Source organism: Gobio gobio, assembly GCF_949357685.1.
Source record: "Gobio gobio genome assembly, chromosome: 14".
Taxonomy (NCBI): Eukaryota; Metazoa; Chordata; class Actinopteri; order Cypriniformes; family Gobionidae; genus Gobio; species Gobio gobio.
Genome location: NC_137107.1, coordinates 9,833,854 through 9,978,032, shown reverse-complemented (window position 1 = coordinate 9,978,032; position 144,179 = coordinate 9,833,854). Strand labels below are relative to the sequence as shown.

Sequence of the window (144,179 nt, the reverse complement as noted above, 5' to 3'; positions counted from 1 at the left end):
TCATACACCGTGTAACCGGTATAATTTAGAAAAATACTGTGATGCAAATTTTTGGTCATACCTCCCAGCACTAGTAGAGATCCATTTGTGTTAGATACATATCTGGGTTGCTAAAGACCCTAATGATTGGCGAAACATTCATGCATGTAAGGGTCAAAGTCGGTATACGCGCAACAGAAGTTGCGATTGTCTTTTCTTCCCTGTCGTGACATATCCAAGTAAACAGCTTCTCAAACAAGAAAAAATGTTGCCAGGTCTTTTGTCCATCAAGGAATTTATTCGATTTTTGGACCATTGTCATTTGCTATTGCTGCGATCTCATGATTATGATCTAGGCTACTCATGAGCTCTAAGGTTGTCAAGCAATCATATATGCTTTGTTGAAGCCACAACTCAGTCTGATTTCAACTTTAATGACAGAAGTCACTGTAAAAATCAACAAAGAATAATGGATGATGCTTAAGTATTCATACACTCAAGATGCTTACAAGGTTGTTCTTCCAGAATTTTATGATGAAGGTAAATTGTGCATACTTTGTCTTCCGTGAAACATGTAAGTATCTTCTGTTGCTTTTCCGTAGGGCAGTACTAAGGGGACATCTTCATCCTGTTCAAAAGTTTTACCCCCCTCCCCACCTTTTTTAGTAGTTGTGTTTGAGTCTTTCAAACGTCCTCAGTGTGAAAAGATGGATCTCAAAACCACACAGTCCCTGCTGGAGAGGGTTCAAATATGCAAAAGATGCTGGAAAACTGAAGAATGTGCAGGACCTGGAGGATTTTTCTGAAGAACATTGGGCAGTTTAACTGCTCAGGACAAACAAGAGACTCATGAACAACCATCACAAAACATACACACAGCCGTGGATCATCCAGGGAACGACACGGGTCATTTTTTTCAAATCAGCTTTTTCGGGGGTTTGTCATGTGGACTATATGTAAACATCTCTTACGTGTGAAATATCTTATTCAGGACAGTACTAAATAAAAAATAAAATGCATTTTGTATGATCCCTCTTATTTTGTAAATATTATTCACATTTTCACAGATTCTGCAAGGGGTTCACAAACTTTCAAGCAGCACTGAATGTGTGTATATATATATATATCCTTCATTCACATTGAGCTTTCATATTCAAAAGGATGTACTATACTAAACAACACTGACTCATGCGGGCAATGACCTTGTCCATTTCCATTATAAAATCATCTCTTTGATCACATCTCATTGAAAGTATTTAATAGCTCACTCTCCACCATCTCTATTGAATTTGGCAGGAGTGTTGTACTGTTCTCCCAACTCTTGATGTGCCCAGAGGTGGGAGAAAATGAGACGGGTTCATTAACAGTCGTTTGCTAATTTACTATGCTAATTAATGAGAATGGAGCAGGGCTATGAAGAGCTGACACAAAGACAAGTGCAGCAGTTCAGACACTAAGATTATCTGGTGTCTCAGAATAGATTCAGTGTAAAGAGCTGTACTGGTGATTGTTCTCCCACTAGATTTGATTTAATAGCCCTTCTAGGCTCTGATAAGGCAATAGAGGTTGGAAAAGTACAAAGCCTACTGAGCTGTATTGCTGTCTACTGTCTACATGAGCCACTTTCACACAATAAACCTAGTAAATTGCAATAAAATCCACTTTTCCGGTAAATGTATCACATCTGCTATTCGCACATGCAGTGGCTTTCTATTTTTGAACAATAAACACAACATTTCTCACAACTTTTTTCTGGGCGAGTCAGAGTTAACTGCGGCTCATGATATCTCATGTCGCATGAAAGTGCAGTCATGCTCAGAAAACCAGTAGCCAAGGTGAGGATTTTCGTTAAAAAATATCAATTTTGGTTTGTTTTTCATCAAGCCCTATTGTCTAAGGGAGAGCGGGGCACAACCTAATACTTTTTAACTTTCTCAATTTGTGTAAATTCACTTAGGGTTCAGAGTATTTATTTTTTACCACATTAATTTCCCACATGTCTAGTACAATTATGTGGTTTTGTTTTATTAATACAGTGTATACTTTTTTTCTTGATTTACCCCCAAAGAATGGGAGTAAAATGTGACAACATGCCCCATAGAGCACATTGTAACATGACAGCTTAAAATGTTATTTGATATAATAAAAAAAGAAAAGACTAAAATATGTTGTCATTAAAATAAAATGATTAACTTTTTAATATAAAATAATGCCATGTTTTAAATGGTTCAAAACATAACAATAATTCATTCTTTATTCACCTTTTACTCTCAACATAATTCATAAAAGTTGTTAATGTGAGTTATTTCACCAACATCATAGAAATGCATATAGTTCTAATAGGGTAGTCCCGTGTTAATTTGTGGCCCGCTCACCCCTTGTTACAATTACGTTTGTCTTGTCTTCACCTGTTCTCGTTTATCCCTGATTAGTTTATCAACTCCACCTGTGTCTAACTAGTTCCCTCCATTACCTTGGCTGTGTTCGAAATCGCCCCCTATACCCTTAAATAGGGCACTATTTGAGTGAACATCCATTTTTAATGGTGTCCGAAACAATAGTGGACGTCTTTGAGTGCACTTATTCAATCCCACCATGCACCGCAATAACGAGTGTACATTAGATGTACGCGCTGGAGAATATGCTTGTTCGATGCCCGATCGGCGTATGACAGCAAAGTCCCGCGAGAGCATTTCGAGAGCAAACGAGAAACAACTCCTTATGCGTTTGAATCGTTCTCTCACTCAACCAGACGGTGTACTCTCAACGCACTGAGAGTCGCGCACTGAATGAATGAACTTACCGCTGTCCGATTCGCCCTATGTACCCTCATTCTCCATTACTCCACTACTCCAAAAACGAGCCAACAAGCTTAAAGTTAACCCTATAACTCTTTACTTGTGGCACTGAACTTACTTGGAAAGGGGAATAATAAAGTAACTAATAAGCATTTAATTAAAATAATAATAATAATAATATTTGTAGTAGGCCTATATATTTCATACTTTATAGTAGGCTACTATTAATATTATGGGCGTCAGAAGCAAAAAAAATGTCGGTGGGTCCTTTAACAGAAACATTTTACTGGAGTAGATGCAATTTACAAAAAATATATTTAATTATATCGGCTTGTTTAAACGTCTGTTTGAGGAACACAGACCTACGGAATACACAATCTTCATCAGCAGCAATAGTGTAGGGGTAAGACGCGAATCGATCAGAGGTTTGAATCCGCCTTTTGCCAAACTCGCACTGATCCTTTTTTCCATCATATATCAGATCGGAAAGGATTTTATTTTCTATGAATATGAAGAAAATATTAGAAAAGTGAAAATAAAGCTACTAACGCGTTTAATCAGTGTTTATCAGGGTATGTAAACAGACGTGCTCAATTAGAGACGATAAGTGAGTGGGCCCAATATCATTGGTCTTAAAAAGTGTGTGAGTCGATGCCATCTCCTGGCGAAACGCGGGAATTCATTCAATGCACGGCGCGACTCTCACAGTGCATTATGGGTATTCTCTAGCCGTCGAGCATACATCGGTTGCAAACTCGTTATTGTGGTGCATTGTGGGATTGTATGAGTGCACTTAATAACGTCCACTATGGTTTCGGACACCACTAAATGGCTGTTCCCTCAAATAGTGCCCACAGCTGAATCAATCATCCATCCATCTTCCGAACCGCACTGGTCCAGCCCAATATCATGCATACAGGTATAAATGATCCTTTTTAAGATGATTATTATATTGTTTGATAAAAGGTTACATGCTAGTTTCCGTAGCAGAGTTCAGGATAAATCTTTTCATTATTACTGGAGCTGCCAAACAGCAAGCACAAACTGCAAAAACGGCTGCCTTTCCGGCGCACTTAGTGTCCGAAATCACTCACTCGTTTTCGAAGTGGACTATATCAGTGGACTAATGTAGGGAATAGTGAATGAGGGTATAGGGGGCGATTTCGGAAACAGCCCTTGTGTATTTATACTCCCTGTTCTGTTCAGTCCTTTGTCAGTTATTGTTTGTCTACACATGGCTGTGTGAGCGTGTTCTATGCCTTCAAAGTCTGTATTTGGATTAAAACCTTTGTTATTCCTCACCTCCTTCGTTGTGTGCTTGCTAAGCCACCCAGAACTGTAACACCCCTACCCCCAGAACTCTTGGAATATATGGCACGTGTCATAAGGGATTATTCTGTGATACTTTTGCATCTTTTTTTAAAAGCTTGATGCTGGTCGCTATTCACTGCCATTATATGGCAAGAGTGAGAAAGACATTTTTGAACAATTCTTCTTTTGTGTTCCGAAAAAGAAAGACAGTCATACGACATTAGAATAACACCCGGTTCAGAAAATGATGACTTAAAGTCCAAGTGAGCCGGAAGTTGCAACTGATTTTATTTCAGTGCTGTGACGTATTTCCAAGTGAAATTGAATATTGAATAGAGGGCAGGGTTTTACTTCAGCGCTCCTCCTCTCCATCTCTCGCTCATAGCAGACCAGGGACGAGCAGAGAGTTCCTCAGGGGCAGGGGCTCAAATGTAAAAAAGGGGCAATACAATTTTTTTGTAAAATTATATATATACTTATATATAATGTGAAAAGCTTTTGCAAGAAGTCTCTTATGCTCATCCAGCCTTATTTAACTATTAAGTCATTAAATAAATAAATAAAATTAATTAAAATTATTGTGACAGATGTGAAGAGGGTATTTATATGTGCGTCAGGTTTCTCAACAAGAAAGACTTCCGCATATGATACACCTGTGCATCCTCACTCATCGCTCCACTGGAAGACTCGTCACTCCTCGTTCCTCACCTCATCGCAGTGTAATCAGAGAATTAAGATTCTCTAATTGTACTGTCCTTCAAGAGGGCTAACTTTGATTGGTTTCTGGGTCCCAAGCTGGAGGATGAGGGTGCGAGGAAATGAGGAAGCATCAATCTGAGTATTGAGAAGCATCCCAAGTACTTTTTGCTGACTCTATGAGTACTATGAATTCGGACATACTTCTTATGTCACATACTGTTTTTAGCCTACTATATGGTAGGGGTGGGAAACTTAAGGCACTTCACGATTCGATCCGATTCTGATCCTGGGAGTAACGATCCGATTCCCAAAACGATTCTTAACATACATTTTTGGTAACTAATTATCCTGCTGTGCAAATACATGAACTAATATGCGTTTTGTTTTTAGTTAGAATATCTGTTTGACAGTATTGCCATATTAAAAATGATTATGAAGATTTCTTTCAATACTTTTATTTTATTAACAAAGTTATATTCAAGATTAACAAGCTCTAATGAAACATAGTAAGCCATACAATTGCAAAGAACAAATCTTTGAAACACAGGCTAATGCAGAAGAAAAACAGCTTTAGCGCTCGCTGAGAAGCCAAATTCAGTGTGTGCGCATGACATCTCACATGAGAAAACTTGCCGAGCTGCAACAGTCATGTTAGAGACATTTAACGAATCATTCACCAAAACGAAGTCTTTGTTCAGAATTTTTCATTCGTTTGAAACATTGTGCAGTAGTTCAGCAATATTCGATAAGTCATTCCAAAAATTATGCCACGGATGTTGGTAGGTTTATGTCCCGGCAACCGCATCGGAGACATAGGAGTGTTGTTAAGCATTAATGGCAAGGAAAGTGCCGTATAGCCTACTTGAGCACCACTTCGTTATTTTGGCTCAGAATTTCGTTTGTTGGAAATATGAACTTAATTTAGAATTGCTTTTGAAATTAAAATTTTGCATTTAATAAGCATACATTTTTGAAATGGGGAGGCAGCCGCAGCGCAGACACAGAGCGGCCAGAGAAACGGAGGAGCGACTGCTGTAAGGCATTTGTGCAAAACTGCGGAAAAACTGCATAAAACGTGCGGGTGTTGAACCCTCTCACCGGGAAAAGTGTCAGAGCAGGTCGTAGTTTGTCCATTTGATCTTAAACGAAGCCAATTCACCAGCATTCGAACGTTCGCCTATCAACGGTTTGTTCTGTATGGCCAGTGACCGTGCGCGTGCGCGCGCAAAGTGGCCATTTGAATTGAACACAGAATCGATTCTGAAGTGTGCGTTTTCGGATGCAGCCGAAGACTATGTCCAGATTGGAATCAGATGATCAAAACATAGACTGAAAAGATTGCCTCCATAAACACTCCCAAAGCTTCACAGTCCTATACCTCTTCCTGGGTCAACAATTAATTTGGTAACGTTAGGTAGTTTTGATTTATATGATGTTTAATGTTTGATGATCGTGTTAGCTCAGTTGTGCAATTCAGTGCTTCTACCGTGCATGATTTTATCCCCCGAACCACTTCACCAAAAATCCAGTTAATTTCATTGGTTAAAGTTACAGTGACGGGTAGTTTTAGGGATCAGTGTTTGGTGTAGTAGGCAATCAGTACAGTGATTGACATGACGAATAAAATCTTAAAGCTACACTGTGTAACTTTTTTAGTCTATTCTTAGCTAAAAACACTTAGTTCTTTCAAAAATATGTGTGCTCATTAATGTATATTTACTTCTTTCAAGTAATAAAGTATTCTCGTAAGTTTATAATATGCCATTGATAAGGTAATGGGATCTAACGGTGGTCGCCCCTCCATCATGAAAGTACATTAGCCAAAGAGGGACAAACCCGTAAATTCAAGCTTTGCCTTTCGCTTTTTAACCGGTTTTAATACTCGATGGCACTGTACAAAATTCTCTGCCTCGCGCATGTGCGCGTCAACTTGTTCAGACTTGTCTGGTGCATGTGCAGAGAGTTTTCATCTCAGCAGCGTTCAGTAACAGAGTTATACGAGTTTTCCTGGCTTGTTTATTCCTCAAAAGTCTGTTTTTCCTTGTGTGGTATTTCTGTGCGTTAATAACTCCGTAAGTAATAATAGTTATTGTCATTGTAGATGTGTTTCAGAGTGTCATCGCGTAATTCAGTTGATGTCACCTCAGAAGTATTTTTGTGTCAACATACAATAGCGTAATGCTCACCTATTTGAATAATCATTCAGTTATTTTGTTATCAACAATGTTTATTCGTTTATAGAAAATATTTGCTTGTAATGTATGTTGATGGAAATATGTATCAGGTCTGATCGGCATATTAACAATTGTTATACAGAGCGCACTGCAGTGCTAACGTTAAAGCGGCGCACACACTTTTGTAACCGGACACCGCTTGTTAGCAGCAGCAGCTCCGCTCCTTTTAATGCAGCTGCATTTAGCGCCTATATATGGTACAATAAGCTCTGGTTTACGGTTACATGATACAAATGTAACTTATAAGTATAGTTATACAGTTCTTAACTGTGTATGTATATTTACCATCCTTATTTGTTCTCTCACAGAAACCACATTTATGTACATATCCACGCAAACCTGTTTATGCCTTGCAATTGGATGACTGACTAAACATTACTATCATCAAAGTTCACTCTGGATTAGCTGCAATTCTTTCTAGCCGAATAATTAGGCCAGCTGAGTTCCAACCATCCCACTGCGCACACAATATCCCACAGGCACCGTTTCGAATGTGGACGAGGTCGAACTGGAAGCCATGTTAATCTTGGACTAAATCGGCCACCGTAGGAGTTGAAACTATTATTACAACTTTATAGTTATCGTCCTTGGTTTTATCAGGCCTTTAGAACGCTTAGAATTTATACAGGTATTTTCTGAAGCCTGAATTTGTTCCACTGCCCCTTTTCAAAAGAACTCTGTCTAAATTCAGACTTCAGGCTGTTAAAACAACCCATTCTCAAAAAAAAGAGAAGCACATGTATATAACCTCTGATTTTGAATAATGAATGCATGAGAACTTAATGGTAGTCCCAAATGCTACCGGTAACTACAGTGCCTATGGGGAAGAAGGCAGACAGACTAGCAATTAAACATCCCTGGAAAAGTAGGGCATGCCGAAATTACATACAAGCCATGAGTGTGCCCTGCTGGGATCCCTGAAGACAAAACAGGGAACCAAGAATTACTCAAAAGGTGGGAGGAACCAGGCACATTCGAAAAGGCTGTCAAGGACAAGTACTGTGAGATAAATCTTAGCTAGTGTGCTTTAATATTAACCAAATATGTGTACAGTCTAGAAAGCTTCATTCGTGTATATAATTAGCAGACATTAATTCTGAGCCTATTTAATAAACATTCCTGGCCTTAGGTCCAAAACACACTACTCGCCAGTATGTGACCGTAAACGATGCAAGCTAAATTTTGTGTGAAAAGCGCATTTCATAATGTGCTGTAGTATTCATTTGCATAATTGTCACAAGGGGTGATATAGTGAACAGGTTTTCTCGTTTCTGTCTTCTTTTATGGTTTCCTCTTTCAGGCCAATGATGTGATGGTAGAGCATGAAGAGAACCTTGCTGAGTAATTTAAGTTTTAATGTAAAGTTGTGAGAAAGTTAAAGTTGACATGCAAATTTCTGTACGTGAATTTGATTTAATGGCACCGACATTTGAAGTACCGACATTGATCACCCCCTAGACCTCCACAATTCACTCCAAACTCTGGTATGAAATGCCCACTTTTCATGATCCAATCAATTACCTTGAGTCCTTGTGAAAAAGAAGTACACTTTAGCATTCTTTTATGGTACTGAAAAAAAAAAAAAAAAAAATTTTATAATATATATATATATATATATATATATATATATATATACTTAAGTGTGAACTGAATGTAATGATTTTGAAAACTTGCTTGCATATTATTTACAAAATGAAAATAGCATAATTTATAATAAATGTAATTAGTTAAAGTGCCCCAGTTATGCTATTTTAAAGGCTCCTAATTTAGTTTTGGAGTCTCCTACAAGGTCAATAAACACTTTCATTTTCTCATAATATACACTGCATATCACCACATTTTTTAATCCAGAAAATTGCAGTATTTATATTGGCTGGAAGCAACTTAATGGATTCCATGCTCACGTTTAGCCTTCAGTAGCGGAGAGATTCTGATAGACACACACAACACGACACGAACGATAACATTAGCAAGCCGTTAACAAGTATTTGCGTACAATGCATGGATTTTTGGTGCCCATAAGGAAGTCTTTTAATGCTCCGGCAGCTGTGACCGTGATGTGGGTGGCCACTGTCTCTCTCCACCTCAGCCCGCCAAAATCATGTTGCCGGTGGCAGCGAAATACTGGACCTAAATATAAATGCACCATCCCAGCCAATATTAAATAGCTACCCCAAACGTGCATTTGGGTCCATTGCACGGCATTTATTGCTGGATGGTACTGTTCACGCCCATGGCTCGGAACGCATGCTTCTGTTTCCCCTGTTGTAAGTTTCACCTGAAAATTGTCCTCAGCACGCTCCCTGCGCAAGCAGGTTGTCACTTTGAAGTTAGCCTATTTTCAGGCGCTGCGTAATATCATTGCGCCGCTGCACTCATGGTACGGCAGCAGTTCCTTGATTATTATGCAGGGATGAGAGTACAGTTCCTAGCCATATCGGCCTAGAAAATCACAAATTTTCATTTTCCGTTCTTAGAATATGATGTAACTACAGAAGAGTCAAGTTTTAAATAGGAAAAATATTGAAACTCTTTGGTCATTTTTTTGAGTGAGATGCTAACGGTCTAATCAGATTCAATGATCTATGCTAAGCTATGCTAAAAGTGCTACCGCCTTACAGATACAGAGATCGGCTGAATGGATCCAATAACGGTAAAACTCAACTGTTTAACTCTAGGGGAGATGGAAAAAGTGTTCCTTTAAAGTATCTGATTTAACAGTACTTAAAGGGGTACTTCAGCGCTGGGAAGATGAATGTGTATGTCACGGTGTGACTTTTCCTGGGGCGGAACCATAGTGGCAGAGATTGGTTCCGCCCGGATCAAACACCACTACTTCCGGGTTCCTGTTCCAGCGCCAAAATCAGAGATAATCGGCGGCAGGTGCTCCAATGAACAGCGCGATCTCCGGATTGGATGAAGGGGAAGTAGGAGGAGTATAAAGAGGGCTTCCAAAATTCAGTTGGGGCCAGTCGTTGCAGCGGTCATACACAGCCGCAGCTGTTAGTTCCGGGTCGGGCTCAAGCTGAGCGTGGTGGTAACCGCTTCCAGCCGTTGCGGCGAGAGGATCTGGGCATCTGGGTAAACACAAAGGATAACACGAGGTGGATATTGTGGACTGAGCGATCAAAGATCCGGAGAACTACAAAGAGAAGAAAAGAGACGAGGCTGAGTATACAACAGACCGAGTTTTGCATTGTGATTCAAGTGTCAAGTGTGTGTCCGATTCTGAGAAGTTACATGCAGGACAGTTGCCGGAAGTGCTGATGAACAAATCCCTTCGGGAGAGAGAGCACAGCGGCCAGGACGCGAGCCAGACACTGAAGGAGAGAATAAGACGAGCACACGGGTTGATCAATGTGTGAGTACCCTGAGAAACGTATACAGTAACAAATTCATCGGAAGTGTATCATCTGTGAGCCTTGTGACGTTGAAACTAGGAACACGAGTGGCCCCACCACGGAGAGTGAGCATGGGAGAGCCAGAGACAGCGGACAGTGAAAGCCGCCGGGGTGGTGTAGCAGCGACGTCCCTCTCGTTGGTTCTTCGCTATACCAGCGCTTCAGCGATCTCGCACCCCCCCCCCCCCCCCCCCCCCCGAGATAAACGACGTGGGAAAAGTGGGAAAGTGGGAAAAGTTAAGTACACCTGGTTAGTGTGTGGAGTGCCGTGGGTGAGTCAGTATCTTGACTTTGAGAGTGTACACTTGGAATCTGCTGTGTTGTGCTGTGTTGTGTGCGTGTCGTCCCAAAGACCACTTTCCAGGCTGACCCACTCTCTGGGGAAGGTACAATCCCGAAGCTGGCGGAGTAACTAGCCGGTGGTAGCCCGACCGGAGCCAAGTAAGAACTCTCTCGAATAGCTATTGATACGTGCCTGTGTCGGAGGAAATTGTGTGTGCGTGTGCAGTGCCCGAGTGGAGGAGAGGGGAACGCTCACACACGCATCGAGCAAAGTCATACTTACCTGCACTTACCTGTGTGAAGCCACCTAGAGAAGCGCCCGATCCAGCACCACCGCCGTGGTCAAGCCCCCCTTGAGCCACCGCTATCACGGAGCCTGAGACGAAGAGAGAAAGAAACTGATGAACCGTGTCTACGGAGTCTGTGAGTGATATCCATTGAGCGAAGTTATACTTACCTGTATGCCAAACAAAAGTCCCAGTATTGACCCAGATCCAGCGGATGCCCTGGAGGTACCTACTTCTATGACGCCGGCCCCTTGATCCATTCCTAAAGGAAGCCGTCGGACCACGCCCGAGGAGAGAGGTACCCCTGTCGCCCCCGTTCCCAGCACTTACCCTTTATATCCCTGTGTCCAGGAGAAGGAGTGAGCCGTGGCGTAAATCCCCCGAAAGGTCCGACCTGGGAAAGCGAAAGAAAGAGTCGAATGAGCAAATAGCAGGACATTGAAGCCAGACATTGAGTAAAGGGACGAGACGACTTATCTGAGGTTCTCCTGCGACAAGAGCCAGCGAGCTCTGAGGCGGTGTCCTCACCCTCCAGTCCTCTTGGATTTTAGCCCCTTCACTTCCCCTTCCCCCATTTTAAGTAAATTAATAAAGATTTGTAATTTTAAACCTTACTCCAGTGTCCTCGTTGTGTCCTCACGCGGTCCGCTCCGACCTGTGACATGTATTTAAACTGGGTCATTTATGTAGTAGAAATGTGAAATTATTTTTTAATTTGGTGCCTTCTAGACTGAGAAAAGACAGAAAATGTATTTTGTCTCATGTGGATGAAAGACAACTCCCAGAATGCACTTGCTTCGCTGCCCTATGAGGCCACTCCCAAAGCCATGGCCACTGGTTATCACTTGCCCACCGCGGCACCACCCCCACCGTCATTTTGATTTTCATAGTAATACAATCATTTCGTTCAGTTAGAGAATAGACACTACAATTAAAAACTGAACGTGTCTTTTCAATAAAGTGTGAGTGAGCCAAACGAAAGTCATGACACAAATGAAGCAGGAGTCAGATTTCATTCATCACGAGAGCGAAGAGCTGAGCAGAGCTGAGGTAAGCGCGGCTGTCATTCACGGCACGTGTCCAGTCTGGCGCATTATCAGATCATGCCTATGGAAGCTTAACTTTCACAGGAATTCAGCAGCCGTGCGCATTTACATTCTGTGAGTGAGATCCCTCCCCTGTGGGCAGGTTGAAAATATGCTGAACTAGCTCCTACTACAGGCTGTAGTCTCTAGCCTCTGGCCAAACAAATCCTCAGATGACGCAAAATGGCAATATTTGCGTCATCTGAGGATTTTTTTCAGAAATAAAATGCATAATTCTCTCGTCTCAGGGGGATATGAGGGGGGAAAGTACCATCATTTTAATATGCTATTCTACTGATACAAAGCTTAATGCTAAATCACTGACCACTAACCCTTTACGTTTTTTACTCATACTAAATATAGATTCAACGATGCACTAATCCTCGACACCTGAGAGACATACCAGTGAAAATATGAAACAATTGATTTGTAAGATGAGAAATCATGTTTCTTTTCTAAAATCAAAATAAAACTGAACACTTCAATATTGCAATAAATCAAGGTTGACACAATAGCCTCTTAAACGTCTACAAACTCTCAAGTCTCGTTAAGCTCAAGTGCACAAAAAGGCTATAAGCCAACCAATATTGTTCAAAAAGGTCTCGTCAATATCGAGGCTAAATAAAATAATGTTAAATAAAATGAAATATTCAAAGCCTTCTTGCACTGAATGTGCTGGTTTCAGCCTCATCACCGGCTGCAGTCATGAGCTCATCTCATAAATCAAACACCTGTGATTCATCAACTCACTGCTAATGCACTCACATTCATGTAAAGTAGCCTTGTTGACATGTTTGGGTGAGTAAAGGCAAAACGCTAAAGATATAGTACCTTCAATCGCTTCTTTATAGCAGAAAAACTGCTGCAGAAAAAGTTAGGTGCCAAGCTAAATGTAATGTATAATTGCATTACTCAACACAAATGTATTGGAGTAAAAAGTACGTTTACTTATTCAAAAATGTAGTCAAGTAGAGAGTAAAGTTGCTAATATCTTTGATATTCAGTACAACTACAAAGTAGCTAAAAAGATACTTAAGTACAGTAAATAATTACATTACTTAAATACTTTACACCACTGCACCCCGTTAATGATAATGGGCGAGTAACCAGGGTGGTTTGATTTACAGAAGTCAACTATGAGTTCTTCTGTCTATGAGTGTTCAGAAAAGTGTAGGATGTGATTTCATATCAAAACAAAAAAAGATTTTGTTTGAAAAAACTGGCTACAGTAGTTCGTAAACGTTTAAAAGGATAGAAAAAGAATGAATATGTTCACCTGGTTATGGGTGCTGCTCTTATCTATTTCCTTCTCTGTCTTTTTTCATTTTTGTTTCCTTCCCCCTCCTTTGACATGCAAAATTTAAGAATTAGTTCTTTAAACGTAAAGGGTGCGAGGAATAGAGAAAAATTAGGTTTATTAAGTTTCTTAAGCTTAAAGGGTTACTTCAGCGATTTAGCATTGAGCTTTATATCAGTGGAAACCCGGTAGTATATTCGAATTATGGTACTTTCCCCCCTCGTGTTCCCCTGAGATGAGAGAATTATGCATTTTATTTCTGGAAAAAATCCTCTGATGATGCAAATATCGTCATTTTGCGTCATCTGAGGATTTTTTGGCCAGAGGCTAGAGACTACAGCCAGTAGAGGGAGCTGTTCCGCATGTTTTCATCCCGCCCACAGGGGAGAGATCTCACTCACAGAATGTAAATGTGCACGGCCGCTCGGCTCGAGCATTAATAATGGAGCAGTGCGGAGCAAAGTGAGTGTTCCAACTTTTCAATGAATTCCTGTGAAAGTTAAGCTTCCATAGGCATGATCTGAAATGCGCCGCGCTTACCTCAGATCTGACTCCTGCTGCGTCTGTATCGTGACTTTCGTTCGGCTCACTCACACTTTATTGAAAAGACACGTTCAGTTTTTAATTGTAGTGTCTGTTCTCTAACTGAACAAAATTATTTTATTACTATGAAAATCAAAATGACAGTGGGGTGGGCAAGTGATAACCAATAGCCGTGGCTTTGGGAGTGCATTGTGAAGATGTTCCGAAGCAAGTGCATTCTGGGAGTTGTCTTTCATCCACATGAGACAAAAATACATTTTGTCTTTTCTCGGTCTAGAAGGCACCAAATTCAAAAATAATTTCACATTTCTACTACATAAATGACCCAGTTTAAATACACATTCATCTTCCAAGCGCTGAAGTACCCCTTTAAGAACCAGGTTATGCTTTTTACACCACCCTGTCAGCAGTTGAATCTCCTCCTTCTATGCCGTCTCGTTGTTTATTATGAGGCCTAGCACGGTTGTGTCGTCAGAAAATTTTATGTGATTAGTAGGGAAGGAGGCAGAACAGTCATGTGTGTAAAGTGTGTATAGTAGTGAACTGAGCATGCAACCCTGAGGGGCACCAGTATTGATGTATTGTGTTTTAAACATGCTCGCCTATTTTCACACATTGAGAGTGGTTGGTTAAAGGATTAGTTCACTTCAAAATGAAAATGTCCTGATATTTTACTCACCCCCATCTCATCAAAGATGTTCATGTCTTTCTTTCTTCAGTCGAAAAGAAATTATTTTTTGAGGAAAACATTTCAGGATTTTCCTCCACACCATTAACTTCATGACAACCAAAATATTGAAGGTCCAAATCAATTCAGTTTCAAAGGAAGGGCTTTGAAGGGGTCTCTGCGATCCCAGACGAGGAATAGGGTCTTATCTAACCAAACCATCGGCCATTGAAAAAAAGAAAAAAAAAAGAACATACTTTTTAACCTAAATTGCTCATCTTGCGCTGCTCTGCGACTTGCCATGGATTGCGCAATCACGGTGGAAAGGTCGCGCAAGACGTAAGTGAACATGCGAGGACTAATACAAACGCCCTTTACCAAAAAACACTCCATCTTCAACTTCAAACTTCAAAAAAGCCTGACATCGTTGTTTTACCTTTTTTTTGCTAAAGGATGTTTGTATTAGTAAATAATAATGTAAACACGGGGGCGGTACTTCTTCCTACATCTAGTGTGACCTTTCCGACATGGTTGCCCAATCACTGGTGAGCCGCAGAGCAGCACAAGATGAGCAATTTAGGTTAAAAAGTATATATATATTTATTTATTTATTTTTTTAAATGACCAATGGTTTGGCTAGATAAGACCCTATTCCTCATCTGGGAACGTGCAGAGTCTCTGAAGCCCTTCCTTCAAAACTGCATTGATTTGAACCTCCAATATTTTGGTTGCCATGGAAGTCTGTGATGGGGAGAAAAATCCTGGAATGTTTTCCTCAAAAAACTTAATTTCTTTTCGACTGAAGAAAGAAAGACATGAACATCTTTGATGAGATGGGGGTGAGTAAACTATCAGGAAATTTTCATTTTGAAGTGAACTAATCCTTTGAAAAGTCATATATCCAGTTACATAATGACTTGTTCAGTCCAAGGTTACATATTTCAGCAGGAGTATATTTGGCCATATTGTATTAAAAGCCAAACTAAAATCAATGAAAAGTAGCTGTTTATAGGTGTTTTTGTGCTCCAGATGTTCCAAAAGTATGTGAAGCACAATAGCAATGGCATCCTCATTTGATCTGTTCTCTTTGTAAGCAAACTGGTATTGGTCCAAAGCAGGTGGTAGGGCCTTTTTTAAGAGTTTCATGAACAGCCGCTCCAGGCACTTTGCAGGGATAGATGTAAGGATGATTGTTGCTGCCTTAAAACATGCTGGGACTCATGACTTGGACAGCGACAGGTTGAAGAAGGTGGTAAAGACCTCTGCCAGCTCGGCCGCACAGTCCTCCGGCCCAGTACTCTGTCAGGACCAGATGCCTTCCTGGGGTTGATGTTACCCAGGCAGGGTCTCACTTCATGAAGGCTCAGGACTGGTGTAGTATCGTCATTGGAGGGCAGGTGGGACCACAAAGCAACCTTGTTCTCCATATCAAAACGGGCATAGAACATCGTGGCTCAGTGTACAAGTCCTGCTGAAAAACAGGCTTGTTCGGTATATACCTTATATTCATTGTTACAACCACCAGCTTCATTTAGCAGTTGTGTATGCCATACAGTGTGATCCATGTGGGAAAAAGTTTTTTGACTTTGTCAATTCCCTATACAACTTTTTCCATCACCGCTATATGCGTGGCTGAGAAATATGATGGTCCTTGTCTTAAACGATTATTGGAAATTCAATGTCACAAGCTGCATTACTGAGATTGAAGACATTCTTCTCAGCATCCTCTCAAACATTGCAGAGGATGATTGTGCCAACACTGATCTGAGCACTGAGGCAGCAGGCCTTTTAATCCAAATCAAAAGGCACAATTTGTTTGAAACTGGGAAATTTCTAGTTGGGGTACTTGGTGTCCTGAAACCAGCAAATACCATTCTCCAGTCTCAGACAGTGGACATGTGAAAAGCTGGTGAGGTTGTCAACGCATCCTTGGAGTCCCTAAAGGCAATTTGAAGAGATGAGTTTCATGCATGTGGTGATTTACACCCTTCCAAGAGAAGAAGAACACTAAATACACAACTAGATGATAGCCACACACAGTGGGCCACACTGACTGTGATCATTCTCCAATACTCCCCAGTCAGTCTCTGAAGAGATCCTTGCTTTCCATTCTCGACAGGGCCACTGTTTAGGCCATTGGTTAATATATTTTCCACAAAAATTTTTTTTGATTTCATGAAAGCCATTTCTTTCCTTGTGCCAACGTCTAGTGCATTTCTAGATTCTAGTTTGTTGAGCCCTCTACATCTGCTTGCTGGCACTACAGATTTGTGTCGCCAAACCTATATGCTCACCAAACAATTTCCTGGTGAAACAGACCTGTCAACTTTGTGCAAACACTTGCAAAGCTACCAAGATGCATTCCCAAAGCTGCATAAGTTGTATGTAACTGCCCTTGTCACTGGGGTGTCCTCAGCATCACGTGAGTGTTCTTTTTTTTAACTCTGTCAAGGGCTGTGGCGAGCAGCGAGGCTGGTCATTAGTATCTCATGGAGGAGTGACGGGAGCATAAAAGGGGAGCGACGACAGTGAAGGACGAGAGAGGACCAGGCCTGGAATTTACATTGTGTTTTGTTTAAATTATTATTTTTAATCGTTTCAATTGATGTTTCAATGACACTCATAAAGACTTCACTGGTTACTGGATAAATCTGTGTTTTAAAATTTTTAAATAAATTAAATATATTTAAATAAGACTGCAGGTATTAAAGGGGTGGTTGATTGTGATTTCACTTTTAAAAATTTAGTTAGTGTGTAATGTTGCTGTTTGAGCATAAATGACATCGGCAAAGTTACCACGCTCAAAGTTCAGTTCAAAGGGAGATATTTACTTTTAAAGAAATAGCTTTTTAAGGACTACAACAAATGGCTGTTAGGGACTACACAAGCTTCCTCCCGGGTTAGTGACATCACTAACCCTGAAATTTACATAAACCCTACCCCCGGGAACACGCAACAAAGGGGGTGAGATCATCATGACAGAATATGCAAATCAATGACTAGAAGATAGTTAACTCCACATCAGCTACATAAATTCATCAACTTACCATTCAGAAACGACCTGTCTCATTCTACATGTTGTGAGTCTTGAGTCTCTCCATCATTGTCCGACTCCAGTTTGAACATAAAAGGCTGAACAGTTTCATTGTGTGTCTGCATGAGGTAATTAGAGCTGCTAACTGGAGTTCTTGAAGCTCCGCCCCAGGAGCAGCAGCTCATTTGCATTTAAAGGGACACATTAAGGGTGTAACGATTCACTCATTTTCTCGATGCATTGATTACAAATCCTGATGATGCATATGCATCGATCTTGAAACTTATTTTTAAATCGTGAATCGTTGGTTTAGGTCAATAATAATTTTAAAATGCTAAGAATCAAATTAATCATGATTCGATAGCGATTCAGTGCTTTAATCACATAAACATTTGATTATCCTACATGCGTGAATTAATGGAGACGTTGCACCGTCATCCGCGCATGTAGTTAAATATATTTGTAAAATACGAGGAGAGTTCTCTGCATAAAAGTCCCACAACTGGCAGATCAATGTGCTACTTATTTTCTCTCCTGCATGGTAGGAAATTAAATTAAATTGAATGCAGAGGTGTTAACTGTGACAAGATGATTGACAAGCCACTTTACGGTGACAGGATGCGTGTAACTATGTGACAGAGCGGTCCATTAAAGACTTAGTTATGATGAAGGAGTAGTTCCCAAAGCTTGTCTAGTCTTCTGCTACACACTCAAAAGTATGTACTTTTCTTCACAAAAAAAAAAGAGTATATACTTTTAGGGTGTAGTATAAGAAGGTGAATTGGGAAGCAGCATATGACAGGAACTAAACCAGACAGAGAACTAAACATCACTGTGACATTTCTCACTTGCACAATAAACAGATTTAGTATTTCTCAATATGAATGAAAACAGTGAAAAGCAAACTCTGAATATTACGCAAACCTGCAATAATTAAATATGTTCAATAATACACAGATATACTTTATGTTTTTAATCTCACTTTATTAACTAATGTTTTTGTTGCTGACCTATGATGATCCAATTTCAACCATATGATTAAGGAAAAATGACTTTAATTTTTTCTTTATGATTATTATCGCTGACATATGGGTGTTGAAATTAGTTTGAAAGGTTTGTTTGAGCTGCGCTTTCTACTGTACAGTTGTGAATTTGCATTTCCTTAAGCCTGAGGCTTATTCATTTCACTTTTATTATAAACAAACAAGCAAGCCTAGCTCAGGTGAGAAAAAGTAATGCGAAAGTAATGTAACACATTACATTCTTTAAAAAGTAACTAAGTAGTGCAATTAGTTCATTTTTGGTAATAACACAATATTGTTATGCAGTAAATTTCATATTTAAACGGTCTTTGTGCGTTTAATATTAACAGATGCTAACAGAATAAACTTAACAGAATAAAGCCTACCTTACAATCAACGCGTCTCAAAATTATGTAGCTGAAGTAACGTTACAGCGCTTCACTTGATGTGTTTGTATGAGTTGATGTGTGGGCGTCGACTCTAGATCGTCAGTATTTGAATCTGAAAGAGCGCGTGCTCCGTGGGCGTGGTCGCATTAGCGGATAATGAAGTGGCTCGCGAAAGACTGACATCTATCATTTTTCAACCAGATTACATAAACACAGCATATTTGTTTTCGATTTGGTTTACATTGTTTGAAACCTGACATTTCAGCGTTTCTTTAGACATATGTCTCATGTTTGTGAGACAAGTATTCACTAAGCTAGAGGTCCTTTTCTGAAGACTATCTGAATGAACGTCTTTGACAGAGAGGCTGCAGATCGCGAATCATATTTGTTTTCTTTATTTTGCAAAAAGCAAAAATTTTTGTTTTTATTGTGACTGTACACAAAAAAAATTGAAACTTAACTGATTATAATGATGTATAACACTTGCCTGAATGATAAAAAGCGACAAAGTTATTTGAGTCTCTTTGGCACTAATACGAAAAAAAGAGAGCCGATTGTGCCGGCGCGACCGCAGACTCGAGAGGGTTAAAAGTACTTTTTCCTCAGCACTGTTTGTAAAGATGTTGCAATTTAAAATACAAGTGCACTCAATACAATTGAGCTCAAATCTTTTTTATATGAGAATTCTTGCACATTTTTTCTAATTGAATATCCCATTTCATGCCGAAATACAGTTTTGGGTTTTGAATGCCGTCTCATGTAGACTTTGATATCTGTGTGTCATCTCATGTAGACTTTGATGCCTGTAGCATTTGTCAAGTTTTGGCTATGTAAAATGAAACATCTCGTGCTACATCTAAACCGCAAACTACACTCTCGCCTAAAATGAGGTGACAGATGTCACAATCAGAAATCATTTGGGACCCTGTTGGAGGGGGTCTGCATCAGCACAGTGAGAATGCTTCCTGTTGGGATGAGTCATCTGTGTAAAAACAAAACGGGGTGTTTTGGAGCTTCGGCTTCAGTAAGTTTGTGGTGTTCTGTGATTTTGTTTTAACCTTGCTTACTTTAGTTAGTCATGACGGGTGACCTGCTACCTTCCACCTTGTGGCCAAGCAACAGCTTTTGGGTGACAGGAGCACAGCAGGACACATACGCACAGACACACTCAAATTTGCTGCAACCTCTTGAGAGTGCCAATCCGTTTCTTAAGCCATAAGCTCTGCCGTCATAGTATGTCAAATTCATCTTATGTAGATAAAAAATACATGTTTTTAAGGCTCAATCAGACTCGAATATTGAATAAGTCTAACGGGATTTGTCACAGTACTTAAGTGTGCATGAAAACCAGAGGGACAGACACTACAAATTACAAGCACCACTGTGAAATGATAGTTACAGTTTTTATTATTGTTATTTATTCAATAGAGTGGAAGCCAGAGAATCTATCAATGATAAAGACAATGCCATTAGACTGATTTACATATTTTGGTTGTCACTTAGTGTTAAAAAAACAAACAAATTATACTTACAAATACTGACGTGTTGTTTTCCACTGTGCTTTTCAGCACATGCGTCACAAGTGCATTGCCACAGGTTGTGGTGAGACACGAATGCTTGGTGCTTCGGTTGCCACCATAGCAACAGTGAAACATCACAATTTGCTAAACCTTACTTTAACAAGACCAGCTTCTCCGAGGCAATTCCATGCTCTTGTGTTTTCACTGAATGTGAGTGTGTTCTGTTGAATGGTTTTGAATGGCTGTAGTTTTTGTAAACTTCATATTTCTCTAACACAAAATATGTATTTTGTACCTTTTGAAAATGTAACAAAAAAAATTCACACTAAAGAATACAAATGTGCATATATTTTATGATTAATTGTTTAAAGTATATTTCTACTGTTGAGGTACACCATCTAACATGGCAAATAAAGACCTGTGTTAGCAAATTTGTGGATTTTTAATGAATATGATGCTCACCCTGAAAGCCAGCTTCAACCAGCCTTTGAGCCGGTTTGGTCAAGTGTCGGTTTAGCTAAGCTGGGAAACCAGGTAAACTAGCAAACCACCTCAGGCTGTTTAAACAGGATGTATGATCCCATAATCCCACTGCTCTTTGTGGGGTTTTGTCTTTTGAACTGATTTTGTTTCTACTAGATATGGTTTGATCTACCTTACACTTTGAGAAAATCCTCTTAAATCTAAAGCCTCATACGGATTTTCAAATATCCTTAAGTGTCGTTGTAACGGTTGAGCTGTATAGATAATCCACAGACGATGCGTGACAAAATTATCGAGGAAAAACTTTAATAAACACAGAAGAGAACGCAACCTACTATAACTTTAACATGAGACAATGAACAGCTTAAATGCATAGAGGAAGATCATTAATGGAACAGGAAACAGGTTAGATCTAATTAAAAACAATGACGACTAATAATGAACTAGAACTTAGGCAAATGGTGAAAATGAAAACTATGAATAAAAACTAAACAAGACAATGAAACCAGAGTAAGATGTAAGAACCAGAGGATGACCCAGATACAAGACAGGATGAAGGCCCATGGCGGAACTAATGGAGGGAGAAGCCAGGCTGGAGTCAGGAGTCTGACCGAGTGAGGTGGAGACATGACGAGGAGACCCAGGTGGAACAGAGTGACGCTGAAGGCTTGGAGGGCCAAGGTGGAGCCGCAGGTTCAGGCTTGGCAGACCAGGGCGGAGACATTGAGAGTGAGGAAAATGGAGGAAATGGAGGCAAGGAAGATTCTGGCGAAGTCAGAGTGTTGGAGGGTTGAGGCACAGCTGACTCCGAAGTCTGAGGAGATGCCAGAGTGAAGAGGGACCAAGGTGGAGCCTGAGTGATGACAGACTATGGTAGAGTTGAGAGTTTAGCCAAGGTGAAGCCAATGGGTCGGAAGGCTGAGGTGGATCTTTGTGTCCGGAAGTGGAGCCTTGTGTTCGTGAGTTGAGCTGAGGGATCCACGGGCCAAGGCAGAGTTGATGACTGGAGGAGCTAAGGGGCTGAAGAAACAGTGGAGATGAGGCCAAGGAACTGGATGGCTTTGGCAGAGGAGGTAGAGGGAGGCTGGGTGGGACAATCCACAACGAAGGAGCCTTGGAGCTGGGCAGAGCCAATATCAATGAAGGAAACTTGGAGCTGGGCTTCTCTAGTGGAAATAAAGATGACTTGGAACTGGCTTAACCAGCGATGACGAAGACAACTTGGAACTAGGCTTATCCATTGGTGTTGAAGATGACTTGGAACTGGGCTTAACTAGCATTGACACTTATGACTTGGAACTGGGCTTATCCAGCAGAGATGTAGACTTGGAACTGGATGGGACAAGGGGAAACAGTAGACCAGGTAACATCATATCATAATCCAGCTCATATAACAATTCAGCAGGCACCAGTTTATAGTGTGCACCTCAGTGATGGGAGTGTGGGCAGGTTCAAATCCATTCTGACGAACTCCACTAATATGCCCTCGATGATAGACACTGATGCTGGTTCACACACCTTGACACACTCCAAGGTGTGGCTCGGGTTGAGGATAAAAGTAGCCTCTGGTGATCACTCTGGCTTATCTTTAATGGTGGCCTCAGAGTCTGCAGTGGGCATTAGCTGTTCCTCTGCAGGCATGGCTGAAGGCTGATTGGGCTCTCGGTTTGGATGGCAAAATGTTCGACTGCACCAGAACCCACTCCACATACTCAGCGAAGTTCCCTCAAGGCCCTTCCATGGGTAAGCGAGATTTAGAAAGTCCATTGTGTGATCCTCGAGGGAGCGATCCCCCTGCTTCAGCAGTAGACTAACAGCAGGAATGTCCATTTTCCTTTTGCTGTTTCTTGTACTCTTGTTGAGGGTCTCACGTTCTGTAACGATTGAGATGTATATATAATCCAACAGATGATGCATGACACAGAATGAATGATCAAGAAAAACTTGAATAATCACAGAAGAGAACACATCTACCATAACTTTAATGTGAGGCAATGAACAGAAGGAAAAGAGGCATTAAATACACAGAGAAAGATCATTAACAGAACAGGGAACAGGTGAGATCTAATTATAAAACCTGACGACTAATGATGAACTAAAACTCAGGCAAATGGTAAAAATTAAAACTATGACTAGAAACTAAGCAAGACAATGAAACTAAACATGACAGTGACAATCAATGATAAAACAAGTTCAAAGGGTCTTTTGAACACCATTCTCTTGTTCTTGTCAAGTACAGTCCAGCTCAGTTTACTATAGACTTGTGAATTAATACTCTGTAAGAGTTATGTTAAGCTTCATTGTGTTTTTGTTCATGGTTTATGGTATCTTGTATATCCTTTCAGTGTAGCGCTCTCCTTACCCTTGTTAGGCCCCATTTACACTGCATTGGTCAAGTGACCCAATTCTCATGTGGCACAGATCGGATATGACATGTGAACGTGTAAGCAGGAAAAAAACGCATGAATTCCGATATCCTCAGATCGGATTCAGGCCTCACTCATATGTGGTAATAAATCCGATATGATTCGGATACGTGCATTTGCGTCTGCCATGTAAGTGGTCAAATCGGATATTCCCCAGTAAATGCGAGTCGTACATCACTGAAAAAGGGACGGAGGCGAATGACGTCAACTCAGGTGGACACAAATTGCGATCACATGATACTAATGACACTCTTTTTTCTCCACTTTATGAGAGCAATATTTTGCTGACCTTTAAAGATAGTACGGAAAGCAAATATTGAATAATCATTTCCTCTGCATCCATTGCATATCACGCAATTTTACTTCCTTTTCCGGGTCAGAACGTCTTGGACTGTAAATCAGCGTATAGTGTAAATACATATATAGGATACGGGTCGCTTTGAAAAGATGATGTAAGCGGGTCGTCAAAAAACGGATATAGTCACCAAATCGGAATTGTGCATCAAGACCTGTAGTGTTAATGCAGCCTTACGACAAACAACATACTCCACAAGAACAGAGAAAAAAGTTCTCGCCAAATTACGTCATTTTGTTCTCGCAGCCCTGGTTTGGGAGTTCTCGCTGCTTGTTCTCGACACATCATCGGAGCAGAACTTTCTTCTTGTGGGTATCCGAGAACTATTGTGTGATTGGTCCGAAATTTAAAGTGGGCGGGGTTAATACAGAGAAACGAAAATGTTCGGCACCTGCTTTTCTCGTGAATATGGTCCTGGCCAGAACGAACATAGTTCTTGTTCTTGCCACCTCAAGAAAACAAACATATTTATTTGTTCTTGTGGAGTATGTACCAAGCTTTAGGGCCCTATCTTGCACCCAGCGCAATTGACTTTGTACACCGACGCATGTGTCATTCCTATTTTGCACCCGCGCAAAGCGCGCTTTTCCCTCCACAGAAGCACGTCGCTAAACTAGTGAATGCACTTGCGCTCCCTGGGCGGTTCAGCGCAAAAAAGGAGGCGTGTTCCGGCGCAAACAATCCCTGGTGCTATTTTGCTGTTCCATTAAACAATTGCGCCACTGACCAGAAAAAACCTAGTCTAAAGTCAGTGGCGCGTTGCGCGTTGTTCATTATGCTATTTTAAGGGCGCATGCTTGACCATAATGTATAGCGTGCACAACGCGCATACACTTTGCTCATGTAATCTACACAGATGCAACAGTTATTTTGGCAAATCATAAATTGTTACACTAAAAAAATATTAACACATGAGATGACGGAAATCATTGTGGTGTGCCACGAAGATGTGAAAAAATAGGCATAAATCTAGCTTACAAATGATTCAGGCTAATTGTAATAATTAAGGATAAGACCTGTTTGCCCAATAGTGGCAAGACATATATGTATATAAGGACATCTGACAAATTGGTTTGTCCGTCAAGAACCAGGAAAAAAAATCGACTGAAAAACTGAAAAAAACTGAAAGACTGAAAAAAAAAAAGACTGTGAAATCACCTTTACCATAATGTACAACATTACAACTTCACTTCTCTGTCTTTCACTGCTTACAAGAACATCAGTCTCCTCGGCTGTGAACCGCTCCTGGCGTGCGCCTGGTAAATACGCCATAATAATAGCAATCCATAATGGAACTTGCGCACCTGCTTTTAAAGGGAATGTTGGATGACGCTCGGATTGGTTTATTCACGTTACGCCCAAACCACACCTTTGAATAATGAAGCTACTTCAGACCAACCCATTTTAGATTTGCGCCGGGCGCAAGAGCCATTTATCCCGCCGGGAAAATAGTAACAGCGCCGAGACCCGCCCACAAAGTTACTTGCGGTTCGCGCTTTGACACTTGCGTTTCAGATCGTTAAAATAGGGCCCTTAGTGTCTTTGGTTACTTATGAGTTAATGATTATATTCACCTGTCTCCCATTTAGTTCCCTTGTTAACCCTGTGTATATATGCTCCCTGTTCTGGTCAGTCCTTTGTCAGTTTTCATCGTTATGTTATGTGGTAATAATACTCTTCTGGAGCAGGATGGACAATATCCTCGGTCAGATGCTGCTGTTGGGGGAGGATCATTATCCTTTGACTGAGTTTGTGGATTACACCTTATGGGCATGCGAATCCTCTCTCCCTCACCAACTCCTACTCCCCAGCCCATATTCCATCACCAGCATTCATCTCTCTGCCCTCTCCAGATTGGATTCATCATCCTAGAGTCCCAGATAACATGAGAGATCTTCTGCTGCAGACCTGAGTTCGATGCCTGAACCTGCAACGAATATAGAGCCTGAGCCAATGCTCTCCACAAACCACATGTGAGAGCCGCCTCCCAGAACGGAGTCAGAGCCAGCCAACCTACTTTCACTGCGGAGCCAGCTCCCACCCTTGCTCACCCCTGAACTCGCTCCAAGTCACCTGTTTGATGACCTGGTCCTACTCTGTTACCTTCCCGCCCCATCATCTCCGTCAATTCACAATCACTCACCTGCTTCACTGGCTCGTAGCTCCTCGGCACTGACTCCCGCTAGCTCTTTGGCGTTGCCTCGGGCCACTGCACCACCAGCTCTGCTTTGTGAGGCCGATCTCCTGGCTGCACCTCGGGCCTCCAGGCCCATGTCTCCACTGTGGCCTTTCAGTCCATCTCTCTCTGCCTTGGCTCTGCACTTCAGCTCCACAATAGTCTGCCATTACTAAGGATCCACCAGGCTCCTTCCTCCCTCAATGTCCACCTTGGTTTCATCTCGGACCTCCTCCACCCCTTCGGCTCCACCGCGTTCCTCCTTCCCTCCGGTTTCGCCTTGGCTTCACTACGTCCGGTGTCACCCCATTCTGCCAATCCTCTGTCTTCGCCTCAGTCCCTTGAGCTGGCGGATCCTTGGATCCCGCTCCTTGCGGGAGGGTGGTGTAATATCAAGTTATGTTAATGTTATGTTATTCTTATTTACCAGTTACTCATGAGTTAATGATTATGTTCACCTGTCTCCCATTTAGTTGCAATATTCTTATCTACGGTTCATCAGTGCATGTTAATTTAAAGGATAAATGTTGTGTCGAAATATTCCATCAATATCTTGCTAATTTGCCTCTTTATTTAATATCATTGTCTAGTAGAACAGTTGATGGACGTTTTTTTTAATTAATAATACAATTATTTGTAATCCAAATGCTGAGTATTTAGTTCAAACATATTCTCTTCTCTGTTTATACTCATTTAGCATCTATAGCCAATTGATTGAATCACTTTATCCATGGCAGTTGTTTTTCGATCTGTATCTTGACATTCAGGATGTGGCTGAGTCTTCTCAGCATGAGAGAATGTGAGGTGGAGGAGAGCTATGAACAGACAAGATGAACAGAGCTGCTAATTAGCCAAGCAGAAATATACCAGCTGTCAGTCTAATGTGCGACTGCTGTGCTTCACTCACATGAGACTCCCACCCACCCAGAAGAGAGGAATTGTGAGCATCTTGAGTCAGCTGAATAAGTTAAGACAGATTTGTCATGTCATTGGACGTGGTTTTAAGCAGTTAAGTATTGTATTTTTTTTTATGTAGTTTACGAGGTTATTGGTGTGTTGCTATTACAATAAATGAATTACCCAGGTATCAATTATGACAGAGGAAAAATGTATTGCTCTTTTAAAGCTCAGAAGACTTAAAAGGATAGGCCATTTAAGGAAAAAAAAGGAAAATTCTGTCATACATTTTCAGCAATCTCATTTGAATCTGTGGAACAGTGAAAAGAAACATTACTAGCTGGCTTCAATATGGACAGAAAGTACCATAAAACTATCCTAATAGTAGTGCATTGGACTACTGTAGTATGCACTATTTTCCACGTTTTCTGAAGTTAGATCAAATTAGTACATGATTTCATACTTTTATTTATTAATTCATTTAGTTAGTTAGTTTGAATTTATGGTATCCCCTGAGTTTTCAGTTGTTTTTCCTAAAATTATTTTGGTGAGATTACTTGTGAAAAAGAAGTACACTTACAAAAGAGTACTTACTATGGAAAAATACGCTTTAAAAGACTATATAACTATGTTTCCAGACACTCAATTGCATGTTAATTACAATTAAACGAAATTAAATACAATTAGCTGAACTTTAGAGTGTTTGTTTTATTACTTTTATTGAGTTTGAAATGGTTCAAATGTACTGCATTTACAGTAAATGAAAATACACTTTAATGGCAATTCTGTTGAAACTTGTGTCAAAATGTCATGTATTGAAATACATTTGTAATTGCATTGATAATGATTAAGTTGCAATTTAGTAAAAACATATTAAGTTTAAATATTTAATAACATACTACAGTTAAAACTATAATCATGTTCTTTACATGTGCTATAGTATGTTAGTCAACACATTAAAATAACTGTACTTTAAAGAACGATAAATATTATTAAAAAACATTTTTACTTATAGTCATGAAAGTGAACGTACTTCAAGTGGCCTTTTAATTCAGTAATGGTATATTATTTGCAGTTTTTTTTAAGGATTTGAAGTACACTACAAGTGCACATTCAATACAGTTAAGCACACTCATTTTTCACAAGGGTTAGTCTTTTTCTAAGAAAACGGAGAAAATTAAATGTCATTTTGCTTTCTAAATTTAATCTCATTGGTATCAAAAGGAAACAATTGAGATGTCCTTTGTGATTTCCCTATTCAAGTTAAGATTTCCTCATCCTCACTATTGTGCCAGTTTGTCTGAAGATGATTTTATTGATGTTTACTGATTTTTACTGACACACGTTGGATTTTCATGTTTTATGGGTACTTTCCATAGATATAATTATGTTTATACTGTACTAATTGTATATTCCATGCCCTTACACTAACCCTACCCATCACACAAAACTTTCTGGATTTTTAAATTTTCAAAAAACATCATTTAGTATGATTTACAATCTGCTTTCCTCAAATGGTCCAAGAAACGTCCCCACATGGACAAGGATTTTGAATATTGCCATCTTTGTGGACATTTTGTTCCAATAACTTAGGGTTCACACACACATTGTGCCTGTTACCCAACAAGACCTATTACCCAACAAGAACCAAAAGACACAAACAAGAGCAAAAAGACACAACAATTGAACACCTTGTATATCTTTATTATTTTAAACCTAAAGGATGCACAATCAAAAATACTCAAGGCTTTGCTACATCTCAACTAACAACAGCACAAGATTTAAAAAATCCATTTTTTTTCTGACAACAAATATAAAAATGGAAAAAGAGCAGACCTGTGACCAAACAAAGCAGAAAATCAAGCTTTGGCAGGAATTCAGATGAGACATTTCACCAAATCATCTCAGAGTCCAAGGTTTCGCCCCTGGTTAAATGCAAGCATAGACACCAGCTAAAGCAAGACGCAAAGCTCTAAACACCTCCATCCATTGAGAAACAGTGAGAATATTACAATGTATCTGATGGAGATACACACCATGGGTGATTGCTTTCATGAGTTATTTACATTGAGGTTCAAAGTAGGAACCGTAACATTCTGTACATTTACAATATGTTTTTTGCCATTTGATTTTTGGCCTATATCAATGTTTCATTAATATGGGTCGTACATAAAAATGAGTCTAGCAAGTAGGGTTTCTGTTTCCATATTCTAATGTGAGAGCATGTATGTGTATTTTCTGCCATTTCAGAAATAAAAGCACAAAACTCCCTGTTTTATCATGCCTTTTTCAAGATTGTTGTTACCTAACTACATAAGGGGCTTATGGGTATTCTGCTTCCATAATGGGTCATTGACACTCACAGACATTGTGGGGAAACCGCTGGACAAGATTGCAGAGTCATGCCTTTGTACAAACAATAGTTGAATATTAAATACAAAAAATTAAAAAATAAATACAACAAAAATAAATATTAATAAATAATAATAAAAAACAAGCTTATGATTAAAACTACTCAGCTAAAAAAACAAAAAAACAATGGACATATGAGAAACAAATGGGCTTGTAGAAACATTAGGGAAATATTAGGGAATTGCGTGATGCAGGTGGACGTGATGAAAACCTTTTAAAAAGCAGTGTGGGAAATCTCATTGGCTGTCCGTGTTGGGAGGCTTGACATCATGTTGGGCACTTCCAGCAGGGAGCCATGGAGAAACTGAGCGGGAGGTGGTCTGCTTGGCCATGCTGTAGTGGCTGATGACGGTGTAGAAGCGTCCGCGGCTGTTGGCGTCCTGGGCGGTGTAGTAGGCCTCCAGTGAGGCGGGGATGCAGCGCTTGTGCTTTTGAGAAAGGTGTGTAACGTTAGAAATGTGAATGTAGAATATAATATATAGCAGTGTTATTTTCAATGCCTCAACATGACAAATGTGCAACACACATCGCTAATATTCTGACATTGTCATAGATTAATGTCCTCATTACTAAAGAGGACCCATTATGCCTTTGTCTTGATTTTGTTTTGGGGTCTAATTATGCTTGAATTAAAACAAAACAAAAAAACAAGCAAAGTGCGGCAAAAGAGCTCTTCAGCTCTGCCCACTCCCATGAGGAACTGCATATACACTGATCAGGCATAACATTATGACCTAATATTGTATTGGTCCCACTTTTTCTGCCAAAACAGCCCTGACCCGTCAAGGCATGGACTCCACTGGACCCCTGAAGGTGTGCTGTGGTATCTGGCACCAAGATGTTGTGATGACTTGTATGTTCCGCCGATCCTACAGATGCTCGATTGGATTGAGATCTGGGGAATTTGTAGGCCAAGTCCTCAAACCAGTCCTGAACCACAAGGCAGGGCTAATTATCTTCTGAAAGAGCCACAGCCACCAGGGAATACTGTTTCCATGAAAAGGTGTACATGGTCTGCAGCAATGCTTAAGGAGGTGGTACATGTCAAAGTAACATCCACATAGATGGAGGACCCAAGGTTTCCCAGCAGAACATTGCCCAAAGCATCACGCTGGCTCCGCCGGCTTGCCTTCTTCCCATAGTGCACCTGGTGCCATGTGTTCCCCAGGTAAGCGACGCACATGCACCCGGCCATCCACGTGATGTACAAGAAAACGTGATTTGTCAGATCAGGCCACCTTCTTCCATTGCTCAGTGGTCCAGTTCTGATGCTCATGTCCACTGTTGGTGCTTTCGGTGGTGGACAGGGGTCAGCATGGGCACCCTGACTGGTCTGCGGCTATGCCGCCCCATACACAACAAACTGCGATGCACTGTGTATTCTGACACCTTTCTATCAGAACCAGCTTTAACTTCTTGAGCAGTTTGAGCTCCAGTAGCTCGTCTGTTTGATCGGACCACTCAGGCCAGCCTTTGCTCCCCACGTGCATCAATGAGCCTCGGCCGCCCATGACCCTGTCACCGGTTCTCCACTGTTCCTTCCTTGGAGCACTTTTGATAGAGACTGACCACTGCAGACTGGGAACACCCCACAAGAGCTGCAGTTTTGGAGATGCTCTGACCCAGTCGTCTAGCCATCACAATTGTCCCTTGTCAAACTCCCTTAAATTCTCACGCTTGCCCATTTTGAGGACAAAATGTTCACTTGCTTCCTAATATATCCCACCCACTAACAGGTGCCGTGATGTAGAGATAATTAGATTTGATTAGATTCAACTCATTGTTATTCAGTTTTATTTTTCAATTATTTTATTCTATTCAATTCATAATGTTATGCCTGATCAGTGTGTACATTACACATTACACACTAAATAAAGCTGAAAAAATGTAAAAAGGCATAGTAGGGTCCTTTTAAAGAAATATATTGTGGAATTTTGTCCAAAAACTAAGTGGATATGAGTATTATTTGGAACAATTATATGAATTTTTCAGCAACATTTGAAAGGTGAATGTTCATCACTAAGTAACTGGATTTATTCATAATTCGTAACATTTGCCAGTTCTGAATGGATTAAACAGCCTTATTTTCAGACATTAGTAGTTTAGTCTAATTAAATAACCATTACAGATGATATTGAATTTAATTAATTGTTGAAATAATGAGTGTAATTGGCTAATGAGAAGAAGTTTTGAGATATTTGTTGCTCAGATAAACAGTTTTATTTAGCTGGTGTGTTGCGTTTGATGAAAGAAGAACATGGGTTGTGTGTTTATTCACTTACCTTATACACAAAGCCATCAGGGCAGGTGTGGTCATAGGTGAAGGCTTTATACACCACCAGGAACACTATGCAGGCCAGAAAAGCCAAGGCCAGTATAATAAGGATGGTCACCTGCATGTGGAAAAAAGACACAATTCAACACTGCGCTCCCCCAGCAATTCTGGAAGTCTCGAAGGTCAAGCTGAATTTGCAATAACCTATATACACTGTAAAAATAGTTGTGAGTATTTGTTTAAGGTAATGTGAAACATGTCGGATGAATTACTCACATATTATAATAAATGGATTCAAATGTGCAGCTTACATGAACAGTGCACGAATGGCAATAATCAAACACATGCAAACACAACCCCCGATTTCAAGCTCTTCAAGCGCTGTGTTTTGTCTAAACCTCTGCAAATACAGAACTGGAGCTAAACGGTCCGATGGAGACAATAGTGTGATCACATCTCTGTTGTCTTTTTTTCCCAGCAGACCACATTTTTTTTCACGTCACTGTCATCTTCAAGTACATTCACCTCACAAGATGCAGTTCAATCTGTCACACTGCATTTGTCTCAACAAAGCAGCTCATACAATAAATCTATGTGGCCCGAGCTAAAAATCCGAGGATTAAAGAAGGCAATTCTCGACCAGACCGGATTAATTTGTCATGGGCGATTAGTTCTGTAAAAGGGAGGCCACTTTCAGTGTTTGAGTCCCAGACACAGCAAATGGATGTTTTTGAGGACTGACTAATTAGAATTATGTAAATGAAAATGAAAGATAAATGAGAGAAAGCCAGTTGACATCTGAATATTTCTCTTCCAGATATTGAGCAACGTCTGCGCTGTCATAGTGCTGCAAACCTTCTGCTTTTTCAGCTAAAAATGCATTTTTTTGGCTGTTCATTTTCACGACGACGATTTTGGGGGCCTGAAAATGGACGTTTTTGAAAACGATACCGTTATCGTCTCCATGTAAACTACAAACACAATGTCATGCGCATACATATTACGCGTTCAGTCTATAGGCGCATACTTTTGCTTTACTAAGTGACATCGCCGCCTACTGGCCTGGAGCAGAATACAGCATTTTCAGTTGTTTTTGCGGATACGTGTGAATGGAGATCGTTTTGACAATGTTGTCATCTGTATGCAGACATTTTAGTACATCATTGTCAAGTAAATGTACCCTAAATCAAGTAAAAACTGCAAACCGTGTATCAAAATTACCACTAGAGTAACTGATTTTGAGAAAACAGAGGCTGTATAACTGAAATGGAAGTTTGTGAGTGAATATCAGACGAATGGAGATTTTGGTTATGCTGCAAAAAAACAGTGAACTGCCTGCCTAGACAGCATCATAAGTGTGCAAGATACAAAGATTGTTCCAAAATAGGCAGTATCCTCCTAAGATACCTTGTTTCAGTGAATATATAAGACAGCAGCACACATATATAAACCTGATATATTCACCTGAACAGCAAAACTGCCTGAAAAGCAAAACTGCTAAGAGTATTTGTCTTCTGACACTGGCCAAGGATTATATGATAGTGTTAAGGAGGAGGATGATCTAAAACATCCATCCGAAATAAACATGAAAGAAATTGATTTTATTTTATTTTCAGTACAGAAAACCATAGATACAAATAGTTATAATTTTTAGTTCTGCAGGGACGATGCATTTTTGTAGGCTTTTTTTGAATGGGTTTTAAGTTAAATACCTGACATAAGGTCTGTGATAAACACAAGCTCAAAATAGTTTCACGTTTTATTCTATGGCATACAATATATCAGTAATACCCCCTTGTGATTGTGTTAAAACTTTTTCTTATCTTGAAAAAGTTGACGAAATTGGACTCTGCAACGCTCTATATTTGTGTTTTGTCCATAGACTGTATAAACCAATGGATGTAGTGTCCGGGACGTCACCCGTAGGTTTCTGAAGAGCCTTTTTAAAGTCTAAAGTGGGCGGAGCCGGCCGTCTGCATCTTGGCAGCGTGTCACTCCCAGATAACTGAAAATGGGCAAAGAGGAGGGACGTGGGTAGACTAAAAGACAGCAGACAAACGGCTAGTAGTGACAGCAGCGGCAATCCACCTGCCACGCCCTTAATTATGCAGAACTTTAAGGCTTAATATAATTTAAACAGATGAGTTACAAACAAATTCACAGTTGTCATGAAGGGCAAAATTAGCTTTATAGACCAAAACCACTTTTTGTACCAGGCTGTAAACATATTTTTGTCTGCTTTAAAGTTGGACATTTTAACATGGGGGATCAGTGGTAGAGGTCTGTGCTGGATTTCGTCCCGCTCCCGCTAGGTTCTATTCCGCGCCCACCCGCTCCCGCTTAAAATTCACTCATTTTCTTCCCGACCCGACCGATCCCGCTAAATTTAGACCTTGTTTCCACATTTAAATGTCCCCTGAAGAAAGTGACTGAGATAACAAATATAAAATGTTGGCTATACAGTAATTTTAATTTGTAATTTGTTACATTTATATAGCGCTTTTCTAGGCACTCAAAGCGCTTTACATATAGAAGGGGGATTCTCCTCAACCTTCTATAACCTTCTCCTCAATTTTATTTTGTGGTTGGAGAAACCGGAAGGTTGCAGCTTGGTTTAGTCCCATTATTAGATTATATTATGTTGTTATCTTAGCAACATGCTAATGTCAAACCCAGAAAATCAACTGTGTGTGCACTTCACACAAACACTATTTGTCTGGCCTATTTAGAGCATATCAGGTCTGTTACTTAGTAGGGATGGGCATTTTTGTCAATTTCTCATTTCGATCATCGATAGGTCTCAAAAACGAGTACTCGAGTACTCGGGGGCGGGGCTTGTGCAGGGGGCGGGGCATGTCCTTCATTGAGATAATGAAAACTGTAATGAAAATGGTTGTTGACAAATACAAACGTGACATGAAAACAGGTACATGAAAACATGAACATATAAAACAAAAAATAACTGCTAGATTATGATGCATAAATGTCTTTGAAAAAGAAACATCTTTATAAAATGACCGTCTCAAATAACCAAGTCGGTAATATCGAGCATTGCCTTTGAGCTGAAACTGTGAAATAACACCACCTTGCAGAGCTTGCTAGCGGGTTAATAAACTCAACCAAACGCACCCTATATCAATATTAATATGAAGATTATTATGAACCTATTACGACATAAATCAACACAAAAGGACGTGAATGCGCACGTGAACTTCAGCGTGCTAGATTTTACAGGCGAAGGGTTTGAAACGGAACATTTTGAATGCGCTCTTCCCAACAACGCTGATACACGGACAACGAAAGCACACAGAAACAACATTTTATTAAAATAGTGTTCTCATTATAATGCTTTGACAGATTGACTCTGCACATCATGCACTTAATTTTATTATTCATGATCGAAGCGTTTACAGACATCACTGCGCGTTTTCAAACTCATAACGAAAAACAACTTTAAATAAACTAGGTCTACTGTTAAAAAATATGAGAACAGTATAGCACTGCTGCATTACTAATGTCAATGATTCTGAGAAAGAAATAGCCTATCTAAAAAGAATATCTGTCTCTAAACCATGTCGAGCTCGAGCATTAATGCATTTGAGCTGAAACTGAAGAGAATGAACAACAGCCGGTATAACGGCAGCGCTTTGCTAGCTTATTAAGCTCAACCAAACGCGTTTTATATTAGATTAATCAGATATAGACAACATAAAAGTAATCTTACAACGTGCATCTGCAGAAAAGGACGCGAATGAGCACGTGAACTTCACGCGCTAGTCTGAGTGTTCTCGCTAGTTTCTCTGTGGATCAGCTGATACACGGGGAACTAAACACAGATCATTTACAGCATCATCGTGTTCTCATAATAATGCTATATAGGCTATGACAGATTGGCGCTGCACATCTTGCACTAACCATTCAATGATCAGTGATTCCAGACATCACTGCAGTGCATGCCTCAGTTTCACTTTACTTCGCCGCGGTCAGGAGGCGTGCTGTATAACGCTAACCAATCAGACCTCCGGTACCGCGCAAAACGACGCAATAACCAATAAAAAAAGAGACAAATATTTTTTTTTTCAGGGCGATCATCGTTCTCATGATCGATGATCGCTGTCACGTTCGAGTACTCGATTACTCGACCACTGTTGCCCATCCCTATTACTTAGGGTCCTTTTCATTTTTGGATTTGTCAGCACACAGATCACTGGGGTTTGGAACAGAGCCATTATGTTTTTGCTACATTGTGGTTGGGTAGCTTTGTAGTAAAGAATGACATTACTAGAGATGCCTGATGGGAACTACTAGTGATGAGGAGGTAAAATGCAAAACATAATAACCGGATTGATTTTAAAATCTTATGATCATTATCAGTTTTTCTCTCTCTCTCCATGTATTCATTCTCTCAGCACAGATTAAACAAGTGTAGTCTACAGCCTGATGTCCTTGGCCAAAATTGGCCCCATTTGTACCATGTTGCTAAGCGGTGGGACTAGCGCCAAAATGGCTGAGTGCCTTTCACGCTCTGAGTAGCATCTAGATTTGAACTAATTTAGTGTTTTAAACCACCCCCTGATGGGACATTTTCAAAAAAGTTGTGTTTTTTTTGTGAATCCTGTGTGAAATTTGGCTATCGTTTGCTGGGGAAAGTCTATTCATGCTTATTGCATTATTATACTTATTTTTCCATTACCGTCCCCAACAAAAGAATGATAGGGAGTCACAAAAGCTTCATTCTGGCAAATCAAATCCAGACTGAGGACAGAATTGGCATAAAATGAGGTCATTCCGACTCAAATGTCAATGTGTTTGTGGCACACAAGACATGTCACCATCTGCTTTCCTGTTTGTTTTGTCATCACCCCCACAAAGTGTATTATTGTGCCCTACTGATGAGCCTCAAGGTTGTAGAGCATTTTGTTGTTGTTTTTCTTGGTCTCCAGTGTTGTTGCTTTTTTTTTCTGATGGGGGGTGGGGGGTCAGATTAATCTATGTTCAGAAAACCATAATCCCCTGGGTGGATTTATTCAATAGCTCATCTTGTCGGCAATGCTAGGAGTATTAATGCTTTATGCTGATTCTGCATGTCCTATAGAGTCTATAGACCTATATAAATAAATATCAAAGAATGCAAAGATGTACAAGACAAAAAACTAATAAAATATATATTTTTAATTATACACTTTCCCCTTTTCTATTTTTCTCACTCCAATGAGCGTCTCATGCATACTGCGTGCAAAATTAAAAGTACTCTGTCTGGCAAACCCTACTCTGATTGGTAGACTACAATTTATAGGAGTAAGAATACACTAGGCTTTTAAATGAGTCTGCCTGTAAACAAGGTTGTGTTCAGGGTTGGGAGGGTTACTTTAAAAATGTATTCCACTACAGATTACAGAATACATGCTGTAAATTGAATTAAATGCTTTTGAAATACTTCTCCAAAACTGGCTATTGTTTAACGTATAAAAAAGGAAGAAATACAGACCAGTGTTGCTTTTCAAGTAAGTTTACAAAATAACTAACCATTTACTGTACAAAACTATCAAAGTCCTTTTAAGAACAGCTCATATTGAGATCAGCGCTTATGCCAATTGAGGCAAAGAATGATGCACTTCAATAATTCGAGTGCTCAGACTAATTTATCAGTTAGTGTGCGAATGATGGCTACATTTGTTAATGTTTAACGATAACTACATATAAAGTGACCAATGAAAGTAAAGTGATTTGAACTGCAACATTGTAAAAATGTTGCCCTTGTTTCACTTTCAGGCAAATTATATACAGGTCTGCAAATAAAGAGCAATCAGCCAAAAAGTGACATTAGTTTAACCAATGTATACAATATATACTATATTATAACCAATATAGTATACATTATTCACAATGAACTTCAGTGAATAATGTGATACCAAAAAACATGATACCATGCATATCCAAAAAACGTCTCTGGTTTCGACTGTACCCATGGTTCCCTGAGAAGGGGAACGAGACATTGCGTCTTGGATGAGGATGCCATCAGCGTAACTGGTGTCTGAAGCACGTGTGAACACATGCCAATTTTTCATTGGCTGACAACAGTCCGTGGTGTCATTAGTGGAAGTATAAGAGGGCACCCCTGATACACATCATTAACTTCTTTGTCTGAAGGAGATGTGCAGGCAGGCTCGAGGTATGGCAACAAGACGCAGTGTCTCATTCCCCTTCTCAGGGAACCATGGTTACAGACATAACCTGAGACATTCCCTTTTATAGTGGAACTCAGCTTTGCATTTTGGACTGACGCTCTGGGGAACAAATACCCTTTCCCCCATGCTGAGGGAATATCTACCTCACTAGGTGAAAATATGCACAAACATAGTGGGCATAGCATAAGTTGGCTCAATGGATTCTTTAACCAGAGTCAACCCAGGGCACAACCATTCAGCTCACATAGGCCGCCTAATGGTAGCACACCCTAAGCTACCATCTCCCAATAATAGATGTCTATGCTCCTATGCTCTTATAGCAAGGGAGGTCCCGGTCTTTACAACCTTCCTCCTTCGTGGGCCATTTTAGCCCCAAAAACAGAGCTCTAAGGAATAAATGGCTTAGCTATGACAGCCTCTTTTGCTCAACATAGCCCTCAGAGAGTATTCACAAAAGGATGATACCACTACCACAACCTTGGATGATACCACTACTTCCAAGGGGAGATATTGTTACTTCTCCTCAGCAATCTTCCATTCTTCCTTACCAAATCCGCTTTCTATTGATCACCTCTAGGGCTGCACGATATATCGAAATTATTGAAATATCACAAAGGTACATATCGCAATTTGCATATTGCAACGTCATGAGATATTTGAATGATTTTATTAGGCTACTTCAAAACGTTGCAAAAGTCAAAGTTTTAAGTTGATGCATATAGCAGAGAATAGACTGAGCATACGACTGTTACTTGCGTGTGACTGACTTGGCGTTAAAAAGTGTGGAAAACAACTCATTGGTATTTAAATACTGACATTACATTTTTTTGTTTGTTTACATTGATGTTAAAATGACATTGTCATATTTGTGACATTACTTTTTATGTAATGCTAAAACACTGCTGTTCACTTCACTGTAGTGATGATTTATTTTCTCAGAAAGAATGTGAATCATATATATTGGTTATATCATTCAGTTTTTAAATATTTTTTAAATATAATTTAAATTGGTTTTACACAATTAAACCAATATTGTATCGCATATCCAATATTGCATTATTTAACAAGGTCTTGCATATCGCATTTCTTCAATATCGTGCAGCCCTAATCACCTCCTTCAGGTCTTGTCTCTTCCTCTTAGCATACTCCTTGAGGGAGGAGGAGCATGAGTGCCTTTACTCTCCCTCTGGCCTTGTCTCCATTCTTCAGACCGTGACAGGCCAGAACCCCCAGAGGCCTAATGCGGAGAACTGGATCGGTCCAGGATGACATCTTGAATGCACCCTCGCCTCTCTTAACTTTCCAACCACTCTCCATTCACTCTACAGATGTGCCAAAACGTTCAGAGGGCGAGACCAGGGGATAGAGGAGAAAATTATTTTCCTTCTCCCTGATGTCTGCCAGGTTCAACCACAAGTGCCTCTCCATTACCACCATCTGCATGCACCATTGGTCGTTAAATGGCAGCGGCTGTTTGTTTGGTGGTCCAGAAGGCTAGGTCTGTGGTATGGTGCAGTTCAGCGACTGATCCTGATCTCTCAGAAGATCTGCCTGGTAGGCCTGCAACACAGCCATAGTGTGTAAGGCCCCACTGGCCTGACCTGCGGCCACACACGCCCTGCCATTCAAGCACAACGTGGTCTGTACAACGATTTCTTCACTTCCTTGTGAAGAACGGGAAGAAATGGGAGGCTCATTGGGGAAGGACAATTATGGCCCGACAGGAAATGCTCATCAAGTCTATCATGAGCCATTTCCTGTCTCCCACACCCCATGCTAGATCCAATCTGGTTGTGGTGCGGGGTAGGCTTGCTACGATAGTCGGTGTTGCCGGTGTTACCGGTGTCCAGACTCAACACCGGTTACATCACTTGCCCACCGTGGCACCGCCCACCGTCTTTTTGATTTTTTTATCTTTTTGATTTTTTTATAGTAATAAAATAATTTAGTTCAGTTAGAGAACAGACAATACAAATAAAAACTGAACGTATCTGCTTAATAAAGCAGGATCTGACCGTGAGTCTCGGTAGCGGCAGGAGTCATTCATCAGATTTAAGAGTGAGGAGCTGACTGAGATGATCGCGGAAGATTTGGTTTCAAAGCGAAACGTAAAAGCGCCTATTTAAGGGAGTTTGTCATTTGTTTTGTTGTATTTTTCATTAAAAATAATAGGCTAATGAACCCACAATTCAAGCAACCCGCAGCCGAATTGCCGCTAACTCAAAACCGAAAGTAAAATGTGTACGGCCGCACAGAGAGCGCATTGTTTACTTTCGCCTGGCTCCGCAGTGCGAGCCTCCGCGCTACGCTGACTGCGCGCATTTATTTTTGTCGCGCGCACCCTCGCGCTCGTGCGGGCGCGTCGAGTAGGCTATAAAGGCTTTACGGACGAACTGTTATTCATTCATGGCGTGCATCTCAATCATAGACTGATCAATGCTTGATCAGTGCCCTGACTACTGAACTAGGGAACTGATTGAGACGCACCCATGGTCTCACAGAGCGCGCATTTACAGACGAGCTGTCATTCACGGTGTGTGCGCACTGGCGCGTTTTCAGTTCAGAGCGGTCGTGTGCATGTTACTTTCGGTTAGATAGAATTAGTGATTTAAAAGCCTCCGCCGGTGATACCGGTATTACCGGTGTTGTCACACATCAATTAACCGGTGGGAAAATTTCCTCACCGTCACATCCCTAGTGCGGGGCATAACATCCAACAGCTCCCTGTTTGCTGGCCTGGCAGGCTGAGAGGGCTCAGTACAAAAGCTATCTTTGCCACATCCACCTCCTCCTAACAGGATGGTGCCAGTATAATGCTATCTGCTGGATCAAATGACGCTAGAGACAGCACATCTTGATCCAACAGATCGCTCGAGCCCACAACTGAGAAACACAAAAGAGCCATTCCTTTTTCGAATTCCTCTGCAAACTCGACCTGTGATCCTCATGACTTCAGCCTCAGCGGTGCCTCAGGTACAGTCGGGCCCTGAGTTGTGAGGCGCAGACGCTTGTCCTCAATTCTTTGAGAATAAGGCCAAATGTGAGAGGAGCTTCCACACTCAAGCACAAAACGCACCGGTTGCCTCAGGCGTCAAAAACCTGGGTCGAAGAGGCACACACTTCCTGAATCGCTTGCTCGGATTCTTCATAATTTCACCTTCACCACACGCTATTTACACAAATGGTGCTTGAAGACAAAAAAAGCTGATGATGTGCATCACGGGCACCCTCTTATACTTCCGGGAACTCCGCTAACGACGTCACGGACTGTCGTCAGCCAATGAAAAAAATTGTTATGTGTTCACACATGCTTCAAACACTGGTTACACTAGTTGAGTTCCACTTCGAAAGGGAACACATTTTCTTCTTTCTTCTCTCTAGACATCAAGGACACTAAAAAGTAGTGCTATCCGATTCTATTATTTTTGCGTTGAGCCTGTCCTCTTTCATTCTCTTGTTTCTCTCCTCTATTGTCTTCCCATCATGCTTGCTCTGTAATTCTTGCTGCCTCTCCACTGCCTTTAAATGAATGCTGCAGTCTTCTCCCACCTGAATGTTCTGCAGTTCAGGTCACCATTTGCCAACCCCGGTGACTCCATGTCCTATTCAGACAGTAATTGTTTCTCATGGGGGTGTAAGGAATTTTCAACATTTACAGGGGCTAGTCAGTGATTTTATTTCCATTCAAATCCAGAATGTCAGTTTTTCTCTCACCACCCGTGTATAAATCCCCTACCAGATTACCTAGTGTTTTTGACAAACACCAAGGTCAAGTGGTAATTTAAATGCTGTCCCAATCCACATCTCTGACATGAGACCTCTTACAAATTCACAGTTCAAATCCTTTTTTGACAACTGCAGAGCATTGAATGGCCAGCAGCCATATCACCCTGTAGCCCAAGACTGGTTTCCACTGAAGCTAAGCAGGGCTGAGCCTGGTTTATACCTGGATGGGAGACCTCCTGGGAAAACTAGGTTGCTGCTGGTAGAGGTGTTAGTGAGGCTAGCAGGGGGTGCTCAACCTGTGGTCTGTGTGGGTCCTAACCACCCAGTATAGTGATGGGGATACTATACTGTAACAAGCACCGTCCTTCGGCTGAGACTTTAAACAGAGGTCCTGACTCTCTGTGGTCATTAAAAATCCCATGGCACTTCTCGTAAAAGAGTAAGGGTGTAACCCCGGTGTCCTGGCCAAATTCCCTCCATTGGCCCTAACCAATCATGGCCTCCTAATAATCCCCATCCATTGAAATGGCTCTATCACCTTCTCTCCTCTCCACCAATAGCTGGTCTGTGGTGAGCTCCACACTTTGGGTGTACAGTAGTACATATGAAAGCGCTATATAAATGCCTCACTCATTCATTCATTAAATCATTCAGGACACTATTATTAAATTAAATATTAATTTAATTTATTATATTATTCCAAGCAGATGACATTTTATTTACAGCAGACCATCATGCAACTGACCACGTGAGCAGCATGTTCCTGGGTTCATAGGATCACAAAACTGAATAAATCCCCATCCGAATGCATGAGTTTTATCACTGAGGTGCCATGCAAATTTTATTTTTTACACACGTCCACATGAGAAGCAATTATTTTCCAAATATGGCTTTTGAAAGAGTTTTTTGCTTGATAGATTTTTGCTAATGGTTTTGATTGTTCCTCTAAGATACATTTGTATAATTACCATAATAATAGCACAATTACTTTAGGCACGGTATCCTGATACGCAAGGCTAGGATTGTGTTTTTGCTCCCCCCCCCTTCAGTTTATAATATGTCTGGCACTTAACTGAAACGGTGTTTCAAGGACAGTCTAAATAACTTCATAAAGGACATACTTTTTCTTAGTGATTCTCATCTTTTGGCCACATTTTCAAGCTGAATGAACATTTTGCCATGATCATGAGTTTTTGTCAAAGGAAATTTTACCAAATGAATAATTAATGTTTCAATTAATCTGCACAAAAATACTGCACAACATAATTTCAAATTTATACAATTATGTAAACTAAATCCGTCCACTCTTGAGCACTGCACATATTTGACTTTTCTCTCAAGTCTCACTTACTACCAGGTTACTCTGTTCATCAAGATCCACCATCTCTCTACACAAGTTTGTCCAGGTTCATAAATATGCTAAACAATGCAAACCAACTTCCAATCCTTTCCAGAATGACTGACTAATGCCTGACATCTCCTCTGATGCTGAATACATTAATGTTTTGAATATCTTGAGCCGAACACTGCAATTATTTCTCATTTACTAGAATATAAGCTAATGGCTTTCACCACACATCACAGGTGCGACATCAGAAAAGGGAACAGTGGATATAACAGCTCAGATATAAAAAAAATCATGTATCTTATTTGACAACTATACATCAACTTACATGCGTTGTACAAACACAATCAAGCACAGATATGAACAACATGTAAAACAGATATAATACCTTAGTCAAGAACAGTCACTGCCAACGGAACAAATAATCTTTTGATCATCAACAAATGAAAGCAGAAATGGAGGGAATTAAATAGTTTGGTCTGAATATACAGCAAATGCCCTTTTTCCATGAAATGTGAAAACAAATCCTTGTTTGGTTCCTTAAGGGGTGTGGGGGGGTCTAATGCTATTTCATGCTTTCTGACTTATTTACACTTTTAAAGAGTTGGATTCTCCTGCTAAACATGGGCAAAAAAACAAACAAGTTGGACGTATGATATGGAGTATTTCTGTTCCAAATACACTCCTTCAGGATTCAAACAAGTTTCTGAAAGTTTTTCCGAGTATGGACCTGTATAATGTCATAAAGGGGGTTATTGCTTATATGGGCACTTCTCCCGGATGAGCACACACACACACACACATCAATCAGAGCGAGAGCAAGAGCATCAACAACGAGATTCGTTCAGGTTAAGGATACAGTCGGCAGCACTGTCATTTTGTTTTTAGACCACAAAATCACTAAAGAAGTGTGTTTCTGGTTGTGAGGGAAAGATCACCTTGTTCAGCTTCCCAAATAACCCAGCGTTAAGGTAACAGTGGATGCAGTTTGTTTTTCCGGAGTTCTGCAAGTGTGTTTGTTTGTTCCCAGTCATGAGTGTAAACCGCAGGCGGTGAGTGGAACTGCATCAAATGTCTGTGTTTTGTTGGCAATCGGCGTGTAAGTGCATATAATGTCAACAACACGAACGTATAGTGAATCCAAAGTTATCCAGGGATCATGCCATGATATTGTGTGTGTGTGTGTGCTCGTGTCTCTTTAGCTCCCCCCATGGCACGCCTCCACGAGTTCAGCTCTTTTTGGAAAGAATTGGTACAGCGTATCTGTCTTTTATAAATATGACACAACTGAAGACTCTTCGGAGATATGAAGGATGCAATACTACTCTATAGGTATGATAAACATGAGACTGGCAGAAACTGTGTGTGTTATGTACCATTTCATTAATTGTGTTCATTTATTTTCCTGTTTCACTATTACATTTCCATACCACAAAACTATATGATATGTTAAAATGCTTTTGATCATTGATTTATAAACCATGGTCAGTGTCCTCCTGCCAATATTAAAATTCCTGAGTAGACCTAGACGTTGTCTTGCCTTCTCCACATTATCCTGGTTTTATTCCCACAACATAATTCCTTTGTTTTTTCATTGTTCAATTGTAGATGAGTATTGACGAACCACTGAACAAGGTTTCCAATGTACTCAATATAAATGTCCATTTGGCATAAAATTAGAGCCAAGTCATCAGCGTATTTAATTAAAGTCGGATTGTCCCTATTTACACTGACTAATGATCAATGTATCATTTCTAAATTAAGTATAACATTCTTTACAAACCAGTTATTTAGGAGCTGTCAGTGGTTCATAAGATCATTTAGAAAGTGTAAGTAAATGATTAATAAACTATTTAAATGTACATTTATACATCTTATCAATGTTAACGTGTGTAAAAAATTCGTAGTTTTGTTATTCAAATCACCTTCAATAAATCAAATTGTGTTATTTTCACAACTATGTGAGTCATCACCATACAGTTGAACTTGTTTCTGCCCATCATTGTGTTTAGTCCCCGCAATGGCCTCTAGCATTACCGGTTTTGAATTTCTTCTCAACTCTCTCTTTATACTGTATATGTGCCCCATTTATCTTGCATCTCTTTTACTTTGTGTCTCATTCTGTAAAATGTTCTCTTTATATTTAAAAATTGCTTCAACGTTTTTCAGGGCAAGGACCCCTTTAGAGACACGGAGCAGGGACCCCAGAGTCAAAATGTGTCAAACAGAGCCATATATTTGGCATATAGTCTTTGATATTAATAGAAACCTACCATATTATAGTTAGACATATATTATTATGTATGTCATTACTTTTACGAATTTCAAAAATGTTTTTTGCAATTCTGCAATTTGGCACTCTAGTAGTCACGTTATGTTTATTAGGGGTTCAAGCATGAAGTGCTAAAAACGCAAAACTGCTCATAACTCCTAGACCACTTGTCGTAGACTCGAGAATCAATGGAAGCCTTGGCTCAAGACGAACAAAATCTCCGATTTCAATTCCGCCATGAAAAATTGTCCACCATTTTGAATTTTGTCAAAAACATACGTTTGCAAACTAGTAGGGGTGTGACGAGACACTCAGCTCACGAGACGAGACACGAGATTGGGTTCACGAGAACGAGAGAAGATTTTTGCACAGTGTTTTTAAGAAATCATCAATGAAATTCCTTACTGTTGTTAAAATAGTCTGCAGGTGCAGTTTGAAATGCTTTAACTCATCATCTTTGAAATGTCATTTCAGTTCTACTTTCTGAGAATGAATTATCAAATGCATTGGAAGACAACAATACTCTGTAAAAGGTTTTGCCAGAAACTCAACTGACTGGCGTCTCTCCTGTATGATTTTACATGAGTCTCTTCAGACATTACTGTACATGAATTATGAGCTCCCAGAACTTCTGATTGAGGCTGTGCCTCCTAATTAAACTCCTTTCCACAGATTGAACATAGAAATAAAATCAGTATAAATAACAATATAAACAGACAGTATAAATAAATAACTTATAAATGCAAATAATACAATATATCAAAGTACTCTCTCAATATTCAAAGTGCAAACAGAGAGAAAAACCGAGACCAGAGATAAGATGTGGTTACAACTACACAGCCCATCATAAGATAGCTTTGATATTGGGAGTCAGGATATTATATGTCAAATATGGATATTTTTCTGACAAAAACCCTTTCGCTTAGCCTTTATTAACCCTGGAGCCGTGCGGATTACTATTATAATGGATGGATGCACTTTTTTGGTCTTCAAATTTTGGGCAGCCATTCACTGCCATTATAAAGCTTGGAAGAGCCAGGACATTTCTTAATATAACTCTGATTGTATTCGTCTGAAAGAAGAATGTCATACACACCTAGGATGATTTGAATGTGAGTAAATTATGGGATAATTTTCATTTTTGGGTGAACTATCCCTTTAATTGGCAGAGGGGCCTCCAGTTGAAGATAATTGCTTTAGATCTTTGCTAATGCAGGGATTGTTGTTTGTAAAAAAAAAAAAGAACCTTTTTTGTTTAAACAAAACACACAGACATTAATATAACAGGTAATCGTTTCATTCAATAATTCATAATTACTCCTTTTTAGCATCTGCCTATATTTTTGAAGGAGATAGATGACATTATGGTCTGAACTTCCTAATGGAGGATGTAACCTTTGGTACACAGACAGCAGGATTCTGGGATATTTGACACAATAAGTCTCCCTTGTTCCTTGCCTTGTCCTGCTGCCTCTGCAACTGCAACAATCGCACACAAACACAGCCAGACCACTTTCCACTCCATATGTGTGAGCAGCCCATCTGTCACAATTTCCTCAGGGGTTCTGAGATTCTCAGTTTCATCTACTCTTGCCGCATAACAGCGATTCCCACAAAGCAGTGATGCCAGTCAATAAATAAATCAATGCATCTCTGAGCTTGAGATGTCGGAGCACTCATTTTCCCAGAGCAACTCTGTTATGAGATGTGAGCCCAGGCAAACCACAGAGCATTACAAAAGATATCCAGATTTTAGTTTTATTAGATAAATAATACCTTAGACATCTGCTTTCAAAATTACCTCAGCTCCAGCCGAGTACAGAAGGAAAGAGCAGAGACATTTTGAGGGGGGAAAACAGTTGCAGGATTAGTAATCTTAAGATTCATCTGTTTCTAAGCATTTGCTACAGACACACAGCGGTGAAACAAGGTTGAGGAGAGGCTGGGGAAAAATCACAGTGACGCATTAGACGTCAAGGGAACAAAAAAGACTAGGGTGTTTGTTCAATATCTGCGAGGAGTCAATGCCAGTCTGTTTCCTCAGAAGTAAATGCGGTCTCGCTCTGTTCGCTGCCTGAGGCAGCAGCTTAAGGAATCATAGGCACGCAAAAATGCTGATGGGTAATGCAAATGTTGTCCCATACGTTTGACTTATTTTAGAAATTTAAAGTCAGATTTGAATGTATTTTCCAGAGAAGGCAATCCCAGAATGCAGAGCAAAAATGAAATCCAAGACGGCCGTAAAGAGTTAATTCTCAGAAGTATCAATAAAACATCTGTGTATATAAATATTGATTATTGTAAGCAATATTTTTTATTTGCTTTATAGACCATTTGTGAGCAGACGTTACAGTTATGTCATTTGCAGCTGCGCACACATTGTGGTGGCAGAAAAACAGTGGTAACAAGTGGAGGAAAATGGGCAAAATCCACAGAATAAGAGAAAAAAATGTCTTGTTGTGCCTTTGGATGTCAGAAACAGAATGCAAAAAAGATGGTCTTCATATGTTTAGAATACCGTCGTCGAAGATGCTCTGTGAAGCTAAACGCAGACATTTATGGTTGCAAGCCACAGACTTGACTGATGAAACCGGCAATGATTCGTCCATTAAAGCATGGATTTGATGTAAACAATAGATCTACATAATATTCACGTATGCAGTTCATAGGGGACATACATACATAGCAGTTACAGCATGAAATTATATTTAAACCTACAGTATTTTATATAGGTAATATTTAAACCTAAAATGTTTAGGCCTATCTCACAAATCTGACTTTTTCTTCAAATTGCGAGTTGATATCAGAATTCTGAGGGGGGGGAAGTCAGAATTGGGGGATATAAAACCGCAATTCTGAGGGAAAGTTTATATCTTGCAGGCTCCGCCCAGAAAACACGCCATCAATGTTTGCAAACACCAAAATGGTCTATTAAAGTATTGCACCATTAGCTTAGCAGCATGCTAACAGCAAACTCTATTGGTATCGATATTCTGTTTGTGTAGAATGTTCCAAATCTGTAATTCATGAGGTGATAATGCTGTCGGACAGGCCATTCATTAGGGTTGCGTACCGTTCACATTTTAACCTGAAATTCGGTGATGGTACCCAGCGGTACCTTTTTCCGATACTTTAGGGATGTTTACCTCAATAAGTGTAAAGAAAAGTCCTTTATAGAAGTGTTATTGACTTGGTCTCTGTCTGCCATTGTCTGTGATGTTTGTTTACTGTAATAATTACAAGTAAATAGTAGGCTACTAGCTTATTAATTGAATTCATAAAAACAACCATTTTAATATATGTATATATTATTTGTATGAAAATATTTCCCACACATTTTGTGTTGTGTATTTTCTGGTAATCAAATGAACACATAAAACGTTTATTTGATTTATTACTTTAAAATAGGGCTGTCAAAAGATTAATCGCGATTAATCGCATCCAAAATAAAAGTTTGTGTTTACATAATATATGTGTGTGTACTCTGTACTCTGAAAAAAATGTCTTGTTGTGCCTTTGGATGTCAGAAACAGAATGCAAAAAAGATGGTCTTCATATGTTTAGAATACCGTCGTCGAAGATGCTCTGTGAAGCTAAACGCAGACATTTATGGTTGCAAGCCACAGACTTGACTGATGAAACCGGCAATGATTCGTCCATTACACACACAAGCATGTATATATTTAAGAAAAAAATATAATTTTTATATATAAAACATTTATATTTATATATATTATAGATTATATAAATGTATATACAGTATATACATGCAAATATTTCTTAAATATATACATGAATGTGTGTGTATTTATATATAAATAATAATTAACAGAGTACACACACATATATTATGTAAACACAAACTTTTATTTTGGATGCGATTAATCGCGATTAATCTTTTGACAGCCCTACTTTAAAAATAACGTTTTGAACATTTATTATTATTGCATAAGTGTTAGTATTACTATTACATTGAGACTTTTATTTTGACGTGTTGTCGTGAATACCTTTGAGTTTTTGTGTGTTTATGACATGACGGTAGCTTTTTCTCAAATAAAACGGTAAAATGCTCATAAAGTGACTCTCAGAGCGGCTCTGGAAATGACGTTGATGTGTTCATGTCCTCGAATGAGATGGCAGAGATGGAAACACGTGACCATCACGCGCGATTCAGTGTGCGTGTGTGAGGTAAGTAAATTTAAACTGCGCGTCTGAGCCATTCATTCACACAGGGACATGCAGGATTCATATTTAAATAGTGTTTTTGCAGATTCACAGACACTAGTCTATATCACCAGATGCGTTCTCAGGAACTGAAATTTGGCATAGATTGATTTAATGTGAATCGGTACTTGGTAGTACCGACATAATTCGGTCGGTGCCCTTAAAAGTACCGAGTTCGGTACCCAACCCTACCATTCACACAGAACATGTTTTAGCATGCCACTGCACTACTTTGTAACATTTTCCTATGTAAACATACTTGGTGGGTGGAAAAATGTTTTTGACCGTTGTGATGCATCTGTCATGAATGCCATGTTTTAAAGACCCCATGCAAAGTTAAAAGAAGTTTTGATGCAGCGCACCTCATCAGTTTCAAAACAGTGGACCAATCAGAAGCAAGGGGGTGTGTTTACCAGTTCATTACTGATTATTTTAATAATTGCAAAACATTGTCATGGTTAAGTCATTAATATAAATAGAATTTTTTTTAATAACGTTTAGCACAATTAAATGGAAAGTTCATATTATGCGATTAATCGGTTATCTGCAATATTTTCCCATTTTAGTAAACAGCATCTGCAAAATCCAATATCGGTTATCCTCTAGTGTTTGCTGCAGAAACTGTGTGTTTTAACATTTTCTTCAGGATGCAATAAATCCTGCACATATTAAAACATAGGCTTTGGGCTGCTAATTTTTCAATCTGATTATGGCCTAATTACCATGAACATATACCATATAATAAATGTTCTGAATCAGCCAAAACCATCTGGGCAGCTTTTAACACAGAAACGCTGTTTGGTAGTGTGGCTCTATTAGAATTAGAAATCCCTTACCATTTCATAAAAAGTGAGAAGGAGAAGTGACACAAATGAAAGAATTCTCCTCAGGGATAGGACAGAAATGTCAAGTTCAGCTCCAATTACCGTGTCTTAATATGAGCCAATTAGGCTGGGTCTCTTTGGAGGTACCCGAATTGAGGGGGACAAAAAAACAATCTAAAAGACAAAACCAGTTATCGGAGAATCCTTCAAAATGTTTAAGCCCAAAAGAAAAGAGAGTTGCTGAAAAACTGCAACACTGAGCCTTTTGAACTAGTCTTTTATCACAGATTTCTAAAGATATTTCGCATTTTAACTGTGACAGAGAAAACGGCTCTAAGAAACATGAAAATGCATTGTATGGGACAAACATGGCAATGTTAAAAAATCTACATAAAAAAATGTTTTACTGACCCCAAGCTTTTGCACAGTGTAAAAAAAACTAGAGGCAAAAAAATCCCTTTCCAGAACAAGCTGGTGGAACGATCTTCCCAACGCCATCCGAAACGCAGAATCATTGACATCATTCAAAAGTCAACTAAAAACTCAGCTCTTCCGTGAGCACTTAACCTCATTAAAAAAAAACAAAAAAACTTTCCTTTCCTCTTTCTCCTCCTTTTCCCCTCCCTACTCCAGCCTGTGCTACACTGAGCAATGTACACGGTCTCAGTATTTCAGGCACTTGTTGCGCTTACTCGACTCTTCATGACCAATCGCTTCGTGTACCCCCAAGTTGTAAGTCGCTTTGGATAAAAGCGTCTGCTAAATGCATAAATGTAAATGTAGAATAAACATTTCAAACTGAACTGAATACACATTCTCTGACTACTCTTAAAGCAGATCTGGCTATAAAATGGTTTCAGCAAAATATTTTTTAAGCCAATATGACGAAAACAGTGAATGAAACCCTAAGTTCTTGACTAGCTTTACTTCAACAATATGTCAAGAATGAATAATGAACGCACATCTTAGACCAGTCTGGACCAGTCTAACTTCCAAAATGCTTTTTATTTTTAGTGCTGGGGTATTAGTTAAACTGGAAATTGCAGATAGGGCATTTTGACCAATGTATCCATGCTAAAACCAGCATTAAAGCGACCGTGAAACTTAAATGAGACCGTTTCAACTGGTCAAAGTTTTTGGGGAAGGATTTTTTTATGTCTTTTTTAGGCTGTCAAAAGTAACTTAAAGGGTTAGTTCACACACAAATGAAAATTCTCCCATGATTTACTCACCCTCAAGCCATCCTAGGTGTATATGACTCTCTTCTTTCAGCCGAACACAGTCAGAGTTATATTACAAAATGGTACCTTATATTTTGAAGCCCAAACAAACTGCATACATCCATCATAAAAGTGCTCCACACGGATCCGGGGGGTTAATGTGTTTTTGTAAGAAAAATATAAAATATCCATATTTAAGACTTTATAAATTATAATCACTGGCTTCCTGTAACGTCCGTATGCGAGTCAAGCAGAGAGACCTCTGACCCGACGCATGACGTATTGGCGAACACGGAAGCAAAACAAAACACCGGCCATGAATTACGAACCTAAAACGAGAATTTTTAAAGAGAAATGTGGGAGGAGCTTGAGTTTGTTGTTTGAACCGCGAGAAGTGTCTACTCTCACCTAAGCCTATGCTACGCTAGTCTCGCGTAGCCAGACCTTCAGACTGACGGCAGAAGGTCTGGACCTTTTCGCAGCTTTCATTGGTCAAGGACCGCCCAAGACGACGTTTGACTGACATGTAACACAACCAATCACAGTTCGTTTTGTTCCGCGCCATGTTTAGGGGCTTGAAAATCTAAAGTTGATGTCCCTGCAATAATTCCCTGCGTTAATTCATTCATTAACGTTTTTCAAGTTTACTGCAACAATGGAGCCACAAACCTCACATACTTTTGAAAATGCAGCGTTTAGTTGATCCTGGTAAGCGCTCATTGTCACTTTTGTAAACACAACGGCGTTGTTCTTCCACGAGACAGTTTTTGTTTTTTCCCGGCGGACCGTTAAAGAATGCAACACACGTCTCTCAGACATCCTGTAGAATTCAACCAATCAGATGACGACTTAGAAACTCCTGAAGTGTTTCCAGATAAGTGTGCTATATGCATCAGATGTTCAGCCCACGGTCTGAGACTAACGCTACGCCTACATCCTACGTCATTCGCCAGGTCAGGCGTATGGCCGTTACTGGAAGCCAGTGATTATAGTTGTAGTTGTATGGATTACTTTTATGAAGTCCAAAAAGCACATCCACCCAAGTCCATTCACCATTCACTGCCATTATAAAGCTCGGAAGAGCCAGGATATTTGTTTTATATAACTCTGATTGTGTTCGGCTGAAAGAAGAAAGTCATACACACCTAGGATGGCTTGAGGGTGAGTGAATTATGGGATCATTTTTGGGTGAACTATCCCTTTAAGATAAACATGTCTAATGCAATAATTGTTAACACATTTACCAAATTTGATGTTATTGCTTTCTGATTGGAAATCATAAGATTAAATATGATTATTTTATTGACAACCCTATTTTTTTAACAGCAAGACAAAAAAAAACTGTATACAAAAATGATGGTTTGGTGCAAACCTTGGTTTTGTAGTCACAGTTCAGTATGTTTTTTTGATAGACTATAGGGAAAAACATGACATAAAATGTTTTCTTTTTAATTAATTAGTTACAATATTTTGACTTAATAATATCACAATTAATATGTTTCTCACGTTGGTTAAATGGATGTTCTCACATTAAAAAAAAAATCTGGCTGACTTTATATTTGAGGAAAAAGGACCCTCACAAAGCAGTCATAATATTTTGGGTGCCCTGGGTATCAAAAAGTTTAAAATGCTCTAGTCTAGACCGATTCCCCCCCTCAAAAAGTTTTATCTGTCAGTAATACTGCACTGTTAATCTAACTTCCTCTCAAATGTAGCCTACTTGCAATGTGCTAACTGCTCCTTCAGATCCACCGTCAAGCTAGAAGGCTTCTGTGGGGGGTAATCAACAATATGGCAGAATAACAAGACTGCCTCTCCAGGGCCGTGTCTCTCACACCAGTGAGCCTGTGGGCATTCTGGCCATTAGCCCTGCTAACATAGTGTGCTAAAAGACAGAGAAAGAGAGAGAGGAACAGTGCAGTAGGGAGAACTGCTCCATGCTACTAATTGCTCCCCAAGCACCCCAAAGGTGCACAGGTAAGAGGCTTTTGCTCAAGAGAGGCAACAGTGTCACAGAATAACGTGAACTCATTTTGCTGTGTGTAGTCAGATACAGTGAAATGCGTGTTTTGCCACTTTGCAGGTTTTTTTTTTTTTTTTTACCAGCACTGGCACATTTTTCTGACATGTCCTGTACAGTTGTATCATAACGGATAGAAACGAAGGCTCTCAAACTGTATGGTGTCATTTGGCTTGAAAGAATATGGCATACTAAAAAAAGATAGAGAATTAGCTTACATGAACAGTTTTTCAATATTATTATTTCTATATTTCATTTCAAAATCAAATATTCTCATCTATTATCAGCGCAGGTTTACAAGTAATAATGTCTGGTATTAAAATGCTTATCTTTTATCTGGGTATAGCCTGAATTCCATTAGGACACCACATACAGGAAATGTGTGACTCAAGAGAAAGTGATTTGCATTGTGTATTAGATCACACTGCAGTGTGGACACAATCCGGATTCATTTCTCTTGGGCAAGGAACCTTGCCACCCTTCACCTCAGCCTTGGGTATTACTGAAGACTAAGAAGCTGAAGTTTTTGCGTTGCATGCAGATTACCATAGTTATCATAATAAGTGACTATTTTTGTACAACTGGCTTGACGGGAGTTCATTTTAATGTGCTGTGTCATAGTTATTTTAAGGATTATTTTATATCTTAAGATGCAAAGGACTTTCCCATTCATGTGCGTTTCGTCTTACGCTCTCTCTGGAGTGATATCTGTGTGTGCTACTTCTTAGCTAGAGTGAACTAGTTCCTTACATCATCACGCAAGGATGTCACAATCCGGCCCCAGGTTATTCCAAAAGCCTGACAATGCAAGACAATTGTGTTATGATATAAAAGGATCTGCTTTTTGATGTCAAAACAGACATGCTCTCAAGGAAAAATCGGCATGCTGATAAAAATGTTTACAGCTGGTTGTGTAATGGACAAAAAAATCTAGGTGTATCAAATATTTTTGAGGTGTAGCCTTGACCTTATAGCAGGGGTTTTCAATCTTTTAGATGCCACGGACCCCCAAATATGATCATCCCTGTGTGAGGGACCCATTCTAAAATGTATGAGGCATCCGTCTTTTATAAACATTCAATTTTTATACACAAAAGAATATTATAAATCGAAAATTAGTTTGTTACATTATTATATTTTTTGTTCTCCTCAATGTAGTAATGTATTGTTATATGTATTATTTATTTCTTGTTTATTTATTTAATTTTAATCAAATTTTTATTTGTATTAATATTTTTTTATTTTATTTTAATTTAATTTAATTTATTTAATAGATTCTTTTTTTAAGATCTAATTTATTGCTTCACTAATTTATTTTAATTAAATTTTTATTATTCATTTTTTTACAGGTTTTTTTTCTAGACTTTGAAAACCCCTGCCATATAGCCTGATAAAAGAATTGCATTCAAACATGTGATCTTACATGGCGTTGAGATATTGGGCCGAGCATGTAACCATGCTAGCTGTCTACGTCAATAAGTGGGTGATATTTCTATCTACAAAGCCAGACAATAGAGATGAATGTGATTCTCCAGCAGTGGTGGAAGGTGAGATTAATCAGGGTTCAAACAAAGGAAAAGCCATCTGGTGTCATAAATCATCTCTGTCGCTGTGAACAGAGAACAGGACGTCCCGCAGCAGATCAAATGCACTGTCGCATTTAACGTGACAAATGACTCCAGTAAACTGCCTAAGCTTTTTATTTCAAGTCTAATGACGTCTCTGGCTTCACAGAATACGACAATTGCACAGCTGAGATACAAAAGTGTGATGTAATACTGACCATTTTATGACAGTGGATTCTGGACAAAGGGAAAATGTTTGCAATTGTGTTAGAAAAAAGCACAGTACACTGTAAAAATGATTTTTCAAGATTATTGGAGTATATTTTACACGAAAACTCTATTTCAGCTTTTCTTCAAAATCAAAATTTTAGGGCCCTATTTTAACGATCTGAGCAAATGGTCTGAAGCGCACGGCGCAGGTGCAATTAGGGTGTGTCCAAATCCACTTTTGCTAGTTTAACATCTGAAAAAATGGTCGGCACACCAGGCGCACGATCCAAAAGGGTTGTACCTAGTCTCTTAATTAGCCATGGGTGTGTTTTGGGCGTAACATGCAATAAACCAACCAGAGTCTCATCTCCCATTCCCTTTAAAAGCCAGTTGCACTTGCACCATGGCGGATTCGCTATTTACATGGCGGACTTTGCGAGCGGAAATACTGAACACTTCTCCAGAGAGGAATCCTGTTATTTTTAATATTTGGCATATTTGTGTGCTGCTGCGCATCCCTGTGTGTGTAATAATCAGAGTGTACGTGCGTTGTGCACCGTCTATAGGCACATGTTACTAACACACCCTTTAAATAACACAAAAAATACTGCGTTATTGATTTTAGAGCAGGTTTTTGTTGGTCAATGGCGCAGTCATTTTCAGTTCCTTGAAATAGCAACACGCCAACAATGCTCCTGAACACACCTGGTTTTCAGACCAGCACGCCCATGGGTGAACAGATGCGCGAGTGCATCTGCTATTTAAACAACGTGGTGCAGGACGTGAAAATGAGAACTGCGTTGGGCTGAAAATAGCAAAAAACACCGGTGTAGGATGTACATGTATTTTGCCACTTGATTCTTTGTAATTTTCAATATACATTTTTAAATCATAAGTCTTAAATGGAATGTTCAACTAGAAATGAAAATTCTTTCATCACCCTCATGTTGTTCCAAACGCGGTTGTACTTTCTTTCTTCTCCATAAAACAAAATAAAATATTTGAAGAATATTTTGCATTCGCTGAAACTCTTTGACCCCCCTGACTATTATTGTATGGACAGCTGAAATATTTTTCAAATATCTTCTTTTGTGTGAAAGGAAATTGGAACGACATAAAGGTGAGTAAATTATGTCTTTTTGAAAATCTCGACTGTATAGTAACATTCTACATATTATAGGTTGGTAGTGGAGAGAACATGTAAAAACTGGGGTTGAGTGTTTCCAGTTTGCCTTTGGAGACTCCAATCAGCATCACTCAACAAGATCAATCACTCTGACAGCGACTGCCCCCCTACGTTACCCGAGGTCACTGCTTGACAACATATGGTTTTGCCCAAGCAAACGATTTGTCAAATCCAATGAATGGCTATCATCTGTAGGGGGATGCTAGGAGCAATTCAGCGTGACTGCAGCATAGCATGGTCTCCTGACTTCAGGGTGGGTGACAATCGTCTCTGTTTCCTGGCACTCCCACATGATTGGGTACTTTATTTTGACATCGAGCGAATGCCCGGTGACAATTTACTGCGTGACTAGGGAGAATGGATTGGCAGCATTATACAAAAATGGATTGTGTGCCCTCAAATGCATCTCTCTGCATGGCGGTCGCCGTTTTGTCAATGACAGTATGAGTTACGTTGCACCAACAAAGGCATTTCAGCTTGAACGCTTGCAGAGTTTCAAATAAAATCTGTCCTTTAAAGGGACATTTGCTCAATGCTCTTCAAAGAAAGCATTAACTTCAATAAACATCCCAATAAATATCACCTTTTACACTGGTAGTCATGGAGTACCAAGGTATTTAAATATGGTAATCAATACATCTCACACTGACCAGACGGTAATAAAAATACCATGGTATTACCATTGACCTCTGGACATGTATGGTAATAGCATGGTATTATTTGAAGAACCATGCAAGTATATCTTAGAAATGAATATGGCAATCAAACGGTTTCTTTGACATTGCTCCATGGTATTCACATTTTTGGTTATATACCATGGCATTAGTGCCATGTAAATAAACTGATACATAAATATGGTAATAAATGGGCCTAATTGGTCAGTACCATTTGAACAAATATCACAGTAATAATAGCATGGTATTATTTGAAGTATCTTTGAGTACCATGCAAATATCATGGATATGAATACAGCAATCAACGGACATCACACTAACAAAAATAAACAAAACATGCCATTGTATTACTATGTATTTTGGTTATGTGCCATGGCAGTAACATGGTAACTTAGAAATACACTGGTGCATGATTATGGTAATCAGCTGGCCTCACACAAGAACACGGCTGTTGTTATAACGACAAAAACATGATGTTCAGCTTTGTTTAAAACGTGTAGTCTACAGCACACAGTAGAAACTGCACAATTTAAAAAACGCCCACTCTCATAAAAGCTTTACTGTGTATTAAAGGTGTATTTTTCTCTCTCTGTCTGACTAGCTACCTCCATTGTAGCAGTCCTTTCCCCCCTCTTTTTTTATTTCTTGTTCTCATTTTCTCTCCAGAGATGTTAAAATGGTAGACTAAACAAGAGCCGAAGGGCCTAGGCAGTGCAGTGTGGGTGTGCCAGTATGTGAGTGGTCTTTCAAGCGAGCACGTCTGCCGCTCACCCAACCTCTCTCCTTCATTCTTATTCTGCTTGAGATGCCGAGACTGATGGGGCAGCATTTCAGCTCAATGTCATCTATTTCTCTCTCTCTTTCTCTCCTCCCGTCCCTCATGTCTACTGTCGGCTTGACATCCATTCAGCTATGGGATGTCAGTGTGTCTGAACTGAGGATTGTGCAGCTACGTCTAAGGATTAGCTGGCTATCTATTTTGCACTGCGCATTAGAACTTGTGCGTCTTTATGTGTGCAGATGCTCTCCATTAGGAAGCTTTATTATTTTTCAGGCAGGTTATTAATTGGTTTGCAGCACAAACAGGAGGATCTGCAGGGGTGTATTCCTGGATTGACAAGTTATCTCGTAGGGAACATTTACATGACAAATGATGTACAAAAAAACGGATATGTTTTTAATTTGTGCTTTTTGTGTACAGACAACAACGTTGTCAAAACGATCCCCATTCAAAAACGATTAAAATCGCTGTATTCTGCTGGTAGTTGCCGATAAATGATGTTTCATTAACAAAGTTTGGGAGGAGCATGTTCAGATGATCTATCCAATCATTGGCTGCGTCCCAATTCGCCTACTTATACTACGTCCTAAAAGTATGTACTCTTTTTGTAAAGAAAAAGTACATACTTTTGAGTGTGTAGCAGAAGAGTATGCAAGCTTTGGGACATACTACTTCGTCATCTTTAACGGACTCTGTTACGTGCGTCCCGTCACCGTTTAAACTGCCCTTTCAATCATCGTCACAGTTAAAAGCCCCCACTTTCAATTTAATTTCCTACCGTATCGGAGAGAAATGTAGTCGCTCGTTGATCTGCCTTTCGTGGGTCTTTGTGCAGAGACTCCTCTCGTGTGTTTGCAAAGTTAATGGCCAAACGTATCATTACAAAAGTTCTCAATGCTGCTGAAGGAGAAATATAATGTGGATAATTTTGAATAAATATCTTTTCGTCAGGTTAAATACTGATAATTGCTCACTCAAACCACTTTATATAATCCTCTCCACTTCCGTCAGACTCGCGTAACCATCATGTTTGTAGTTTTTTAAACACTTTTTATCCGCGTTTGTAGTTCTAATCGAATCCCCGTCCATCTCGCAATGGGTTGTGGGCAATATCAGCCGTTAGAGTGCGCATCGATCTGCACTTCAGATTCTTACCGGAAATAGTAAACCATCCGGGAATCTTTGTAATACTTTTTTCAACATACTAAGATTTGGGACATACTAAATCTTTTTTCGAATACTATTTAGTACGGATAGTATGCAAATTGGGACACAGCCGTTATGTCATTCCAACCAGCTGTCAGCAAGCAGTAATCAACATGTCTACCCAGTCAGCACAAGTGGAGGATTATATAAATACCCAGTCAACTCAACAATGCTCCTTGACAGGTTTTCAGCATCCCTCCACCACCCCGTCTTCCTCACACTCACCTGGTTACTTTCCTAACCAGAGATATGGGGGGAGTACTCTGGGTTCGGGCCAAATACCGAGCTCGGAGCCCTCTCCTCGGACAGCACGCCAAATACACATACCATTTATTCTATCGGACTTATATGTAAGTGTGAACTCGTGAAGTCTTTGTAAAGAAACACTAGGCGCCTATAGACTGACAACGTCAGTTTTTCCACAAATTTGTGTTTTTGTAGTTTACACGGAGACAACAGCAGTATCGTTTTCAAAAACGTTCACTTTGAAACCAGTTTTTAAAAGTTTTCGTTTTCAGGCCCCCAAAATGCTGTTGACTTTCGTTTTTTTGTTGAAAACAGTGTCATGTAAACGTCCCATCAATGTATACATGTGCTATAGTCTATCCTTAAGAAGCTTATCGAGCACAATTCAATCAGCGAACATTATTCTGAAGAAAGAATAGCATCATTTTTAACCTGATCTGAGGCCCTGTTTACACCTTGTTTGGTCGATCGGATCACAAGTGGACGATGCTAAATACAGGTGTAAACAGAGTCTAAAGCGTTTTGAGCTTGTCCACTTTCGACCACTTCCAAAGGTAGTGGAAAACGCATTTGAACGGATTGCTTTCGTAGTGTAAACTTGGTTGAATGTGTTCAAACAGCCACTAAAAGACCCGCTTCTCTCCTCCTACTGACCTCATGCCGAAATATTATGGGAAGCGTGCTAGCCAGACAGGATTTAAACTTACCAAGCATAATATTCTCTCACTTTTCCTGATTTCTAACACACATTCACCATATTCTGCGCGGTCTTGCGGCAATCAGAGTAGAAACAAAAGCTGATGTTCTTCGTATGTTTTTCCGTGGTCTCCAGATGCGTTCATATGTACATTTCACAAGCTTATTTTGTCCATTAGATCAAAAGATGTGAAAAAAAAAACATACATTTAACTGCCCAATGACCCTCCCTTCATAAAAATCAGGACAGAAGTAGTCGAAAGTGGACAAAAGAGACGGATTAAAACACCAGCTGTAAACGGGAATGTGTCTTCCTCGTCTACTTGTGATCCGATCGACCAAAACACATCTTAATACCAGGTGTAAAAGCATTCGGTCTGTGAAACCACAATGCTACACAGAGAGGGAAAAATAATATTAACCAGTCAGATTTTTACTGGTTCATTTTTTAACAAAAGTCTTCGCCCTGATAACTACAGTGTTGTGGGTGGTTACTAAGACATTGCTATGTGGTTGCTAAGGTGTTCTGAGTGTTTTAGCATGTTTCAAGTCGATTGAAAGGAGCCTACGTGGTTGCTAGTGGGCTGCCTATTGCCCCAAGCCAAAAGAGCCCAAAAAAGTCTTTAAAAAAAAGTTTGGTTCCCTCTTTCAATGTAATGAATGGTATTGGTACAATTTATTCAATGTAATTGTGTTTTCAGCAGTTTTATCGTCTACCATGTTAAAATCAAAAAGTGGTAAATTAAAAATCCTAGGACTAGGGATTACACTTAGCACTTAGCAAGCACTAGTAACAACTATCACAGCCTATTCCCCAAGATTCAATCAAATCCCAATGGATAAAATAAAGTCCGTCCTAGATTATTTCCTACTGAATATTCGTTTTCACTATGTAACACTGATATAATGTAAAACTAACAGTGCAACAAATCCATGTTCATTTTTTGAAGAACAATAAAAACACACTTTGTCGGCCAAACCTCCCACCCAAATGCACCAAGAACTAACTGAAATCACAAAACCTACTCCCCGCTTAATTAAGATGTCTTAATACCAAATTTATTTTAACATGATATGTTAATATGTTCCACTTGGCTGCATACGACACCAAGAGACCACAACTCTCTTTTGTTTTGAACAATTAATGAGGGGGAACATTCCTTCTTTACTTGCTAGTGGAGCGACAGCAGGGAATATGTTAAAAATCCAACTGGGAGCCTACGCAGCAGAGATCAGCCTGCAGTTTGCTTTCTGTCCTCAGAATGACTCGTTCCAGACAACAACCTCAAAAAGAGTTTCCTACAACAAGCGCATACACGAAAGCTCCAGGACGTTTCCTTTAGTACCTCCAAAAATAATGAGCGCAGTTGAAGGAGGATCTCAGACAAGAACATCTTGATTGTGTCTGTGGAAAGGAACATTCAGTATAAGTCACAGTTATTGTTTTCATAGTGCATTGTGATTCCAAGAGTGCTGACAGTTTCATTCAGTGTTATTTAACAAACAAAGTCAGTCTTTATGCCAATGTTTGCTGTCGTCTTCATCTGCCTCTCCAACGACCTTCAATGCTCCGATAAAATGCCCCTCCATACTCTCCAGTTCTGCATTAAGTTCACTTTGCCGACAACTCTCTAGCGCCCAACAGCCTCTCAAACTGTTTCCAGGATTCATTCCAAACAGTTGAAGCAGTGTTGAAACAAGAGGGTTTTTTTTTTACAGCATTAAAGGTGAACTATGTAAGATTTTTGCAGTAAAATATCCAAAAACCACTAGGCCAGTGTTATATATTTTGTTCAGTTGAATACTTAGAATATCCCAAATTTTTTCCAACTATTTGTAAATCGTGAAAAAATGCTATTTTAACCAAGGAACCGGGACGTGTGAGCTATGCGTTTGAGGGAGTCGCCTGTCGATTGCGTCATATCTGCGTTACCCTCGATTTTCCTCGGTTTTATTTAGAAGAAACGCTGTACTCTCACTACAGTGTGAACAAGTGTCATAGCAGCCCCCGAGCGAACGTCATAACTTCCTTTTCAACACACTCAGTCAGATATATCTAATACGATAAATAGAGCTGCGTTACCTCATACTCATGACTGGAAAAGAGGAAGTGTCGCCGGTGACCGTGTCATAATAAAAGTCCCGCTGGCGACTATGCCATAATAACAGTCCCGCTCTTCAATCGCTCCTGCGGCCTTGCTCAGCTCCACAACACTCGGTCCTGCTCTGCTTCACTACAGTAATGTTAATAATCGCATCCATGAACATGATTCCTGCCCGAGTCCTATCCTGACTCTTTTCCACCGGCTGAGGTGAAGACCACATGTCCCAAGATTCTGCGCTCAAACGTGGCGTCATCAAACTACGCCTTTGTTTTGAACAGGCGACCTCTAGTGGACGGAAAAGTTACATAGTGTAGCTTTAAAGGGATAGAGTTCACCCCAAAAAAGAAAATTCTGTCATCATTTACTCACCCTCATGTTGTTCCAACCCGTAAGCCTTTTGTTTATCTTCAGAACACAGATTAAGAGATTTTTTATGAAATCTCATTGGTTCTTGCAGAAACTCAAACGTGCTGCTTAACACTAAAATGAACCTCATTGGTTCTTGCTGAAGCTCAAACATGCAGCGTAACACGAGAATGAACCTCATTGGTTCTTGCTGAAGCTCAAACGTGCTGCGTAACACGAGAATGAACCTCATTGGTTCTTGCAGAAACTCAAACGTGCTGCTTAACACGAAAATGAACCTCATTGGTTCTTGCTAAAGCTCAAACATGCAGCGTAACACGAGAATGAACCTCATTGGTTCTTGCTAAAGCTCAAACATGCTGCGTAACACGAGAATGAACCTCATTGGTTCTTGCTGAAGCTCAAACGTGCAGCGTAACACGAGAATGAACCTCATTGGTTCTCACACTTGTTCAAGCGAACATGCTTGAGCCTCCGTTTACCGCAACTGACGCTTGAGTTGATGAATGTTAATATGTGAATAAAAGCCTAAATTAAATCTGTTCATCAATAAAGTGATCGTGTCTCTTCAGAACATTTGAACTAAACTCAATTCACATGTACCCCTTCTAACTGGTGAATCTGGTTTTCAAATGAATCCAATGCTGGGAACCAGCACCCAGAACATTTGCTGACCAGCCATGATGTTTTCTTTTTTTCAACAAATGAATGGAAGAAAGAAAACAAAAAACAAAGCACGGCCACCTAAGCCGATTTTAAAAGAACAGACAGAGCATACAATTACTGACAAAGGAAGTTCAGCTATACCTTCAGCCTTTCAGAAACTCCATCAGTCACACTGATGGTGAACTCCTCCACCTTCGGGACCTTCAGCTTGGCCTTGTTCTTCTGTTCCGTCTGATACTCAGTCCGTGTCTTCACCACCACCTGCGGAGAGAGTATTTAACCATCAAAACAACCTGATATGAAATTCCATTAAGATCAAAGTTTGATAACTGTACCATAAAGCCAGTACCTTCCAATCAATAATGGCCATAATCATGTTAGGCCTTCCTCATGATAAAACTCCATGCTGGTTCTTAAATTGCTCAAAATCACTGATCTGACAGACACTCTGAGATAACAAGGACTTCCAGTAACACAGTCCCAATGGGACTTTCCAAAATCAAAGCCGATTCCCACAACAGCACTCAATCGTGAGTCAAATCAGACTGGGTAGATCACATTAAATGATGGAAAATACCTGCTTGAAATCCATTCCAACCATTCAAACTGAAATAAAATTAATACAATTACATTAATTAAAATCACATTTTAATTCGATTTCAAAACACATATGGGTGTGGTTAGGACTGAGTTCATTAGGACTTCGGATTTCAAGTGTTCAAATTTCATTTGACTTGGATATGGCAAAAAAATCATCCTGTAAATTCCTCATCCTGTCATACAATTTAAGTTCCAACTAATGAATTAGGAGGGAGCAACTTGCCCCAACCCTGTCCCTGTCCGATGCGAGGTGACAGATGGAGGAATAACGCGTCTCGTGTTGACCTCCGTTCCTGCCACCTTACTTTCTAGAAACCCTGAAGTTGATGAAGTCTAATGTCCTGTAGGCCACTGGATGAAGCTCAACTACTTGTCATGAACTCTGCAATTACTGCTTATCTGTCTCCTTCCCAAACCCTCTGACATTTCATTTTCCCCCTGAATAACCATCTTGTCTGCTTCCATTTCTCTCTCCTTCTCCTGATCTATGTGAGGCATTCTGTTATCGCTAGGATTGTTATTCAGTTTTTGCACACCCCCAGAATGCACCCTCTGCCTCCAGGCAAGGTTGCGCATTGTCTTTTTTGCTGCTGATTCAAGCCATCGATAGTGTCAACAGCAGGAACTACTGCGGACCGGAATGGATTGATCCTCTCAAATATGAGTGCTGTACTGATATATGCTGATATGACGACCAACTTGATTGGAAAAATGCTTTGAATAATGATGAGACGCTGATGACATGCAGCTTGTGATTTTGGCATGCAATTAGCAGATGATGAATTTGGTAGTCTGATGATAATGGAACGGTTTCGAGATTCTGGATGACAACAAGACATCCTGACCAAATGTTTCCATTACATAAGTCCCCTTGGGAAACTTGGGAAAAAAAAAAAATCATTGCTTCACAACTAAATGCACGGTTTAGCTTATCCTTGCAACATCCTAACTTAAATATCTGACAATTAAATCCATATGTTTTGCTCCTCGGTTATGGTATCCAATAACTGAGAAAAACTCTCTGATATTCATGCAATGAATCTACACACTTAATTACAGTAAATAAATGTAATTCTTCACAGAGTGAGTTTTAACTTGGCTCATATAAAATAAATAACGTTAAGACAGCTTTTGAATAATTTGCAGTTATTACTGCCTGATTGCTATCTGCAGACCTCTAGAGAAAGATAATGATTTCCCGCAGGGCTGATCCTTGTCCTGCTTAAAGACTTTAAAGTCAGCATGAAAAATTAATGAATTTTACATTGTCCAAGTTTATGTGACAGAACTGCATCAAGTGCATGCATTACAGCAACTTCACGATAGATTCTCTGCTTACAGTGATTATAATTTGCTTTCAACCTTCTGAACAAAATATCTGTACCTTTTTTTTAGCAATTGAATGATCTTGTACCATCTCGGAGGTATTATTTTGGTCATTTACAGACTGCGACCAAATGGTCGCATTTTGCAACCTTTTTTCCTGCTAGTGCGACTACATTTTGTTAGAGGTCGCACTGGTGCCACCACCATATTGCCCAACTGATAAGAGCTGCTATTTTTGTTACATATGAGAAACATCAAAGGGCAAACGAAATGAAAGCGGAACGGAACCGCGCTACTCACTTGAGCTGCTGTGCGCGGACAGTTTATCAGCTCGGAGCAATATTAGACAGCGCAGCGTGAGCTCATACACGAGCCCATCTCGATCACCCAACACCGTTACTACATAGCGCTGGGAGATCCAGTGAGAAAGTGTTTGAATTCACCACTACTGCGAGATCTAGTGGGAAGCGTTCGGTGCAGAATTCTCTGTTATAAACCACAGATATCAGATCAAACAGCGCTGACGAGGAATCCAGGAGAAACCATTGTTGCATGAACGAAGGGTTTCAGTCCACAAATAATAAACATTCACCATGGACTTAAAGGGTTAGTTCTCCAAAAATGAAAATTAGCCCATGATTTACGCACCCTCAAGTCATCCTAGACGTATATGACTAATAAAATCTGAGTTATATTTAAAAAGTCCTGGCTCTTCAAAGCTTTATAATGGCAGTGAATTGTTGTCTCGTTTATGAAGTCCATAAAAGTGCATCTATCCATCATATAACTGCTCCACACGGCTCTGGGGGGTTAATAAAGGCCTTCCGAAGCGAAGTGGGGCGTTTGAGTAAGAAAAATATCCATTGTCAAAACTTTATAGACAAAAATAACTATCATATGCACGTAGGATGACTTGAGGGTGAGTAAATCATGGGCTAATTTTCATTTTTGGGTGAATTAACCCCAAATAGTCGAATGTTGTTGTTGTTTTTTCGTACAACCTTTTGAGAGTGAAATTCAAGCAGTTCAACTTCAAGAGCTTCACACTTTTTCCAGCATTTCAAAGCTCTAAATATCAAATGTTAATATTATTTTTAATGTGATGATAAGTAAAACTAAAAGTTTAAAGGTGTAGGCCAAACAAGCACTTTTATTTAAAAAAAAGGCATGAAATTACCACTATAACCAGTATATGGCGGCAGAGGAGCACTTATTGACTTGTTAGCAAATTCCACTCCTTTATATATGGACAACTGTCGCTCAGTTCTGTGTGATACTATAGACATGGGCGAGGAGGTTTACTCGCACGAAATGTTGTGGAAACCGTGATGCATTTTATTTTTCAGGATTCTTTGATGAATAGAAAGTTCAATGAACAGCATTTATTTGCATCTAATAAAGCATTTACTAAATATAAATCTTTTGTAATATTATAAATGTCACTTGTGATCAATTTAATGCATGTTTGATGAATCAAATAATTTCTCTCTTTTTTAATCTTACCACAAATGTTTGAATACATGGTTTCCACAACGATGAAGCAGCACAACTGTTTTCATCATTTATAATAAACAGAAATGTTTAGTAAATCGTCATATCAGAATGATTTCTGAAGGACCATGTGACACTGAAGACGAGTAATGATGCTCAAAATTCAGCTTTGATCACAGGAATAAATTACATTTAAAAATCTTTAACTATATATTCACATAGATAACAGCTGCTTTGCATTAGGATAATATTTCACTGTATTACTTTTTTACTGCATTTTTGATTAAATAAATGCAGCCTTGGTGAGCAGAAGACTTCTCTGAAAAACATTTAACAATTGTAATGTTTCCAAACTTTTGATAGGTACTGTATATTTTTTTACATTGCATAAAATCCAAGGGTGTTTGTTGTAGTACATAAACCAATCGTAAAAATTTGCAAAAATATAGCGAAAAATATTACAGATATTACTGGTTATTGTTCAGCAGTGTATTTGATATCTTACCGAATTAAAAGCAAGAGATGACATAAATTAAATCTGTCAATTAGACAAAGGTCAGAAAAAACTGGTCTTACACCTGACATTTCTGTCTCCCTCACTTCTGAAAAGATGGCTACGCCCCAGACTATAGAAGAACAATCGTACATTTAATAAGAGCAGAATATTTAAATTTGCCCTTTAAAAAAGAGTTTTTTGCACATTACTGTTGTTAATAAAAGTTAATTTAATCTCCATATCAATTCAAGCTCAGTGCTTCACTGTTAAATTTCCAATAAACAAACATATTTACACTTATTAAAAAAACAACAGTAAATGTATGATTAAATTAACTTTATGATAAAGTTTCCTCCAGCGCCACCAAATCAGGTGCTGGCACCTCCATCTGTAGAACTGAGTGGTGCCACTGCTCTCAAATGTCTGGAGTCTGGAGCCCTGATATATTATATATATATGCCGGAGACTATGGCTATTTGTATATGTTAGTGATGTTCCTTTCGAAATGCAATTGGATGCTGACAAAACTATTTGAAATAATTTGTATAAGACAAATCCAGTCATCTTTTAGACTGAGGCTAAGGGCCATTATTCTATTAAATTACCCTTCTCGTTCCTCTTATTCATTGGAAAATGTCATAATTGCAATCTCAATTTTGTTAATTACACATGAACTATATTGAAGTATGACGTCATGTAAGCAGGGTGGGATCATTGCAAGTGCCCTAAAGCACACGTCTTTGGATATAAACATTAACTGACCTGAACCAAGATCGTTTCAGCTACCTTTAGAAAAATGGTGGTCTAGAAAAAAAAATGATTAAAACCAATATTCACTATAATTTTCATATATTTCAGTGCCTACAAAATAATAAAAATACTATATTTACAATTTTTTCATCTTGAACGTCATTTTTTGTCCACAAAAATGATCTATAAATACACAATTTTCGCCTGTTTACTAATGCATAGAGCCACAAGGAGAAGAAGAAAGGCTCACCAGGTGGCAGAGGCATGTTAATAATCCAACACATCCTCTTCACCTCTAAGCCGGCATTAAACAGACGACGCAGCCTCCATATGACAGCCGAGATAAACGATAAAATGGCTTTTTTCTGTTTGTCATGCGGGCCAATAAACCACCCCAAAGGCTTGGGGGTGGGATTTCTGTGCAATCCTTAAAATACGACAGCCTGTGCTTTTGTGACTGGCTTGTGCCCAGGTTTGGGCAGAGTGACAGGCCACTTCATTTAGCAGGTGCAAAGAATGATTGCGCCATCCTCAGCAGAATCCCAAATGAGGGCCGGAGCACCACTCACAGAAAGTGTCACAGCTCGCGCCCTTATGCACACCGGTTGGAGGATTGTACCGGCATGTTTGGGGAAAAGCTATTGTATTGTACATACTCAAATGATAATTAAAAAACAGCGTAATCTGACAATTGGGTTAATACATCATTATTAGTTTTAGGCACTGTAACCGGTTTGGAGGGATATATTATGCCCTGATGAAAGGCAAGGTCTGACGACCCTATTATATAATACCTATAAAGAACAATTTTCCTTACCTTGTCTGGGGCTTGGTACTGAAGATTAGTAACATCCAAGGGCGTGATGAGGGGGACGTTTTGAAAGCCGTCCTCAACACTAACAGCTTTCGCTCCTTTGTCTTGTAGATTACTCCCCAGTTTAACCATCTTTAAAGGATTATTGCACTTTTCACCAGCCTATAAATGCAGAGGAACACTTGTAAAATATCCAGCCTTGGCTCTGAATCATATATCGACCACCTTTAATAATAAAACAAAAAAATCTATACACCTCTGGCACGTGAATAAACCGTGCAGAGCTACAGCACACCTTATATATCAAAGCTTTTGGTAAACACCTCACGCGTGTCCGTCTGATGGCAATGCTTTAAAATACACAAACGTTGCGCGTGCACATGGAAGTAAAGGATCGTGCATTGATCTTCGAGATGAAAGAGGGAAAACACAGCACGGTTTAACTATACTGTCCAAAATCCAGGTGTCGAAACATCAGCCACGGCGCACATAAAGCATCCGCGCCCGTTTGAAGGCTGGTTTACCAGTCACAACAATTCATCTCCCACCCAAACACAACCCGCGCGAGATGAAAAGATGTTTTTAAACGCGTACTCACCGAGAGAGGTCAACTTTCACGCTTTTTAGGGGCTCAAAGACAGTTCAAATTCGGGTTGTTGATGAGGGCAGGTGGAGCGTCGAGATGGAGATGCTGTATGTGTGTGTGTGTATGTGTGTGTGTGTGTGTGTGGCGCTGATGCGAGAGATGCAGATACTGACGGCCTCGCGCAGCATCCAAACCCTCACTTACACTCAAGCCACTAGGGGGGATCTGAAAGAAACCCTACATTTGTTTTGCCCGACCCTTAGAAACCCTGAAGCTCAATACTCACCCACATTAGCTGACTTGTTTGCCATCTAGTGAAAAACCGAGAGAAGTACATGAAGCGTGAATACATTTTGTTTGCCAAAAAGCAAGACACAGTGTCTTTATAATAATAACCTAAAAAAAAAAAAAAAAAAAATTCGCGCCAAACTGTTTGGAGGGATTATGAATTAGACTATTATTTGGCAGACTTGTTCATTAATTTAAATTTTTTTTATTTCATATTTTTTATATTTATTAAGACACAAATGCTCATTAAACAATTACATGTATATTATTTAGCGTAATACATTCAAATAGTTAATTTGCCTACTGTAGCCTAAATGTAGGTTATTTACTGTTGCCAAGCAAAACTGGCACATTAATACAAAAATGAAATGTGCAGACGCAGGTGGGTTTATAATCATCCAATCAGGATTTATAGACAGTGTAATATTTGAACACAATGGTAGGGTACAAATGGGGTAAAGGCACACCTTAAGAAAACTTGTTTTTTTTCCACTATTCCCAAAGTGTAGGACTGCAAATATATGATTGCACATATATATATATATATATATATATATATATATATATATATATATATATATATATATATATATATATATATATATATATATATATATATATATATATATATATATATATATATATATATATATATATATATATACATACATACAGTGCTGGGGAAAGTTACTTTGAAAAGTAATGCATTACAATATTGCGTTGCTCCCTTAAAAAGTAACTAATTGAGTTCCGTTCCGTTACTTTTGCGTTATTTTTTCTCACCTGGGCTGGGCTTGTTTTTGTTTTTGTTTGTTTTTTATAACAAAAAAGTTATATTTTTGTGTAACAGTAAAGACCTCTTCATACCAAAATTGAAATAATAAGCCCCAGGCTGAGGTAAAAAGGTGAATTCCCACATGAGCAGTAATAATGGTAGAATAGGATGCAGGAGAAAAAAGTTTTACCAATAAAATACAAAAATCTAGTAATTTTCATCATCAAAGGTCAGCAGCAAGACATTGGTAAATTAAATATAAAGGTAGATGAAATGCATAAAAATAGTTGTTTTATTTAACATTTAATTATTGGAGGTTTGCATAGTACTCTGATTTTGCATTTGACTGATTTTATTCATTTTGAGGAGTACAGAATCTTTATTGTGCAAGTGAGATAAATAAATGCTCATATTTAGTCTAGAACTACAATAACCATCATGTTTACACACAACGCCTCTGCACTTATTTTTCTCAACATGGGGGCAGGAGAGCTGTCAGTCAAATTAATGTGAAAAGTAACTTGCGTTACTTTTTTGAAAAAGTAACTCAGATATTTTGTTGTAAATGTGAAAAGAAATGCGTTACTTTACTAGTTACTTGGAAAAAGTAATATTATTATGCAACCCAAGTTATTTGTAATGCGTTACCCCCAACACTGTATATATGTGTGTGTGTGTGTGTGTGTGTGTGTGTGTGTGTGTGTGTGTGTGTGTGTGTGTGTGTGTGTGTGTGTGTGTGTGTGTGTGTGTGTGTGTGTGTGTGTGTGTGTGTGTGTGTGTGTGTGTGTGTGTGTGTGTGTGTGTGTGTGTGTGTGTGTGTGTGTGTGTGTGTGTGTGTGTGTGTGTGTGTGTGTGTGTGTGTGTGTGTGTGTACATGTTTTTCTAGCCTGGTGGGGACTTCAACCTGACTGTAGACAGACTCATGGGGACTCGTGTCCTAAATTGAGGTCCCCACGGGCACAAAAGCTTATAAATCATTTAGAATGAGTTTTTATGAAAATGTAAAAATGCAGAATGTCTCCTGTGAGGATTAGGTTTAGGGGCAGGGGCAGTGTAAGGGGATAGAAAATACGGTTTGTACAGTATAAAAACCATTACGCCTATGGTGAGTCCCCAGAAGGATAGCGCACCAGACTGTGTGTGTGTGTGTGTATTGAACATTGATGGAGCAACAGATTTTGTGTGAAAATAAATCATAAAAATGGGCTGTTTTGTTTAAAAATCGTATAAATGTATGAGGTGGCGAGGGGGGGACTTTTACCCCACAGACACACGGGGCACAAAAGACACAAATACTTTAGCTAAAATAATATGTTTTCAATAATGTCTATGTTAATACTTGTTCAAAACAATCACTTCAGCAAAGTTTGCACTATTTTCTGTTTATTTTGATAAATAAAATATAAATTTTTTGTTCAATAAATATACCGTCCTTAAAATATGTTATTATAAAGAAACCAAATTATTTTAAAAAGTAAAGATTATGGAAGCATTGAAGGAGATCACATAATAATGTAATATAGATTTACAGTAGTAACAAATTATATTTTATTATATGATATGATTAATATCATATTTTTAAATATAAATATGGTGATTATCTCTAAGGTGGACACCCATCTTAATACATGATATTTAGCATCTGAATCTAACCATTTCATGTCAACAAATGTTGAAGTCATCCGCTGTTTATTGTTAAATGTGATGTATGTAAGTTTTTCACTTTTCTAAAGCATAAAAATACCATAATATGTTTGCAGATATTTAGGAAACACGCTGAATTCCCCTATTTGTTTCAATCAATGCAACAGCCAGATATTCTACTTTGAAGTGTGTGTTTCGTGTCAGAATGTCTGTTTGTGTTTTGGTCTGTGCGAAACCACAGGTTACCAGTTGGCAGAAAACACAGCGTATTGTTGCCATGGAAGCCAGCAAACAAACTGGGTCAGAGATCGCAGATTCTACCTGACCTAAAAATCTCTATGAACGAGAGAGTAGTCAATCATGCATACTGCACCTTTAATTATTGCACCTATTGTACCTGTTTACCCTATACCATATTTTTACATATTCCTCCGTTGTTGAAAAACTGTTGCTATAAATAACTTGAACAAAACTGACAATCATTAAGAAGACCTTTGTCTCAAATTATAGCCAATAATATTAGCGATTCTCATTTGCTTCTTAAATCTACATTTTTAAAAACATTAAATATTAGATCAAATTAGTGCAGAATCTACTTTGCGTTTCAAATCAAGGATCAGACACATTTCCATGCGCATTTTGAAAAGTTGATGTTTTGGAAAGTGTTGCGGCAAGTTTTTGTGCCATCTAGTGGTTCAGAGGTAAATAAAATGAAAGCCGCCTTTCCCCCGCAACGCCTTTAGCCCCTTTGTACCCTATAGGCCCTATTTTAATGATCTGAGCTCATGGTCTGAAGCACATGGCACAGGAAATCCACTTTTGCTAGTTTAACGACGGGAAAAATGGTCGGTGTGCCAGGCGCTTGGTCCAAAAGGGTTGTCCCTAGTCTCTTAATGAGTCATGGGTGTGTTTTGGGCATAATATACAATAAACCAATAAGAGTCTCATCTCCCATTCCCTTTAAAAGCCAGTTGCTCTCGCGCCATAGGGGATTCGCTATTTACATGGCGGATTTTGCAAGTGGAAAAACTGAATGCTTCTCCTTCTGCTTGCTCATCATTACTGCAAATAGGTAGACTAATTCTGATACACACAATGACTATATGTTATGACATGTAGGCAGTTTTATATTTATGTACACAATAATAATCGTTTACATTTGAATCCTTTAATTTTTCATATTTAAAAATGTACGTGTGCTGCTGTGCGTCCCTGTGTGTGTATAATCAGAGTGTACGCGCGTTGTGCACATATTACAACCCCAAATCAGAAAAAGTTGGGACAGTATGGAAAACGCAAAAAAAAAAAAAAGAAGTGATTTCTATATTTACTTTGACTTGTATTTCATTGCGGACAATATGAACACAAAATATTTCATGTTTTGTCTGGTCAACTTCATGTCATTTGTAAATATGCATCCTTTCCTGTCATTCAGACCTGCAACACATTTCAAAAAAAGTTGGGACAGTAGCAATTTAGGGCTAGTAATGAGGTAAAATGGTTAAATAATGATGTGATTTGAAACAGGTGATGTCGACAGGTGATTGTAATTATGATTTGGTACAAAAGCAGCATCCAAGAAAGGTCTAATCCTTTAGGAGCAAAGATGGGCCGAGGATCGCCAGTTTGCCAACAAATACGTGAGAAAATTACTGAAATGTTTAAAAACAATGTTCCTCAAAGAAAGATAGGAAGAGATTTGGATATTTCACATTCAACAGTGCATAACATAATTAAAAGATTCAAGGAATCTGGACGAATTTCAGTGCGTAAAGGACAAGGGCGCAAGCCTAAGCTGAACAACCGTGATCTCCGATCCCTCAGGCGGCACTGCATCAAGAATCGTCATTCATCTATAAGCGATATCACCACATGGGCTCAGGACTACTTTGGCAAACCTTTGTCAAGTACCACAATACGTAGTTACATCCACAAATGCCAGTTAAAACTGTACTGTGCCAAAAGGAAGCCCTATGTTAACAGTGTCCAGAAGCGCCGTCGACTTCTCTGGGCTCGGAGGCATCTGGGATGGACCATCACACAGTGGAAACGTGTACTGTGGTCAGATGAATCAGTATTTCAGGTATTTTTTGGACGCCGTGTGCTCTGGACCAAAGAAGAAAAGGATCATCCAGACTGTTACCAGCAACAAGTCCAAAAGCCAGGGTCTGTCATGGTATGGGGTTGTGTCAATGCCCTTGGCAAAGGTAACTTGCACTTCTGTGAAGGCACCATTAATGCTGAAAAGTACATAGAGATTTTGGAGCATAATATGCAGCCTTCAAGAAGACATCTTTTCCAGGGACGTCCATGCATATTTCAACAAGACAATGCAAAACCACATTCTGCACACATTACAAAGTCCTGGCTGCGGAGGAAGAGGGTACGGGTACTTGACTGGCCTGCCTGCAGTCCCGACCTGTCTCCAATAGAGAATGTGTGGCGCATTTTTTGAAGCGCAAAATGCGACAATGAAGACCCCGTACTGTTGCCCACCTTAAGACTTGTTTGCAGGAAGAATGGGACAAAATTACACCTGAAACACTTCATCACTTGGTGTCTTCAGTCCCTAAATGTCTTTTAAGTGTTGTGAAAAGGAATGGCAACATTACAAAGTGGTAAATGCTTTACTGTCCCAACTTTTTTTGAAATGTGTTGCAGGTCTGAATGACAGGAAAGTGCATATTTACAAATGACATGAAGTTGACCAGACAAAACATGAAATATTTTGAGTTCATATTGTCTGCAATGAAATACAAGTCAAAGTAAATTTAGAAATCACTTCTTTTTTCTTTTTTTTTGCGTTTTCCATGCTGTCCCAACTTTTTCTGATTTGGGGTTGTACTCTTTAAATAAAACTAAAAATACTGCAGTATTGAATTTAGAGCAGGTTTTTATCGGTCAATGGCGCAGGCGTTTTCAGTTCCTCAAAATAGCAACACGCCAACAATGCTCCTGAACACACCTGGTTTTCATCTGCTATTTAAGCAACATGGCGCAGGACGTGAAAATGAGAACTGCGTCAGGCTGAAACTACTAGTTCTGTTGCAGAACTGACAAAATGTAAAAATGTGTACCTTGAATGCAATGTAAGTCGCTTTGGATAAAAGCGTCTGCCAAATGCGTAAATGTAAATGTAAATGTACTAAAAATCACTTGTGTCGCATTGCGCCGGGTGTATGATACACTCTAAAAAAAAAAAAGGTTCTATATCGCACTAAAAGTGGTTCTTGGCTCGTAATCATAGGAGAACCTTTTTAAGTGTTGTATAGCACCAATTTTGGCACTTCAGTGGTTCTTCAGCGGTTCTTTTGCTAAGGTGCTATATAGCACCACTGACTAAGGTGCTATATAGCACCGCTACCATATACAGAACATGTTAAGATATGGTGCGATATAGCACCAAAAGTGGTTCCTCTATGATCACGACGAAGAACCACTTTTAGTGCCATAAAGAACCTTTTTTTTTTTTTTTGAGTGTAAGGCCCTAAGTGTTGTGCAAGCTCACCAGTTTAAACTAGTTAAACTGAGTTATAAGTATAGGGAGTATAACCAGTATAAGCAGTAAATAGAATAAAGACTTTTATTATATATTATTTTTTTCATGATTAGTGCTTATTAAAATCCAATAACTTCTAGGCTTTGAATGACTGCGGATCACTTTCTGCCGGCAGTGCTAATTCCAAATTACATGACAAAATTGTAGTTAGTAACATAATCCATTACATTACACATTTCAGGTAATATATTCAAACTACTTTTAGATTACTTTTAATCTAAAGTCGTTTATCACATGTATTTGAATAATCTTGTACCATATGGATATAAAAATACAATGAGAAAGAAAATATATTTCAGTCTTTGTCAATGCGACAGTGGCTCAGTGGTTCATGTAGGTCGTCTACAAACTGGAAGGTTAGTGGTTCAATCCCCGGTTCCACCTGACCAAGTGTTGAGGTGTCCATGAGTAAGACACTTAACCTCAGCTGCTCCTGATGAGCTCAATGGCTTGCATGGCTGACACCGCCATCAGTGTATGAATGGGTGATTGTGAGGCAATATGTAAAGCTCTTTGGATGGCCATGGGTCTGTAGAAAGCGCTATATAAATGCAGTCCATTTACCATTTTTTACCATCAACATGAAGTGCATTAAATATTGCATTACGTTGCAGTAGTGCATTAAATATTGCATTACTCTACGACAGTTTTCCAGACTGGGGTTCATGAAAGATCTGCAGGGGGCTTGTGAGTTTAATGAAAAGCTAATTTATTAAATCATTAAAATAAAGGTTTGGTTGTTGTTGTTGTTTAACTGTGTGTCATGTGACCATTCCCTGACTACAGAGAGCTGTGAACATGCAAATGTAATGTTAGATTATTGACTTAAATATTAACTTATTACCTTAAAATATCAGTGGGTAAACTTCAAGTATACCAGGTTAAAAAGTTTATGATTGACACAAAAAGTTGGCAAATCCCTGCATAACATGAAAACAAGAAATGATGTGAATGTTAATGCATTTTAAAGACTAAAGCCTTTTAGAGATATAGTTCCATATTCAGTACGTTTAAATGACTCGACTCAATTATTGAGTGATTATAATGTGTTCATCAGTAGTTGATGGTAGATGCTATGATGAATTGTTGGGGTGAAAAACACTTCTTAAAAGTGAAATGATGTGTGTAAATCCAGTGATTAAAAGCTGTGTTTCTCTCAGTTTTCAGTGATAGTCACATGACTAGTGGCTGGTATGTGTGTGCAATTCCACAAACCTGACAGACATATACATTATTGTTGGTTTAACTGGTAAAAAGTAAGTTATCTGGCCTTAAAATGGAGTTCATTCGAATTAAAAAATTTGAGTTGATACCATGAAGAAGATAGTTTAATAAATAGAAACTAAAAATATTATGTTATGGGCACCACGCTAATTATCTAAGTTGATTTGACAAAAGATAAAACGTTTTTTTAGAACATTATTTTTTACAGTGTAGACAGTAGACTTTTATAGAAAGGAAATTTTAAAAGATAAAAAAGAAATGAATCAATTAATTATAAATAACTTACTGAGAATTGCCAGTAATCAAACAGTAACTGTAGTCTGATTACAAGTATTATAAAATGTAATATAATTGGATTACAAGTACTTCATTTTTGGAATCAGTAACTACCCAGCACTGTCTGCAGGCATATTTGCAGCCTCCTTAATTTGACTATATACCATGTCAATTCCATCTCCAGCCAGGAGGGGGCGTAAAGATATTATATATTTATTATACCTGCCTTTGAACTAATAATGATACTTTCAGTCATGCATTGCACTGAAATCACCCAAATTTAAAAAATGCTTGTAGGTGGATGGGGTGCACACACTAACATTCATTTTACATGTTCATTTGTTATACACCGATCAGGCAGAACATTATGACCTCTGACAGGTGAAGTGAATAACACTGATTATCTCTTCATCGCAGCACCTGCTAGTGGGTGGGATATATTAGGCAGCAAGTGAACATTTTTCCTCAAAGTTGATGTGTTAGAAGCAGGAAAAACGGGCAAACGTAAGGATTTGAGCGAATTTGACAAGGGCCTACTTTTACACGTACCACTTACCTAAGCATTGTTGCAGACCATGTACACCCTTTCATGGAAACGGTATTCCCTGGTGGCTGTGGCTCTTTCATCAGGATAATGTGCTCTGCCACAAAGCAAAAACGGTTCAGGAATGGTTTGAGGACGAATTTGAGGTGTTGACTTGGCCTCCAAATTCCCCAGATCTCAATCCAATCGAGCATCTGTGGGATGTGCTGAACAAACAAGTCCGACCCATGGAGGCCCCACCTCACAATTTACAGGACTTGAAGGATCTACTGCTAACATCTTAGTGCCAGATGCCACAGCACACCTTCAGGGGTCTAGTGGAGTCCATGCCTCGACGGATATGGGCTGTTTTGGCAGCAAAAGTGGGACCAACACAATATTAGGTCATAATGTTATGCCTGATCTTGGTACTACACATACAAGTTTCAACAGAAATTACCAAATTTAGTTTAAATTCTTGTCAGTACATTCAACAGTACACTTTCAAAGACAAATAGAAATTATTGTGGAATAACTTAAGTCCTACTTAAGTGGGACTATTTTTAAAGTATGCTAAAGTGTACTTGTTCACAAGGGACACAAAAGGAAAAAACACAACCTTATTCATAATGAAATTCCTGCATGAGGGCGTGGCATTGTTGTCCCACGTCGTGCGCAGCTTCAGCGGATAATCAATCTGTTTATCATCCAAGTGATTCCAAATGAGCTGTGTGATTGAAAGCTCTCAGCAGTGAAGCACTGTGATCTACATTTCCTCTCCCACTGTCTCGTGGGGAACAAATAATTAGACTGTGACCTGACTACACGCAGTACTTAACCTTTGTTCCAGAGACGAGGGTGATCTCATCTCACTCTTTCTATTATTCTGCAGATCCTGCTGGACGGATAGAAGGGAACAAGTGAGGCATGTTGACTGTTTTATTAGGGCGATCAGCATATTCATTACCTCAGCAACATGGCACAACCTGTGTGAAATCGAGAAGCTTCACTGAAACAGAGCCAGCCGAGGAAAACATCACCCAAAAATAATAAAGTTTATCTCCTGTGGAGCATAGAGGTGAAAAAAGATGGTGGCTAATAAAAAAAACCTGAAAATTGTTGTGTTATCAATAGCTAGTATATATTTTCCTCCAGTCTGACATTTGCTTTTGATTTCTCTTTACTCTGACCATGTCAAATCTCATCTGTATGTTTTGACTAGAATTGACATGAGTGTCAAATAAGCTTTATGTAGATTTGAAAATCGACTCACAACGTGAAATGTTAGACCAAGAACAAATAAAAAGAGCTATATCAGCATTCAGAGACAGCAGATGGAGCCACTGAGAATAGAATATAAAACCTAATAATAGAAAAACAAAAGAAATAGCTCTTAGAGCTACACCCAGCTTATACATTCAGAAAATGTTTTTTTAAATGGGCCATGACATGGATTTTTTTATTATTTTAATAAGTCTCTTGAGGTTCACTTATAATGTTAATTAAGTTTTTTTGCACAAAAAACAAATATATCCAGAAAAACTACTATTTTCTACCTTCATTCTGAGCCTCTGTCTGAAAGGATCAGTTTTTAAGGCGCGGCTCCTTTAAGGCTTGTCAGTAAACGGCCACTGTTTTCATTGGCTAATGTCATTGCTTAGGAAACAGTATCAATGGCCACTCGCCATTGCATATGCCCAGTAATTTTCAGAAAAAGCATTGCGAATTGTTTCTTTTTGTGCTGTCAGATCTGCTTCATCTGTTTCAAACTCTCCATTAGAGGTCTTCATGTGTCCACTTGGATCCAAAAAACCGAGGTCTGATCTGAGAGTAAGCGGCAACCTCCCGCAGTTTCTCTTGAAACCAATACGGAAGTGACTTAAAGGGGTCATAGAATGGTACATGCACTTTTACAAGTTGATTATACGGAAATGTGTGTTGGCAGTGCCTGTACACAACCATCCTATATTGATAAAAATACATCCAGTGTTTTTTTTTAATCTCCTTATATATTTTCCCCTGTCTCAAATCGAGCCGTCCGACCGTGTGACGTTACACGGTGTACGCCCCTCCTAAGATTGTTGATTGACAGCAGCGTTTCAACACAGACCCGCCCTGAGCGAGCTGTCATCAGTCCGCCATTGTTGATACTCTGGAGCAGAATGGCGTCTAAGCGATTGTGGTGTTGTGTTGTTGGGTGTAATAACGAACACAGTAGTCGTTTTGATGTTCCTAAATCCGAACTGCTGAAGACCCAGTGGCTGCAGTGCTGAGTTTTGTTTTAGAAGGGAATATTCCCCCCGATCAACGTCAATGTTTGCGCAATCATTTCTCAGCAGACTGCTTTATAAACGAGCGTCAGTATAAAGCAGGTTTTGCTAATAAGCTGCTCTTGAAAAAAGGATCGTGTTCCTGCTGCATCTCAGGAAGATCGAAGATGTGAGTGTAACGTTTTATTAACCTTTATATTAATCTTTGTAAATCGCTTGCACGCTTCACAATGAATGAGGCTAATGTTTACAGGGTAAGTTACATTACGGCATGCTTTCTGTTTATGACGTTCTCAATATAATTCATAATCCCACGTTTATAATGAACAACGCGTTATGTTTGTTATTACAAACTGTGTACGCTGGTGATAAAGTTAACGTGGTAACACTACACTAAGCTTACTTTTGTACATGGTTTATAACGGTGTCTGTTACTGATTAAGAAGTAATGTAAAAAAAAAAAATCTTATAACATAACATCAATCTGTCAATGAACTAACACATCAGTAAACACATAGCAACTACGCTACTCTGCCAGTACAAAGATGGATCAAAGTGACATGACGTTAACCAACTTCGATGGGTTCGTCATCTGTTCCTGGTCCGACTCCGGTTCAAAATGATAAGGTTGCTTAGATGTGTCTTCAGAGACTCCCGTTGCCATTATTTCTCGAAAATATACCCTCAAATGTTGTCAAGGCAACCCTCCACGTGTGTTGTGGTGTTGTGTCGGGTCGAACCAAACGCCCCACAGAGCAGAGGGGGCGGGGTGAGCAAAGCTCATTATCATTTAAAGTCACATACACTGAAATGACTTGCTAAAAACTGAGCTGGTTTTGACCAGGTAAATTGAGTGTTTTCTTACAATACTAATGAGAATTTTTAATTAAAGTATATTACAAACTTTTCATTTAGACACTAAAGAATCATATTAACTTGCACAAAAATGTCATTCTATGACCCCTTTAAACTGCAATTCATCTAATGGCCACTAGGGACAGGCTCCAGAAGGAGCAGAATCTCATTGAGCCTCAACTTTACAGCAGAATAAAACATGTTTACAGCCTGGTACAAATTGTGTTTTTGGTCTATACGGCTTTTTTTTCCCTTCATGACAACTGTGAGGGGGGTGAATGTTTTTATAACTCATTCGTTTACATTTTATAAAGCCTTAAAGTTCTGCATAATTAGGGGCGTGGTCACTTTGAGTGACAGGTGGATTGTCGTTTATCTGCTGTCAGTCATTGCATCACTTCAGCTCCGCCCACATCCCGCCTCCTTGCCCATTTTCTTTTATCCGGGAGTGATGCGCGATGACGCTCTGCCAAGATGGCGACGGCCAGCTCGTCCCTACTTTACTCTTCAAAACTGCTCTTCAGATTCCTATGGGTGACGTCACGGACACTACATCCATATTTTTTTACAGTCTATGCCTGAGACCCAGGCAGGTTTGGGTCCAAAATGCCTCGGACACTGGTTGGGTTAGGTAATCAGCGGCCTCGGGTAATTTAAAATAAATGTGCTTTTTCCGAAAGGACCAGAGAAGGCCCGGATTCTTTTAAACTATGTCAGGCATTTAACAAAATGTTATTATTTAAAACAATATGACAACATTATTATCTAAGTGCAATGGACTTTATGCAGGTTTGCTTCCACATTTAGACTCAGTTGCTTCGTCAGGTAATTAACATTATGCCAAAAGTTACAGGACGTTACAGTGACGAGTGATTGACCTACTTGCGAGTTTGCGTTAAAGGGAAACAATTGAAATTTAATTAATTAATTCCTCACCCTCATGACGTTCCAAACCCTTAAGATCTTCGTTCATCTTCAGAACACAAATGAAGATATTTTTGATGAAATCCGAGAACCGAGAACCCCTCCATAGACAGCAACACCATTGCAACTTTCGCGGTCCAGAAAGGAAGTAAAGACATAAATAAAATAATCCATGTGACCACAGTGGTTCAAGCTTAATTGTATGAAGCGACGAGAATACTTTTTGTGCGCACCCCCCACCCCCCCCAAAAATAACGACTTTATTCAACACTTACTTTACTCACCCTCATGTCGTTCCAAACCCTTTTTTGAAAATATTCATCCATTTTCCATCTCCCCTTGAGTTTTACCGTTTTTGAATCCATTCAGCCGATCTCCGGGTCTGGCAGTAGCACTTTTAGCATAGCTTAGCATAGATCATGACCTCGAGACTAGATTACTGTAATGCTTTATTAGCTGGTTGTCCTGCATCATCGATAAACAAACTGCAGTTAGTTCAAAACGCAGCTGCTAGAGTGCTTACTAGGTCAAGAAAATATGATCATATAACACCAATTTTATCATCCCTACACTGGTTACCTATTAAGTTCCGTATCAATTACAAAGTATTGCTACTGACCTATAAAGCCCTAAATGGGTTAGCTCCAGTGTATTTAACTGATCTTTTATCGCCCTACAATCCATCGCGCTCTTTAAGATCACTAAACTCTAGGCTTCTGGTCATTCCTAGGATATCCAAGTCCACTAAAGGAGGGAGGGCTTTTTCACATTTAGCTCCTAAACTCTGGAATAGTCTTCCGGATATTGTTCGAGGTTCAGACACGCTGTCCCAGTTTAAAACTAGATTAAAGACGCATCTCTTTAGCCAAGCATTCACATTATAATTAAGTTTTATACTACAGTTAAATCGCACCAACAGCATTAATATTCTGAACAGCAGCTATGCTAATTATTTCCCATCTGCTTTTCTGTTGTTATCTCGGGACACTAGTCCCGAGGTAACTAGTTCGTCAGCTCCAGTTTGTATCCAGCCTCTGATGGAGACTTCAGATGCCCCGACACCTGTGATGAGACGACTCGACGCCTGTGAAGAGACGACTCAACGCCAGCGTTGTTATGGCCTAAAATAATACATGATTGATTAACTTATCCTAACATTTTTTCTTTAACATTCTCTTTTCTAACATTTTTCAATGTACATTTATGAAATGCACTTTCTGTGAAGCTGCTTTGAAACAATGTGTATTGTGAAAAGCGCTATACAAATAAATTTGAATTGAATTGAATTGAATCATTGAATCTGATTAGACCGTTAGCATCTCGCTCAAAAAAAAATGACCAAAAAGTGTCAATATTTTTCCTATTTAAAACTTGACTCTTCTGTAGTTACATTGTGTACTAAGACCGACGGAAAATGAAAAGTGATTTTCTAGACCGATATGGCTAGGAACTATTCTCTCATTCCTGCGTAATAATCGAGGAACTTGAGCCGTACCATGAGTGCAACAGCGCAATGATATTACACAGCGCCTGAAAATAGGCTAACTTCCGTCAACATAACCAACGTGACAACCTAATCTTCAGTGTATTCCGGTTCAAGTAGATACCGACCCAGTGCCGAGAAACTCCATCTCATGTTCTCCTCCAACTACAAAAAAAAAAAAAAAACGAACCAAAGGCGTTTTTAAAAAAAATTACGCTTTTACGCCTGCCGTTTTGCGCGTCGGTGTGCACACTCACATTGGCGCCCTTTGTTTAGTCACGAGCAGTGTTGGAGAAAGTTACTTTGAAAAGTAATGCATTACAATATTGCGTTACTCCCTTAAAAAGTAACTAATTGAGTTACTTAGTTACTTTTGCGTTCCTTTTTCTCACCTGGGCTTGTTTGTTTTTTTTTATAACAAAAAAGTTCTATTTTTGTGCAAATGTAAAGACCTCTTCACACCAACATTTAAATAATACGCCTCAGGCTGAGGTAAAAATGCTAATTCACGCATGAACAGTAGAGAGCGCAGCTCAGCTGTGCTGCCATTCTAAATAATGGAAGAATAGGACGCAGGAGAAAAAAGTTTTACCACTAAAAACAAAACATCTAGTAATTTTTGCTCATGGTTTAACTGAATCATTGAAGGTTAGCAGCAAGACATTGGTCAATAAATTGACATTAAATGCATAAAATATTTGTTTTATTTAACATATTTAATTATTGAAGGCTTGCATAGTATTCTGATTTTGCATTTGACTGATTTTATTCAATTTGAGGAGTACTGAATCTTTATTGTGCAAGTGATATTAATAAATGCTCACATTTAGTCATGTTTACACACTCCGCCTCTGCACTTACTCTCGATTTGTCTCAACATGGGGACAGGAGAGCAGTCAGTCAAATAAATGTGAAAAAGTAACTAACTTATATTTATTTTGTTGTAAATATGAAAAGTAATGCGTTACTTTACTAGCTACTTGAAAAAGTAATCTGATTACGTAACTCAAGTTACTTGTAAAGCGCTACCACCAACACTGGTCACGAGGCGTTAAACGTTGGCGATAAACGCGCGAGAAAATCGTCCCGTGTGAACAGGCCATTAATACAAACCCCCTTTAGCAAAAAAAAAATGTGCATTTGTATTAGTATTTGCACGTTCGCTTGGGGCGGCACTTCTGCCTACGTCTAGTGACGTTTTCGACGTGATTGCGCAATCACTGGCGAGCCGCAGAGCAGCGCAAGAGGAGCAATTTAGGTTAAAAAGTATATTCATTTTTATTTTTTAAAATGGCCGATGGTTTGTCTAGAAACAAGACAATGTTTTTTTCCTCAAAAAAACACACGAAAATCTTGGATGAGACGGGGGTGAGTAAAATATCAGGCAATTTTCATTTTGAAGTCAACTAATCCTTTAAAGCCAAATGAAATGTAACATTCCCACTGGTGATTATGATCGGTTTGATTGGTAGATTCAAATGAATTCAGAGAAGCTGAATATGCCAGAATATCTAGAGAAGGAGGCCGGAGTATTTCAGGAAAGAAATGCAAGAAAGTCAGCGTCTTGTCACAGTTAAGTTTTATTCATTCAACATTTCACATTACAAATATTTAAAAATTATGCATATTGTTATAAATAGTTGGCTGCAAACAATTAAATAACATTAGATTTTTCTTTTTGTTTCACTAGCACTTACAGACCAACTCCTAAAATATGGACATTTCGTATAACATAACTTAATTAGAAAGAAAAATACAAAAATAGGAACTTATAAAGTGAAATGACAATAAAAATTAAGGTGATATCTTAAGTAAAAAAATGCTATTAATAAATACAACAACCTTCCCATACACAGTTAAAAACTATTGAAATTTTGCCATTAAGTAACATCGTTAACAGACAGATATTTAAATATTTATTTTCCTTCAGAAAATGTGAACCATATATTGTGGAGCACAATATAGCAATTAGTAAAAACTAGACACTTTAACATATTAAAAGCTTCACCTCAAAAATATAACAAAAATCTGATCAAAATTATAAAAATTAATTATACATTCCAATTAAAAATATACCAATAAACAGCTAAATACATTGTTGACCTAATAATTACAATGCAATCAATCACAGTAGCTTGAAATAAACAAAAATAAGCAAATGAGCACAAAACCTTTAATGTTTTAAAAATAACTTCAATTATTTATATTAGTACAAATAGTTTGATTTCTTTTCTTTTTTACAAACACCAGCATGAAAAGGATTACAATAACAGTAGAAAATGACTGTGAAAAACATATTAACATCTTCTTTAAATGTCGGCAATTAAAAATGGCATTAAAGAATTACATTGCAAAGAGTCTTTATCTGGAAAAAGTTCAAAAAAAGTATTGCACATAACAACTCCAAGTTAACTTGCAACATTTACCACATTCAAGTCTTAAGTTCCCCTTCCTCCAAACGGGTTTGGATTTACTTCAAACAGACAGCGGGGATGAAGTTCGACAACAGCGTACTATATAGAAGATCGAGCGTTCGTCCTGCACTGCCAATTTAGAGTTCTGCGAGCGTGCGTGTGTGTGTGTGTGTGTGTGTGTGTGTGCGTGTGTGTCTGTCCTATCGATACTGGATTAGAACATGGGAAGAAGGGTGCAGGGTGTGGGGTGGCCTTAAATCAAAGCTTTAGAAACATCTGGTGCACAACCACAACAATTAAGGTTTTTTTTTTTTTCTCGTCTTCTCGTCATGCATGCTAAGGATTACAATAGGAACTAGTTGGCAGTTCAAGAATATATAGTTTCAAAATACCTAGACATCAAACATCCATTCTTGTGATACGAGGATCAGCCTAAACATGAACCGGATTGAGCATTCTCCATAGATTATAGTTTTATATTCCAGCTTATCTTTGTAGCCATTTTGCGCAATATGAAAATCGTGAACGACATGAACGTGTGTTGTTCTTACCATGCTAATTTCCAAATCTTAGTAGGGTTGCCTTTAAAATCTAGTGTACAATAGCCGAGACTCTCTCTCCTCTGCAGATTTGTCGCGTCAACACAAGTGCGTGCTTTAGCTGTAAAGATTCCTCAGCACTGAAATGTATAAAAAGCATAATTGAAAATAATATATATATTAAATTTCACTCAACCTCTCGGGTTATTTTTTTTGTTTCTCTTAAAATCAAAAGTTCCATATATGCACATCTCTCAGTAACAAAAGTACAAAAGCTACCTTTCACAATGTGAAAAATTGAGGTATTGCAAAAAGGAGTCGTTTTTTTTTTTCCATTTGTGAAAAATGTGCCTAAAATGACTGTTGAAAAAAAAGTATTTAGAAAAGTAGTGCATAATAAATGTTTATATGTGCATGACAAAATAATTTAGCTAGAAAACACTGTACCAAAAAATCAGCAGGCCATGTATAAAATAATCATCTTCTTCATTAACAGCAAATTCTTCAAAAAGTGTTTTAACTTGGAAAAATGTCGTTCAACCACCACCACCACTACTACGCCCAGCGGCTCGACAAGCCCGTTTCTCACTAGTGTATCGAGTCGAAACCGATCACTAACTCCCTGACTTTTGCGCTTTTTTGTTTTGACGATAAATTGGAATTTCCTGAACTCCCTCGACCGTACCCGACCGACGAACGAACCGCACCTTCGTCTGACCTTTGGGGAAAGGGGGTAGTTCACTAGTGTTTTACTAGGACTTTAACTGCGTGCTGATCGATTCAAGGCCAATCTTTGGTTTGCTGGAGCCCATCTGGTCTTTAGATTGAATGGTAGGAGGACTGGGTTGGGTTGGGGGCGAAAATCATAAGAAAGGAAACGTCCGTGGTTTTGCTAGCTACTACACAGCCATCTTTGGTTCCCTAATGAAAGTCTGAAAGTAAAACCTCTTATGCTTCAGGTGAGCGGAGAGATGCACGGACTACCTTCAGTTATGCTTTACACTCAGGCTGAGCGGGCACGGCTGCTGCTGCAGGACAGGAGGTACACCTCGTCTAAGTAGCTTTCACTGCTGTTCTGCTTGCTCTTTTCAGAGGGGCTTCTGGGGAAAAGGCTTACGAGACACATATTGCGAGTTAAAAGAATGAAAACGAAGGCTTGCCGCTAAAAGCCTGAGAGAACGACGGCAACCGAGTCAAGTTCCTTGCATTCGAACCAGCTTGCAGGCAGACTACTGCAACTTTAAACAACATACATTCCCCACTAGGATGCTGAATCTCCAATTCAAATCAGGAAGTGACAGAGCAGATTTTCTCAATGTGCCGTTTGCTGATGTCATTTCCGTTTCTGTGGTCCCGGGGGAAAGGGTGAGACCAGCTTGATTTGTTTTCTTCTCTATATATTCGACTTAAACTAGCAGCTAAGCTTGAGGTATTAGTTTTCTTGCATGTCGCAATGGAGATCAAATCCAGACAGCTGTTGTGGAATCAGTTGTTGTCATCAGGAAACGTTAAAGATTAGCATGGTCTTTTGAAGTACAAAGTATACCAAAAGAAAAAAAAAAAGAAAAAGAAAAAACAGAGCGCTGAGAGAATTCGCTTCTTCTGTTTTTCAAATCCCAAGCTTTGGTTAACAACTCAGATCTTAGACCACACATCTGCACAAAGAAATAAGTGCACTCTTCCCGCACCTTTTTCTTGCTCCTTTGCCTTTTCCATTCAATTCAAATAGGACGTAATACTTCCAATCGCAATGTTAACAGAAAGCCAATTCTAAAGTCATGCAGATACTTACTGACAAATTATACTAATACTCAATATATTCACATCTCTGTGCACTTGAAAATGAAATATAATGGAGTTATAAAAAAATAGAGAGATGGATTAGACATTTTCTTTTTCTTCCTGAATCTTTTTTTGGATACACATCCATTTTTCTTTTTTTTTTAATATATTAAATGACAAATTAAAATCATATATTTTTCGTGTTTGTCTTCTTTCTTTTTTAAATTAAACTAAAAAGGAACCAGCAACAGAAAAGTGCATTTATTTAGATGATGATTCTGCGACTCCTCCTAGCCTACTCTCCTTCTCTTTCTCCCTCGCTCTCTCTCGCACTCTCTCTCTTCTCCTGGCCTACCGGCTTTAGTTCCAGCGGAAGGAGATGTGGCGAGGTCTGTCTCCGCCTTCCTTCACCAGGGGCTTGTGGAACTCCCGGCCGGCGCGCGAGTGGATGGCCGCCCAGCAGTATTCACAGTAATACTGGAGACAGGTCACGTTGGCGCAGAAGAACGGGGCGAACTTGCCCCCGCAGCGAGTCCCCTGACATTCGTCGCACAGCTGGTCATCCAAGACGTATGGCTTCACTTCCACCTGCACCCAGAGAGATCAGCAGACGGTTACATACATGTTAGGGGTGGGGGAAAAATTTGATTCATAAGGCCAATTTATACTTCTGCGTCGAGTGCACGCAGAGGGTACGGCGTACCCTACGCATAGACGCGTTGGATACGCCGTACCCTACGCCGTACCCTGACGCGCACCTCTCCAAAAATGTAACAACGCGTCAATTCTACGCGGACCGCAAGCGCTGTGATTGGTCTGCCAGAACCCTTCCCTCAGGTCAATAATAAATAAAAAATCTGCGATAGGAGTGTGTGTGTGTCCAGAAAATTCCTTACGTCTGCTATAACACAATATTTTGCAGTCCAGCGATTCTTTATGGTAGTAAATAAAAAATATATAGATCCGCTGAATATAGTTTATTTATTTTCTCATTAAAACCAAAGATTTTAATCAGTAATTGTATATCAAGAACAGGGACACATTAGGGTATATTTCGTGAATGAAGTCTCCGCAACAGCAATCGATTGCTCGAGCCACCGCTGCTGAAAACAGCGGCCACGAGCTCCGCATGACTTCACAAACACATTCCAGCGCCAGATCGCCTTATTTAACTTTACTAATCAACTAGAGATGCTTAATTAGTATTAGATACAACAACTCAAGCTGCAAGAAAAGCCGCTCTCTCACTGCTGCTGATATTCCGACATGAATGTACAGATGCTACACAACAAGCTGCTTCTTCTTCGGCTGTTGTCTACTAACATGCCTGAGGACGCTGCCTACTAGCGTCTGCATGTGGAATTGCACATTGACGCAGACAACAGCGCAGAAGTATAAATGCTCACGACGGCGTCGGCTACGCACGTAGCCTACGGCGTACACTCGACGCAGAAGTATAAATTGGCCTTTAGATGCATCGCGATGCGGACGATTCTGAATTGATTCACAAATAGAGACAGAGCGTATTTAGGCCACGCCCACACCAGGGGGGAAAACAATCCAACGCTCTCCATTGACTTTGCATTGCGTGAGGCTGCCTCATTGTCATTTCGGACTTATAACAAAAAACAGAACAATGTCTAAAAGCTGATGTGTGACAAGGTGTACAGCAAACAAGCTAAAAAACACAGAAATAAGTTTTTATAAGCTGTCGACCCAAAAAAACGAGCGTTTAAGAAGATAAAAGTGGATACAGGCAATACGAAGTGACGCTTCAGCAGGATGAATGGGTAAATTTTGGGATCCTGACCCTCAGTATGTCTCAGTATGTGTGCAGTAAACATTTTGTCACTGTTAAGTCAAATATCCAAATGTCCGTTTTATATATGATATTTCCTGTTGTTGATTACATTCCCCACACTAGTCGCCGTAGTTCTCAGTGTAATATGACCTGTAGCGCACTGTCTCAATGGCCTGAATCCACTTTTTTGTCCTTAAACGCTCGTTTTTTGGGTCAACAGCTTATAAAAACGTCTGGGTTTTTGCTTCTGGGTTTTGTTTAGCTTGTTTGCAGTTCACTTTGTCACATATCAGCTTTTATACATTGTTCAGTTTTTTGTAATAAGTCCGAAATGACAAGCAGGCAGCCTCCCGCAATGCAAAGTCAATGGAGACGGTTTGATTGTTTTCCCCCCCGGTGGGCGTGGCCTTCAGATTATGACGCGTGTCGCTCTGTCTCTATGTCAAAAAATTGTTTTCTAAATGTTGATAACGTAATGCTGACGGAACGCAAAAGGCGCAACTCTGAAGCGTGAGAAGTGCAGCGCCCGGACCGTCTGTGGCGTGCACATAACAGAGACTCATGATAGCGGAGCGAGAATGGACCCTCTGAATTAAAAGCTAACGTATGGAAGCACTTCTATGAAGATGAAGGGGAAAATGACCTGGATAAGAGCCACAGTATATGCAAGTTGTGTCAAACTAAACTAAAATATTTTCGAAACACGACAAACATGAGAAACCGTATTACACATTTCCAGAGCTCGGTTGTACCGGTAACGTTAGTTGGCGCCAATCAGAGAACCACAAACTATCGCAAATTTGATGGTCAAGGATTTGCGTCCGTATTCTCTGCGGATGTTAATTTAGTGTTCAGATGTTCATTTCATAAAAGCTGTTTTCGATTGTGGTATACAGCAAAAATGTGTCTGTGCTCAGGATTTCGTTTTTAGACTATTATTTATTTGTGTATAAGAGCAGCTGTATGTTACTAGTTATTCAGAATAGTCCACAAGCATTACTTTTGTATGAGAGATGCTGGTACAGAATTCTATATTTTTGTATTAAAGCTGTGGTTTTGGCACAGCAAAATTTTTATATTGCTCATTGCACATAACAGGAGGTTATTACTTTATGTTAGTGATTCAGAATATGCTGAAGTCTGAAGTATGCTGCTACAGACACTTTTCCTGTTGTTGTTTTTTTGCAGTGTTGGGACATTTATTAATAAAAGATATTGGAAGTAAATTCATTATGGGCCATTACAAATACTTTGCTTTAAAAGTACCAAGTGAGAAAAAAGAAAATTTGTTTAGAAAAAAAGATGCATCGATAATCGTTTTATTATCGCATCGCAGCCCTCTGAATCGTAATAGAATCGAATCGTGAGGTGCCTAGACATTCCCACCCCTAATACATGTGTGCTCTTCCTATCAAGCCTTGTTTATACTTTCGTCTCGTCTGTTTGGGAAGGTGTTTATACTCGACACGCTCGCCGCTGTGCTATTGTTTGAAACGACAGAGGGCGACTCGGAGTAATTGTTCTATGAACCATCAGGACACACGACGTGACAATGTTTACCAAAACCACACTACGAAAGAATTGTGTAAACCCAGTATTACTTGTGACATTAGAACAGAATATATGGATGGGAGAACATGTATACAACTAAATTAACCATCTCTTAAAGGATTAGTTCATTTCAAAATAAAAATGTCCTGATATTTTACTCACCCCCATCATGTCTTTCTTTCTTCAGTGGAAAAGAAATTAAGTTTGTGAGGAAAACATTCCAGGATTTTTCTCCACATAATGGATTTCAATGGCAACCAAAATGTTGAAGGTCCAAATCAATGCGGTTTCAAAGGAAGGGCTTCAGAGGCTCTGCACCATCCCAGACGAGGAATAGGGTCTTATCAAGACAAACCATTGGCCATTTTCAAAAAATTATAATAATGTATATACTTTTTAACCTAAATTGCTCATCTTGCGCTGCTCGTCGGAAAGGTCACGCAAGACGTATGCAGAAGTACCCATAGATATCCATAATAAAGGCTAGATGTCTCGTGCGCGCTGCTGGCCAATGGAGGTCGACGTCCGCACCTGGCGGCCATCTTGTCACAGGCAGCTCGCTCACTCGTAACATTGTGTTTTCATGGGTGCATGCACTTTTATAATAACCATAACTTGCTAAATTTTCTACCGATTTTCAAATGGTTTGGTTTGTTATAAAAGTCAGAGATGTAGTTAGGACACTGCATACTAATGAAAAATTATTCATAATTTGTTCAAGCATCCATAATTATAGCCACGTTAATAACGTTTGTAAGAAACCAAATCATTTGTAAATCCGTCAAGATTTCAGTGAGATAAGAGTATTTGTGTTCATGCAGATCATCAGGAGCCACAGAGCCCTGCCTGTGACAAGATGGCCGCCGCTGATGACGTTAGAGACTCCGCCGTAAGACATCTAGACTTTATTATGGATATCTATGGAAGTACCGCCCACGTGTTTACAAAGCGCTCGTGCGAAGACTAACACAAACATCCTTAAGCAAAAAAAGGTAAAACAACGATGTCGGACGATTTTGAAGTTGGAGATGGAGTTGTTGTTTGTAAAGGGTGTTTGTATTAGTCTTCGCATGTTCTCTTGTGACCTTTCCGGCGTGATTACGCGATCCGTGGTGTGTCGCAGATCAGCGCAAGATGAGCAATTTAGGTTAAAAAGTATATACATTTTGAAAATGGCTGATGGTTTGGCTAGATAAAACCCTATTCCGCGTCTGGGATGGTGCAGAGCCTCTGAAGCCCTTCCTTTGAAACTGCATTGATTTGGACCTTCAACATTTTGGTTGCCATTGAAATCCATTATGTGTTATAATCCTGGAATGTTTTCCTCAAAAAACGTAATTTCTTTTCGACTGAAGAAAGAAAGACATGAACATCTTGGATGAGATGGGGGTGAGTAAAATATCAGGACATTTTCATTTGAAAGTGAACTAATCCTTTAAACATTTTCTAATTTCTAATTTTCAATTAGTTTCGTGAGTATTTTTATTAAACATGGATCTTTATTTTCATTAAAAGGGCTTATTTCTGCTATTGTTGGCTAATTTTGTAAATATAAGCAACTGATTTAGACGCACAAACAGGGTGGCGGTGTGATGAGACGTCATGCTTGGCCAGATTCGCCTCGAACTCGTGCAACTTCGGTTACGGAGCCGCGCACATAGTTACAAAATTTGACGTGCACACCGCCAAGCGAAAGGGGGTCTCGCGCTCTCAACGCACACTCCGCGCTGACGCGTCGAGTATAAACAAGGCTTTATTGGTCACACTTTAGTTTAGGGTCCAATTCACACTATTACTTTTGCCTCAATAAACTCGTAATTACTGCTAATTAATAGTTAGTAGGGTAGTTGTTAAAGGAACACTCCGACTTTTTGGGACTTTAGCTTATTCACCGTATTCCCCAGAGTTTGATAAGTTCATACCATTCTCATCTCCGTGCGTGCCATAACTCATAATTTCACAAAAAACATAATTTTACGTCGGTCTTAGTACACGATGTAACTATACACATCACAACATGTAAATAGAAAAATGTTGGCGTTATTTTGTCAGTTATTGGGCAGTAGGCTAGCTGGAGCCATTTACCTCCAGTCTTTGTGCTAAGCTAGGCTAGCAGTGAGTGCGTCAGAGAGTTATGGCACGGAGATGAGAATGGTGTGTAATGACTTCTCTAACTCTGGGGAATACGGTGAATAAGCTAAAGTCATAAAAAGTCGGCGTGTTCCTTTAAGTTTAGCTATTGGGTAGGATTAAGAATGTAGAATAGGGTCATGCATTAAAATTGTGCTTTATAAGTACTAATAAACAGCCAATATCATAGTAATATGCATGATAATAAGCAAGTAGTAAATAGTGAAAATTGGAACCTAAACTAAAGAGATACTGTATTATTTTATTAAAATATTTGCTTATTTTTATTTGCATTGTGACATTTTCATGACCATTGTGGACATTTTCCACTCATTTCCCATTATTTTCAATATTAACAGTTTTTTTAATGGTTATATTGTTTAAAAAAAAAATGAAAGTAGTACTTTTTAACCTAATTATATTGTCTATGCTGGCATTCTAAAATGTGTATTGTTCATTTAAATATGTTAAGCAATTGATTATTCAATTGATATTTTGTTTTGTGATATAAAAATATCTTGCTTTAAAAAATAAATAAATAATAATAATAATAGGCAGTACAATAAATACTATCACAACCTATAAATACCATAACCAGGGTTATAATATTTAACTGAAATAAAAACTAGGACCATTAAAAAATATTTTTGTTGCTTGAAATAAAATAAATGTTAACTGAAAAAAATGAATAAAGAAAAATAAACATTTTATTTCAGTTAGTTTCTCATTTTCATTTTGTTTAACTTGATGTACTAAAATAACTATAACACAAAAAAAGTATAAATCTATACAGACATTAAACAAATAATGTAAAATTACTAACTTTAAAAAATAAAACTATAATGGTACAATAGTAAAGACTATAAATGCAAAACTGATCAATTGTAATGAGAATTAGGGGAAACCACTGTCATGAAAAAATTGACACTTGTCATAAAAAACAAAAAAATTCTCTTTTGTGTCTTGAAATATGACGTGTTAGACTGGTTTCATATCCTCAAGTATATCCTGAACATTTTAATCTCAAAACTGTTCCCTGTATAGTTTGCAGCATTAGTTGATGATAGATATGTTTTTCTTGAGGAGATTTGCCATGTAATGTCCCTGATAGGACCCAATTAATCATTATCAATCGTGAAATTTGTCTCAGCGCCCAGCCCTAAAAGAAACGCATTTAAATGTCAACTAAAACACTTTAAATCAGCCAAAAATATGTTGAAATGTCTTAATTAGCTGGATCGATGCCCTGTCATGGAAGGGGAGTGTGCGTGTGTATTTCTTGTGGAAGTCAGCACTGACCCGTTTATCAATTTCCCCATGCTGCAGTTGTACAAAACGAGCACTGATAGCAGCAATGTAGCTCTGCTGATTAGAGAAGGCGACCCGCCCTGCTCCCTTGGGGTACTTCAGTTCTGGGTCTGTGTCGATGCCTGCGTAGCACACGCCGCCATACAGCCGGTCCATGATCATCGCCAGCTCCACTGTCACAAAGACAACATACTCAATGGTTAACGTTCAAAAATAAACCACACAGACTGTATAATTAGTCTTCCTCCTTCATACTAAAATAAAAGGACAACTCATACAGTTTAGCAGATTTGGGGAAGCTACTGTCGCCTGCCAAGCTACAAACTATTACCAAGTACTTAAAAAGACTAATGTTTAAAGAGCAGTATTTAAATACTGTGTGTGGTCAGTATTTTTCTTTTTGAAAGGCTAGATTAAATTGATTAACAAATGTGACAGTAATGACTTTTACAAATTCTTGCAAAATATGGATTTTGAACATTTATTTCCGTCAAAGAATCCTAGAAATGATTATTGTTCACACAACATATTAAGCAGCACATCTGTTTTCGGTGGAAGCTTGTTTCTGCCACGGAATAAAACTATTTAAAATAAATTGCGACTTTCTAATCTCACAATTCTGACTTTGTAACTCGTAATTGAGTGTTTACGTCTCACAATTGTGAGAAAAAAAAGTATTTTTGAGATAAAAACAAACTTCCATAGTTTTCTAATATTTATGATAATAAGAAGAAATGTTTCTTGAGCAGCAAAGCAGCATATTAAAATTATTTCTGAAGGATCATTTGACACTGATGATTGGTGCATGAATGCTTGGATCACAAAAATAAAATACAATGTAAATTATAATATTTTATTTTAATTTGAATAATTTTACACAATAATACATTTTATAATTATTACTGTTATAATATTTCAATAATAATTGTACCAGTATTTTTGACCAAACAAACTAGCGAACTAGAGATGTATTTCATAAAACAAAATATTATATAAAGAAAAAATTCAACCAATAAAGCTAAAAACTTCTACATTTGAACCACAGTTTTAAACTGAATTATTTCACTAAACATGTATTACAACACAACAAATATCAGTAAAATGTGACAATGGACCACACTTTTTTTTTGTGTGTGTGTGTGGCAATAGCCAACAATGCATTGTATGGGTCAAAATGATCGATTTTTTTTATGCCAAAAATCATTAGGATATTAAGATCATGTTCCATGAAGATATTTTGTACATTTCCTACTATAAATATATATAAAAAAAAATATTATTATTAGTAAAATGCATTGCTAAGGACTTCATTTGGACAACTTTAAAGGCCATTTTCGCAATATTTAGATTTTTTTGAACCCTCAGATTCAAGATTTTCAAATCGTCGCATCTCGACCAAATATTGTCCTATTCTAACAAACCATACACCAATGGAAAGCTTATTTATTCAGCTTTCAATTTCTAAAAATTGACCCTTACGAATGTCATGACATATTATAGCCAGCGGATCTGCTGGGAACGATCAGGTTTGGTCGTTCACTTACAGTGTAGATTAGTAGATTAAGCATTACTACACCGGTGATGTGTTTCATCATAACTAATCATTTCCTAATAGAGTTCATTAAAGAGATCTTGCTAACAAAGAAGATTCCATCCTCCGCAATTCTCTCCGCTTGCTGTTACAGGTGCGTGTGCCATGATTAACATTTTTTGGAGCAATATTTACTATAAAACAATCATACATGTTCAAAGGTGAGGGAGCCACAAAAATAGTCACTGAATTCAATTATATGGGAGCTGGATTGGTTAGTTCTGGCACAAATTAAATCCTGGCTACTCAAGCAGAGCGTGTAAGTGATTATGTATTATGAAACTACACTATCTCTGGGGAAAAAAACACCTCCATACCTGCACGAAGTGGACGTGGCACTCCACCCACAAAGATGGTCTTCCTGGGGTCTAGAGGCTGTGATCCATCCATCACAAAATCACTATCATTAAGATTCCACGGGCGAATCTGGACCTGTTACAAAACCACACACCAACAAAATAAATCTAACAAATAATCCACAACAGATAGCTCGTTTTTAAGACTTTTAAGACAAAAAAATCAGGTTTTTATTAAGGACAAATAAAGACAGTATAACTCCTGATTTGAAAATGCAGTCATTTAAGACAAGAAAAGAGTCAAAATGCACTTCATCCTTACAGGTTTGTCTTTAATGGTGGGGCTGGAAACGCATAGGTAGAGCTTTCCGTCCTCCTCGATGCAGGCATCGATAAGGGCTTGAACAGAGCTCTCGTCTTGAAACAAGAGGAATGCGTAACCTTTGGAAAAACCCATTTTAGTGTTAGGCAGAAGTACTACATTTGACATTAAAATAATAAATAAAAAAGGATGAGATACCAAAACAACTCCAGGCTTTTAACATTATCGGTGGCACAAATTCAAAGGGATTGGTTATGCAAAAATCTCAATTGTAACATTTACTCGCCCTCATGTCGTTCCCAACCCATAAGACACTTTTTTGAAACACAAATGAAGACAGACTTTTGTCCTTCCATTGAAAGTCCACTCATGTCTAATAATCTCCCAATCAGTGTTTGTATACAGTGTCACATTTACCTCAGAAAAGATCAACAGCTAGAAACATTAATTTCGAGAGGAGCATTTTGCTAAATATATGCATTATATTGCATATTCACTGTATTTTTTAATTTTATTCTTCTATTCATTTTGACCTGTTCTTCAATATTAAATGTGTGTTTTTAATGACAGCCACCATTTAAATGTGTAATTATGTCATTAAAAAGGCATGATTATTAAATAAACTTCCTTATGCTTAATTTAAATCTGTAAATTGTAAACTTTAATATTGTAGTGATGTACTTACTGGGGATCCCTATATAGTTTGCAGCATTAGTTGAGAGAAGGTTTTTTTTTGTCCTTAACAAATATTGCCAATTAACCAATATTGAATCGAATTGAAATTGAATTAAAATCGAATCGTGAGGTTTGTGTCAATGCCCAGCCCTATTAAAAACCTCTTTACTTGTGTTTTGAACGAAAGTCTAATGACATGAAGGTGAATTTTCATTTTTGTGTAAACAAAGCTCTGTCATGGTGATCAAGCCAGCAGCAACTAAAACATTACTATTATTGACTGTCTCTCTCATACGCAGAGCTGGGTAGTAACTGATTATATGTAATCTGGATTACGTAATCTGATTCCAAAAAAATAAGTACTTGAAATTAGATTACGTTTTAAAATACTCATAATCAGACTACATTTACTTTTCTTTTGATTACATGATATTCTTTGTCTGGCTATCACCAGACTAAGCTCAATTTAAGATTGAACATTGGTCTGGGGAGTCTGCTCTGTATTTTCTACTGCACAAGAGGCGTGATCAACAAGCATAAATGAAATGACTCTGTACGCAATTTGATAGTCCTTCAACCAATCAGACCACAAGAGGCGTGATCAACGGCCAATGATTCGTCGCTCCTCTATTCGTAATCGTTTTTAACCCGCCAATAGCGCGCCAGGTGGATAAGCCAGTCTGTGATTGGTTCCCGCAAAAGTGTAACAGAAGCAGTAGAAATGAATGTTCAGGTTTCCAGACTGAATTGCAGGGTGAAATCAAAGCACCAGCAGATCAGGCTGGGTTTACCCAGTTTATGATATTCTCACAATGGCAGTCAAATATTCATAATTCATTGATTCTCCATACTACTACTTCTTTTATCTTTTAAATTGTCCTTTCTAAAAACACCTACTGCTTTTATACATTCAGAAGGTCTTGCAGGTTTGTGGAATCGCACAGACCAGCCACTGGTCATGTGACTATCACGGTTATTCACTTTTAACATTGCATTCCTAATCAACTCCTGATTCACACATTAATTATTATTTGAATTATCACCCAGTTTCAGTGAGTTATTTAACCAAATTTAACAATGTCTTTGGAAAGCTTTTGTCTGTCAAACACTTAAAATGCACACACAAAAAAAAAAAAATGTCATATTCACATGCAAATGCAGGGAATCCCCCTGACCTTTTGGTCAGCTGTAATTTCTTTGACCTAATATATTAATATACAAGTCAGTAAAAATAATAAAATTAAAGTTCACAGTTCTCTGATGTCGGTTAATGGTCACATGACAGGCAGGCAAACGCATACATATATATATATACATATACAGTGTTTCCCCTACAATGTATTCACAGCGGCGCAGCGCCGCCGCTGGATTTTCAGCGCCACTGCAAAATCTTCACATGATCAGTAATATCACGACATTCACTTACACACTGTAAAGGAGAGAGAAAGAGATTGAGGATGGCCAGAGAACTAAACAAAAATGTAGTCTGCTAACACTTTCACAATATCACAGGGCTGTGATATTAATCTTTTTTTCGCTTCCAAGGATTAAAAAAAGAAGATATGAGGTAAAACTATTATAAACTATGCTTGCGCATCGTCCAGCACAACTTCCTTCCCTTCACAGCGCGCGCTGTCATTTCTCCTCAAACATGTATTTAACGTCAGATTCAGCACAATCCATGATTGTTGGCAAATGCACTCTCCACTTTGGCTAAATTGCAGAACGTGTTTGATTAAATGAAAAGCACAATAATCCGCGCAATAGACGCTGTTTCCAAGTTCAAGGCAGGCGTGTGTGTGTGTGTGTGTGTGTGTGTGTGTGTGTGTGTGTGTGTGTGTGTGTACGCACGCTGCGAAATGGACCGAATTGCACATTTGCTTCGTGTGCGCGACTAAACCATCAAATACACAACAAAATAGCCTATATGTCAAAATGACAGGCTTGGAGAGTATTCACTTAAACACAGTTAAGCTTAAATGGGCGTAAAAGGGAGAATGATTTTAGATCTGCGTCTTAAAGGGGCAGCATCTAATAAACTTGGTGACGATTGAGCCATAATGTGAATCAAAACAACAATATATTTGATTAATAAAAACTTAAGGTAAAAAAAAAAAAACATCATGTAATAATATTTCCCAATATTAGGCTACTGTTTTTTCTGGTATTTTTGATTAAATAAATGCAGGCTTGATAAGCATGAGACTTTTTGCAAAAACATAAAATAGTATCCAAACACTATGGGGTTTTTTTTTTTTTTTTTTTACATATTGCCCCTTTCTTTCATTTGAGCCCTTGCCCCTTAGGAACTTTCTGCACGTCCCTGCAGGTTATTGAAGTAAAATAGGCTATAAGATAGTCACCTTTTAAACTAATGAAAAGCTTAATTTGGATTTTAATGTTCAAAATGTCTATTTCTATCCACAAAACTTGCCAGAAGTCATGGTTTATTTTAATTTTTTATTTATTCCGGAGGTGCATGCCCCCGGACCCCCCCGACGAGCGGCTTGGTAACAACCTCCGGCACGTAACAGCACCGCTGCTGGAAAAAATTGTAGGGGAAACACTGATATACATATACATAATATACATATACATAATATATATATATATATATATATATATATATATATATATATATATATATATATATATATATATATATATATATATATATATATATATATATATATATATATATATATATATAAGGGCTGTCAAAAGATTAATCGCGATTAATCTCATCCGAAATAAAAGTTTGTGTTTACATAATATGTGTGTGTGTACTGTGTATAATTATTATTTATATATAAAAACACACACAAGCATGTATATATTTAAGAAAAATGTATTATATTTATATATACAATATTTATATATAATATAAATTATATAAATGTATACATGCAAATATTTCTTAAATATATTTATGAATGTGTTTGTATTTATATATACATAATAATTATACAGAGTACACACAAATATATTATGTAAACACAAACTTTTATTTTGGATGTGATTATTCGCGATTAATCTTTTGACAGCCCTAATATATATATATATATATAATTTTTTATTAATTACTTTATAGCTTTTCATGTGTGGGAAACCCTGATGTAATGTAATATAATAATATATTTTCTCTCTCTTTGTATTTTTATATCAATATGGTATAAGATTATTCTACTTAATCAAGTTGGGTCAAAAGTAATCTAAAAGTAATCCAAAAGTAGTCAGATTATATTACATTAAATATGTAATGTAATGGATTACGTTACTAACTGCAATTTATGTCATGTGGTTTGTAATCAGTAACTGATTACATTTTGTAGGTAATTTACCCGGCTCTGCTCATATGGTGTCAGTGACAACAAAAGCCTTTAAAATGGTCACATGTCTCCCAGTAACTCTTAGCTCACCTTTCGGGGGGAAGTATGACTTGCTCTCCGCTTTGTGAGGCCAGTCCACAAACAGGTGCCCAAATCGGCGAAAACTAGCGGTTATCTCATCTAGAAAAGATAAAATGGCAGATAAAAGCAAGCTATCGTGGAAAGAGTTCCAAAGCTAACAAAGAACCTTGAAAGCTGTTTTTGTGTTCATAAGCAGCAGAGCAGAGGTCACCCTAAACGTGTGTAATACCTTCGTCGATGTCAGGGGGGAGGCCGCCCACAAAGACTTTGCGAGAATAGCGCTCCACCCTCTCTCCGTTCTGGTGAGGGAAGCAGTGGGGCGAACCGAGGCCAGGCAGGCTCTGGTCGGCTCTCTCCTCGTCTGGGAAGCCATCTTCCATCGGGAACAGGGATGAGTGTCCTGAAGAGGGGGGGGGGGGGGATGCAGGAATTATTATCTGTGCCTGGCACAGTGTTACAATATCCACGCACCACAGAGTAAAATGAATTCCAGCGACGGATTATTCTGAGCCCGAGAAATACTAAGACAATTGCATCATCTTGGTTGTGCAATTTTGAAAGCATAAGGATTTCTGAATTATGGCTACTGTGGTCCTGTAATCAAACAAATTATAGCCCACAGTTATAGTAGTCCAATGATAAAGCAGGTCATTTTCTACAGAGAGTTGTGTTGAAGGAAGGATGTGTACACTACCGTTCAAACGTTTGAGGTTGGTAAGACTTTTTTAATGTTTTTCGAAAGACCAAGGATGTAAAAACAGTAAAAACAGTGACACGTTATTACAATTTAAAGTTACTTTTCTATTTTTATATGAACATTTTAAAGGATTAGTTGACTTCAAAAAAGAAAACTGCCTGATATTTTACTCACCCCCATCTCATCCAAGATGTTCATGTCTTTCTTTCTTCAGTCGAAAAGAAATTATGTTTTTTGAGGAAAACATTCCAGGATTTTTCTCCACATAATGGACTTCAATGGCAACCAAAATGTTGAAGGTCCAAATCAATGCAGTTTCAAAGGAAGGGCTTCAGAGGCTCTGCACCATCCCAGACGAGGAATAGGGTCTTATCTAGACAAACCATTGGCCATTTCAACCACGGATTTGTGTAATCACGTCAGAAAGGTCCCGCTAGACATAGGCGGAAGAACCGCCCACGTGTTTACCAAGCACTCGTGCGAAGACTAACACAAACATCCTTTAGCAAAAAAAAGGTAAAGCAACGATGTCGGACGATTTTAGAGTTGAAGATGGAGTGTTTTTTGGTAAAGGGCGTTTGTATTAGTCTTCGCATGTTCTCTTGGGGCGGTACTTCCGCCTACGTCTAGCGTGACCTTTCCGACGCGATTACGCAATCCGTGATGTGTTGCAGAGCAGCGCAAGATGAGCAATTTAGGTTTAAAAGTATTTTTTTCTTGAAAATGGCCAATGGTTTGTCTAGATAAGACCCTATTCCTCGTCTGGGATGGTGCAGAGCCTCTGAAGCCCTTCCTTTGAAACTGCATTGATTTGGACCTTCAACATTTTGGTTGCCATTGAAGTCCATTATGTGGAGAAAAAACCTGAAATGTTTTCCTCAAAAAACTTAATTTCTTTTCAACTGAAGAAAAAAAAAGACATGAACATCTGGGAAGAGATGGGGGGGGGGGGATATCTGTAAATTTTCATTTTAAAATGAACTAATCCTATAATGTAATTTATTCCTGTTATGCAAAGCTGAATTTTAACATGATTTTGTCCTCAAAAATCATTCAATATTATTCAATGTTGAAAACAGTTGCATTGTTACACTCTAAAAAAAAAAAGGTTCTATATGGCACCAAAAATGGTTCTTCGTCGTAATCATAGAGGAACCACTTTTGGTGCTATATAGTTCTGTGCTATATGTTCTGTATATGGTAGCGGTGCTATATAGCACCTTAGTCAAAGAACCTGTGAAGAACCTCTGAAGAACCGCTGAAGCACCAAAATTGGTGCTATCACTTAAAAAGGTTCCCCTATGATTACGAGCCAAGAACCATTTTTGGTGCCATATAGCACCTTTTTTTTTTAGAGTGTATATTTGTTTGTGGAAAACATGATCTTTTTTTTCAGGATTCTTATATGAATAGAAAGTTCGAAAGAACAGCATGTAAACATTATAAATGTATTGACTTGCTTTATCTACCTTGCTAAATAAAAAAGTATTCATTTCTTTTAGAAATCTTACTGACCCCAAATTTTGTTCACTTTACAATTTCATTGTTAAATACACAATTAAATCAGATTAACATCTCAGGTTAAATTTACATACTATATTAGTTATGAACAAACTAGATTCCTGAACTGAAAACATATTTTAACTTTGAAATATTTGTGTAAATGTAGAATGTTTGTAGGCCAAATTTACAGTAAAGTAATAAGCAGTGCATTATAGATTTTAATGGAGTTTTAGGTTCTCTGCTTTGCGTCTTGCTCATAAAATGCCTTTCTACAATTCAGAGAATATTTTTTCAAAATCTGTTAATGTGAGAGTGAATGGCTGCGTGGTCATGTACTAAAGCCTCAGGGTCATTCGGTGTCAAATCAACCAAATTTCATAAATAAATTTCATATTTTTTTCTGAAGAAAGACAAACATAAATAGTGATAAAAGCCAAAAAAACTGCATATTGACTGAGTAATTCACTATTTTGTAGAGGGGGTCAAAATTACATTTGGAGCCAAATTACAGGGTGGGAAAAATGACTTTAGAAAGACGTCAGCATTATTCATTTCATTTTACATAGAGATTGGTAGGTCTATTATAAAATCGGTTGACTTTAGCAATCTTTGTTGAATTATATGCCAACGGTGATGGTTCAAAATGGGGAAAAGCTTTTCTTGTTCTAGTTTGCATGCCTCAAACTCAATATATATTAAAGGAACACTCCACTTTTTTTTATATTAGGCTCATTTTCCAGCTCCCCGTTTTTGAATCCATTCAGCCGATCTCCGGGTCTGGCAGTAGCACTTTTAGCATAGCTTAGCATAGATCATTGAATCTGATTAGACCGTTAGCATCTCGCTCAAAAAATGACCAAAGAGTTTCGATATTTTTCCTATTTTAAAACTTGACTCTTCTGTAGTTTTTATGTACACATTGTGTACGAAGACCGATGGAAAATGAAAAGTTGTGATTTTCTAGACCGATATGGCTAGGAATTATTCTCTCATTCCTGCGTAATAATCAAGGAGCCGTACCATGAGTGCAACAGCGCAATGATATTACGCATCGCCTGACAATAGGCTAACTTCCATCAACATAACCAACGTGACAACCTGCTAAAAATAAAAAAAAACGCAATTTTTCTTTTTCTGTCGGTCTTAGTACACAATGTAACTACAGAAGAGTCAAGTTTTGAATAGGGAAAACATTGAAACTCTTTGGTCGTTTTTTAGCGAGATGCTAACGGTCTAATCAGATTCAATGATCTATGCTAAGCTATGCTAAAAGTGCTACTGCCAGACCCGGAGATCGGCTGAAGGGATTCGAAAACGGTAAAACTCAAGGGGAGATGGAAAAGGAGTCCATTTTCAAAAATAGTGGAGTGTTCCTTTAAAGATATCTTAATATCCCTTTCTTTTGCTGTTTTAATTTTAAAAGGCCATCGATGGTTCAGTCCCAGAGATATGGACATGTTAATGTGGCCCCATGAGTAAAACATGTTTTCAGTGGCCAAAAACCAAATGTGGGTCACTTTGCATACATCTGGTACTTTTTTCTTTTAAAGAGGATGTCTGAACAATAAAAAAAATGTTGAAACTACAAATGTATCTCGTTTTTTTTCTATCAACACAATTGCACCGGTCTCAAAATCAAGTTTTTTAGCTGGGGACCACTGGTTGAGTTGACATGGAACGACCCCATCAGTATAATAACACCGGCTGAAGGGTGGAGGATGTAGCATTAGTCCTCTGGCTCAAGCCACTCCGGCAAATTTCCTCCTGACGTGACAGAACACAGGCCTGAGCTGCTTTACAAGACTTTATGTAAGGGACTTAGCCACTGCGGCCTGGATATGTGTGTGTGTGTGTGTGTGTGTGTGTGTGTGTGTGTGTGTGTGTGTGTGTGTGTGTGTGTGTGTGTGTGTGTGTGTGTGTGTGTGTGTGTGTGTGTGTGTGTGAGTGTGTGGGGTTGCACAAACCACAGAAAAGCCCCAATCAAATATAATCGTCACAAAAAAAAAAAATCTCCATAGTACAGCAGGAAAGAGGCACACAATCGATACACAAATGGAAATAAAGGCTGCACGTGTACATGCAAACAATTAACAATCCCCCAAAACACTTCATGCAGATGCTGGATTATTCCACCGATAATTATGATAGTTTGAAAGTCTTTCATTTTGCTCATTTGGATTTGTTAAAAGTTTTCTTTACCTCGTCGCCTCCCATAATTCCTTGCTGCATGTAAAATAAGATGATCACATGTGAAGTAACATCCCCAAATGAAAAAATGTGAACTCTCTGACTAAACTATAAAAATGAACAGTGGAAGCATGCTTTTCATACCAAACCTGACTGTATCTATTGCACGTCTTTAAACGAATGTGTTCAGATTAATTTGGATGATTATAAATGAAAATCTTGGCAAAATTACAGTTTACACAGTTTTTGTGCAAGTGCTCAAACACTGTTAACAAGACTCAACCTAAACCGTGTAACTAAACGGTCTAGATTCTCTTGGCTCAGTGACTCAGAAGATCGGGTGAATGTATTTAAGGAGGCACTCGTGTGATTCAGCCTCTCTGTCCAATTTGGAAGCTTGGTTCCAGCACAGAATAAAACATTTTATAATTGGGACATCGAGTTTATATCGAGATATAAAGTGGGAATTGCGAGATTTAAAGTGGGATTTGCGAGATATAAAGTCAGAATTGCGAGATATAAAGAGGGAATTGCGAGATATAAAGTGGGAATTGTGTGATATAAAGTCATAATTGTGGGAATGGCGAGATTTAAAGTCAGAATTGCGAGATTTAAAGTGGAAATTGCGAGATATAAAGTCAGAATTGCGAGATATAAAGTCATAATTGTGTAATCTAAAGTCATAATTGTGGAAATTGCGAGATATAAAGTGGGAATTGCGAGATTTAAAGTTAGAATTGCAAGATATAAAGTGGTTATTGCGAGATATAAAGTCAGAATTGCGAGATATAAAGTGGGAATTGTGGGAATTGCGAGATATAAAGTGGGAATTGCAAGATATAAAGTGGGAATTGCGAGATTTAAAGTGGGAATTGCGAGATTTAAAGTCAGAATTGCGAGATATAAAGTCATAATTGTGTGATATAAAGTCATAATTGTGGAAATTGCGAGATATAAAGTAAGAATTGCGAGATATAAAGTGGGAATTGCGAGATATAAAGTGGGAATTGTGTGATATAAAGTCATAATTGTGGGAATTGCAAGATATAAAGTCAGAATTGCGAGATTTAAAGTGGAAATTGCGAGATATAAAGTCAGAATTGGAGATATAAAGTCATAATTGTGTGATATAAAGTCATAATTGTGGAAATTGCGAGAAATAAAGTGGGAATTGCGAGATATAAAGTGGGAATTGCGAGATATAAAGTGGTAATTGCGAGATATAAAGTGGGAATTGCGAGATATAAAGTGGTAATTGCGAGATTTAAAGTAGGAATTGCGAGATATAAAGTGGGAATTGCGAGATATAAAGTGGTAATTGCGAGATGTAAAGTAGGAATTGCGAGATTTAAAGTGGGAATTGCGAGATTTAAAGTGGGAATTGCGAGATTTAAAGTCACAATTGCGAGATATAAAGTCATAATTGCGAGATATAAAGTCATAATTGTGTGATATAAAGTCATAATTGTGGGAATTGCGAGATTTAAAGTCACAATTGCGAGATATAAAGTCAGAATTGCGAGATATAAAGTCATAATTGTGTGATATAAAGTCATAATTGTGTGATATAAAGTCATAATTGTGAGACTAAAGTCATAATTGCGAGATATAAAGTGGGAATTGCGAGATATAAAGTGGGAATTGCGAGATATAAAGTGGGAATTGCGAGATATAAAGTCAGAATTGCTTTTTTATTCTGTGGCAGAAACGAGCTTTCATAGTCCAAAGCATTACTAACTGCTGGCAAAAACCTAATAACTATTCACCAAAAACATAATACCTCAAACTACAATTTAGTGAGTATTGTTTATTAGCATTTCTGAATTAAAACTTCAGGAGGAAAAAATGATCAAGCGAAACGGTTCAAACAATTAAACAGAAATCTCTGCATGGCATTTTATATTATTGCATATATATTGCAGATACTGGCATTTATTGCTACCTAATATACACATTATATTGGTGCATGATAATAATGTAATATTTAAATAATATTCTTTCTTTGGTTTCATTAAGAAGAAAAAAATCTTAATCTCTTATCTACATTTTACTTTTTGCATTAAACATTTAGAATTTACCTAGGAACAACAGCTATGAAGTTGAAATTATGGAATCTCACATTTAAATTTTTTTTAATTTTCATATATCCAAGCAATACAAGATAATACACACCTTTATGATGATGATATATAACTAGGCCTATACATTAACTATACATACGAATATCCTTCATTTGTCTCAATTGGGGTGAAACTGTCAAATTACAAATATATGCATGTTTCAAATAAATTCAAATGGAGCGTTTCATCTAAAAGCGCATGTCAAACGACCACTGAACCAGTAAGACAAAGTGCTCCAAACTAGACCTATTTTAGTGCTTCCTAGACACAAACATGCTGACTATTTCAACAAACAGCTTGTCGGGTCTCTCCAGCCCACCCTGGCTTCAGCTTGAGCCACAAGCACACTAAACCAATAAAATATATGTACATACCATTTATGGGCAAGGGGCTGTCTCCTCCTGGATGGGTGAATCCGAGGCGACCTTTGAGAGAGGAGAGTATAAATCAACTGCATGGCTGAAATGACACACGGCACGTTTGTATCACACATGGTTTGTATTAATACACAGGAGAGTAACAGGTCTCTAGTTACCAAGATTATGCACCCACTTGAATGGGTTATTTGTTCAGTTTTCAGTTACAAATGACAGAATCCCTTTTCAGAAGCAAAAAACAGCTGAAATGTCACCTTAAGTTCCCCTTACAGTTGATTCAACAACACAATTGGATCTTATGTTATACCATAACTAATATTATTTTTCTTCAAATTGAAATGCTTTCTGAACACTATTTTTAATTTATATAACAAAACTGATTTACATGTCGTCAAATAAACAACCAGTCAGTAAATGGACTGATGCAAGAGTCGTTAATCTACGGTCCACATCCAAATCTGTTGTATACACTAAAAAAATGCTGGGTCAAAAACAACCCATGTTTTTACATTTTAACCCAGCGGTTGGGTTAAATGGTTGTTTAAAACAACCCAATTGCTGTCTTAAAACAACCCAATTGCTACGTTAAAAGAACAAAATTGCTGTCTTAAAACAACCCAATTGCCGTCTTAAAAAAAAAACTATTGCTGTCTTAAAACAACCCAATTGCTGTCTTAAAACAACCCAATTGCTGTCTTTAAAACAACCCAATTGCAGTCTTAAAAGAACCCAATTGCTGTCTTTAAAACAACCCAATTGCAGTCTTAAAACAACCCAATTGCTGTCTTAAAACAACCCAATTGCTGTCTTAAAACAACCCAATTGCTAGGTTAAAAGAACCCAATTGCTGTCTTAAAACAACCCAATTGCTGTCTTAAAACAACCCAATTGCTGTCTTAAAACAACCCAATTGCTAGGTTAAAAGAACCCAATTGCTGTCTTAAAACAACCCAATTGCTAGGTTAAAACAACCCAATTGCTGTCTTAAAACAACCCAATTGCTAGGTTAAAACAACCCAATTGCTAGGTTTAAAACAACCCAATTGCTACCCAATTGCTAGGTTTAAAACAACTTAATTGCTAGGTTTAAAACAACCCAATTGGTGTCTTAAAACAACCCATTTGCTGGTTTAAAACAACCCAATTGCTAGGTTTAAAACAACCCAATTGCTAGGTTTAAAACAACTTAATTGCTAGGTTTAAAACAACCCAATTGGTGTCTTAAAACAACCCATTTGCTGGTTTAAAACAACCCAATTGCTAGGTTTAAAACAACCCAATTGCTAGGTTTAAAACAACCCAATTGCTAGGTTTAAAACAACTTAATTGCTAGGTTTAAAACAACCCAATTGGTGTCTTAAAACAACCCAATTGGTGTCTTAAAACAACCCAATTGGTGTCTTAAAACAACCCAATTGGTGTCTTAAAACAACCCATTTGCTGGTTTAAAACAACCCAATTGCTAGGTTTAAAACAACTTAATTGCTAGGTTTAAAACAACCCAATTGGTGTCTTAAAACAACCCATTTGCTGGTTTAAAACAACCCAATTGCTAGGTTTAAAACAACCCAATTGCTAGGTTTAAAACAACCCAATTGCTAGGTTTAAAACAACTTAATTGCTAGGTTTAAAACAACCCAATTGGTGTCTTAAAACAACCCATTTGCTGGGTTAAAACAACCCATTTGCTGGGTTAAAACAACCCAATTGCTAGGTTAAAACAACCCAATTGCTAGGTTTAAAACAACTTAATTGCTGGTTTAAAACAACCCAATTGCTGTCTTAAAACAACCCAAATCACTGGGTTTGTCCATTTTCAACCCAACTTGGGTTGTTTTTAAGCCAGCATTTTTTAGAGTGTACTTTTCTTGGAATCAGCAATTGAAATTGCTTCAGAGAATTCTGATATTGGAACACAACTGCATGTTGTTTAGGTAGCAATGCTGTTTTTGCAACAACACCAATTTCTAAAGTAACACCCTAAACCATAAAAATGACCAAAACATTTTTTAAATCATGTTGTCTTTACCGTTTAAATAACAAGTTTTGACAAAAAATAGGAAGGCTTATGAATATATAAAGCTCCTTGGATTTGCATGAATCAAGCGATTGGCCGGTGTTGGTCTCGCTGGAAGTCAACAGGTTTTGAAGGAATGTGTGTGGTTCAGTGAGAGAGTCGCTTGTAAACTCGGTAATCGCTTGTTCAAGTCATTTGAACACTAATCAGACATCAAGAATTTGCCATGTTGAAGGTGCACACCTAAAAATGCCACTCTATTCTTCTAAGGAATTGCTGATGAAAACTGTCATCAGAAGGTGTTTTTATAGGGTTTCGGGTGTTAAAGGGCTAAGTTCACCCAAAAAAGAAAATCATCCCATAAATGACTCTCCCTCAAACCATCCTAGGTGTATATGACTCTTCGTTCAGACACAATTGGAGTTATATTACAAAATATCCTGGCTCTTCCCAGCTTTATAATGGCAGTGAAGGCAACCGTAGATTCTGAAAAGCACGTCCATTCATCATAAAAGTGCTCCACACGGCTAATAAAGGCCTTCTGAAGTTGCGCTTTTTTAAGAAGAATATCCATATTTATAACTTTTCTATAACTTTATAAACTACAATCACTGGCTTTCGGTAGCGGCCGTACTCGAGTGTAGTTCTGGCGTAAGAGTGACCTCTGACTAGGGGTGCACCGATCCGATATTAGGATCGGATATCGGCCGCGATACTGACAAAATAGCTGGATCGGGGATCGGAAAAATGAACAGATCCACAAGCCGATCCAGGTGATTTTTTTTCGTCGCATCAGAATCTAAGTCATTCGTCAGCTTCACGTGTGTCGCATGCTAGAAGCAACATGGAGCGAGCCAGAGAGTCGACTGTGTGGAGGAGATATTTCACGCTTGCCACGCCAACTAGTTCGTCGGCTGTTTGCAATGTCTGCAAAGTAACTTAAATGTTTCGAGGGGAGGTATTACTGCAAAGTCAGGGTCTTTCCTGCATTGAACATTTTTTGACGGCCGCCAAAGCCTAATTTGATGAGTTATTGTGTTTTACGAGTGATGTAGAACAGATGCTGCGCTTGTGACTGAGCTCCGCCCCCGAACACACTCTCTGGGTCTTCAAAATAATCAGTGTTAGCTGTTAGCTCTCTCATATTTCACATATTAATCCAAATCAAAAGGTGGGAAGACCGAAACCATGTTGCACGTGACACATTCGGACAATTTTGTCCTTGAATTATCGCTGGGTGTGAATTGCGCTCAAAAAACATTGACTCTTCTCTGACCAGCTGACATAAAGCATACTTTCAATAAACGGGAGACAAATTATATTCAGTTATGAAGTGTTTTCTGTGTGTTGACATCTTTCGCGATGTTCTAACAGACGGGATTCGCACACAACGCGTCTGCTAATGTCCGATTCGCGACCTGATGACTCCTTTGAACCGAATCATTTTAACGACTGGTTAGAACAACTGATCTGTCCAACACTGAACTCATGAATCAGTTTATTAATTTACTCAGAACGCAACTGAAATGAGAACACAAGTGTGCTTACCCAATTAAGCAAGAGAGGGTAGTAAGAATTATTTTTAATTATCAACAGTATTTCATCTTATTTCTGTTGACAATGTGTAGTAAAATAAAAAGGCCTAGCCTACAATCATTTAGACTGGAGTGAGGTGAAACCAGAACAAAGTTATTAGCTAGCTGATCATTTGTATTAAATTGCATATGGCAGAAAATTAGACTATTTGATAATTTGTAATGCTACTTTTTAATATTGATATGATTATATACCAAAACAATTATCTGTAGTGTAAAAAATGTTTGGTAACTGTCAGATTACTATTGTATGTTTGACCAATACACTGTTTTTTGTTTCCACTGCTACATTTGATTTATTTAAAGAAGTTTGATTACATTCTATTTTAGATTTGAATGCACAATTGTTTTTTAAATAAATAAGAATGCAACACTTTACATACATCTCTGTTATTTTGTCTTAGTTATGTTTAGTTAGTAAAGTCTAGTGCCTTTAGTCTCTTCAAGGAAGGTATAAGGTGGAAGATATGCAGTTTATTATAAATTCAACAATAGTATCGGATCGGTATCGGGTATCGACAGATACACAAAGCCCAGGCATCGGTATCGGTATCGGGACTGAAAAAGTCGGATCGGTGCACCCCTACCTCTGACCCGATGCATGACTTGGGATGTAAGCTCAGGTGAGAGTCGACAGGTATGACATCATTTTGTAGGCCAAAATGTGAAAGCGAGTTACTGCTGATTGGCCTACAAAGTGACGTCATAACCACCACAAACTGCAACAAACTCAAGCTGCAACATTTCTCTTTAAAAATTGTTTTAGACTTGTAAATCGTGACCAGTGTTTTGTTTTGTTCTATCCTCTGCGCTTCCGCGTTTGTCAGTATGTCACGCGTCGGGTCAGAGGTCACTCGTTCGCCCAGCTTCAAAATCTTAGGGAAGAGAAATCATATACAAGATTGCTTGAGGGTGAGGGTGAATTAACCATTTAAATATCATTATCCAAAGTGGTTTTAAATTTTAACCCAGTGGTTGGGTTTTTCAAAAAACCAATTGCGGTCTTAAAAAAAAAAAAAAAATTGCTGTCTTAAAAACAACCCAATTGCTATGGATGGGCATTTTTGTCAATTTCTCATTTCGATCATCGATAGGTCTCAAAAACGAGTACTCGGGGGCGGGGCATGTACAGGGGGCGGGGCATGTGCAGGGGGCGGGGCATGTCCGTCATTGAGATAATGAAAATACTGTTATGAAAATGGTTGTTGACATACGTGACATGAAAACAGGTATATGAAAACATGAACATATAAAACAAAAAATAACTGCTAGATTATGATGCATAAATGTCTTTGAAAAAGAAACATCTTTATAAAATGACCGTCTCAAATAACCAAGTCAATAATATCGAGCATTGCCTTTGCTAGGTTAAAACAACCCAATTGCTAGGTTAAAACAACCCAATTGCTGTCTTAAAAGAACCCAATTGCTGGTTTAAAACAACCCAATTGCTGTCTTAAAACAGCCCAATTGCTAGGTTTAAAACAACCCAATTGATGTCTTAAAACAACCCAATTGCTGGTTTAAATCAGCCCAATTGCTAGGTTAAAAGAACCCAATTGATGTCTTAAAACAACTCAATTGCTAGGTTAAAACAAACCAATTGATGTCTTAAAACAACCCAATTGCTGGTTTAAATCAGCCCAATTGCTAGGTTAAAAGAACCCAATTGATGTCTTAAAACAACTCAATTGCTAGGTTAAAACAAACCAATTGATGTCTTAAAACAACCCAATTGCTGTCTTAAAACAACCCAATTGCTAGTTTAAAACAACCCAATTGCTGTCTTAAAAGAACCCAATTGCTGGTTTAAAACAACCCAATTGCTGTCTTAAAACAGCCCAATTGCTAGGTTTAAAACAACCCAATTGATGTCTTAAAACAACCCAATTGCTGGTTTAAATCAGCCCAATTGCTAGGTTAAAAGAACCCAATTGATGTCTTAAAACAACTCAATTGCTAGGTTAAAACAAACCAATTGATGTCTTAAAACAACCCAATTGCTGGTTTAAATCAGCCCAATTGCTAGGTTAAAAGAACCCAATTGATGTCTTAAAACAACTCAATTGCTAGGTTAAAACAAACCAATTGATGTCTTAAAACAACCCAATTGCTGTCTTAAAACAACCCAATTGCTAGGTTAAAACAACCCAATTGATGTCTTAAAACAACCCAATTGCTGGTTTAAATCAGCCCAATTGCTAGGTTAAAAGAACCCAATTGATGTCTTAAAACAACCCAATTGATGTCTTAAAACAACCCAATTGCTAGATTTAAAACAACCCAATTGCTAGGTTTAAAACAACCCAATTGCGGTCTTAAAACAACCCAATTGCTGTCTTAAAACAACCCAATTGCGGTCTTAAAACAACCCAATTGCTGTCTTAAAACAACCCAATTGCGGTCTTAAAACAACCCAATTGCTGTCTTAAAACAACCCAATTGCGGTCTTAAAACAACCCAATTGCTGTCTTAAAACAACCCAATTGCGGTCTTAAAACAACCCAATTGCGGTCTTAAAACAACCCAATTGCGGTCTTAAAACAACCCAATTGCGGTCTTAAAACAACCCAATTGCTAGATTTAAAACAACCCAATTGCTAGGTTTAAAACAACCCAATTGCGGTCTCAAAACAACCCAATTGCTGTCTTAAAACAACCCAATTGCGGTCTTAAAACAACCCAATTGCGGTCTTAAAACAACCCAATTGCTAGGTTAAAAGACTTGTGATGTAAGCTCAGGTGAGAGTCGACACCTCTCGCGCTTCTAACAAATAGAGTTGTGCAGGTATGACATCATTTTGTAGGCCAAAATGTGAAAGCGAGTTACTGCTGCTTGGCCTACAAAGTGACGTAGTGACAAGTTAGAACGTATCCCGGGTGTATCACAATACTCTCCCGGATCTAGTTGACTTTCGTTCTCATGCTTCTAGTAGAAGAATGAGAGGAAACATCCAGCTCAACCAGCACTGGTGTGGATTGTTCCTCTCGGGGGTGTTAACTGGGCTCTGGTTAATCCTCCTCCTTCACTGCGAGAGCAGTCTGGTGGCCAGGGCCAGCACACCATTTTGTTGCTTTAGCAAGAACAGAGAGCTCTTTTACAGGGAAAGGACAATGCTGGAAGCTATTCAAAGCAACTTGTACACTGGACTACTTCTCTTCCCCCGTCTCTTGTTTGGTCATCTCTGCCACACTGGGCTGTGTCTGCAGGGTCGCCCTTCTGGATCTGAGGGTGCAGTTATGCTCTTCTAGAGAGAAGTTGACCCCGAGGCTTGTCCTAATTTGGTTATTAAACTACAGTGATGTGCATGAGAGTGAGCAGTTTTGATTCAAGAAACCATCCAACAGAGATTTCATTGTGCTCCTTTTTAAAACACCCACAGAACGTTAACTGCATTTTGGGGTAGCATTAAAGGATTGGTTCACTTTAAATTACCCCATGATTTACTCATCCTCAAGAAAAATAAATTTGGTATCGAAAAAAGTATCGTTCAGGAACCGGTATAGAAGTCAAAGTCAAAGTATCGTATCGGTATCGAATATTTTTTAAATGATACCCAGCCAAAGAAAAATGTGAATATTTTTCTTCCACAAACGCATGGCTTGGCTTCAGAAGGCCTTTACTAACCCCCCACAGCCGTGTGGAGTACGTTTATGATGGATGGATGGATGTGCTTTTTTGAGCTTCAGAATTAATGGACCCCGTGTCACTGGCATTATAAAGCGTGGAAGCGTCAGGATATTTTTTAATATAACTCAGATTGTATTCATCAGAAAGAAGAAAGTCATACACACCTAGGATGGTGAGTAAATAATGGGGTAATTTTTATTTTAAAGTGAACTAGTCCTCAAGCATGGTCAAAATGTGTGAAAATACAAAATATGATATCAAATGCTTCTGTTTAAGTCAATACATTACAAGCCATTTTTACTTCAGTAATATGATTTATTGTGAACTTAAATATTCAATGAGAGAGAGAAAAAAGAAGGCTTCATGCATCAAGAACTGATTGGAAAAAGTGCATTTTCAACACCAGAACAGAACCGGGCCTGAACTCAAGTTGATTGTGAAGGACAATCCTGACACAGTGTTTCTAACACCGTGAATCTGCAGTGCCACGGCAAACAAAATTATATTTTTCCAGATTTGCGAGCTTTGCAGAGCTCTGAGCTGAACAACAACTGAATAAATTTGTCCTTGAAGGCTGTAAGCAAAAACAAACACACAGCACAATGTGATTCACAAACAAATGATTTTTATGAGCCGGTTTTTATGGTGAATCATTCAAAAGCACCCACAAACTCATGCGTTACTGCTTTAAAATCAGCCTGAACGAACTCACTGAACCCGTCAGAGCAGTTACTGAATCAACATCTGACTCACTTTCTCAACTGGCCATTTTGAAATTTGAGGTTTCAAGGTTTGCGAAACTTGCTTTAGTAAAATTAAAGACTGCCTGTTCATATGACAACGAGCCATTAAATATAAAATATTTAAACTAGTCTTTTTATGTTTCAATAATGTAATTCACAGAATAATGTGCACTTATATATCATAGCCATAATTAAGAATGTATATCAGGTCCTTATTGCAGGTGTTTTTATTACCATTTAATGAAATCTATATATATATATATATATATATATATATATATATATATATATATATATATATATATATAAATGCACATAAAAATAAACCAAAATGGAACGGTTTCCTTCAAAACAGCTTGCATGATAAAAATTCACACACTCTCCATTGTCCTAAAACCAGGCTGATGTGTTTATGAAGAATAGTGTAGCTGCTCTGGCTAAGCTCTGCTGCACACACACCACTATTTGTAGGTCAACACAGAGCTGTATCTCTCTTCTGCTCTGTTTGTGTGTACGTGCGTGTGTATGTGGGCGTGCAATGATTCAGCGCTAATGGGAAGCTTTTTACAGCTGCTCACTTTCACACCAAAAATTTAACACCACATCTGATGGTAAAGAAATTTAAGTTTGCAAGGAAACGAGGGGTGTAAAATGCCACTGGAGAACACAAAGGTAACAAGTCTCCAAAGACAAAAGGGAAATGTTTTAATGCCCGTTCGCTTTTTTCCATTATAATCCCATTCTGCTCAATTGGGAAATAACAGGCGACTGTAGCCAGCAGCAGTGACCATAAAAAAAGATTAGATCCATTGTCTGCAGCAGAACATGCTCTAATAAATGCTTGGAATAACGTCATGGGCTCTTTAATCGGTGTTTTGAATGCATTTACAGCTGATATCAAAAGGTGAGGCCTGCAGAACCATGCTTTGCAATCAGTTGTCAGCTGCCGTAAAAGAGGAATATAAAACAAATGGGACACCGGTCACCGAACAAGAGCTCCATCAAATCAACAAACGCATGATTTAAAAAGCTGAGAAAATAATGTTTTTGTCAAAGACTTTGTCAGGATCGGATTCAGAACGATGATTAAAACACAGATGAGTCCTTCAACACCCCAAAAGTAGAGTTGTTCCGATTCCGATACTAGTATCGGAAATATCACCGATACCACAACAAATTCTGGCATCGGCGAGTACTTGAACCCATGTACCGATCCGATTAGGCCTGTCGCGATTGGTCGATACAATCGACTGCGTCGACGCTGTTATTTAGTCGACGTCAACATTTTTAGTCTGGGTAAGTTGGGTACGATATGACATTGTTTTAGTACCGGTACTTTAAAAATGACAGCACTCTAATAAGAGCAGTATTTCTTAATCTGCGTCGATGTGTGACAGCAGGAGTGAGGACGTGTGTGTGAGCTCTGCTTCCACCGTTCACTAAACAATGGAAGCAGAATAGTCATATACACTCACCTAAAGGATTATTAGGAACACCAGTTCAATTTCTCATTAATGCAATTATCTAATCAACCAATCACATGGCAGTTGCTTCAATGCATTTAGGGGTGTGGTTCTGGTCAAGACAATCTCCTGAACTCCAAACTGAATGTCAGAATGGGAAAGAAAGGTGATTTAAGCAATTTTGAGCGTGTCAAAATGGTGTGAAAAGGGAAAAGCATCCAGTATGCGGCAGTCCTGTGGGCGAAAATGCCTTAGAGGTCAGAGGAGAATGGGCCGACTGATTCAAGCTGATAGAAGAGCAACTTTGACTGAAATAACCACTCGTTACAACCGAGGTCTGCAGCAAAGCATTTGTGAAGCCACAACACACACAACCTTGAGGCGGATGGGCTACAACAGCAGAAGACCCCACCGGGTACCACTCATCTCCACTACAAATAGGAAAAAGAGGCTACAATTTGCACGAGCTCAACAAAATTGGACAGTTGAAGACTGGAAAAATGTTGCCTGGTCTGATGAGTCTCGATTTCTGTTGAGAATTCAGATGGTAGAGTCAGAATTTGGCGTAAACAGAATGAGAACATGGATCCATCATGCCTTGTTACCACTGTGCAGGCTGGTGGTGGTGGTGTAATGGTGTGGGGGATGTTTTCTTGGCACACTTTAGGCCCCTTAGTGCCAATTGGGCATCGTTTAAATGCCACGGCCTACCTGAGCATTGTTTCTGACCATGTCCATCCCTTTATGACCACCATGTCCCCATCCTCTGATGGCTACTTCCAGCAGGATAATGCACCATGTCACAAAGTTTGAATCATTTCAAATTGGTTTCTTGAACATGACAATGAGTTCACTGAACTAAAATGGCCCCCACAGTCACCAGATCTCAACCCAATAGAGCATCTTTAGGATGTGGTGGAACGGGAGCTTCGTGCCCTGGATGTGCATCCCGCAAATCTCCATCAACTGCAAGATGCTATCATCAATATGGGCCAACATTTCTAAAGAATGCTTTCAGCACCTTGTTGAATCAATGTCACATAGAATTAAGGCAGTTCTGAAGGCGAAAGCGGGTCAAACACAGTATTAGTATGGTGTTCCTAATAATCCTTTAGGTGAGTGTATATACGCGCAGCTCAGGAAAAAGAAAGCAACAGAAAACTCTGACCTGAAGCGCACACAGCCGGCTTTCACTCAGACAGATTGCAACGCCAGTTTCGCAGATTATTGGGTTTGAATGGTAAAAAAATCTGTAAAAATGCACGTCCTGGCGAGTATTTGGATAAACGCAGTCAGATATGTCTTTAATGAATGTATACAGAGTTGAATGAGAAATCGGGTGTTACAATGAATTTGGTCCGTGCACCTCTTAAAGGGCCGGACCTAATATTCTGTGTGAAGCAGGGCAGGGCAGGAACATAACAGCGCCCCCTACCGTAACAGTGAAAACATGGATTGCCGGAAAAATCTCATCAATAGTGGGGAAAGAGTTAAAAGTTGAGCTACTTTTTACACACACTGCAAAAAATGCTTTTCTTACTTAGTATTTTTGTCTTGTTTTCAGTCCAAATATCTAAAAATTCTCAAAACAAGAAGCATTTACTAGCCAAATAAAAATTGTCGTCTTGTTTTGGGGGGAAAGAACTGAAAATTAAGTGAGTTTTTGCTTAAAATTTACTAAATAATCTGCCAATGGGGTAAGCAAAAAAATCTTAATTCAAACAGAAAACAAGATTATTTTGCTTACCCCATTGGCAGATTATTTTGCTTATTTTAAGCAAAAACTCACTTAATTTTCAGTTATTTTCCCCCAAAACAAGAAAAAAACTTCTGCTTGTCTAGTAAATGCTTCTTGTTTTGAGATTTTTTTGATATTTGGACTGAAAACAAGACAAAAATACTAAGTAAGAAAAGCATTTTTTGCAGTGCAAAGCTGAAAGCTATGTCATTTGCAAGAGTCAAGTGCATGTTTGCATAGAAAAGCAGAAACGCAAAAACACTGTGTTCTGTGTGAACGACCCCTTACTGGAGTACAAGCTACAGCTTCCATTTGATTACAGAGAGGGCAATGCAACTTAAACCACGTGAGCGGGACAAAGGTTTTTTGGACATCAATACGGTACTTTGACACAATCTCCTTTCGTGGGCTCTTATCTTACCTTTCAGAGTGTCTTGCTCAGCCCTCATGATGTCAATCAGAGAGTTCTCCAGAGAATGCATGTTGAAGCCATCGAATGAACGGGGACGATCCTGTGAGGGGAGAAAAGGAGGATGGGTATCAAGAAAAAAAACCCTCAACTACGATGGCATTTCTCATATCCCTCAGCTCTGCGGGAGTATCCCTTTCATCTACAATAGAGTTCAAGCTGTTGTGCTTTTGTTCCTCTCAAAGAACTATATCCTGTTGAAAGGAAGTCACAAATGAAAGGCTCGACAGAGGCTCTAGACCAAAGTATAAATCCAATTTGGTGCTCACTACTCACTTGACCCCTAGATCATGTGGCTAATGCCTGTGTGACAAGTCTAATGATTGACATGGTTCATAAACACAAAGGTTGAAAAACTGGCTGAGAAAGCACAGCGGCTTGATAAAAAAAAAAAAAAACACCAGCAATGAAGACTCACTTGACATTGACAGTTTATACTGTTGGGTTACAAACAACGTTAACAACTCGAATCATGCGCACTGTCACTTTTAAAAGGGAGAAACCCATCTTTTATAAAGAAATAAAGCCTGAATTTAACTATTTAGATGACAAATGACTCCTGAAAAACACAGGTTGACCAATAATATATGATATAATGCAGTTCATATTTTAAATGGATAAGAATATTCCCCCATTTGCCTGATGATTCAGCACAATCGTGCATTTTAAACTGGATCGGAGGTCATCTGATCTCAAAACTGAGACTTGTATTAAACACACCTCTGATTCAAGATCCTTCGTTCTATTGTCCACCAAAAGCAAACAATAACAGAATCTACTGACGGTTTTCCTGTTTTCTGAAGGTCAGAAAGACATTCTATGCAAGTGCGTCAACACAGGCCCTGTTTACACCTGGTATTAAGATGTGTTTTGGTCGATCGGATCACAAGTAGATGAGGAAGACACATTCCCGTTTGCAGCTGGTGTTTTAATCCGTCTCTTTTGTCCACTTTCAACCACTTCTGTCCTGATTTCATCGTACATTTATTGTTTTTCAATCTTTCAATCTAATGAGCAAAATAAACTTGGGCAATTTGCATATGAAAACGACAGGAGACGACGGAAAAAAAAAACATACAGAGTGCATCAGCTTTCTGCTCTGACAGCCGCAAGACCAGCCAAACGCTGTGAGTGTGTGTTAGAAATCATGAATGGAGAGAGAACATTGTGCTTGGGACGTTTTGCGTCTTCAAACCAAACTTGCGTCTTCAGCCGACTAAGTTTAAATCCCATCTGACTAGTGCACATCCCATAATGTTTCCGCAGTAGGTCAGTGGGTGGAGAGTAGGGGGTCTTCTAGAAGCCTTTCGAATGCATTTGACCACATGAACCTTTACGAAAGCAATCTAGTCAAATGCGTTTTCCACTACCTCTGGAACGGGTCGAAAGTGGACAAGCTCAAAACTTTTACAGCTGTATTTAGCGTCGTCCACTTGTGATCCGATCGACCAAAATGCATCTTAATACCAGGTGTAAACGGGGCCACAGACGCAAATGCACGGACTAAGCATTATAGCAACAAACCTCAGCACTTAAGGGGTTGAGAGAGTCAGCGTCAAATGTCTGTGCCAATACAGGAATACTTCACTCCAAACTGAAGATTCTGTCAGCAATTACTCACACTCATGTGGTTCAAAATCTGCATGACTTCCTTTCTGCTGTTGAAGACAATTTTGTCCTCTCAAAGAAAGTCAATAGGGTCCAACGGGGTTACAAAAAACGGACTTTTTCAAACAGGTTTCAAATGACAGGAGGGTAAGTAAATGACAATCTTCAGGTTTTGTGATCTATCCCTTTAAATGAGAAGTTCACACAGGGCAGGGCAGTGGAATGGGGAAAAAGAAAGGTCTAGACGTGTTTTTTAAAGTTGTTTTTAAAGCTTTTAATGTAAACGCTGCATTTTTAGATCACGGTGTTGCAAGACGCAACAGTCAAACACATCCTTCTAGAAAACCAGTGTGAACACCCCCTTTAGGCTCCAATACACTACACAACTTTTGCCCCGATTTGCAGTCTGGACATGTTGGCACTAGTTGCCAGTCTGCAGATTTTGGGAGATGACAGATTTCAAGTTTGGTGCTGCGTGATCCTCAGTCGTTTAGTGTATGATGCCCAGTTTTCTCTGTAAACATTTATAAAGTCGGCGAGTATATCGTCGCTGCCCGATGAAACTCACGTATGTCTAAAACGGTTACTTTTCAGGAAGTGAAAAAAACACTGTATTTCAAAAGCAGTTGAATGTAGCGTTGTCATACTTGGTACGGCATCTTTACATGTAACCATGTTCTTGCCAGTGTAATGATATAATCCACATTTGACCAAAAGTGAGTTTAAATGAACATACGTGCATATTTTACAGTAACGGTGGTCGATACGCGTTCTTCCGATCATTAATTAGAATGGCCAAGTCGTGTTTCATATTGACAGAGGAATACGTGCTGGACATTCTCAGCCTCTGGTGATCGCAGTATGAGTGAGGCATGTTCTAGTGACAATCATGACAGTAGCATTACAGGCTATCATTTGATCAGTTTGACTAAGAAAAAAAAGGCTGAATCTTATCAATGAGACCGAGTTTATTTACATACTAGCAAGCAAACTAATCTGTGAAGAACTAGATTAGAACTAAACTGTGGAGAGCTTCAATGTCGTACTTTCGGCTATCCAGTGCTGAGCTTCGATGAAACAACTTCACGAGACCGGCGAGATGCTTCCACAGGGCGAGAGATACGCGGCGTGATTGACAGCTTTGACACCCAATGGATATACGTGAAAATCAGATGACATGATTTCACAACTTTTCATTGGCCATTTCGATATGTGAAGCATACTGTATACGGAAATGAACCTGGACATTCAATCCGTCGAAAAATCTCAAAATCGGCAAAATGGACATACGACGGACAGCGACGATATGATGCATTGCGCTTTAAAATCCATCTAGTTTTTTAAAAGTCGTAGAGTGTATTCCAGCACTTTAGATGTTATATTATTTAAGTTAAGTTAATTGGGCTACTTTTAAGTTGTTGCCGCGGGTAAAACATTTTTCCACTGATTGATTTCCACCCCCATATGACCGATTTGGCCGCTCCAACATCCCCAAAACACCCACAAAAGCACAAATCCAGTGGAGAATTCGGCCCCCGATGGAGAAAAATCGCATTGGGCTATTTTTGGGCTACTTTTGTTGCACAGACCTGGCAACCCTGCTTTGTAGCTATGACTTAGGGTCGCAAAGGGACGGAAAATTACCAGGAAATTTCCATGAACTTTACAAAAGTTTCAGAAAATTTCCAAAAATTCTGGAAACTTTGCAACCGTACTATGAATTTAAAAGTGTGTGGAGTCAAGCGTTGTATTCCCAAACTTGCATGAGTGTGATCCAGGCCCGTTTAGAATGTTAATCTTAATTAATACTAACGTTTTTCTAACCCATTTTGCCACCTTTTTCAACGTTTTAAACAATAAACCTGCTCGCTTCTACATATATGATGCAGCCGGGTTCAGCTGTCTATTTATATAAATAGCTAACGTGTTGTACCTGAGCTCCAAGCCAAGTATGGAGTCCCATACTCGGAATTTGTGCTCTGCATTTCACCCATCCCAAGTGCGCGCACACACACACACACACACACACACAGCAGTGAGTATTGAGCACACACACACACTCAGGAAGTGATTGGGGGTTAGGTGCCTAGCTCACGAGCACCTCAGTTGTGGGTAAAGAGGGTGGAAGAGAAAGCTGTTCATTCACTCCCCACATTTCCTGCCGGAACTGAGACTCAAACCTCAAACTTCGAGTTAAATTCTGACTCTCTAACCATTAGGCCACAACTGCCCCTGAAATTTAAGCATTTCGTGCCAGCATTATATGTGGAGTCAAGCTTTGTATTCCCAAACTTGCATAGAGTGCGATTCAGGCCTTAGACTGAACCCATAGCCCGTTAAGAATGTTAAAGGGTTAACACCAATTATGTCCCAATAAACCTGCTCGCTGCTACATACATGATGCAGCCGGGTTCAGCTGTCTATTTATATAAATAGCTAACGTGTTGTACCTGAGCTCCAACATAACGCAGCTTCCATCTGAACTGGATGTGTCGTGATTAACGGTACAATCTGCTCGTGCTCAGTCAGATCTGGCATGTGTTGGGATCTTCAGAGCACCACTCATCCCCCTCAGCTTAGAGAGGCCGTGTGCTCACGCAGGGCACTTATGCCACAGCACAGGGCTTGAGCGCGGATTCAGAACACCAGAGCGGGCCAAAGGCCGTCTTCACAGTACACTCTGCTGAGAGCCCTTTGATGAAGAACCAACCCCAGAAAGATTGCAGCCACGATTGACAAAAACTGCACGAGCTGCATTCTATACACCACGACTTATTAAAAAGGTGTAAATAAGCATTTCCCACTCCTAACGCGAGAGCTATTTTGGGTTTAACTATAATTAGACCGTGCACAGGGCTCGCTGACTCAAAGGCCTTTACTCACCAGGGGCATGTTTTCAGGTCATCATAGTTCAAGCGATATGGAAAAAGTCTGCTGTGAGATTTTCAGAAAGGGACCTTGATGGAACACCCTGATGCGAGTGATTAAGTGTGGCATGTTATGGGTGATTTTAGGAACGACATTAATCTGAAATGTCATGGCTAAACTAATGAAAAGGGGGGACGGGGCAGAATGAGAAGCAAAGGCTCGACATTGTTTTTTATGTTGCAGCACAAGGTATTTCAAAGCCTTCCACATCAAATCACTCTAAAGCCTATTAATCCGGCCTTTCCACACGGTTGGGAAGGCAGGGGGTATGGAAACTTTCCACAGGGGAGCGCAACTGACTCTGCTGATAAAGTAATTAAAGTGTAGAAAGAGCTCTCGGTCAGATAGATGGTCAAATAACCATGACCGCCATGGCTATACCCCTATCGCAGACCATTTCCCATTGGAGACAAAACACAGTTGCATTTTGGTTTTCAACTGAAAAATGTCATTACTACAGTAGTATTATTACATCAGAACTCATATGAAACATTAAAGGGATAGTTCACCCAAAAATGCTAAATCTTTCATTTACTCACCCGCATGATGTTCTAAACACACAAGACACGAATTAAGATATGTTTAATGAAACCTGAGAGTGTTTATTTCCCTCCACTTGAAGTCCAGGTAACCAAAACTTAGAAGATCCAAAAAGGCCATAAAAAGCGCCGTATAACAAATCCATATGAATCGAGCAGTTTAATCCAAGTCTTGTGAAGACATTCGATCACTTGGCAGATTGAATTGAAGTTATTTACATCTAAACAATGATCTTCACACATCACATATGGCGAAACACAGAAAGACAAACATGCATGTGTGACGCACAAAAACCAATGAGGCATGCGCACACACACACACGTGACATGCACAAGCTTACGTGTGCACCATATGCTATGCGCTCCATGTGTGTGAATAAAAGCAAAAATTAAATCTGTTCATCATATAAAGCAAAGAAAGCCCAGTTTTGGTTACCTGGAATTTCATTGGAGGGACAGAAACCTCTCAGGTTTGCGTTTCGAAAATTAACAAAGCATTATTGGTTTTGGAACAACATGACAGTGATGACAAATTAATTGTTTACCCTTTAAAGTAACATAAGCCTCCAACAGAAGCCTATATACTTGTACAGGGCTCCAGACGGTGACTAAATGGTCAGATTTGGGACCTTGGCTCGGTCTCGTTCATGCAAGTGGCGCGCCCACTAAACTGTACTGTTGTAGTACTCGAGACCGGTTTTGGTCTCAAATTTTTTAACGGTCTTGGTCTTGTCTCGGTTTCGACCACATTTGTCCTCTGTCTTGTCTTGGTCTCAGACTAATGGTGCATTCACACCGGACGCGATTCGCGCGAGTGATTTACATGTTAAGTCAATGCAGAGACGCGAAATGGCATTCTGCGGTGAATCGCGCAAATCGCTCAAGTTGAAAAATCTGAACTTTGGCGGATATTTCGCGCCGCGTTAACCGATCAGGAGCTTGCTCTAGTAGTGACAACAATGAGGAGAATATCTGTATATTAATATCTGGTTCAGACAATATGATTATCACTGTGATAACATTAAATGACATGAAACACAACCCAATCTCTTTTTGTTAAATGCAAGTTTATGTATGATCAATAATACAAAAGTATAAGTAATGTATAACAAGCTATACATGAATTAAAGCAAACAGTCAAACATTCAAAGTCAGTGCTAGTAGGCTAACGTTACAACTGCATCGTACAGTTATAGCCTAAAAATATAAAGTAATGAAACTTATCTTTGCCCTCAGCCTAAACGATTTGCCAGGGAACAAATTATAGATCCATGAGACCAAAGATCGGCCGTTACAAGACGAATTATAGCTCGAGACACACCACAGAGACATCAGAGCCAGCGGCAGACGGCAGAAGGACTGGCCGAGGAAAGGTTGCCCTCGCCGGCTTTCACGTGCCCTGAGCGCCGCTGATCCGCTGGAGCTCACAGCTCCGACAACGGCAGATAAAATGTTCAAATAGGCACTGTTTATATAAATAAACCACAGATTTGAGCTTTAAACAACTACATTATCGACTGAAAAAGTCTTAAAACTACGTTTTGTCACACATTAACAGTAGATATTAACAAAAAAAGACATGTAAACACAGCCCATGTCAGCCATTTCTCAACGAGACGAGCTGCTGGCGGTAGTAGCCCCGCCCATGACGCGAATTCGCATCTGTTGTGCAGTGAATGTCACGCGCGATTCGCTCGAGTAAACTCAAAATGTACACGCGTCCACCTTCGCGCTATTAGCGCAAATTATTCGTGTGAATCGCGTCCGGTGTGAACGCCACATAAGAGGACTGGTCAAGACCACAACTGACAACAAGACCGGTCAAGACCACAACTGCTGGGATATTTATAAATTGCTGGTGCATTGCCTGATTTATTTATTAACATCATTAATGTGATTGGATGTAAAACTGACTGCTTCAGATGCAATCAATAACTTATTTCTAATTTAATTTATTTATTGTGCCGATTCAGAAATAATATGTATACAAATGCTCACAAAATTCAAGATTTTGTTGCAAAATGTTCTTGTATGAGACCTGGATTTATAACATGTGATATAATTAACCAATATCACAAAAGCAAGAGAGCTGTTTTCACAAATTTGAGCATGACTGCAAACAGGATATCTTTTTAAAACATTATCCATGCATTTGTAATTTACCAATTCAGATGCATCTTCCGTCTCACCTCTCTAGCGCAAAAATTAATTTTGGTGTTAATGATTTAATTTGATTGGTAAAATCTCTATACAGTGTCTTATAATAAATGACTTATAATAAATATGATAAGAATAAGTAATTTCTCAGGTGGGAATGTGGATCTCTATGAATTTAAGGAGTGCTGGTCTGGTCTTGGTTTAGACTCGGTCTTGTCTTGGTCTCAACACACATTGGTCTTGATCTTGACTTGGTCTCGGATTAGGTGATCTTGACTACAACACTACTAAACAGCACTGCGAGATCCAGTGAGAAGTATTCGAGTTCGCCATTCGAGACTAATCAAACCACTAGTGCCTCTGAGATTTACTGATCCCACATTTCTGCCACAAAGCTTGTGAATCGAAATCGAATCGAATTGTGAAATGTGTCAATACCCAGGCCTATATGCCATGTAACCGAATTTAAAATTATTGCTTGACTGATCAAAATTAACTGTCACATTTCCTCTGTACTAAAAAAAGTTTCAAATTTCACACTGCTATTTTTCATACAACGTAAGCACATGCAGTGACCAGAGAATCATATGGCGTCCATCTTGTGCAGGTTTACATAGAAAAACTATGGAAAAGCGATGGAGAGGAATGCAAAAACGTGTTCTGCGTGAACGGATTCTAAATGATGACAGAATTTTCATTTTTTGGGTGAGCCAACCATTTAAGGTTCAAACACCAAAGAGTCCAATACCAAAAAAAACACTTTCTTTGTATCACACCATAAAGATCACCAAGAATAGATGTGGCTTCATGAACTGCGGGGTCAATGTCTGTGCTGAGGCAGCCTCAGCTCACGCAATCATAGGAGACTTTAAAGAAGATTACAGAGAGTTAAGATGATGGCTAGAATATACAAAGCAAAAAAAAAAAACCTGGCTGACCCATTGCACAGTGCCCTAAAAAACACTTCTAATATTACAGAATTAAGCTAGAAAGGCATAAACGAAAAAAAAAAAGAAGTGAGATTGATTTGAATGAATGGCAAAATGTAAAGCGTCACATTAGGCAACTGCACAGTCAAATCCCTGACTAACCCTCGGTTCTTTACGATAAAGCCGAGTGGCAGATGACTATGCCGTGGGCACCTGCGCCCCATGACAATAGCCAATCAAAAGCTGGCCTTGCTAATAAAACAAACAGCTTTAAAATGTCTCCATGTCAGCTTGATCGCTAATTGAGCCTTGGGCCTGTAACAGCCCAATTGGATAAAAAAAAAAAAGAGACACTTCCCAACAGCCATATTTGTTTTTCTGTTTTCTTTACAGTGTCTTCAATCATCTAACCTTGTCACAATATCCATCTTCACCATCATGAATTGCGTGTCCCATTTCTCATTTTCTCTCAGAGCAACTGCTTAATTACACATCTCGGCAGCGCCTGTTCATGTGTGAGTCTGTCAATGCGTGCGTGTGTGCGTGTGTGTGTGTGTGCGTGTGACTGTGCGTGTCCTGCCCCCCCCTCCGGAGACAGCCTTTGCTTTCACACCAAACATCAGATATTCTTGGCTGAGAGTACACAGAGCCTGTGGAAACTTCCAGCGACATTATGCAGTGCTGGGAATCACATCACGTATTCAACCAGCTGGAGCAAATAGCTGCGAATAAGAGCTGCCTGTTCTCAGCGGTGGAAGCCACAGGTTACAAGCGCTCTCCGATACCTTTAGTTTGTTGGTTTTACAAAAGAACAGAACACATCTAGATCACTAAACTGCAGGCTGACCCAAGTTTCTATACCAGATGATGAGCTCTGAGCACTCGATAAGAGGATCTGGAAGGCACCTGTTCACTGGAGTCAAGGGAAAATGGAGACACAAATGAGGACTGATGGCCCATAGAACTAAAAAACAAAGAGGATGACACTAGTAATGTCATTCACCGTTTATGAAATAAAGATTTTGACAAACCTGAGAGGCAATGGTGCATTCAAGTATCGTAGAGAAAGATCGAATTTAACGCACATGAATGCAACCACAAAGTAAATCAATTCATAAATTAAATAAAAATGTCTTTGATGTAGGGATGCACCGATATAAAAATGTTGGCCGATATCGATAATTCTATATTAGAAAGCCGATAACCGATATATTTAGCCTGGTCCTACCAGCCTCTCCTACATTTCATTTGTACAGAAAGTCTGGCCACTCTCCACTGACAAGCCTTATCTTCCTTGAAGGCGGGTACTCTGCTGAAGTTTAAAACTATTGGATCTTGAATTTATCCAATTCAAGCAGAAGTACGTAGGAGGGCGGAGCCAGGCTCCGAAATATTGGCAGATAAATCGAAATCCAAATTTGTATATAATTTTTGAGGGCCTACAAAAACAAAAGTCTCACCATTAAAATCCATGCCCAAGCACACAATTATGATGTTCTCATTACAATTTTATGTAGGCTATATGATAGACACGTTGCTCTTAACTGTATTTTCCATTTTGAAGGGATTTTAAATCATATTTCAAGCAATTCAAAACCCTCATGGCGAACAATGCACATCTGAAGTGAGTCTCGGCTGAAGGAAACAATCCATAATTTACCGGCTTTAATATATCGGCCAAATTTAGGGTCGATAACGATAACATTAAAAATGAACATATCGATATCGGCCGATATATATCGTGCATCCCTAATTTGATGTGCATTCTTTATTAAATATTGTGTTCAAGTATGTTCAATTGTGTTCATGTTGATGTCGTAATTACGACTTCCCCTCTCATAAATAAGAACTTCCCAGGAGGACTTGAATGCGCCACAAGATACAATGACTAGGTCACATGAAAATTAAACAGACATGCTCAAATTTTTTGTCAAAATTCTGATTTCTTCAACCATTTTCACCACATTCTGAGGTGCTATATGCATGGACTGTGGATATCAAGATTTAAAATGTATGCTACCATAGATGATCAATGGATCATTTTAATATTTAAATTAAAAAAAAAATGGCTTTTACAATTTTTAAAGATGTTACTGTTTTTATTAATGAACATAAAAATGTACAACTCAAGCTACTACTACTGTAAACAAGCTACTGTCAAATGTGAATTTCTAAGAGACAAAAACATGTAAAATGATTAATATACCAGCTGAAGATACACGTCAAAGTCAGCCTGTTTCATGACTAGAATCAATATCACCCTTTAGCAAATGCAGAAACTAAGAAATTCAGATTATTCAGTAAAAGATTACGATCTCGATTCAAGCAACCACACAGTCTCATTCCTAAATAACAATGATTCTCCTGTGTCTATTAAACTTTTGACAAAATCACACTGAAATATTCAGATCTGCTTTATGTATGACAACATCTTTCAACAACACAGTAGCCCAATTGCTATTTCTGGGTTAAAAATATTCCAATTATCACAGAAAAACTAGGATTAAAGTTTATAGTTCGGATATAAACACTGATGTCAACTGAAGCGATCAAAATAGAGCACATTACCTTTTGAAAGTAACGAATTCGAATATATAATTGTATTGATTACATGGTTACGCCAGTAGGTGGCGACAAGTGACTTTTAAAATGTATTTGTCATTGAATCATTCATTCAAGAGATTCTATCAGGATTCATCCCGTGATGAAACAAGTGAAGTCTTATGAGTAGAGCTGGGTATTGATTGAAGTTCGATACTTTTTAGGCACAGACTTGAGTATCGGGTTTAGTAGTTCGATACCAAATTTCAAAACCTAAGGGTTAATCTCGTCAATGTCAGTGAGCCAATAAGCATGCAGCATGATTGGCTGTTGTGGAAAAACACTAGTTTAAGGCTCACACGTGAGCTTTTAGTGTGTAACCCCGTCTGTGATCAATCAAAATCAATCAATCAATCAATCAATCAATCAAAAACCACAGCCAATCAGAACAGCGTGTGGGCGGGCTCTCGCGGCAAGTGTACGGCACCAGAGATTAATCTTGATGGCACTAGCAAGGAAATGGATCAGTAGCCTACATAATCAAATTCAGAAATATTATACCATTTAAACATTACTAAAATACATACTGAGTCACTAAAACAATCTTTGTCATAGAGTATACTTGTTTGTTGTCACAGTTTGAACGTTCTTGTTTCCATTTGTTTCATTTAAAGATCTGAGGTGAATTATCCATTGCTGCTTTTAGTACGACTATGTTACAAAGCTGGGAGCACTAAAGGATATTCAAAGTCACATTACACATTAAATAAAGCTCATAAACATTACCTGAGATTATCATTGCCATGCTTTGTGTTGTTTTTGAGTCTTTAAAATTGGTGTATAAAAAAAAAAGTCAAACTGAAAAAATAAAAACAAAGGTTTTTTTTTTTTTAGTTATTGTGTAATGCAATAATGCAATCTTGTTATCAAGGTATCGATATTGAAAATTTTTCAAGGATACCCAGCCCTGTGTATGAGCAAGTCATTCATTGACTCATCAAATAAAATAATTAATTCAGATTAATTAAACATTTTAAATAGACTGCAATTAACATTTTGTCAGAACCTCTAGTGAATGCCATTTTGTCTAGTTGTCTGTTAAGAATTGTGAGAGAATCGTCATCTTTTCACAACCATCACTCATGTACACACAAACACACACAGGAGCGGTTCTAGTACAGCTTATAGACACTTAAGTTACGACTACGTCATACTACGACGGCTGCCGCCTAAATTAATTGAACTTTACATTTATGTATTGTATCCCACCTCAACAGATCTAAAGATGGCATCAATCTATCTAGCTCCAGTTAAGTATGACACAAGGCCAAAAATATACTACCAGGAATAAAACAGGTTGGCCGACATTTTAAAATCTGTGCTACCATGATTAATGCCACAGCTTATGTAAATGTCATCGAATGGGTCAAAAAAGACAATGTCTACATTACAATTGTTCGCCTCGTAAGATCTAACCACCCCAGACAGTGTCATGGCAGGCAACGCTTTGTTTTTGAGCTGTTGTCAGCTACTAAAATCTCACAGAGCTGTTTGGAAAACCAAACAGGCAAAGCAAAGCCAGTCAGCCAAGCCTCTGGCACATGTTGCTCTGGGCCCAACTCAAATAGAATTTGTCACAATGTGCCATGAGAGAGCAGAAACAGGCACATTAGAGCGATGCAAATGCACAAAACCATCCACGTGTTATGGGGTTCACTCTGACAGCCACTGCAGCTTTAAACCAACCAGCCATCATTCATTTTTAGCGAAAACTGCCGATTTCCGACAACAAGAGCAACGGAGACTTGTTGGCAATGTGAGAAAGCTGAGCTGAGCTGAGCTTATGTGCAAATGAGCAGTTGCGACGGCAACCAATGGGAGTGCACAGAGACAAACAACACCTTTTATAAAGAATGCTTGACATTTTATATACCAATTATATGCATTATATATCTGTAATTAAGCTGTTATAAAGAAGCCAAAGAAAAACGATTTACACAAAATTGCGGAGATTGTATTTTCTTTAAATTAGGAAAAAAAGGCTTATTCCCACGATATAATCCCACGTTTTTAAGTATTACGGCATAGATTCACACCAAGAACGATAGCTATTACAATTTCTTGATTTTAATCGATTCTCATTTTTATGAACCAATATTGATCCTTAATCCCAAGTTCAATTAGTCATCCTGTTTTCAGTTTATGAATGAATGAAATATTGTTGCGCGCCTCCCATCTGACAAATCGCAATCATCTTTGTGCTTTGTTACTATTGATAAGATACAAAGTCTCAGATTTGAAATTACGTCCATTTTATTACGATATTTAGAAAAATAGATACCGTTTTGCCAGAAGAAGCAGCGGCGCGCAGCTCACGTGAACTGATCATCTCCTCAGCTTTAATATCAGTTACAGCTCGAAATAAACATGAGGGAACGTCAAGGTATGTTAAAAGATTAATACAACGCACTGACATCTTTATCACGTCACATGTAATCGCTCAATCAGTGTTTCAACCGCGGAAAGACGTCAATAAAACAGCTTGTGAACAATGTCACGTAACGTCACATTTACCTTAGAAAAACCATCCAGTGTCCATAAACTCGCTTGTCAGAAAAAAAGGAATAAATCAAATAAAAGCATTTGATAAATATATGCACCATATTACATCGGCTATTTATTAAAAATTTTAATGTTCTTCAATATTAATGCATGTTTGTATAAAGTTATGATTGCCACCATTTAAATGTTTATATTTTTTTTTTAAACTAATTGGAGTAGAAATATGATTATGTAATTGTAAAGTTAGTATTATAACTATTATTTAAAAAAAAATGATATTAGTAATGCACTGACTGACTCCCATAGTTTACAGCATTAGTTAAGAAATATTTTCCTCAAGAAAATTTGCCGCACTGTATCTGATATCCACCATAATCGATATTGAATCGAAATCGAATCGTGAAATTTGTGTCAAATTTCCCAGCCCTAATAACTCTATTAGTGTCTACACCAAACGATGATAACTTTATTATTATTTTAAATGTGTGCGGTCTGTCGCTTTAAATGCTTGAGCTCTTTAAAGTCGTGTGGATACTGATTGGTTGTTAATGTTTTTATTGCTCATCAGCTGAAAAAAAAAATCATCCTGACAGTGAGTCGAACAATTTCACTCTGTCGCTATCGGTATAGTTGCGTTGTGAAACAATAGCTGCGTTTACATGGACCCTAATAATCCAAATGTAATCGGACTAGTAGCACAATCAGAACAAAAACGTCAAGGGACCACGTCAATCGGAATTAATTGGCCAGATCTGATTACAATATAATTCAGAATGTTTGTAATCCGATTGAGAGGGCATGTAAACATCGGATTGAAAACCGAAACTGGAGAGTATTGCATAATGACGTATAACGCGCTGTTCTTCCTGTTAAATAGTGTCAAAAATGAGTGTCCTGTCACTTATCGCCTGTGAAGTGGAGCAGGACAACGTCCCACCAGTCCTTATTTCGGACTCATTCCCAGACGACTGTTTTGGCCGCAAGATGGGGCGTTTTTTACGGTTTGCTAAATATAAGCAGCACGGCATAACGGTTCATGTGCTCTGAAATAGACAAATATTAAGTCTGCTGTTTTAAAACAAAGAAAAGGAGGATGGTTATGGTACGTTCCAGACGAGGTTAGACGTGGGAATTTCCCAAATTAAATGTCCCACTTCAGACCTCAGTGTGTTCCAGTCACAACATTCACATGTTGACGATGGGATGTCGCCATGACACAAGGAGGCTTATCGTATTTTGGGGTCAATTATGGAAAAAACAGAATGAAACTAACATAATCGCTTTGAAAAAAGCTGAAGAAAAGCAAAAACGAAGGTATCATTACATAACCAAATGTCTAATGTTAAAGCGTTCGGGTGTTTTTGCTCATTAAAAGCAGGAAATCTTGGAAGTGACGTCAAATGAGGTCGGGGTTGATCGATGTACCCCGAGTTCAGAAGTCAAATGTCCTACTTTGAGTGGCATTCCAGACGTTATTTCCAAGACGGAAGTAGGAAAAATCCTACTTCCCATCTGACTGGAATGCAGCATTAATATGCAACAAGAGTGGGAAGCTCTGCTTATTCTTTAGGGGTGGACGATTCTGCAGTTATGGACCATAATCGATTATAGCCTACTGACGTTTCTCTGACTTCCTTAGTCAAAATGGCGGAGGGAGGCGAAACACAAAAGTGAGTAATAAAAAATGCACCCACTATTTTAACATTTACAGCATGTGAGTGCGAGTGGGTGTGTGTGTGTGATTGCGAGTGTGTGTGAGCGTTATTGTAACTTAAATAAACTACTTTACAGTTTCATGTGCTTTTAGTGGCCTATTTAGTAGTTTTTATTAGTTTTAAATGCTCCTGTCGTCTTCTGTGTTCAGACTTAAAGGGTTAGTTCACCCAAAAATGAAAATTCTGTCATTAATTACTCACCCTCATGTCGTTCGACACCCGTCAGACCTCCGTTCATATTCGGAACACAAATGAAGATATTTTAGTGTAAAGCTGATGGCTGAGAAAGGCTTCAGATAGGCCTCCATTGGCATTCAGTACATTTACACTCCCAAGATCCATAAAAGGCACTTAAAACGTCGTTACAAAGTCCATCTCACCACAGTGACTCTACAATAATTTTACGATGCGACGATAATAGTTTTTGTGCGCAAAAAAAAAAAATCTAAATAACACCTTTATCCAACTTGTTCTTGTCTTCCGTGTGTGCCTCCACGACGCATGCGCGAGAATATGACGTAGCGCCAGCGTTCGGGAATCCATGAAATGCACACTTTAGCCTGATTTTGAGCACTACGCCGAGACCTAAAGCACGATCAATCTAGACTTCAACAGCTTAGACACGCGCGTCTTCCTCTGCTTGTAAACAAATCGTTTCTGGGTCATGTGTCCAAACGCCGGATCTGCGTCATATTCTCGCGCATGCGTCGTGGAGGCACACACGGAAGACAAGAACAAGTTGGATAAAGGTGTTATTTAGATTTTTTTTTGCACACAAGAACTATTGTCGTCGCATCGTAAAATTATTGTAGAGCCACTGTGGTGAGATAGACTTTGTAACGACGTTTTAAGTGCCTTTCATGGATCTTGGAAATGTCAATGTACTGAATGCCAATGGAGGCCTATCTGAAGCCTTTCTCAGCATCAGCTTTACACTAAAATATCTTCATTTGTGTTCCGAATATGAACGGAGGTCTGACGGGTGTCGAACGACATGAGGGTGAGTAATTAATGACAGAATTTTCATTTTTGGGTGAACTAACCCTTTAAGATGTGTTTGATGTTTGCTACATTCAGCAAGCCTACTTTCTTGAAGCAGATCAAATAAAAAGGAAGTTCAAATATATATATCTGACTGCTTGTATTCCTAGATGAAAACATAGCCATGTACAGTAATAGTAAAAATTGAGGATACAACGAATCGAGATGCATCGGGATATCGAATTGAATCGTGCGACCAGTGACAATTCACACCCCTAATATTAGTGCAGTGTGAGCATGTCAAAATATTGAATCCGATCAGAAGCTTGTGACATATAAATGCGCTTTAGCGTTATGTAAACACTACTTTTGATTATTTTTAATTCAGATTGAAGCAAAAAGCGTCCATGTAAACGTAGCCAACGTTTATTTGTCAGAAAAGGTTGTCTTTTGACAGCTCTAGGGACAGTTTCCATCTTCACACAGATTGTAGTTGGACATTTTGTATCCCAGTGCTCACCGACAGACGGATCGAGTCGAGTTCATTACGGGTGTTAGAGCTTCCCTACCTTTTTTGGCAAAAGAGAACGCCCCAGCGTTTATTCTCCATTTTCTCTAGTCATTTTCCACGGCATATAGAGCCACGTTTTATTAAAAGCCCATCGTGACAGCTATGAATTACCACTTTAAAACATTATAGTTATCGTCCTTGGTGTGAACAGGGCCAATATATCTATTTAGTGCTATCTATTTGAGGCGAATCATTACACACACCTGGAAAGGGAAGATATTCTCGCTCCTGCTGTCATCCATCCAGGACTTGGGGTTGAAGCCGGGACTGGTGCGGGAGTACTTCTGCTGGGGCATGTGATTGTTGGGGAAGGTCTTCTTCAGCGGGGAGATGGAGTTGAGAGGCGTCATGCCGCCATTCAGGCCTCTGCGGTACTCGCGGCCCTGTGAGCCCCCCCAGCCACCGTAACCCCCACCTGGGCTCCAGGAAGTGGAAGAAGGAGAGGGCGAGGGGCTCTGGTAGCTGCCCCATGGTGAGGGAGGCTTGCTCAGGTTGTTGGAGAGATGCGGCAGCTGGCCGAAGGGGGCGCTGCGGTGGGGGAACGGCGGCTGATGCGGACTGGCCGGAGAACGGCGGTGCTGCTGGTGCTGGCTGTGAGGGTGCTGGAAGTGGGGGTGAGGCGGGTGGTGCTGGGAGATGGGACCAATCTGAGGGGAGAAGTTGCCCCCGAAGCCCGGGCTGACGTGGTGGGAGAAATTCTGGAACAGCAGAGGGCCGTTGTTAGCCGAGGCGGCCGGGTTGAAGAAGCTGATGTCCTCATTGATGATGGTGGAAGGGGTGGCTGGGATAGCAGCTGACCAGTTGTTGAAGCTGGTCAGGGAGGAGGAGGTGCTGGATTGGGCAGCCGTGCCCAGTCCCGAGGGCTCCTGATAGTCAAAGGGCGTCAGCACGGGGGACTCCAAACGCAGCTTCTCCTTGCCGTTGGTCCCCTCGGATGACCCGCTCTCCACTTTACTCTCTTCGGCGCGAGCCTTTTCCAGCTCAGAGATGATCCCGCTCTCCTGGTGTCCGGGCGAGAGCTGCTGCTGCTGCTTCTCCTGGCTCTCTTGCAGCTCCTGCTGCTGGACTTTGGGCTTTTCCGAGCCCAGGATCTCATCTTGCATGTTGCTGTGAGCGCCGGCCGCCGGGAACAGCCAGGTGGAACCGCTGCTGCTGCCATTCCCAGCCGGGGTGCTGTTTATGAAAGCGGCGGGGCTGGCGGTCGCATTCTGGTGGTGGTGTGGGGGTTGCAGGTGTGGGTGGATTCGTACTGGGAAAGCAGACTTGTTGCCAGTGTTGTTCTGCACTAAGACTCCAAACCCGTAATCCCCCATTTATGTTCTCCAGTTCAACCTGGCTCCAACACAGTTATTCTGGCTTCCTATGCCCTAAAAAAAAAGAACGCATATCAATGGTTAAAATAATTCATGACACACTGCACTCTTAAAAATAAAGGGTGAGTTCACACTAGTTCGTTGTGCCCAGAACAATGCAGTGTGCTGAGCTAAATGCTACATGTAATGGTATTTTGAGCAGCTGAGAACTCGTGAAGAGCTTATAAAATGTGTAAAAGAAGTCAAAACCTTCCGTCACACACACAAACCAAGATCTGCTGCGAGGACACGCGGTTCTGACGCCTGTATTGAACCTGTATCATTTTTAGGGTCCTTTTTAGGGTCTCAACTTTCCATATTTCATGTTTTCACACCTATAGATCGCTGGTTTTGTCCCAAATCAGGTACTTAATTTGTTACAATGTTGTTCTTGGTTCGGATCGCTTTCACTTTCACAATCACATACTTTGTATATGCAAGTCACATGCGAGTACAATTGTCCTCATATTGGTTTCCTCTGCGTCATCCAGCAAGATGATTGACAAGCTCGCTCCATGAGCTTATTGTTGCTTTATTTATACTATACGAATGTAGCCGTCGTTCCTGCTGTTAAATTACATACTATTCATATTAATACTGCAGCAAATTCAAACACTCTCTCTCTGGATCTCCCAGCACTGTCTAGAGGTTAACTGTACGAATGTTATAATGCAGCTAAAGCAGGAATCAAGGCTTCATCGGGACAAGATTTTAAGATGAAGAGGTGCTTTTTTGGTTTCCAACTGTGATAATGTGCTCACTCACAGAATCAGACACTACACACTAAAAAAAAAAGGTTCTATATGGTACCAAAAATGGTTCTTGGCTCCTAATCATAGGGGAACCTTTTTAAGTGCTATATAGCACCAATTTTGGTGCTTCAGCGGTTCTTCAGAGGTTCTTCACCGGTTCTTTGACTAAGGTGCTATATACTGCTTTTTATTTAGCACATTTCCCATTGTGAATTATACCAATTGGTTTGTTGGTCCGCTGCGTCGGATTGCTTTCACACCTCAATGAGTTTGTTCGCAATCGGGCCGAGAACACCTCGTTCAGGAGGTCTCAGAGCGACCTTTTTTGGAGCGGATCCGAGTGCGATTGTCCTGTTCACATGCCTAAACGAAACAAAGCAAGGGAGAAAACACACCAGGTTTCCCTCAGGGTGCGTTCACACTGTGTTTGGTTTTATTAAAACAAATCTGGTGCGATTGCTCTGTTAGTGGGGTATATTTGAACATGTGTGAACGCTGCCATCTGAACCCTGGTCCGCACCAAACAAGCGGATCGAGACCGCAGAAAAGATGGGTCTCAGTCTGCTTCCAAACGAACTCTGGCGCGGAAAGCGGAACGATATGAACGCAACACGGACCAAAGACAGGTAAACGAACCAAAAACAGCAAGTTGAGACCCGAAAAAGGACAGAATGCTCCTCGCAGAAGATCTTCGTTTGTCTTTGTGTGTGACGGAGGGATTCCTGCCGCTGTTTTGAGTCCTTTACACATTTTATAAGCTCTTCACGAGTTCTCAGCTGCTCAAAATACCATCATATGCCGGCTATGCACACACAACAAGCGCATTTATCCGCGCACACAGCATTGTTTTGGATGTTTCGTCTTAAAATAGGCAATACGTCATAAAAGCCGACCAATCAGTTTGTGAAAGTATCCCTGAGCCTTTAGGTTCGGCGATAAAAAGGCCAATCTGAACCAAGCGTGCCACGCGAGTCCTGAAAACTGAAGCCAACGCGTCTTGATCGCCCCCAGGGGGCTGGAAGCAGTAAAGGTCATAAATCCCGCCCTCTCCATGAAATATAATAGGACGCAGACGCACTAAACAATCAAATTACACTTCAAATACATTTCTCCAAAGATGGTTTCTGTCATTTTAGGCAGTTTTTAATCACGCTGATGTTAGTTTGAGTGTTCGTTCTTTAAACGAGTTTGGTTTTAGGAAGTTATTTGATGCTATAAAAACGGGGGTGTGTAACGTTATGATTGACAGCTTCTCTGAGCGTAGTAGTCACGAACAGACTTTTTTTTCGAGATCTTCGGGAAGAGATTGGAGCTTTAACTTTAATCTCTACATTTCCATAACTGTTTATTTCACCAAAAAAGTTGATTAGGCGGGACCTTGGACTCGGGCTCCAAGATGTCAGCGCCATTTTTTAACACTGGCGGCTTCACTTACGCCAATGGAAGAAAGTGAAGGCGACGTCGTCCATCTTTTTTTTACAGTCTATGATCTGAACGCTAATCGGAACAGGACTAAATGTTTTAGGGGGTTTTTTTGGTTTGGACCAAACGAATCGAACTACAAGTGTGAACACACGGTCGAACCGCACCAGAGTTCGTCTGGGACCACGGAAAACAGTTGTTTGGTGTGGACCAGGGTTCAGATAATAGTGTTCACACTTCACACAGATCAACTGCACTAGTTCGCTTCAATCGAACCAAACCTGCCAAGTGTGAACACACCCAAACGCTCCAAAAAGTGTTTTTTTTTTCCACAGTGATGGCATATAAGAACCATTTTTGGACACTTTATATAAGCTTTATTCTCTATAAAGAACCTTTTGTGGAATGGAAACCTTCCATGGATGTTAAAGGTAAGAGTGTGGAAACACTGAGGACACCCTTTGGTGAGAGACTATGTGGCACTCAGACGTCACAAACCCTGACAGGAGAGATATATTTGATATACACGTCTTATCTTTAATTCCCCGACGGTGTGGACGGTGTACATGACATAGTGGCGATATAACACAAGTTATAAAGCTCTCTCGGGCTCTAATTATAGATTCGTGACGTCTCTTCTTCGGCTAACAGCTAACAGGCTACCGGCTTATTCAACAGGAACTGCTGAAAGGCTTCATATCAACCGAAAGGCCGTGTTTTTCTGACGCAGAAATAACACAGTCAGGTAGCGTACACGACAAAACACCTCTGTTATTATCCTTTAAATACCATCTAAGCGAAAAAAGGTCCTCAGAAATCGCCTTCCCTTTTTAAACGAACGAACGGTCGACCTGAAAAATGATGACGTCTTCTGCTCGCGAGCTACAATAATCACAATACTGCAACGATTTAACACGCATAAACCCACAACACACATGTAATATTAGGGATTAAGCATAGATAGGTTCACAAAAAATCAATAAATGAATGAATTTTTCACCTTAGCGGCTGATCCGAGCGATGACTGAGGAGAGAGACTCGTTCCAGAGACCACAAACGCAGGCTAAATAAATAAACCGGTGCTCTGATATTATGAACTGGGGATGTTTAATCCGTCAAGAGTGTCTATTTGTTTTCTCCCTTCCTCGTCTTGACGTGTCCTGCCTTCTCAATGACACAGCCCTGTCTCGCTTTAGCCCAGCTGCTAACCTTTAAATCACTTGCGTAGACGATTCTACGGCATTGACTTACATATAAAAGCTCTAGTTTAGCTACTGGTGAACTGCAATGCGTTCATGCGTCCTTTTCATTGTTAGATTTTTGTTTCTCTGTATTATTATTATTATTTTTTTTTCCTTTTTCACCAGCTCCCTTCGTTAGGCTGCCGCTGCTGTCCTTTTCCTCTCCACGGCACAATCTACTGAAGCCAAATGACAAGGAGACCCAGTCCACACACACTTCCGGCTAAAGCCACGCCCCCGCCGCGTCAGGCCACGCCCATGGGAACCTCACAAGGCGTGTGCTCCGCCCACGCTGGTTGAGGACGTGGCATCTAATTGGTCCGTGTGCAAGTTAACCCCGCCCACTTTTCCCCAATTTGGATGTGATTCATAAATATGCGTCTTCCCTTTAAGGTCACAGCCTATGCCTTGAAATCTCCGCCCTATAAGGTCAACAAGTATTCGGATTATTTTGTATATAGACTATATGCAATATGCTTAAATGTAAATATCCTCATGCAATTTCCCTGAGGTTTATGTGGTAGTGCTGTGGCATGTGCAAATGTCCGTCCTTTTCTCAAGGCACTAGAAGGAACTGAATCAGCAGGGGTGAGCTTTTCTCAGTTGTGATGACACCTGCTTGCGCCCTTCTTTCCCTGAATTAAGCGACCCGGATCAATCTCATTACCAGAGTTGGTGCAAACGGATGGGTCAGGGCGGAGAGAGGCTCTGGATATGACAGCTGTGCCCTCAGACAGAGGGCTCATTAAGACCTGCTGCTGTTTTCACTCTATAATGGAGCTTCTCCACCATCATCATTTGGTGCAGGACTTCTCATAAGCACCAATACTGCAGCCAGAATGCAGAAATCTGATTCTGAGGGGGACATCTTAGGTACTAGACACCATACACACATAGTATAGCATATACACACTGTCAACTGATCATCATAGCTGTACACTTTTAAAAAATCCAATTTGGGTTGTTTTCAACCCAAGGGCTGGTTACTTTAACCGAACAAATTGGGTCGTTTATTTAACCCAGCATAGCTGATACATTTTTACTATAGGTTTTTCTTTATATATATATATATATATATATATATATATATATATATTCTTCATACATGAATTAATGTCTGCGGATTAACTTAAATCCTCTAAAAATTAAATACTCGACCCACCAGTTATATTGAGTAAATTGAGTAATATTACAATATTACTCAATTTACTCAATATAACTCAAGTTACTTGTAATGCGTTACGGATTACAAGTAACTTGAGTTACGTAATAATATTACTTTTTCTTAGTAACTAGTAAAGTAACGCATTTCTTTTCAAATTTACAACAAAATACCTGAGTTACTTTTTCAAAAAAAGTAACGCAAGTTACTTTTTCACATTAATTTGACTGACAGCTCTCCTGCCCCCATGTTGAGAAAAATAAGTGCAGAGGCGTTGTGTGTAAACATGAGGGTTATTGTAGTTCTAAATGTGAGCATTTATTATTATCACTTGCACAATAAAGATTCTGTACTCCTCAAAATGAATACAACCAGTCAAATGCAAAATCAGAATAATATGCAAACCTCCGATAATTAAATGTTTAAGAAAACAACTATTTTTATGCATAATCTACCTTAATATTTAATTTACCAATGTCTTGCTGCTGACCTTTGATGATGAAAATTACTAGATTTTTTGTTTTTATTGGTAAAACTTTTTTCTCCTGCATCCTATTCTACCATTATTACTGTTCATGTGGGAATTTGCATTTTTACCTCAGCCTGGGGCTTATTATTTCAATTTTGGTGTGAAGAGGTCTTTACCGTTGCACAAAAATATAACTTTATTGTTATAAAAAAAAAATAAAAAAAAACAAGCCCAGCCCAGGTGAGAAAAAGTAACGCAAAAGTAACCTAACGCATTACTTTTCTTAAAAAGTAACTAAGTAACTCAATTAGTTACTTTTTAAGGGAGTAACACAATATTGTAATGCATTACTTTTCAAAGTAACTTTCCCCAACACTGCTCGACACAACACTGGCTTGCAAGATAATCCCTTTATTTTCGATCATATTTTACAGTATAGCTAATTTTATATTGTTTTTAATGAATATTTCCAACATTTAAGCTTATTTAACAAATATTAGAAGTAAAAATTAAACATTTAGAAGTAATTAATTGAGCAGTCTCTGTCGTCCCGTTTCCACTGTAAAGGAGCTGGATCTCGTGCCGGAGCTTGTGTCGTGTTCAGCAGAGGAACATCTTACTATAGACCGCCGCCCTGAGTTTCTCTTGTAACGCCGCATTCACCAAGGGGGTCAGCGTTAACGTTTCTCATTTACTTTGAATGGGTGACGTCATGCGTTGCCGAACTGAATTGTGGGTTCCGTCGCGTCGCTTCACTCGCATTGCAAACCACCGAAGTTGAAGATTTCTCAACTTTTCAAGCACCAACACAGGCGTCATCCAATCAGATCGCCCTATGCAAATACCCTAGAGTAGACGCTAGCCAATTGCGTTCATGCAACCCCAGAGCAGACGTGTGATTGGCTGTTGTCACTATGACGGTCGCATCAGCACGAAGCTTCAGCCAAGCGTTAACGCCGACGCCCAGTGTGAATCCAGTGTCACTGAAATATGCGGTGACTGATTCTATAACCTGTCCATAAAAAATCAGTGTACAGTTCTGAGGACATAATTTAACATCATAAGTATTTATATTCTGTATCTTTTTGAGTAACATCATAACATTTTATGCATTTTATCTGACCCAGTATCTGGGTTACACAAAAACTACCCAAACACTGGGTTACACAAAAACTACCCAAACACTGGGTTGTTATGTCTGACCCAGGATCTGGGTTACACAAAAACTACCCAAACACTGGGTTGTTACGTCTGACCCAGGATCTGGGTTACACAAAAACTACTCAAACACTGGGTTGTTACGTCTGACTCAGGATCTGGGTTACACAAAAACATAAATATTAGGCTGCTGTTTCTTTAAGAGCTGCACAGATCCAATATACTGTTACACATACATTTTCTTTGTCAACTGTTTATGAGAATATTTTGACATATTTTTGTGTCTCTTCGTCCGTGCAAAAAGACGAGGAAGAGAACTCAGTTCATTATCACGCACTATCCAATATGAGAAGTAATTTCGTTGCGCACGTTTTGGATGTGAAAACAGCGTGCAAGTAGGGCTGGGTTGTCAGGTCTGACTCAGGATCTGGGTTACACAAAAACTACCCAAACACTGGGTTGTTACGTCTGGCTCAGGATCTGGGTTACACAAAAACTACCCAAACACTGGGTGGTCACGTCTGACTCAGGATCTGGGTTACACAAAAATTACCCAAACACTGGATTGTTACGTCTGACCCAGGATCTGGGTTACACAAAAACTACCCAAACACTGAGTTGTTACATCTGACCCAGGATCTGGGTTTCACAAAAACTACCCAAACACTGGGTTGTCACGTCTGACCCAGGATCTGGGTTTCACAAAAACTACCCAAACACTGGGTTGTTACGTCTGACTCAGGATCTGGGTTACACA

General features: G+C 39.1%; 2 protein-coding genes across 5 annotated transcripts; both read right to left on the bottom strand.

The window, feature by feature from the left end:
* Positions 1-28,573: 28,573 nt before the first annotated feature.
* nsg2 (neuronal vesicle trafficking associated 2) lies at positions 28,574-69,371 on the bottom strand. The gene is made up of 5 exons (XM_079834935.1): positions 69,168-69,371; positions 68,573-68,731; positions 63,234-63,353; positions 31,580-31,690; positions 28,574-29,725 (listed from the first exon to the last, which is right to left on the bottom strand). The coding sequence occupies exons 2-5, from the start codon at positions 68,699-68,701 to the stop codon at positions 29,534-29,536; spliced, it is 552 nt and encodes a 183-aa protein (XP_079691061.1). The 5' UTR covers positions 68,702-68,731; positions 69,168-69,371; the 3' UTR covers positions 28,574-29,533.
* A 16,334-nt stretch (positions 69,372-85,705) lies between these two features.
* Positions 85,706-140,824, bottom strand: cpeb4b (cytoplasmic polyadenylation element binding protein 4b). Of its 4 annotated transcripts, none has more exons than XM_079834035.1 (11): positions 140,393-140,824; positions 136,070-137,233; positions 119,288-119,378; positions 107,677-107,727; positions 105,195-105,218; positions 101,025-101,195; positions 100,805-100,894; positions 96,711-96,829; positions 96,410-96,524; positions 94,493-94,674; positions 85,706-88,299 (listed from the first exon to the last, which is right to left on the bottom strand). In XM_079834035.1, the coding sequence occupies exons 2-11, from the start codon at positions 137,177-137,179 to the stop codon at positions 88,072-88,074; spliced, it is 2,181 nt and encodes a 726-aa protein (XP_079690161.1). In that variant the 5' UTR covers positions 137,180-137,233; positions 140,393-140,824; the 3' UTR covers positions 85,706-88,071. The 4 variants fall into 4 exon arrangements, with proteins under 4 accessions (XP_079690161.1, XP_079690162.1, XP_079690163.1 ...); XM_079834036.1 differs by having other exon boundaries at positions 140,644-140,820; XM_079834037.1 differs by lacking the exon at positions 105,195-105,218.
* Positions 140,825-144,179: the final 3,355 nt, after the last annotated feature.

Coding starts and splice junctions, on each gene's coding strand:
- cpeb4b (XM_079834035.1), bottom strand. CDS start 137,179: ATGGGGGATTACGGGTTTGGAGTCTTAGTGCAGAACAACACTGGCAAC. Junction 105,219..107,676: donor CAGCCCCTTGCCCATAAATG/GTATGTACATAT, acceptor TTTTACATGCAG/CAAGGAATTATGGGAGGCGA. Junction 101,196..105,194: donor GAATTATGGGAGGCGACGAG/GTAAAGAAAACT, acceptor CCCCCTCTTCAG/GACACTCATCCCTGTTCCCG.
- nsg2 (XM_079834935.1), bottom strand. CDS start 68,701: ATGGTTAAACTGGGGAGTAATCTACAAGACAAAGGAGCGAAAGCTGTT. Junction 63,354..68,572: donor AGTACCAAGCCCCAGACAAG/GTAAGGAAAATT, acceptor CTCTCTCCGCAG/GTGGTGGTGAAGACACGGAC. Junction 31,691..63,233: donor GAGTTTCTGAAAGGCTGAAG/GTATAGCTGAAC, acceptor TTCCACATGCAG/GTGACCATCCTTATTATACT.